Source organism: Lonchura striata, chromosome 1 (genome assembly GCF_046129695.1).
Source record: "Lonchura striata isolate bLonStr1 chromosome 1, bLonStr1.mat, whole genome shotgun sequence".
Taxonomy (NCBI): domain Eukaryota; kingdom Metazoa; phylum Chordata; class Aves; order Passeriformes; family Estrildidae; genus Lonchura; species Lonchura striata.
Genome location: NC_134603.1, coordinates 38292983 through 38437161, shown reverse-complemented (window position 1 = coordinate 38437161; position 144179 = coordinate 38292983). Strand labels below are relative to the sequence as shown.

The following is a 144179-nucleotide window of genomic DNA, read 5'->3' as shown; positions in this document are numbered from 1 at the left end:
AAGGATATTTTCTAGCCATCAGAAAGGAAGGTACACTGTAAGTTCTACTTTCTGACATCACAGAGCTCAAAATAGCATAACCAGTTCTAGCTGGCACCCAAGGCAGTGACATGGATCACTTGACAGACAAGGGTTGAGTGTCAGCTGAGAAAATGTGATTGTCTGCCCACATTGGTACCTTCTCCAAGAGACCATGCCAGTAAGGAAGATAAGAACTCATTGCCCTGGCATTCTTTCTGTAGGCACACATGGGGTTCCCAAAGAAGTGCCCATTTCATGGTGCTGGGGAAAGTTTCCACTCCATCTCCTTTAGGAACTTCCAATTTCAATAACATGAGACATGAGTCCTCTCCCCCAGGTTCTCATTAAAAGGAGGCAGGGATTGCCAAAGAGCCATCAGAGCATTAGGTTAGAATTCTGCAATGGCCTATAAAAGGTGATGTTGGTCCCTCCACCATGTATACATATTTCCCTTAATGGAAATGAACATGGATAAAACACTCGTGAATGGTAAATATGGGAATATTTGGCTATCAACAAGTAAGGAGAGGTCTTTATTCTTTGTTCAGCTATTTGAACTACTTCACCCTATAAAGCATTATAATTAAGTCATGAAATGGAAACCAGCAGGCTTAGGGACTTCCTCATCCTGATGAAACTGCTAGACTTTCGTAGCCTGTTTAGCAGGGCATGTTTAGCAGTCTGCGTGAGCAGGCTGATTTTGTAAAAGCAGCCTTCATTTTTACTGATAAGCAGAGCTGTCAGAATTCATTTCACAAACAGATAAAATCAAAACGCAGATCTCTGCAGGAATAAATACCTATGCAGAGAAGGTGTTGCTTTGCTGTAAATAGTACTCAAAAATATGCCAGATACAAATATGAGAAAAGATCCCATTAAAAAGCAAATAAAAAATTATGGACATTTGGCACTGGAACCTTTTTAAAAGATTGCATGAAAGACTTTATCATTTCAGAAGTACTGAGTTTTCCCTTGAAGCACAAAGAGAGGTTGCTAGGCTCCTGACAGAATAAATAAAAAGGAGATGTTCATTTTTCATTCTCATTAAAATATTGATGAAGAACCTTTGTCAAAATCTATTTGGCAAACTGTTTGGTGTATCTTGAATTACTGCATTGTATGTTTCTGGACATGAAGACCATAATCTTTCAAGATGCTCCAAAATAATAGTTGTTGTGAAAAAAGGATATTGAATTTTGGTTTATTACAGTCCACTAGGCAATAAAACTTCAGTGTTTCATTTGGACAATTTTACTGAGTGATATAAGCAGTCATAAAGGTCAGTGCTTTTCACAGTGTTTTAAAGGTGCTCACCGATCTTTCTCTGATTTTACCACAGTTTTTGCCTTCATTATGACAAAAATCATTGCCTGGAGAGAAGTCAGACTTATAATTACTAGCATGAATTTCTGTTTGGTTTAATAGACTGACTGGTAGGTTAGTGTTCCAGAAAAAGACTAATTAAACTTTTTAAAAAGAGACTTAGTTGTCCTCAGAATGGTGCAAGTATATTAATGATTGAACTGTATTTGAACTTGATGAACACAAGGTGAGTGAGTAGGACAGAGAGGTGAGTCTCCAGGATGAAGGGGAGAAAGCAGAACCAGAACCAGAAAAAAAAAAATCATTTAAGATTCCTGAGATGTGCGGATACAAGGGAATTCCATCTGTATCCCCACGCAGCACTGCCACAACATATGTTCATATAAGTATGCATATGAGTACGGCCGTTTGAAAGGATTGTTGCCCTCATTGTATCTCACTGTTAAAAAGAAGAAAAAGAGCTTCCTACCTTCAGACCAGCCTTTCCAAGCCCCTGGGGCTGCAGCCCAGCTTAGAGCTTAGGAAAATCTGCAGCTGGCCAAAAGGTTTAGTAAGCCATATTCCTGACAGTCTCGGTCACTTCTGTATTTGTTCTCTTTCACTCAAGGCTTAGAAATGGGGAGTCCTGGGGACTTTGGTACCAAAGCCCTTTGTACAAGACTCACCTCAGAACTGCTCCCAGGTTGTTGTGAGCAGCCAGCTGTCGACCAGCAGAGTCAGACAGTTTGATTTGGGTCTCTGGCTGAGAGGCAAAAGCACTGTGAATAGAAGAATAGCAACGCGCTCCTTCGCAATTAGGTATTTGTGTGAAGGAAAACCTCATTTGTGAGAATGATCATGAATAGGGAATAAAAGGAGGTATGAACATGATCACACTGAACAGCTGCTCAGAGCTGGAACAAATGTTGGTGAATACTCATTTGCAGTATTCTTCTAGATCTGGATTTCCTTTTCTCCCTTCAAATATGGTCTCTGCTTGAGTGGCTTAGCAAAATAAAGACAGATGGTAATGGATTATCTCTAACACTTCATTAATTGCAGTGCAGCCATTACAGTATTTCTAAAGCACTCACCAGAGCTTTGCCTGATGATTTCCTTTAACTGAGTCACATGCCACTTAGTGAGCAGGGACCTAATAAGAAATTGTGATTTATTAATTAAGGATGCCTGTGTTAGTCATAACAGCATATAAATACATTAGCAAATTTCATGGCTGAATATATTGTGTATTTAGGATAACTTTTTTCAGTATAAAATAAGAAACCACAAATTCTTGCAAAGGCACTGCTGCCCTATAGTGCCTTGCAGCCATGGCACAGATAGTGAACAGAATCAAGCCAGATTTTAGAGCCTAATTCACTCTGATGCCATCCAGCTTTCAAAATTAGGAGCCTAATTTCCTTTTTCAAAATTGGCTTAGGAACATACAGCCAAACTGAGAGATGATTCAAAGCCTAAAGATTCAGATAACACACAGTGAAATTACTAATTCTACCAGGTACTTAGATCTAATGACCACAGAGACTATCTGGAAATCTTTTGGTTATGTTTTCTTCTGCTTATAAAAATGTGATTCATTCAGTCCTGGAATAGAAGTAATAGCAGTTTACTTAAGTAACCTGCAGATAAGTGACAGCACATATCTCACTTTTAAAATTCTCTTTTAGATAAGCATTAGCTTGATATATATGTGAAGAAAATGTCTGTTGAACAATTTTGAATACACTTGTTTAAAAATATATCTGGCATAATGCACAGAAAGTGAAAGGACTATAACCATAAAGGATCTCTCAGTTCTGATAGAAAACAGTTTTAGGTGCAAACCTAGAGGCACATACTTAAAACACTTTACATATTTTACAACCCTGATATTCACAATTCAGTAGAATTATCAAAGTTCACAGACATTCATCCAGTGAAATCTGGCTGTCTGCAGCCTCAGTGCTGTCTTGATCTCCTGCCCCAGGTTTCTATAGGTGGCAGATCCTGTGGCACAGTAACAGTAAGTGCCCTGCCACACTGGCAATAAATCATCCTGTCCCATGCATACAGGGCATTACCCCCAATTATTATTCCTTATTCCAGAAAGAGAAGCAGGTCATTTTTCTGTACTGCTTTGAAGAAATTTCCATTGCTTTCTTTCCTTTCTACAATTGCACCGGCCCAACAAACTCAGCATAGGCTAAAGAGAAAAAAATCCATCCTTCCAAGTGGTACCTTTGGTTTGATAGGCAGCTAGAGCAGAGAGAGAGGTATTACCTCTGTGTACAAGACAATAAAGTCTGGCACAGGAACAGTTTAGTCTTGGTGTCAAAGAGAAAAAGGCAAAAAAGGGGGATTGGAAAGAACAACAGAAATAATTTGTGCTATGGAAAGTCTAATGTAGATACTGAAATCTGAGGTGCTCAGCCTGAATTTGGCTAAGCAGTGATTCAGTTACAGTCTAATAGTGCCAACACAAGAAAAAGATTACTGGCTGTGGCTGTCTCTTTAATTTTGCAAAGAAAAAATAAGACCAGAAAGACAAAACAAAACAAAACAAAAAAAAAGTAGCTGAAGTAGGAGCAGGAGCTAAACAAAATCAAACCAGAAATAGCACATTCCCAGCAGCAAAGGTGGATAATTAGCCACTGGAACAGTGTGCCACTGTATGTGGTGAAGACATTAAGTCTTCACAGCAAGGTCGGATCTGTCTCCTCTGTCCAAACACAAGTTTTGATCTCTATGCAGAAATGACTGAGGTTTTTCTGACATGTGTTGTCCTGAACATTGGACCACATGGCTTTTATAATTCCTTCTGTTTTATCACACTATTTATGGATGACATGATCTTTGTATACCAGGTTGGTTAAAGCATGCAAGTGATGCTATGTTGACTCTTTGTTCTACTTTTGTTGCTATTTATTAAAAGTGTTCTCAAAAATCTAAGTGCCAGAATGCCCTCAGGCTCTCCACAGCTGAGTTGGAGGGTGGAATGCAGCTGTGCCTTTCAGGGGGTGTTGCAATGCTCAGTGTCCCCTGCCTCCTCAGGAGGAATCTGCTGCCCTGGTTTGGACACTGCAGATCACCCTGCAGTGCACAAGAAGTGCCAGCTGCCTCAGGTGAGATTCAGAGCAGGCAGCACACCAAGTGGGCAGAGATCTAAACTTGCTCTTAGAAAGCACTGAAAGACATGTTTATTTTTCCCTCTGTTCAGTCTAGTTTTGAGATGCAATGGAGTAAGCAGTGCTACATCTGGACTCACAGAACAACCTGCTCTTAATTTAGAAAGCTAGGGTCACCCTGGCCCTTAAACCCAAAGAAACTGTCAGTTCTGCTTACCTTTAGCAATTCCCTGTCAGAGGACTCTTGGCCAAGCACACGTATCCATACCCTGGAATATGGGTTCAAACCCAGCCTGCTTTAGACAATAGGTAACACTGCAAATGTGAGCACTTTCCAAAACTTGCACTGAATACAAGGTGTGAAAAGTTCAGTGGACCATGAAAAGGGAAATAAATTGGAAATATATGAAGTTTGGATTTGGTTTACAATGGGAGTAGAATTAAAAGATTAATAATTTTTAAAGTATATCTATAGAACAAATGCATCTGTCCTTCCTTTCTAATCATCTATCATTTCATGCCTTTTGTTCAGTCCAGGATTTTCACTCATCAGGTGCTCTCTATCATGGTGTTCAAATCACATCTTTAAAGTCCTGTTTCAAATGGGTCTTTGTGGCTTGTTAACTACAGTTTATTCATATCCCATTAGTTTTAATTGTACATATGCAATTTTTGCAAAATCTTCTCAAGGCAAAGATTTCATAACACATGTGTTTTGAAAACAATGAGTAACAGTGATAAGCACCAATGATTATTTCTGCTAATGCTAGGAAAAGGGTGAAGGTTAACAACTTATTCAGAGCAAAGACACAGAAGTGTGTAATTTTGTAGCAGCACAAGACTACCTTTCTGAGGTCAGCATTCAGGGCTTGCTCTCATGCTGATCTTTTGATGGAAAGATTCCTTTTTTATTTATGTCTGAACAAGCACAAAGGAGTCATGTTAAGATTAACTTTTCATATAAATTCAAGGGAATTCTGAAAAATAAATTTTAGATGTTTTAGGGGTAAAGTTATGAGCAACTATATTAGTGACTCAGTACCATTCTTTCCTCTTTAATGTTCAAGCAATATAGGAGGAATTGTTACACTAAAAATTCCATCTTTAACCTGTACTCTCAACCTGTGCTCAGCAGATGTTTCAATGTAGGATTTAAAAACTTCTTAGTAAGTGCAAGTGGTTAGTTGTCCCTCATCATTGTGTCTCCTCCTGATCCAGTAAAGATTAGCCTATGTATGAGATTTTCTAGCTATTTCCTAAAGTTGTTGTCATTATTTATAATCACATTAAAATTATTTTTAAATTCCTGATCCCATTGACTTTCTGTAGTAGGGAGTTCCGCTTTGCAGGGTGATTTTTCCACCATTCTTTCCTGAACTTGATGTTTTCCTCTCTCCGGTGCTATTTGTATTTTAGATGGGGAGGCACACTTGGTTACAGCAGTATACCTTTTGCAGTTTATCATCCTATTCTTATCTTTGCAGCAAATCCTGTCTTTTATTAACTGCTTTCAGCAGAGCCCTAATGGCGCTGTGGTGAGAGCCTGTACTCTCTGCTGGCCTGATAAGGTTAATTGAGAATTCTCTGATGTTTGGGTAGTTCATACTTTTCTCATCAACAGGCATGAAATTCACATACCATCATTCATCTGGGTAACTGAAGTCTGAATTCATCCTCAGCCCTCTGGTTCTTCTAAGTCACCTTGACTCATCTTTTCCACAGCAATCACCCCTACTTCCAAATCATAAAAGTGCATATAATAAGCACTACATACCTAAACAAACTGATGTATCATATCCTAATCTTAACCATTTTCTTTATCACAGCTTCTCCACCTGCCCTTCTTCTTGAAAACAGGTCACAGGAGGCTACAGAAGACAACAGCCAGCTTTGCTGGAGACCACACCTATTAACCAGCATTTCACAGACACCTCAATACAAGTCAGCCTGAAAGGAGCCAACAATGAGCAACACAGACTAAAAGCAGTGTAAGGGGTTACCTGTTATCAGAATGAGCTACTTTACAGCATCATTATGTCTCCAGTTTACACCATAGGTATTGACAAATAAGCCAAAAAATCCCCAACCACTCCTAAAGATGTCTTCAGACGCTTTGGATAGTATGAATGTCGGATTGATGTTGATAATATTACATGTTGACTGCATCCATCTGATTTGATCAAATGCCAGGAAGGAGTGTAATAGAAACTTTATTTAAATCTCTGCTATGAAAGCTATTTCAACCTTTATCAGGAATTTCATAACAATAAAAAATGCATTACTATTTTTCTCACAGCACTGAAACTTTGCTGGTATTTTGCAAGGCCTGTGGTTGCTGTTCTGTATAAAACAGCTCATATTTTCCTCTTAACTCTGACCTTAAATTGCATCCTGCACTATTGAACAGTAGGGGAGTTTCCTATAAGACTTGGGAAACCTACCTTTAACTTTTCACATGGAATAAAGCTCCTGGGAATCATAGCAGATAGTTTTACATGGAAATTTAATTGACTAAGGAACAGGCCTCATTTTCCAGAATAAACTGCATTCAGAAATATACTAGCTACAAATCTGAATGAGTTTGTCCAAGATGAAGATAAATCTTTATAGAAGAGTCAATAAGAGAGTTATTGCTGTACTACTGTTATGAAGGATGGGAGAAAAAGGTTTAATAAAAAATGTTCTAAGACATCTAAATATTTAAACATTTTCAGTGTACATCAAAGTTCAGTAAATTCCCAGTTACTTTTAAGCTTTTAACATGCAAGATCACTTTCTGCTTTCATCTTATTCTTTTTCCAGATGCATGAATTTTGGAGGATTGCTATGTGCAAGAGCTGCAGATTCACGGGAGAAGGGAAGTTTGTTCTCCCAGGATCCAATTTTTCACATTAAAGTTCTGATAAAGTACAGTTGCACTTAAAAACTACTGGCACTGCATTAATTACAGTGCCTGGGCTGTTGGATTTGTAATGGATGGCCTGTGCTAGAGATGTAGAAGCTGTTCCTAGTCTGGGTGTCGTTTTGTACTGAGCTTTACATCAGAGCAATTGATCCACTCACACTGAGCTTACTCCTGCTTTCCTTGGCAGTGAAGCCCTAATTTTTATCTGAATAACAGCAGCTCAGTTTAGGCACCTTAAGGCAACGAGTTGAGGAGGCTGGAATAGTCCCTGCTGCAAGGAAGTGAATTTGGGGCAGTCAGCATGGATTCTTACTCCTGCCTTCTCCCTCCTTTGCAGCCTGACACTTGGGTCTTTCCAGCCTGCCTGGATAGCTGTGCAGTGTCTGAACTGTGAAATACCCAGCTGGTGTCATACTGCCTACCCACACCAGCAAACAGGGTGAACCTATCAGGGACATTGGAATGCAGAGCATTTTCAAAATACCAAATGACCCATACGAACAGATTGAGTTTATTACAAGATTTTGTTAATACACAAGAATAAAAATGGCCTCTGTGTCCCAAGAAACTGCTGAGGTTTATTTTAAAAGTAATTTTTCTCACCCAAACCAGGTCAAACAGTCAATCAGGAAAATTTTCTCAACTTGTTCACTGTTAATAATAAGAAAAAATGGAAATTATTGAAACCTTTCAGCACAAAAGCTTTTCATTTTTGCTTGAACACTGTAGAATTCTTTTCTATAAGTTAAATCAGTTTGCTGAAAGAACAGCCATCATAGAATGAACAGACTGAAATCCTTGGTTTGGAAATGGAACTAATTTTTTTTGGATTCACAATATTTTTGTGAAACTAAATCCCAAATAAGAAATTCACTAAAATTGTTTTGGTTTTTTTTTCACAAATAACATGAATCTTCAGTGTAAAAGCTTCTGATATAAAATAAATGGAATTCCTCTCTGTGCTTTAAGAAAGAGTGAAATTTACCATTTCTCACATCCTCCTTTTGCAAATATTAGAGAGCCCCAACTTTTATAGCATGTTTAAATCTGTTATTTTTTATCTGCATAAATATTTCATCAACTGCTATAGACTGCAGTGTCAATGTTTTTTTTCTCAGTAGAGGAACAACTTTTCCTTAAGTAGTGGAACGTCTTTTCCTCATTTTTATAAGCTTGTATAGATATGCTTAAACCAGACACATTAGGAAATATGCCATCAGTGCATTTCATGATCATAGCAGTTTTACTACTATTATATTTCATTAGGCTGCTTTATTCATTCCAGTTATCTTCTTCAAGGTCAAAAAAAAAAATCAGTCCAGCAACAGCTGTTTTCAGAGTGCTTTTCCTGTGTACTAACCCATATCCTTCCAATAACATGAGGTTGAATAAAGTGATTAACTATTCATAAACAAAATTGTGATATATTATAACTACAGCATGGAAAAAAAAAAAAGTTGTTACTTCCTGTAAATGTAAAGAGAGGTGAATTTCAATAAATTGAAGGGGAAAATGGCACCATTCCCAGTTTTTCAAGGCTGTACTTATAAGGATCCATTTATCACCTTAGTGACAAGTTCTGGAACTCCTGTCATTAATGCTGAAGCAAAACACATTTGAATGTCATGTCAATAAATCATTTGCCAACTGGAGGGTTGAAGGGTTTTACAGTTGTTAATCTGGCTGGTCTGGGAATAGAATTTGCACACAATTTCCTTTCATTACCAGGAACAAAATAAATCCAGATTATTACAATCATGGAGTAAAAGAGGGAGCCTCAGTTTCAAAGATTATTAAAAATGCAGAACATATGCAAAATAACTTTGTGATGTGTTTGTGTTTCTTATTCTGACACACTATGTTAAAAAGTGTGTAAAATCCCATCATTTCCCAATTACTTAACCAATAACTGATCACATTTTTTGTACTCAGATTGATTGTACTTAATTTTGTCAGGAACAAAGCAAAACAAATGGGCACTGAAGCACAATCTGAAAATGAGCTAATCAAAGCTATTTTGCACAAATGGCAGGGAAGCACTGCAGATGTGCAAGCCTGTAAGGTCAACATCTGTCAGCAGTTCACCCTGTCCTATGAAATGGAGGTCAAACATCAGCATCTTGCCTGACTGGAACCATGTCAGTGACTCAAGAAGGGCAAATGTGATGGGATCTCTCAAACATCCACATTCTGGCTCTTTAGACATTGCTATATTAGTCTTTGCTCCATTCATGTCTTTCAGTGGATATAATGCAACTTTATACAGTGGAAGGTAAGAGCAATGAGGCAGAAGGCAAAATGCTTTTTCAACAAACATTTTTATAACACTTGCATTCCAACAAAAAGTAACAATCACAGAAATCTTTCAACACAAAATATCTTCACAACAATCACAAAATCCTTTCTCACCACTACCTTAAACAAATTAATCTCTTGTATTTTTGGAGTCCGGAAAAGTTTGATCAAAACAAGATTTTTTTTTTTTAAATTAAATGTGTTTTTCATTGGCTAAATAAGCCAATAGGCCAGCACAGAAGCATGGTGAATAAAGAAAGAAAAATGTGTAAATGCCTGTAGAACAATGCTAGAACTGTGTGGTGGTGGTGGTGAATAATGTAAGCTCAATTCTGGAAGTGTTGCTTGTCATTTACAGATCTCGTGAGCAATCCCACTTTTTTTCAACCTACCAAAGCACAAATGGGCACATACTATCCAATGGAGAAAGTGTCAATCTCTGTAGCATTGACACCCCATAAATTCTGGTGTTTACAATCCAGATAGTAGGGTGGTTCAACACTTTTGTGTCAGCCCTGTTCTAAGGCAAAACTTCAACACGGGATGTTGATCTTGAAATAATATGTGATATAGTAAATGTACAACACACCATGGAGCTGTAGGGTAATATAGATGCATGATATATGCCAGCCTTATAAAGAAGAAGGTTTGGGAAAAAAGTGGATTCCCAAAAGTTAGCATACTAAAGTTGATGATACAGCTCACTTAGTTGAAGAAGAAGACTAAAATTTTGAGTGCATAATTGATTTCTGTATATTTATGAGTACCCTCAATGTTGTACAGGGGAATAGATCAGGAACCAGAAAAATATCAGAGTACCAACCAAGATCTTATGAGCCCTTCCACTTTCACCCAAGGCTGTCACAGAAGGAAAGTGTTCACTCCAGCCAAAGTGACATAATGTTCAAGAGCTGAACAGGATTCAAGAATAAGCAAGGATTGCTCATCCCCATGAAAGATAGAGGCAGCCGTAAAACACAAAATATAATGTTTCCTAGAGCATCTGGATCTACTGAAGAGCATGGAGTGTTACCACCCCCCTTGGATTGTTCTCTTGCTCTTTATGGATGTGCATTCAGCTTTGCAGGCTATGGTGGGGAGCAGCCTTGACATCCCATTTGTCAGTGAAAGGAGAGAAATCTCCCCTTGAAGCAGGCAGCTTCCTAGATTTAGTTTCTCAAGTTTGGGAGATGAAGGAAAATTATCAGTACAGAATCATAGAATATACTGAGTTGGAAGGGACCCATCAGCATCATCTAATCCAACTCCTGGCCCTGTGTAAGACACAGCAAGAATCACACTACATGTCTGAAAATGTTGTTTAAATGAAAAACTCTAAAAATAAGTCCTCCTTAATTACTAATTAATGAGACCTTCAGAGAGGGGAGTATGTCAGAATGCCTTACTGTAGAGAGAACATCTTATGAATAAACATGATATTACAAATGTTAATTACTTTATTGGAATATTATTTTTATAAAGAGACCATATGAAAGAACAATGACTCTCCAGGGAGCAATTAAATGGGAAGAAAGTTGTTAACAGATTTAACAGACTATGTTTAACATACCTTTGATAGCAAAAGATTCTTCAGAAATGTAGTGAGTAGTTCTTGCGCTGATTTCTTAGTATTTCTTTTGCCATGGAGATCTTTGAAAAGTTCCTGTTGTGTTGTACAGAGATTAGACCATACATAATAACCCTAATTGAAACTTCAGTTACACAGATATGAGATGAAAGGCTATTGTAGAGTTTCAAAAATATAGCAGGAAACAGGTCTGTTCTTCAGCACTAGACAAAATTAACTTGCAGTACCTGGAAGTATTTAAGAAGCCTAATTCTGGAAAATTAACACTTTTTTTTCCTAAATTGTACTCAATGAGTACATTCTTGAATAGATTGGCATAAGGTAGATTTCATTGATCTGCCTGAAATTACAGACAGTTTCACTTTGAATTGCATCTTATAGTAATGAAAATTCTGAGAAAAGCTGCAATTTTAAATGTTTACTGCAATTGGTATCCAAGGGGATGTTAATGATTTGAAAAGTGTAAATGCTCATTTTGAGAGAGTAGTTAAGTTCTAAGTTGCATATAAATGCAAGCTTGACTTTTGAGAGAAACTTCTACTTCTTCCAGAAGAAAAGATGGTGGAGGAGCCACTGGCACAATTTTTACCTTCAAACCAAAGTCCAGATCTATTAGTTTGACAATAGACAAAATAGTCCTCCCAAGAAAAATTCCTTTTAATTTGGGGAAAAATAACAGCATCACCAGTGGTAGTTTAAAATGAGTGTAGAATGTATTTCATCAGAAATACATTCATCACCTTCATTAGAAGGTACAGTCTTTGGTTTCCCTGTTTCAAGAGCAAGATAAGGTCTCATCACCTCATTTGACTTCTTAGTGCATTCACTCTCCAGTGCCCAAGCAGTCAGTTCAAGATGCTGGTGGTAGCAGGGGTTGGAAGTGAACTGCTAATTAAGCAATTAGATCTAGGGAGGCAAGACTTGATGAGGAGACCTTGCAGAGGTACAAAGGTCTGTGTATATACCCCCAGAAGTCCATGAGCCAGACGGATGTGTAGGAAAACTGTGGAAGTGGAGTTAGCTCCTGCTGTTGGCCTTGGGCTTGCCTGAAGGTGCTCCTGCAAGAGGCAAGCAGACTGAAGGCAGGACAGATGCAATGGCAGGCAGCCCTGGAAAAGCACTGAGCATTTTAAAAGGACCTAGATTTAGCTAAAAGCTTTTTGAAAGACAGCATGATGCCTCTCACCCAGCTGTAATGGCCCTTGGCAGGTGGGTGCTCACTGCTTAGGTTTTCATTTTAGGCTCTCTGTCAAAAAAGAGAGAGAAATAGGCAGTCTTAAGCAGCAGCTCATCTGACCTATTTTAATGTGCTGCTGAGGAGGGATTGAATTGCCCAGAAGTGCATATTTCTGGTCAGATAAATTTGTCAAATGGTCAAATGAAACCTGCTTTTATTCACAGCTTTGGGAAAAAGTGATTTCTGAGGCAGATCCCAGCATGGAAGGAGTGTGGATGGCTGTGAGTTGACTTCATTTTAGTCACTCTGACCATTATTTAAGCCTGTGCTTTGTATTGCATGAATATCATGCTTAATGATGATAGAAAGTGTCAGGTTCCCCATGTGTGGTGCACAGATGGTCCACAGTGACCCCGATTGTGTATTTAATGTGCACAGAGACCACTTGTACCACACATATGCAGGAGATTTGAAAAACATCAGCCTTGTCACACACATGGTGAAAAGTTGATCCTCACATAGCAGGAACCTGTGACAGGGAAACTATTCCAGCTTGGTCCTTTGTTATCCGCAAATCCCAGTCAGATGTATACATTCCTTACGAGCCAAGGGGAGGTATGTGGGGGGACGCAGACACTAGACAGCCTGTCACTAGGAGAACAATCCCTCAGAGGGATCAGTGAGCTAAACCACCATGAGGGCAGACACTTGGTGGAGCAGAGCTGTGTCATTGCAGGAGAAGTATTTTGAGGGACAATTTAATCCAGGCTCCCAACAAAGAACAAACTGAAAATTGTATAGGAATACTACACACTGAAATTTCACCTCATATTTGTCCCAAAAGCAACCATGTCTTTAGAAAGGTCTGCCAGTATAATTGAATTTAAATATAGTTTCTGTTACCTAATCAATTTTTAGTATCTAAAACTGGCTGCTGTTCCTTAGTTCAGCTAATATTTTTCATCAGTTCTGAGAAAAATAAATCAAGTACCACTGTATTTTATATACAGTGCTACTATTTTATTCATAGTTCAGAAGAAGGCCTATATTTTTTCGCAAAATGTTAGCTTCAAGCAATGTTTCAACCAGCTGTCATTGATACTGTGCTACCAGAAGATTTTTCTGTTTTCTAGAGTTTTGTGCAGTCTGGGCAATGTATACAGTGGTAAATCAGTGTGAAACCCGCAGACATTCTACACTTGTTCTTGTTTAAATTATACTCAAATCAAGTATTTTGGGCCCTCAGATGTTGTATGGCATGTTAATGCATGACTGTGAGGTATTAATTGGTTCTCCTCTGAAATTCTATGTGCTGTTTTGGCCAAACTCTAGAAGACGAGAGAGTTTTGAAAACAGTTTATTAAATTATAGTAGTGCACACTTCTTCATCCTGCAGACAGTTATACACTTCATTGAGTTTTGCCCATGCGTATTACTTGACTTAGAAGTAAAGAAATCCTCACTGACCAGCTAATGGTTTGGGATGCTTTCTGGACCTGGAAAGCTTGAATCTGATATTTTCTCCCAGTGTAAGGACACTTCAGGAAGCTGCTTTAACTATTCCACTAGAGAATGTGATATGACGTAGGAAGAAAACTGTTAAAGCTAAGTTAGGTTTTGTGCAAAGTCCTTATAGACTTATTGAAATAAGGCAAAAAGCTCTTGTTCAGTCAGGGAAGTCGACTTTGGCTTGCCTGAAAAAGAGAGAACAGGAATTAAATTTCTTACTTTATTCTGTATATGGTTCTCAGAGCTATATCTATTTTTCTATTTTTGAGAGAGTTGTTAAAATTACTCTAATTGAAAATGAAATGTTTTGATTTGCTTGCCTTGTTCTTCAGTGTGAAAACAGGGAATAAAATGCTCTGATTTTAGTTAAACCAGTTCATTTTACTCATTTGATTTGAGAATGCCAAAAATTTAGCCAAATTTATTTGAGGAAACCAGAAAAATGAGTTATCCACTCAATCCTCTAGCTGGAAAAGATGAGAGAAAAAAACCCTAGGAATTATTTCATTATGGATCCGGGCAGATTTATGTACAGGATTGTATGATGTGTTTGTGACAGCAATAGCCTTGAATGGAATAGTCATGATGAGTCTTTACACTCACATGTTTCTTTTTATCTTTAGGGTTTCTTGCTGCCAGTGTGATAACAAGAGGAAGCTGCAATTCAACTTGCAGTGTCTAGAGATAAGGGAATTATTTTTATTTTACTATTTTTTTTTTGAATGAGAGTGGCTGAAAAGTCTGTATTGGGTAGAGATTGAGGAGCTGTAGCCATGGGAACCAGGCTGATGCTGGTGTCTTTGTCTAAAGGAATCAAACATCTCAAAACTCCCAGAAGCATCTTTATAAGAGAAACAGTAGCAGAACTGACAACAGGAAGAAAAGCTATTGATGCCCTGCCAGTAGAAACTGGGAATGTCAGGGTTAGGGAAGACTGTGACCATGATTTAACAAGAAATATATAGCATATACCCAGGAAAGTTCCACCAAACCCCTCCCAAAACTCGAAAAGCTGCAAAAGACTCAGTGTACCAGCTGTTGGGAGCATGGGTTTGAATGTAGGAGGGAATGACTCAGTCCTCAATTAAGTGAGTTTTGTGGGTATGAGTGTCACTTGCACGTGTATAGATGGAACAGGGGCCCCAGTTCAGAAAACAGAGTCAGCAGCTTTTAACCCCTGCATTGAAAAACTGACTGCACAGTATTTAGTCCCCCTATGTGATGGGAACAGAGAAGAACTTTGGAATCATACACAGCTCTTCTTCAGAAATATGAGCTACCCAAAGCCTGAATACAGTAACATCACAGAAATGTCTGCTTTGACAAGAACGGAGAAATTTGAAGCAGCACATTGTCCACCAGCACAGCAAGAGGGAAAATTATTTCATAACTGTTTTGGAAGAAGAGGATCTCTAGGCAGATGGCATTTGGCCAGGGAGCCTGCTCCCAGAAGTCTGATCTCAAGGCACTGTCCTCACTGCTTTCCCTGCATTGGTGAGAAGACAACACCAGCAACCCTCCCCACATGTCTGAAAAGTCAACACTTTTCCTTAACGCTCATCCTCCCAATGCCCAGAGATGCTCCAGAGTTGGCAGCAAGCACAAACCAAGATATTTAAAAATGAGAACATAAATCCAAAGTTCCCTGCTAAAAGCCACAGTGGTCTGATCAGAACAGAGGCTGAACCTCTGATCTCACAGATGAAAGGGACTGTCTCTGCTGCACAGAGCTGTGCTGACTCCCATCCAGCACACTCAGGGTATGCAGAGCTCAGCTCTTTGTGCTCTTCATCAACAGTGCACCACAAGAGAAAATCCCCTGGTTTGCTCCCAGCCCATACCTTATGTAATATTTAAATGTAGCAATAGGATACCTAGAAGAAAAAGACCCAAACTTATATGTGCTCTTCCATAAAACAGGCTAAAATCTCAGGCTAGCAGTAGCCTAACAGGCACTCACACAGCCAGACATCTCATAGTTTTTAATGCTAATCAATAGAAAAGATTCTGGGAAGTGACCTTGAGATCTATTGTCTCAGTGTGATATATCTTTTGAAGCAGTAGGTGATTCTGATGCTTTAATGCAGTAATTTCTGGAAAAGGATATGTGGAAGGACAGTGCAGATCTGAAAGGGTGGCATTTGTTGGAGGAAGGTATCCAAAAAAGGGTAACTTCTGGGAGGAAAAAAAAATGGTTAAAATCCAGAAGACTGAGCCAAGCCATTTCAGCTGCATTCACAGTTTCTCTGTGAGTTTGTTGAACACTCATTTTATGATCAACTCATGAAACTTCCCTTCCCCAAGGAAGGGATAAGTATTTATCATCACAGCAGAATTTTGAAGGTTTATTCACTATTAGGAGAAATACTGACTTGCAAATGTTTAAAAGAGTAAAAAAGTTGCTTTTAACTCTAAAGAAAAGTTTCTTTCCTTTGTAAGCTTAAAATTTATTATGTGTTATATAAATGCTACTCAGTATTCTAAGTATTCCTCCTATGCTGTCTGGTATTTTAAGGATATCTCAATTTTTTAGTACCAAACATATTATGTCTTATTTTCTCTTCTGCATGCAGTTGGACCTTTTGGGTTGGCACCAGACACAATGCAATTAGACTTTGAAGGGTTTGAACCACTGTTAAAGCTATAACAGTTTGCAGTCGTTTCTGTGAAAGAACACCAAGCATTTTTTAAATCAATAAATGTTCTAGGACATATGCTCCTACATTTCAATATCCATTTATCCATATCCTTATTTCTGAGGAAATCAGTATTCCTTAAAAGGAACACACTGTTAAAATGTATCATTATGGTAAGGCATTTTTCATGTGAGATAGAGAAGAAATTGCAAGAATTTTCATTCCCAGGTGTTAGTATAAGGAGATTTAATTTTTTTTAACATACTCTTTATTTTATCTGTGAACTTCCTTAAAAGTCTGAAGACTAATGTCTCAATCTGTAGAATAAAGTTAATGCGTCAGCTAAAAATATTTTAAAACCTGAAAAATCTGCTTAAATACAGCATCTTGCAAGATACGTTTCTTTAAATGATTTCTTTTGTGTCCTGAAAGCAAAATGAATGTAATTAACCACTAAGCTATCTTAAAGCACAATTTGAGTAGGACAACTGTTTGTCTCCTTAATTGCAATATATGAGGTGTGCAATTCCAGTATCTACAGTGAGGTCACTCACAAGTCTGAACACAAACAAGTGTTTAAGTACTTTGTTGGATCAAGGCTTTGAGAAAATTACTGTTGCAACAGAAAAATTAAAGTCTCACTGTTGGAGTTTGACTGCAGGAAATTTAGCATAGGTAATACCACTTACAGAAACCCTTTGTGGTACCTTACACAACAACAAACAGCAATGTATTTTCTTCTTGCTTTGAAATGCAACAAATATCTTTCTTGCCCTCCTTTTGACTTGTAAATACCAGAAGTCAAAAGCATCCTCTGACCAGTTTTGGGGTTTTTTTTCCTTAATAGTTGATTCTAATATAAAGTATTTTTTATGTCTTTAGAGGATTGAGGTGAAAAAAGGAATACAAGAAAGGAAGGAGCAGTAAACTTACTTGGAGAGGGAAGACTGCCATGGCAAAGAGGGATGAAGGGAAATCTTAAGGATTATCTCGAGAGAGATGAGGATAGAAGAGGGAATGGGGTATTGTCAGATGAGACATTGTCAGATAGAAGCTGCAAGGAATCTTAAAAACGAGGGTGAGATAGTCTCAATTCTGTGAGCAAGATCTGTAGGGGCTGTGGTGTGTGAGCCTTAGGTTGGGTAAAGTTTATTTGAAATGGCATCTATTGTAAAGGTTAAAAAAAGAAGGGTAATATGAAGTGGTTAATGCTAACTATGAGAGAATCAGTGTTAGTTATTTTTTATCACATATCCACTAAAAAAGGGCTGCTGTTATGAATATTCCAAATTAAGAAAAAAGAATCAGTGAAAGTCTTAATGTGAAGAGAACAAAGTGAGAAAGATAAACCTAATACTGGTGATAGAGCAGTGGGAGAGGGAAGGCATTTTAGGAAGAAGTAAGAGGAGTTCCATTTTAGAGCTGCTTGACCTTGAGAAACCATGGGAGATCCAAGAGAGTACTAGAGAAACAGAGACACAGCATGCTCAGAGAGAAAAAAGGTTTTGGATTTGAGGGTCAGAGGTACTGAGGTGAGAAAGAGAATGAGAATAAGCCATGCTACATGGTGAGCAATACAGGGTGGGAATCTGGAGATGCCCAGGGAATCACTGAAGACCCCAGAGAGACATCATCTTGGAAAATGCAGCCATTAAGTGATCACAGCTGAAAGCATAGGAAGTATATTTTTTAATTGAGTGGGGAGGGAGGGGAACACTGTCAAAATCTCAGTCTTTCTCTCCAGAATGAGACATGCATTGAAGAAAAAAATAAAAGAAGCAGGATCTGGGAGAAGGGGGAGACAAGAGAAATAAAGAATGCAAATTATGTCAGGATCAGATGTTAACGAGGAAGAAAATGAGAGAAATGAAAATGAGATAACTGTAATTTGAGGCCACTGCTATAAAATCTGAAAGGACCAGAAACACTTTCTGGGATGGGCTATTTTAAACTTTCCTCCAAATAATTATACCCTTGCAGAGTCATGGTGTGTTCATCTAAAATGATGGCTTTTTGTTCCACGTCCGGCATGGTATTCACGGGTATTAAATGGGATGTGTTGCAGTCCAGCTGCAGGTACAAAGCAAATGATGCATTTCTTTGCTCGAGGCCCTCATTATGCTCTGTAAACAATCAGAATGGAGATTTATTCTCCACTCACTGATTTCCTGCTCTCGGGTAAAAGCACGAGGGGCACGTTAGAAAGAAAGCACTAAGACACTGATTATCTGTTTCTCCAAGCCAAATTGGTTTTGGTTTCTCCAGGCCTCCTAGCAACAGCTTTGTTATTATAGAGTAATTTCCCCCCAAATACTTCTAAAACAAGTATCAGATTAATGTTTCAGATAAGAAGAAAGTATATTCATTAACTCCCAGGGCTTGTCTATTGAAATAAAAGCCTCAAATGAAACATGCAAGTATAGTTTCATTATGATATGTTGACATTTTCTTGGGCTTTTTTGTTTGTTTTGGGTGGTTTTGTTTATGTTTTACATTATTTAACAGTGAATGGTTAATGATGATCAATATACATTTATTCCATAGACAAGAAAAAAAATAACTCCTGTTAGCAAATATTTTCCTGCAGTATTAGCATATTTAATGTTCTTTTAATATAGCTATAGATATGAATCACTGCACACACATGCATTACTTTTGTTTACTTACAAACCAGCTATACTGTATATTATGTTGGAAGTAAACACATATATGAAGAATTTATTAAGTTTTACAGTAATTGAAGTTTCTGTTGTTTACAACCTTATGGCATTCATATTTCTTATGATATTCCAGGACAACTATGGTATGTTAAGAGAACTGAGCTAATCTCATAAATATGTATTTTTCGTTTCATGGTAAATTTTTCAGAAATTTTTATGTTACTCAGATGCATATCTCCGAATAACCATTTTTGAATCCCCAAGTAAAAGATTTATTACGTAGTCTCCTTTTCAAAAGTAGCTTAAGGACCAAGAAGTTGGTGAGACTTGGGTTCACATGGAAGCTTCTAAAAAAAAAATTAAAATTCTTCAAGTTTTGAAAGACAGTAAATTCTAAGAAGAGTTTACAAAGATACAAAATATACAAAATGGAGCACTTCTTTCATTCTCTGATTTTTCTGCCATGGTACAATTGTGATATTTCAGAAGGAAAAATGTATTGTTTTGGTGGTTTCTCTAGCCTTGACCACAAGTGTCACCTTCCCAGTATCTCTGTAGAGGAATGGTGGATGAACATTCTTTTTTTCCCTTTCATTGTTTTTCTTTTTTGTGGGGTGTCACAGCAATAAGGTCTCTGGTGGGGCCAGCAGCTGGTTTTGTAGTGCCACTTTGTTCAACCACACCATGGTTGAAAAGGACTGGTGCAAGCAGATTCTTGAAGACACAGGTTTAGCCAGTGCAGATGTGCTCTGCTTCTGGGGGAATGTGGGAAGCTTCTTGTTGGTTTTCTTAAGGGGGACACTCTTTAGTGAGAGGAAACAAAGATGAGGAAATCAAAGTATCTACAATGTTTCTATGGGACTTGATTAAAGAGGCAGAAACTTACATCTGAATTGCAACACCAGGTGCTTCCTGGGTAAAATGCAAAATGACAACAGTTTCAGCTACAAAAGTCTTTTTAGCATTAGAAATATTGTTGGCAATTACAGAAGGTGACTTCCTTGAGGGCAGAGTCGATTTATATCTGAGTCACTGTATTCCTAGAGATGTTTGTTCTGTTTCTTCCCTCAAGAAAAACTCAGGTGATATGCCAAGGCAGACCTGGACTTGTGCAGGAAAATCACTCTGTAGCCCATTTTAGTCAAATGAGATTTAGTCCCTTATGAGTGCACTTAATTCAGGTGTGGGAAAGAGTTTCCATTACTCCTTCTACTAGTGTCACATGTAATGACAAAGACTTAATATTAGAAATATGGAATATTTAAAGTTAGCAAGCATTCTTATACAGTCAATGGTGCAAAATACTTTAAAGTTTTAAAAAATGAAATCTTTCAAAATGTCACGATTAACACCTGGCAAGAAATTTGAGGGAATACACAAGGGGAATACATGCTTTCATTAAAAGTCACCTCAGGCCTAGGAAGACTGTTGTTTATAATACAAGTTATCTTATTAACAGTAGCAATTTGTAGCATAATGTAAGATGGCAATTCAGACATGGGTGGTTCTAACTCGTGACTGTATTTTGAACATCGGGTATTTTTAGCAAGGGTACACATTGAATTTAATATGCTCTATATGTACAATACAGTAACAAAAAAAAAAGAAAGAAAGAATAAAAAATTTTAAAAGACGAAGTCTTAACTTATTATCCATCTATTAAAATATATTTCATGCTTCTTATGAAGGGGACTAAGCACAATATACTCAACAGTTGTACAATCTTTCCTGCCTGGTATATTTAAATTACTTTCAGCAAAAGGAAGTAGATGTTGCTACAAGTCAAGCTCAAATTTAACAAAAAGGCAAAGGACAGCATGTATTGCTCCCACCATCCTTTATTCTGTGGGTACAAAACCAAGTTGTCCCTGGCTGGTTTAATGTTTAATGACCATGCACAGCAATGCACAAAGTATGAAGGAAAACAGCTTGGCACCTGCAAATTGCACACATGACTTTAGAGACATTAGACTTTTTTTTTTTTTTCTTTTTTTTTTCTTTTTTTTTTTTTTTTTTTTTTGTGAAAGAGCAGTTGCCTTACATGGAGATTTTTGTTACCTAAGGACCTAAGCTTGCTTCTGCATTATTGAAAATACATACTAGAGTACAGCAAACAAGCAATGATTTATTATAGAGTCAAGAGGATTAGCAACATGGCTTTGTCATTTTCTTTTATTAATAAAACACATTAATAGCAGCTTTGTAAAACCAAGTAAGGTAGAGCATAATATACTGAGGCAGACAATAAATAAAAGTTGGAAACTTTAGTAGACAAGAATATTCATATATGTATCTCCTTGAAATCAGCTGTATGCAGCCTTCTTAACTATTTTACATATCTCTGAAGAAACTTTATTCAGTGTAGAACTGAACCTATTTGAAGCTGAATGTACATCTTGAATATATGCTTAAATTTAAATCTGCATCATTAACAAAAAATATTTCTCTAAAGGTTAATAGTGTTCTTTCCATGTTTCTTTAATAGATTATGAATATTAAATACACCTGGTCAAAAATCAGGAGAATGCTTGTGTGGTAGTTGAAGTCTATTACTGAAAATGTGAACTAAGCACAAATTAAGTTGGTGGCATGCCTGAAAAAGGATGGTTTCTGTTTCTGAACTCAGGTTGTGCTTTTTATCTTTATTAAACATTGTAAAATTAGGAATTATGATTTCAAGTAAAATTCCACACATAGTTTGTGGCAATATACCATTAAATATTGCACAGTGGTTTTCCTGCAGCTGTGAATTGTATTAGGCCTCCTTTAATGCGGTATAAAACACAAGAATCCAATCTTTCTTCACATGCACCAATAGTTCCCATCACTTCATTCACATAAAATCTCCTTGTTGCTAGTGGAAAATGGCTGGTGAGTAAAGTAGGATATATCCCAGTATATGATACCTTTAATAAAATACCTGCCATTTGAACAACTGGGAATGACTTCAGGAGTAATTTCTGAAATTCTGTAAAAGAAAGAATAAGTAAAAATTTTTAAAATTAAATACATTTATTTAAAGAATAACAATTTATGGACAAGTTTTTGTTGCAAATTATATTTTCATATTCTGTAACCTAACTATAATGCTACACTATATCTTTACGGAGTGCAGTTTTCCTCATAAAATACCCCAATCTCTTATAGTTATTTTACACATCCTTTTAAAGATAAACTTAGAAGACATTGCCATTTTTACAAACATCTACAACAAATCTGTTTACTGTGAAATAAGTACCTGCATTGCTGCACTCACCCATCAAGTAAGCAATAGATAACTCCATTAGTTAATCTATTAAATAATAAGGTACTACATGCCTAGCTTTGTGTAGTGCCTTCCAGCCAGGATTTCCTGACAATTTACAGACTTTATAATATCATTTTGCAGAGGGCCTGTGAAATGAAGAAATAGCAAATATTCCTTAAGTTCCTGGAACAGAAGCACAGAAAAATTGTCTTCAAAAGTGGCGTCTCTGTTCCCAGCTGTGGAAAGGCAAACATTTGGAGGCTGTTTAGCACAGTGGCTGCTCTGGAAGTGTAGCTGAGTGCAGTCCCTACCCTGCCATACTCAGTCTTGACTCCATCCCTTTTTAAAAGCTTAATGTATGGCTTTTCTGCTGCATCTAAGTCTTATAGACAGCCAAGTACAGAAAAGATGCAGTTGAGACTCCACCTCCTTAATACAATATTAAAATTCTGGTTTTTTTTTTTTACATGGATATACAATGTGTCTCTTCCATGATTTATGCTATTTAAACATGCTGATTTGCATACTTTTCCTGTCATTGTGTTCAATAAATTGAATGTGCTGACTGATGTGAAGTTTTATCTGACAACTCTTCTATGTTAAAATGCTGTTTGGGAGTGATAACGAGACCACCACTGCACGGGACTTGATACTCTGCTTTAGCCATTGACCCATTCTGGAAGTTCTGCATGTCTCTCTCTTCTGTTTTTCTGATGTAAAATATTTCCTTTTGGAAGACATTTCAATGACATCAAAGATTTCTTCCCTGCTAGATTATACCTGCTCCTGCTTTAGAAGAAAATAATTGGCGGTGTTGAATAAAGAATTCAGGAAAAGTACATACCATCTTATAACTTATTGGTCTCATTGCCATTTCCAGTCTACAGATAATTATCAAAGAAAAGCAAAAAGTTGAATGAAAATAGAGTCATGGGCTTCACTGGAGTCTCTGAAAGAGCCCCACAAGTTCATCCAACTGTCTTCCCTGGAATAAGTAATTTCTTGCTGAAAAATTGCATTATTCTTACAGGGGCTAATCATAATATTTGTTTTATGGTGTGACTTCATCACCATCCAAATTGCATGTGCGCTACACATACCCATTATCCCTCCTGATCCTGCGGTACGTTTTAAATACCTTGACAGAATCTTTTTTATTTGCAAACCAGTGTCTCACAATCAATTGGACTTCATTACATATGTGTTTTACAAAAACCACATTTATTTAATGGGGTGCTGAAGTCATTATTGTCTGTGTATAGGAATTCAGATTAGAGTTTATAAAAACTTTCTTCTTTTTTTCTGACCTGTTACACTGTGATACCTTTCATCTTCAATTTTTTATCTTCCTTTTTAGAAATTTTATATTAGTTTTGGTCCATTTGTATGTCTATATTCTCTCTTTTAATAAGTCCACTCCTTTTCATCTTTATCAGCTTATTTCTGCTTGCTTTTTCTCCTTGTCATGGTTATTCATTTATCTCCTCTGTATTTGCACTCATTCCCTTTCCTTCTTTTCAAGCTAACAAATGTAGACTGTATTTACAGACTGGATTTTTTAAAGAATAACATATCAAAGTCAGACTACAAATATTATTTATGCCTGATGTAAGTTATTCACTGCTTGTCACTTCCAATGTACACATCACCAAAGAGCCTCCACTGACACTCTGGCCCAAAGTATAAAACCTCTACCATTTCATTTCAAAAAATAACAAATCATTTCATGCCTGAGCTGTCAAAAGAAGCTCTAGGAATAGCTAGCACAGACACAGTCAGTACCCCCCCACACAATGTAAGTATGATCAAATACCTACTAGCAGCAGGAGGAGATAACTCTGGGGAGTGGCAAGCCCTTTCTGAGCAGCTCCAATGCAGCAACACAGATAGACTTTTTTTCTTTTTTTTTTTTCAAATCTGCCCTTGCTAGGGTGTTTGATGAATTCTTCAAAGCAGGGCCTGGGAGTAGCAGTACCTGGGATGCAGCTGCAGCTCCACTGGAGGAATGCTGTGGGTGAGTGCCAGGGTGGCATTGCACATTTGGGGTTAGTGTATAAGGCCATGTTGAGCTGCCTGTTGAGCTGCCTGTTGTGCTGGCTTGCTGAAGCCATGAGAGAAAGAACAAGCAAGGCTTGCAAAGTGGGGTAGTTTCACATTCTGCAGAATTGCTTTAAATAATCTCTCTGACACCACATCACAGAGGGACATTGATGCAACTCAACCTGTGGCCTGGCAGGACCCTACACCAGCTGAGGTGCAGAGGTAGGGAGAGAACTTTGCTGCCAGCTCTAAGCCAAAGGGGAAGTGAAACCTCTCATGTCTTCTGGACGCCTCTTGATGAAGACTGGGAAAAAAATGGGAAAGAGCTGGTTCAGGGAAGCAATTCTTGCAGCTGAAATTCTTCAGAAAGAGACATCTGTTCCTTCAAGCAGAGAGCCTTACTGAAGAGGAGAAAAAACATGCACATAACAGTAAAGGCATACACAGTAAAGGTTCCATGTGCTAACTTTATATTTCAGACTTTGGCTAAGAATGTTGTTTGTCACATTAGTGACATTAGTGTGACATTTGTCACGTTAGTGTGTTACTGTAATTGCAAAGTTAGGCAAGCAGATTGCCCTCATACTTACATAATTGTACAGATACAATAGATGCCATAAAATAAACACTTTCACTAATTTATCTTTATTTTGATATATCATAGTTGTTTAAAAAAAAGTTATTGATTTCTACATATAACTCAGTTCATGCTCATCTTTTAATATTCCTTCTTTTGTTCCTTAACTGTTCTCAAGATCCTTGAGCTAACTCCCTTTTCTGAGGAAAACAACAAGTAACTACATATTTGAAAAAGGCTAAATCAAAGTTTCTTTCAACCACCACTTTCTGGATTAATGATTTACCAATCCAAACCCTGTTTAGCTCTTCAGAACTTGGTATGTTGTTTTGTCATTTTCCTCCTGCTATTCTGAGCTAGTTCTGTACCTCAGACAACACTTAAATAAAGGAGACGCCCTGAAATCAAATCTCCCTGCTTTTTGGATTTATTCACACTCAAACATCCACACTACAACTCATATGGCTTGGACAATACTCAGTTACGCTTGGCAGTTTTGACCCCTCTCAAATCTTCTAGCTCCTGGGGTTTAAGGGAGAAAGCCAGGCAACAGGCAATGGCTCCTGGAATCCCCCTCTCCTAGTGTTTGCTGTATGCTGTAAGATCTGTTAGATCTTTCTCATCTTCCCTGCTGATCCAGACTTCCCTGATAGCATCACTTGGCTTGATGAGCTGAAGAGAAGAAATGCCTGCCCCAGTGTTTGAGAGCCGTGCAACAGCCAGAGCGCTGCAGGCTGATGTGAGCACAGGGGGAGGGTGGGGGCTTTTTCCATGGATGAATTATGATCTGCAGTTTAGTGTCATCACATTTGCTATCTGGTACTGATTCTCTTGTTAGTGCCATTCCCTAATGTGGTCATGAGTGTGTTCCTACATTCCTCTAGTACAATACTGAGAAATGTGATGCTCTGTGGTTTCAGTTCCCGTAATGAGAACAAGGCAGTTCTCCTCACACACAATATTATACTAGACTATATCGTGTTACTGGCAACTAATTAAAATTCTCTGTTGAAATGACATTATTTTATTACATATCATTTACATAAAATGTCAAAACTAGCATGATAGTTGCTTTCATACAAAGAATAAGCCTACTTCTGTAAGTGAAAGCAACAAAATTACAGCAATTTTAGTATCAGTATATTAATGTATTATATATTATAGTTTATGTGGTGTGGTCAGAATTTTTTGCATATAAAAATCACAAAAATGGAATACTCCCTTTTAAAAATGTGACTATCAATTTTGTCCTCTGCATTAATTATGCAGATTAAATAAAATTAAAAAAACATTAAATGTCAAAGGGTGGGGTGAGGGGTGGGGGGGTGAACTTATAGTATAAGTTCATATTTTGCTTTATATCCTTAGAGCATTGGGTACACATTACATCTAATTTACTCTTTTCCACCACTGAATAAGTGATGTTATTATCATATTGCATACAGTTAAACTGAGAAAAGAAATTGAATTCCTTCTGGCCAGACAGTAAGTAAAAGGCTGGTGCTGGGATGAGGACACAGGGCTCTCTGAAGCAGGCTGAATATCAGGATGTCACATTTATTTCTCATTTACATGCTAGGTTTGAATATTTCTAAACTAGATAACAAGTAGGTTTTTCATCAGGGATCTGTAGAAGACATTGGTGAAATCAAGCCACAGTTGGCAAGGTACTTACCTGTTCCTTGGCAATATTGTGATTTTGGTAACATATAAAACTGATGAGAGGGTAGCATACCCTTGGCAGCACATGAATGTGCCACAAGACATATAACCAATGAGTATAATTTGCAAATGTGTATGGAGAATCAGTCTTGACAGTTTTGTTTACAAAGGCAGACAGCTATTTGCTGATAAGAGATATGACATGCTATTCATCTTGCTGCTACTAAGCCAAAGGGATTGCAACTATGATAACAAACTGTTAGATTTGATTGTTGGAATGCTTATGCAATGTTAGTAATAAAGGGTGTTTAAAAGCATATCTCATTTGTTCTTGGGCAATCATATGGCATTTCTTATAATAATTTTCCTGGGACTCTTAAAAGGACAAGCTAATTAAAGAAAAGATATCTGTCTGGCTCAGCTTTAATGGGTCTGTGTTCTCTAAGTAGGTGTATGTAGAAAACAGGAGCAGACGTGTCTTTATTTCTCTGCTTGCATGGGTTGAGGCAGGATGTCAAGTGACACAGTCATGGCCTCACATCTTTCAGTTCCTTCATTTTTTCTGGCATTACCTCCAAACACCTTCCAAAACTGGAAAATAAACACTCCTAAAGATAGGACAAAGATAATGGCTTTAAACTGAAAGCGGGTAAATTTAGATTAGATAAGGAATAAATTCTTCACTATGAGGGTGATGAAACACTGGAACAGGTTCCTATCCCTGAAAATTTTCAAGGCCAGGTTGGACTGGGCTCTGAGCAACCTTGTCTACTGGAAGGTGTCCCTGCTTAATGCAGCGGGGCTGAAACTGGATGACCTTAAGGGTCTCTTTCAACATAAACCATTATATGATTCCAAATAGTGCTGAGACCTTCGAAAAGCTGAGAAAGAGGTTTCTGGCTTTTTTTCTTTCTCTTACTGAGCACCAGAAGAATGGGTCAGCATGACTAACACCTCTCCTTTGTTCATCAGCCCCCTCCTTCAAACAATACTGAGAAAATGCATTTCCCAGCACTCCTAAATATCTGCACCATTTATAGCCCGAGTAACATGCTGCTCACATGTTTTCTTACAAAGCTTATGATCAAAGTAAAAAAACCCAAAACTTACATAATACTATCCAGAGCAAATACAGGACTATTTCTCATGTTTTTGTGAGATATTGCTCACTGAGCTTTGTTGAATGTGTACATGCAACTCAGTAGTGTGCAGACACAGGCTGATCCAGCTGTGATGGCTAAAGTAGTGTTTTGTCTGGCCATCTCACTCCCACCTCAGCAGACACAGCTGAGGTGATGGCTGGATAGTCTGAGCAGGCAGACCAGGTTGACCATCAGAGATCATGCACATGCTTCACTAATGGATTTAACCAATGTTGAGTACACTAAAATACTTGGTGAGGGGGGTGAGGGAGTAGCTGCTGCAGGTTACAGCTTATAACCTCTTGTTGTAACAAGTGGAACTTGTGGCTGACCCCATCTCACACCTCCTGGTCAGCAGAGTGGAGAGAATATTTACAAGTATAAATATGATACACCCTTACAGGAGTAGGGGCAGCACTCAGTTATTGAGTTGCTGTGGCTTATTCAGCCTGAGTGCTAAAAGTAATTCAGGCAGCAGTCTGCATTTTTTAATGTATTTGAGCATTACACATAAGTCTATGCAAGGAAGACATATCAAACCCCCAAACTTTCCACAGCAGGGATTTTAGAGCTAACAAGTGGAAAATGATTGGCTTTGTTCTCAGTCATTCTTACAGTTACAGGTGACTTTGTGAACAGCATATACTGTGCCAAACCAGAACTGAAATCCTCTTTGAATGCAAGCAGGCCTTAGGTTTAGCAGCAGCTGTGAGATGGAGACTTACTGTTAATGGCAGATTCAAGTAGCGTGAACAATAACGAGGCTTTGTTTAAGGTGGACACAGCGTGTCTGCATTAGAACTGGACCTTGAGAACCTGTGTTAATTAACATGATTTTAAGTGGTGTCAGCTGTTTCTGAGTAAACCAGTTGATTAGAGCAATAAATGCTTTATTCTTAGTCTTACAAGAATATGGATTTAGGAAGAGAGTTATGATCAATAGGCAGGGTTTTAATTTTTTTTATCTCAAAACCTTTTGAAAATTGTAAAATATTTTAATGGACTGAGAGGATTAATGCATTTTTTTAATAATCTGTTATTTGGAAAGAACAAAGAAGAAATCAGTCTGGAATGTGATAATTTCATGTTCATTTCCAGGGGTTCTTGACTTAGTTCCAGACAACACAATTTCTTATGGACAATTTTTACTCTTATTTAGCAGCCTTATTGAACAAATTTAATTGGATATATGCATGTTTATAAAATTAGTTTCTTGTCTTAGATATGATTTATAAATCTGGGGTTATTGTGTTTTTAAATACAAAGGTTTGTGTATGAAGATAATCATTTAATACACCTTTAAATGTCATCTTAGGGCCAGGGTGCTGGTTTCATTAAAGGGATCTGGCACTTTTTGATAAAGTCCATGGATGTTCATGATGAGCTCAAGGCTGCAGCTTGCCTTGCAGTGGGAGGACCTCTCACCACTGCTTCAATGCATTGGTCATCTGTCTGAGGTTTCTGTCACTGGTCTTGACAGTGAGAAAAAAGATAATTTAGCAATATTAAAATGTGAAGCATTAATTGTATGATTCCATACTTCTTCCCAGAAGCAGCAGCTGTACAGTGTAGCATAATTTAAATAAAGCTGTTTATCATCTGATGTCTGGGTGTGAAAAACTTACCAGGTAGTAGTGTAAGAAACAACTCCATAGTTCTTGGTTGTTTTGTCAGAAAGGGCACAACAGAACTGGCATACATGCACCTAGCCTTTAGCAAATGTCTGCATATTCATCTGAAAATAAAATATTGATATACCTCTGTTTTGACTAGGAACTGGGAAATTTTCTGGCCAGAACAGATAGTCTAATTTCACATTACAGTTGCATCCTCCCCTTACTACCTACATCCAGCCTAAAGAGTGAAGGGCACAATGCACATCCTGTAAAAGTTGGCCACAAGAGGTGGATTGGACATGTGACAAATGACTATGCCATTGTGTGGCAGAGGCTCCATCCAGTGTAGGGATGCACGTGCAGGGCTGATGGTTGGCTTCTGGCCCTAGTGCATAATGCAGCAAGCAGATCTCAACAGCACCTAGGATGTATCTTACACCTCTAGCCTGCTGGCTTTATTTTAGGCTGACTGATGTCTTAGGCAGGCTTCTTCATGCTTACTACACTATTTTACATTTTCAGACTTTTTACCCCCAAGCACATAATTTTTAAATTTTAAGATAAAACAAAAAAGTTATTCCCCCTACAACACAGCTACAGGAGTAAAAGTTCAAATTCACATACTTCTCATTCCCTTTTTCTGATTCAGCTATGCTAACACGTGCAGGAAGCAGAAGGTTCGTGTGGGTAATGCGGAAGAGCTCACATACCACAGGTTCCCCTCCTTCCTCACATACCCCATGGACCATGCAGAAAATTTCTAGCTAATTAGCTAGGGGAACTGATAAATCATCTGCTTCTTTGGAGCACAAAAATGCAACATGGTCTAGTACTAAACCTGAGGAGCTGGCTTAACATCTAAAGCCCTGTGCTACTCTGCCCCCTCTCAGTTTGAGAAGCAGAATTCTGCATAGTGAGAGCTCCCAGGTGGGATCTTTTAACTGCTGGGGCTTAATGAACATTATGTGAAAAGACGTTTTAAAAGAGGCTGCTTAGAGTTTATTCCTGCTTATAACAACCCTAGGGTAGTCCATTTTTGTTGCTGCCTTCTTAAGAGTCCACTTGTGGTTATATAGTGACTTCTTATTCCACCTCTATGCAAATGACTAAAGTCTAACCTTCAGAGAAGGCCTCATAGAAGGGTATTTTTGTCAGCTTCTTCTAAGGTAGATGCAAATGAGGGGAAATTCTCCCACTTCCACTCTTTTAACTGGCGTGACAGGACTGCAAGTGTTGACCTCAGATACTTGACCTGAATGACTAAATCGGTAAGCTCGGAGATTTATAGGATGAGCACTAAGATACAGTGGGGAAAAAAAAATTTGAGAAGAGTACCTTAATTGGACATGTAGATCAATATGATTAGCTACGTTTGAAAGATCTGTGACCTACCACAGACAATGGGGCAAAGGTATATCTGAAATTCGTTTTTCAATGCTTCTTGGTTGCTGCCAAACACAGAATACTAAGATACCAATCTTCGCGATGCCATCTACCCTGAGCAATAAAAAAACCCACCCTCAGTTTAACAGGAGTCACCAGTCAGCTCCTGAGGCATAAACAGGCAGCTGTAGCACCGCGCGTAGGCTGACTTTAGTGCTGGATGCCGAGCAGCGTTTGGCACAGGTGGAGGAGTTTTCATCACAGACCCAAATTAACTCCGGTGAAGTTGCTCCGCGTCTGCCAGTGCCGGAGGAACAATCTCCGTGTGGGAGAAGCGCCCAGCCGCCACCCGCCGCTCGCCCCTCCCGGCGCCGCTCAGCCGAACAAAGGCGGCAGCGGCGGGTCCCCTTTGTGGGAGCGGGCCGGGCAAGGGGCGACTCCAGCGCCCGCCCCGGGCTGCCCGCCCCGCCGGCCCGGCCCTGCACGGCTCGGCTCGGCAGCGCACCGGGAGGAAGCGCCGGCTGCGCGGCGGGCGGGCGGCTGCCAGCGGCCCGGGCTCTCCCCGCCCCCGTCTCCTCCCTCCGCCGCCGGTCCTCCGCCCCCTCCGCCTTCTCCTCGCGGCGGCGGCGGCGGCGTTCTCGGCCCCGGCTCCTCGCGCTTCTCCGCGGCTTCGCCCCGCTCCTCCCGGGGCTCCCGCGCCGCGCTGGCCAGGACGGTAAGGGCGAGGCGCGGCGCCGGCTCGGGGCCGAGGGCGGCTCCGTCCCGCGGCTCCCCCGCTGGCTGGGGGCGGCCCCGGGAGCGGGGGCGGGCGGGACCCCGCGCTGCCAGCCCCGGCGGGTGTCCGGCGAAGGGGCTGCAGCGGGGCCGGGGCGCCGCGCTGCCCTGGGGCCGGGCGGGGGCTCGCCGTCGCCGGGGGCTGCAGCAGGAGCCGCCCAGCCCTGCCCTGCCCAGCCCCGGGGGTCGGCGGGCGGGCGGCTCCCGGCGGGGACGGAGCGCAGCCCCGTGGGGTGGGTGCCGCGGCGGTGCCCCGCCGGCCGAGCCGGCTTCGCCCGCTGCCTCCGGGGCGGCGGCTCCGACCCTCAGCCCGCCAGCGGGTTCGCGGCGGAGCGGGTAGGGCGGTTTGGCTCGTCTGAAATGCCTCGCTAAATGGCAGGGGAAAGCATATGGCCCAGGAGAAAGCCGCTGGAAGCGATAGCTGTTGGACTCCTGCGTGTTATTTCCCCGAGTCGGTGTGTAGTGGGAACTTCCTCCCGGGATGCCCTTTCGGGGGGATGCAGGGCTGAGCACATGGCTGCCTCCCCTGGGTCTGCCCCGCGTCTGTCACAGCACCGCCTGCCAAGGGGCCTGCCGGCGCCTGCTCTCCTTTCGCAGCGCTAATCTGACCTCAAGAAAACTTTAGCTGGGCGAGGGAAGAAGGCTGCTCCAAAAGGTAATTTAGTTAAACGTGTTGGGATTTTCCCCTGCACGTCTTCCTTCCCTCGCTCAGGCCAGGCATCTGTGAAAAAGAGGGAACGCAATGGGATTATCTGTGTCTAAGGGTCTAAAACGTATGGCTGCTCATAGTGCAGAGAAAAAGGTTAAAACTTGCAAAGACCTGGCACTGGCAAATTAACATGTCCAGTGAATTGTAGTGTTAACTTTTTAAGCTTGAATTTTACGGTCCTTTGCACATTGGTTGTTCCTCGTGTTTAAAGTCTCTACTCAGATATTTAAGGATGAAACATATTCTTTGTGCATGCAATGACAATGTTCTTGCATTTTGTAAGCATCAGGATAACTTTTATCTTTAATGTAGACCCTTTTATCACTCAGCTGTACTGAGCTGTACTAAATACTTCTACTGTTTGTATATCTGGTCCTGATTTGTTGGGTGGTTTTGCAAAGGTCACTTCAGTTCATCTAATGGAGGCATTTTTGTAAAATGCCTGTATTGATTTAATGTGGTACAGGGTCAGACTTGGCATTTATAAATTATTTCACATTTGCATTTGTGTTCTATAAGAGCCATGCTTTATAAAGCAACTGTTCCTTAGTTGTGTCTTAAAGCCCACTGGCAGATCTTTGTGTGTGATGTGCAGGAGATATGCAGCTTTATGGGCATCTGATGTTAAGTGTCCTACTTATTTAAAAATGTTGAGAGCTCTAAAAGGGTCAGTGTAATCCATACCACACATGTGCTCAACTGACCTAGAATTAACAGGATAAAAACACTTTTAAGCACTTTTGGAGTGAAAAGTAGGATGGTGTTTCCTCGTGCATGGCTAACAATGGCTTGCTTTTTTTAAGGTGTCCAGTGCAATACTCTCCAATTAGGAGGATGGCAGAACATCCACTCTGCTGCTGGAAAGGCTTGGCTTAAACTGGTGATACTGGTCATGAGGGCAGAAGGCCACCATCAGCCTGGAGGTGCTCTATGGGGAGATGAACATTATGGTGTTGGTGGCCAAGGGTGGTGGATGCAGAGGCCACCATCAATCCTTCACGGATGGGGGGCAGCCCTTGCTGTGGGGCTGTTGGAGCTGACAGAGCTGTGTGCCCTCTCAGGGCCCCCATTTCTTGTGGGTTGGTAACTTAGCATGTCAGTTGATATTTCATGCTGCAGTACTGAGTTTCCCCTCTGGCTTTCAGGAGGCAGCAGGCAGGTGCCTGTGTGCTGCCGTGGAGGTGCAGGTATACCAGGAATGTGGTGGTGAGTGTGATTTACTGCCTCTGTGGGACTGATAGCCTGTGCCAGCGAGTTCACTCTGCTGCACAGAAAGCCTAGGCTGCCTTCATGCCAGTGCATCCATGTTAAGCAAATTGTATCACAAGCTAAAGTTAAAAGAGAAACCATGTTTTCCAGGTTCTTGTGGAGATCATTCACTGTCACGTTGCTAGAGAGGCCCTTTCTGTGTTGTGTTGTAGCAGCTGGCCACCTGCATCCTCCTTATCTGCCCCTCTTAGGCTTGTGGTGACCATGCTGAAGATCCAGTTGTTGCTGTGCTTAATGTAGGTACAGTCTTCCACTGGATGTGAGATGGTTTTCTGTTAAAGGTTCATGCTTCTGTTTCAAAATCTGGAGGTCTAAGGTTGATTTACTGAGGCAAAACTGAGTCAAATTGTAGGATGCAATTTTGCAAATATGTTTTGATTGCTCAGAGGTACAGAGCTCATTTTGGGTAGTGTGCTAGTGTGAAAAGGGAAGGTGTTTCTCAAAAAGGCTTTTGTAAGTATGTTCCCCAGTGCTGACTAGTTAAGTTAGAAGTCAGTACACTGAATTATCACAGGGTAGATTTTGGCCATTAATTGTAGTGGAATGCAGAGTAAATGAAGGCTTATGTTTACAGCTTGCCCAGAACTAGAGGGTATATCTTTAAATTCTGGAAAATCTCTGGTCTCTCACTGGCTGACAGTATATCTTGTTTTCTGCTGCTAGATTATGGCTCCCTTCCATAAGGCCCTAAGCACATGTGTTGATCAGCCACAAGTTAATAATTCTGAATCAAAATGAAGGATAAAGTATATGTCAACTACAAAGTGTTTTTCTTTCAAGGAGGCTTTATTTTAGTAGGGCAAGTTCTGAGAAGTTAGTAGAACTAGTTTGTGTTGTCCATGGAGCTAAAGGCCTGTAGGAGTTGGAGGTTTAAATTTAAAAAAGAACAAAAAAAAAAAAAAAATCAAAACAACAACAACTTGGAGTGTCTTAAGTGTAAGGTACAATAGCTGCTTGGAAACTGCATTTTAAGGAGAAGGAAAAGCTTGCCAAATTGGGCTGTGGACCTTGCTGTGAGAATAAGATACTGCAAGCTACCAGAAAACCTAAAAGAATGAAGTAAAGGAGAGGATTGATTGTTTGAGAGCAGAAACTGCAGGGATAGCATATGAAGTGCCAAAAGCTAGAGGATGAAGAAATTTAAGATGAAGAGAGGGGGGAAAAAAATAAAAAGAGAAGAAGAGAAATTTGCTATGATGTTATGAGGACCAGGCTGTGTGAAAAATGCTTGATGCCTCTAAAATTAGCACTTCTTGTTTTAGTAGTTTAGTTTTAGATATGCATGAGGATTTGAATATGGGAGAAAGATAGGGTGCCAAATGGAAATGACTGGAATAAATGTCTTATGTCTGCTCCCAGTTAAACTAAATCTAAGGGTCTCTGCTTTTGGGATCTGAAAGAGCTGATGCAGGGCACTGGAGCCAGGTTAAAAAATAGAATTGGGTGTTATCTGTTAGGCTGAAGGTAGCAGTTGTGATAGCAAGATAGCAAAAGATATATAGTTCCATTTCTTTTAAAAGGAGAAGAGAAGAATATCTTCACACCTTTTACTCTAGTCACAATAGAATTCAAGGATTTAGAATAAATTTGGAATGGAAAAAGTAATTAAGTATACAAAGCTAAGTGGAAAACAGGATAAAGAGTATCATGTATTTGCCACAATTAGGTCATGGGAGACTAAAGTCATATTACTGGTTAAATACTGAATGTCCTAGACAATAGGAGCAGAAGGCTTCAGTTCCAAGTATAGACACCAAAAATAACTAAATTGGAAGTGTAAAGCTTAGCTAAAGGTGTCTCCTGAAGGAGAAATTATGAGTTTGCCTGCCTGAATAAAGGAATTATTTGTGCCCTGCATCAGTATTAGTGGGGAGCAGGTCTCTTTACTTCACCACACTGGCTGAAATAACTATATGAGAAGGACAATTGCTGATGAGGCCAAGTTGGGAAATGTAGTCAGCACCGAGGTGGGTTGGATTATTGGACAGGAAGAATTGAATGTCTGTGATGACTGAAGCAATAGGAATGTCAGGAAGTTGAGTAGCTCTAAAAGCAAAGTTATCTACTGAGTGATTATTAACAGCACATCTGCTATCAGCTGGCAAGTCATCCCTTAAAACAGGTTTGGAGGAAAAGACCTGATCACCATAGACAAACAGGGATGACGCTTATTTGATACTGACTGTGAAATGGGAGCAAATGTGATGCTCAGGAAGAGCTCTTCAGTGAAAGCAGACAAGTTATTAGGCGAGGTATTAGGTTGACTTTGTGTCAAATACTGTACATAGTTCTGGGCACTTATATATAGAAAATATTAAATCCTAGTGGAACATGTAGATGGATGTCCAAGCTACAAAGATCATATAGTTTGAACAGTCTAGAGTTAGATGACAGACCAAAACTTAAAGTATTCTGGCTTTTGTATCTTAGTAATGGCAGAGAAGGGAGATAGCAGCTGCTTAGACATCTCCTGGGGCTAATTCATGGAGGAAAGGAAGGGTCATAAACTGAAGATTTATCTGTGATTTTGGGTTAAAAACTTGGTGTACAGGAGGGTAATTTGATGGATGAGTACAAGAATAATGCACATGGGGAATTTGAAAGGAGTTTCCTTACTGTCAGATTTTGGATGCCTTCCTAGCTGTAAGTATCCTGAGTCCCAGCTAAGTATCGAGGTTTGCATGTGACTGTTGAGGAGTGGAGCAGTACAGGTAACTGGAGCCACTATATTTTAGGCTTTGGTGTTCACAGTTAATCAACAGAAATAGAAGTCACTTCAGTAAAGGAGGTGTGATGAGCAGAAGCACTTATTTTTGTGGAGCATGTGTTGTCGAGTCACATGATGGTGGATGAAATTTATAGCAAGTAAAAACACTTATCTATGACATTAGTAGCTATTCTGTTCTCTTTTTAGTGCATAATGGAGTGGAATGAAGCTTAACTCATAAAATATTTATAATAACTACAAATTAATATGTGTGGGACAGAAAATGCATAGATGGACATGCAGGCTGGAGGTCAGGTTGGCTGCCTTGTACCCATAAATAAATAAAAGGGTTCTCCTGTCAAATGAGTGCCTGTCTTTATCCTCTGCCTGATTTCATAGTCTCTGGTCTTAGGAGTGTTTCATGGCTCTGGCTGCATCCTCTTGTTGGGGACTGTGTTCCTGGGAATAGGAGGCTGCCTGGGGAGAGACTTGGGCAGAGCCTTGTGGGGTAGATGAAGTGCAGAGCTGTTGGAAACCCAAGGCAGGGGCTCCCAGCTGGGGGAATGTGTGCTTGTCTTTGGCTTTGTTTTGTACTACCTGACCCAGGTGTTGGTGCTGAGCTATACAAAGCCCAATGCAACATAATCACTTTTGAGGTGAGAAAACTGAGGTCTGAGGTGTGCCAGTTGAGACACACTTTCTCTGGTGACAGTGTTGAAGACTTGACGGGTACACAGTGAAGAGGCGTGTGCCCCATTGAAAGTGTAAAGGTGGCACGTGTGATTTGAAGGCTATGCCATGTTGACTTTGTTTGATCTTTGCCATAGTGTCAGTCTCTCTTGGTTTAAAAACTGTCCTGCAGCTGGTCTGTGTATGCCCAGTGAAACTTCTGGAAGTTTTGAGATTACTTCAGAAAGAAAAAAGAATATGTCATCTGTGTGAATGTATTCTGAGAAGAACCATTGAAAAAATAAGGTGCTTTGAGTGTGTTTGTACAGGAAAGCAAGATGAATATTTTGATACTGCTTTATGACTATTTGTTTTAAATTTATAAGGCAGGTGTCTTACTTCTTTAGAAATAATTCAGTTGCAAACTCCCTTACAGTGTAGTTTATTAAAATCTGAACTATTGAATTTTAGGGGTTTGCTCAAAATGCCTGTGTATTTTTTGCTTTAATGAGGAGCTATGTAATGAACTCAATGTGTCAGCATGCCCCATAAGAAGTAATTGTGAAAAGATTGTGTTGAGCCATCAGAAGAATAATTAAAGAATCCTAGGGAAATTTGAATATATTGTCCTGGTAGCATTTAGCATGCATCATTAGGCTGTTTACTTACTGTTATTTTTCATTTACTGCTATTGCCCTATTATACAAGTGTTGGGTGTATAGTTAAAAAAGATGAGACTAGAGCTGTGGTGGGCATTATAACATCTTTCACTTGACAGCCTTCAAGCCCCAGATATTAATGGATGTGGTGGAAAAGTTATTTCATGTTTACAAGGGAAAGATTCAACCTAAATTCAAACAGGCTTTAGCAAATCAAAGAGCAGAGCACTTGTCTCTTGATGCTTTTCTGTGTTCTTTTAAAAAAAAAAATCACTCAAATAATTTCCTGTTACAATTTGAGGTCTTGGAAAAGTCTACATTAAGAAATGGGAGGAAATGTTTTAAGACTTTATTGGACAGGGAAGATAATGATAGAGTCGAGTATTGTCTGAGTTGTTTTCTTCATCCAGTGCCTCTCCACAGTACTAGACAAGTCTGTTTTAAGTAACTACCCAAATTCATGAATGGACCCAGACCTTTGGATTTCTAATGACCTTTGTATGTTGTCTCTCTCTATTTGACAAGTTAATCTATGCATGCTATTACTTGGGAGGTCAGGCAACCACAAGAAAACTTTTTCTCATGGATGCATGTGCATATATAGACACATGCAGTTTAAATTAGGATGGAGGAGAATCATTTAAGTAATGCTTGGATAGAACACTTTTGGGATGATGGTGATGATGATAATATGCATTTTATTTGTACTTTATTTCATATATATAAAACTTAATGTTGCTGTGTTTGTCAATCTGCTATTTGTCTTCCTGTCTAACTCCAGTGGGTTTAGACCATTTTGAAAATCTTAAGAACCTTTTGTCACTTCTCATGCAGCCACGTACTTCAAGATTGTATTTTGAAAAATGCATATTTATTACTAACATTTGTAAATTGCTTATGTAAGTACAAGCAAGTAAAGTGATACATTCCATGTGCTTGTTGTATTTAATTGCAAGATTCTTATTATCTCTGTTGTTTTGCCTTTCTGAGCTGCCATATTACTGAATTTTATTACTGTTGGGTTGTCCCAGTGTGTTAGTTTGGGTGTTCAATGATAATTGCAGTGAGTGTCAATCCTAAATGAATTTAAATGGCAGGCAGTGTGAATGGAATTTCATGGTTTGCTTTTACTCTATTTGGATAGGTGTTATTTTGTCACTGAAGATCACTTGTGATTGTCACTCTACATAGTAAAACTTGATACAATATATAGGGCCTTACTGATAATCAGTTAATTTTATTAAATAGTATCTGCTAATCAGAACTAGAATTGCAGTTCCATAATGTGTGATATCTGCAGTGTGTTTGTACAAATGCTTGGGGAGCATTGCAGATGGGGAGGTCTGCTTATTCACATTTCCTGCAAGACCCCCATACATGCTTTACTGAAGGATTTCAGGTGTTCTAGTTAATTTTGTCTTTATTTATTGCTGCTGTCTCCATCTTGCCATGTTTTCTGTACAAGTTTGGGGTTTATTCCTGTTGTAATATTGGGTCCCATTTCCTGCAAGTGAAATTAAGCTTCAGAACCTCTACCTGAAGTGAATCCCCCGAATCTTTGTGAATTTAAAACCTCAGATTTCACGTCTTTCCCCCTCATGCCCCTTTTTTTCTCTTTGATAGACTGTGAGGAAAAAGAGACACTAATTAATGAAACACACCATATAGGAGTGCACAATGTTCTCTTTATTTGAAAAGAAATGTTGTTTTCCTCTGATCTTTGCTGTAGTCATTTAAGGTGTTGACTTGTGACTAAAATAAATTTATTTATTTAAAAATAAATTGATTTTTTTCTTATGGCTTGTTTATTATAGTAAGTTTTTGCTATCACATACATTTCGTTTATGACTGAGAACTCTTTTTTTTCTGTGTTTAATTGAAAGATGATCAGTGTCATTTCTCTCTTCCTTCCCTCTCAATCTCCCTTAAACCTAAACAAACCCTTCAGTCCTTTAACAAAAGTGTCTTTGTTTTTACATTTGTTTTATGAAATTGCTTGAATCCTTTGGGAAAAGCTTTCCTCTCACAGGAAGAGAGGGAAAAAAACCCCCACCCTTCTAAGCCAAAAACAGCAAGCCTGCTACCAGACATGACTTTGTTTTGCTATCTGAATAACAGCAGATTGCATTAAAAAAAGCAATTTCTCATCTAAATGAATGAAAAGTGCAATTGCAGAAATGCACACAAATAGACAAATGGTTTTCACTCTGCAAATGTAAAATTGGTAGTATGCAGGGCAATAATTTGCTGCATGCCCTTCTGGGAGCTTCTTTGCATTGGGAAGTGGAATTTTAAATGGGTATTTTGTATTTCTGAGAGGTGGGACCACCAACTATTCTTTGGCCTTTCTGATTTTGTTTTGGTTTTTGATACTATTTATTCCTAAAAGTCTCTTGGTACACCTTTGTGATGTTCTGATGCTGTGGCCCCAGCTGTGAAGTCATCCATCCTGGCATACTAGGCAGTTGTGTGAAATACCATTTCCTGATCTAGGAACCTGGAAACTGGCAGCAAACATGAGTTAAAGGAAAGATTGGATCAGGAAGACAGAATTATGTGAGCAGGAGTGCTGATGAGCTAGAACAAGATTGTTGCAGCAGACTTTCTCCCAGATGTAATAAAAATGCAAAATTGAGTCAGTGGCCTACTGTTCTTGATCACCTGCATTATTATGCAGGCTGGAGGGATCAAGATGAAGAAAAATTTTCTGAGTAAGTGCTGAATGTGAATGAAAAAAATAAGGAGGCCTCCCTTAACACCAGGTGGTAAGAGCTTATCTGCTGAAGAGTGAGAAATCAGACACTGGGCTAAAAGAATTGTTACAGGATTGTCCTAGAAGACCCTTTTGTAAGCATTATATGGAGAATTAGAAGTATGGTGGCCTCTCTGCGTTCCAATGGCACTTCACATCTTAAGCAGCTCTTGAATTTTGCTTGAAGTTCCCTTTGTTGGTGCCCTGCATTGCTGCTGTTTCGCTTCTGTCCCCAAAGCCCATGCTGTGTCAACTTTATAACTCATGCTGGGCTTCCATGTGTGTGCAGCTGTGAAACAGCTGTGTCCTCATGACTGGCTTATCCGTGGTGTCCTGGTGAAACCTCCATGTAATTTCCTGGGCTTACTTTTTATATCCTAACCTTGCAGGTACACCTGCTTTTGCTTCCAGAGTCTGGGAAGAGAACTGTGTGCTCTGGAGTAGCATCCATACCTCTCATAAACAGGCATGTGCAGAGATTATTATATGGATGTTCGTCTTATATCTGGAACATTTTAAAGTGCTCTTCATGAAGACTAGACCAGAGAATTATAGGCTTTGGAGAGATAGAAACTGAATTAACTTGTGCTTTGCTGGCTAAGCTGCATTAATGTTTTCATTACTTGCCCTAAAATGCAATAGGCAAAAGCTGTAGGGAGAGGCCCTGTCCCTCATCTATGCCGAATTTAATAAAAGATAGGATTTCTCCTTCTAAACTTTCATTATCCAAGAACCTCTATGAACGTATCAAATGATGCTATTAAATTGTTGCAATCAACTAATTTGATTTCCATATTACTTCTGAGTGACTGTTGCTGAAAAGATTTTTTTGTTTACAAGGTACCTTGCCCCAGTATGAAATCAGATCCTCACACTCTACCTCCTACATATATATTACTAAATTGTGTGGGCTGTCTTACTGAGCCAGAGAGCAGAGAGGAATATTTGCTTCCTATGCTGTTGTTGTGGTCGAGGCTAATCAAATGCTACTAATGAAGGCTTGCTTTACTGATGGTATTATATATTTTGCTCAGAGGGGATCATCACAGATGCTGAGTAGAAGAGCTGCCCACCTGACAGATCCGTACTCACTCTCATGGTACCTTTTGTTCCCATTTGCTGTGTGCCCAGAACACTTTCCCTGAAAACACTGTTCCCTGTAGGTGCTGCAGCTGAGCTGGGATAATAAGATGCAGACTGGAAGGACAAAGACTGCTGTCCAAAAAGCCCTTGCAGTGGACATGGTTACTATTGCAGCTCTGCAGGCCAGAGGCTGTCACGTGTTGCTGCAACAAACCTGAAGGAATTGCTGCTTGAGCTGGACATAAAGGCAAGGAGGCAAGCTTGTCTTATGGTAGTTGGGATGCAGACACTGTCTAATGTGAAGCTGCCTGTTGTGAGGTTCTGGTCTTTCTCCTACGTTTTTCCCATGTCTTGAACTTCTGCTAATTTAAAGCTGAACTTCTAATTAGAAGCAAAAAAACCTGTTCCTTAATCAGTGTGATTTGCTTTCATGGAATACTTCATTCAACTTAGTGCAAATTGTGAAAGCCATGTTTTTATATTTGAAAATTGTATCAGCTGCTCTTGACATTGAACCAGGCAGAAGAGTGCTAACCAATCCTCATGAAGTCTGGCTTCAATGAAGTGTAATTTAGTACCATAACATACTGAGCTGAAAGAAGCAATAAAATAGTCCTCCATTTAGTCCTTTCTGCATTACAGCTTTGGCATTGCAACTGTGGATTTCCCATAGTTTCCTTAATACCTTTCTCTTCTTGCTAGGCAATATATAGAATACCAAAGTCCTAAAATTCACTTTAAGTGTTATTAGAATAACTGATATGTTGGAGTGGAGGTAATGGCCTCTTGTTCTTCTGTAGAACAGCCACATGGGCACAAATTCTTTTTTTTCTTTCTGTTTTTGAAGTTGTTTTGCAGAGTTATGCAGAAATGCAGAGATTTTTTTCCTAGGCTGGGATTTTTCTCGTCAGAACTCACTTTTTCGTAATCATGATTGTGGTCTCTGACAACAAGAGAAACAGAACTGAGGTGAAGTATATCTTGTTCACCAAATTGAACAGCTCTTACAATTTTTTCCATGATCAACTTAACTCATTGACATGGCAATTAATAGAAGTGTAAATGAGAATGTCAGAAATTCTGTAGTCACTGTTGTATAAGGTTCACTGGCACCTATAGTGAGTGTTCTCCAAGGGTGAAGAAGAGGCAGAGTTTGGATATGGAGGAGGGGCTTACAGTGCTAGAGTATGGCCAAGTTAATTGTGGCTTCTGTGCTTTGTATCTCTGAAGGCTTCTGAAAGTGAAAGGAGTGGGCCATAGGGTTGTTGCCCAGTTTCACTTTTTTTTAATATTGTGATATTTCTGATCACAAATTCACAGACTTTGGGAGCGTTCCTCAATGGGAAGTTACAGAAATACCTGTTTATGTGTTCTGAATTACATGATGGTTTTTGTTTTAACCAATTCTTTTCTGACTTGGGAAGAAAGGGGATATGTTCTTCATGAAAAGAGATGTATTCTACATGGAAACCATGTACAAAGTTGTCAGATGATTTAAAAGCACATTTCAAGACAGATCAGAGTTATCTTTATTTATATATTTGGTCTTCAGCCTGACTATGCACAAAATGGAAAGTGAAATAAAATTAAGATGTCTGGTTTATTTTGTTGTCTACTCATAAAATACATCTAAGTGCTCACAAGAGAAAATTTTATTGGGAAAAAGATTCAAATGATTCAAAATACCGCCTTGCTGTCTCTGTTACTTTTCTGTTAATTTATTTTTTTCTCTTCTAACAGTGCCTAGGACGTGTATGTGACTTAACCATTGCTTCATTTCTGATGTGTGTACTTTTACCTGTATGCTAATGTATGTAGATGAACAGGCCAGGACTTGACCTATATAATACAAGTGCCTTAATTTACTCCTATGTACATTCCAGGGTGTGGGTATTTAAATAAAAAAGGAAAAGAAAAAACAAGCTGGTGCCTGGTACAGTAATTCTAGCTGGAGACTGATACTTGTGATAGGAGGGCAGTTATCAAAATAGCCACCCTCTGATGCCATTTTTTCCCATTCCTGCTGTAAAGGCAACTCATGGAGACACACCTGCAGCCAGGCAGAGGCCAAGGGCCTGCTTGGGCAGAGTCATTCCTCAATCCTCTGTTCCATCTTGATGGCAAGATGCACATGGTGGGCTTTTCCTGGCAGCAGGTGCACCTTGCAGCTGTGCTTCCCAGTGATCTTGGGAAGAGACAGCCCCTGGAAAGCACCAAGCCTCCCTCCCAAGTTCAGGCTTTCTGCAGGAGCCCACAGGACATGGTCTGGCCTGCCACTCACCTGGATTAGGGCATGCTGGCCTCTGGGTTGGACCATAGGATCTACCTGGCCATCCCTCCTAAATCCTTTGGTGTCTCTAGTTCTGTGACAGGCACTTAAAAGAATGATAGATGATTACTTGGATGCTGTGCCAGGAATTCAGCCGTGCAGAGCGCTCACAGGTCATAGTTGAGATTTTGCAATTTAGAGAGAAATAACAAATCCTTTGCATTAAACAGGATGCGAATACATGAAAGAACATTTCCAGGAAAGCATGCATGCGTGAGATGGGGAAAGGGAGTTGATCTGGTTTCTGATTTGTGCCATTAACTGTGCGTTCTGCAACATTCCTCAGCAGTTGAGAAACATTATGTGGATGTCTGCAGGTAATCTTGAGTCCTCTTGGAGACAGAAGACTGAATCCTCCTCTCAATCCCTTGGTATTCTTTCTGTAACATGATGGTGTCCACATATGTCCACACATAAATAATATTCTTTGTTTAAAAGTCTTAAATGTTTCTGTAGGGACCTGATCTAATTTTCTAGATGGGCTTTCCCTTTCTGCAGCTGGTTTGGACTGAATCTGAGGAAACAGTTCCACTACATGATCTGCATCCAAAGGAGAAGTGTTGCTCCTCTGAGGCCATTAGCTATGGTAGGAACGCCGTCTTTAGCAGGAAGGTTGGGCTCGAACTCTTGCCCTGCCCTTGCTTTGAAAGGTTGTCCATGAATGCTGAACTTCAGCGTTGCACCCCCACATCTTCTGAAGGGTGCTGAACAGACAAGGTGACAAGGCAGACTGAGGTGGGCACCCAGTGAAATGTATTCCCCAGGTTCCTCTCCTAAAATACCTGAAATGCTCTTACTTTTATTTTCCTATCAGTACTCTTAGTTGAATTGTCTGGAAATAGTTACTTTCTTGTAGAAGTTCTTGCTGGTGGTATAAGATAGCTTGGCAGCATCTATGAAAAAACAGTTATATGGGGAAGAGGTTGTTTTGAGATTTTTGTCTTAATTGGAAAAGTACCAAAAGCTGGGAAGTGCAAAATACATGTGTTTTTTTTTCCCTTGAAATTTCACACCACTTTTCAAAATAAATTCTGCCTTTAAGTGGGTGAGTCCTTGCTCAAAAGTAGTGATTCCCAAATGTTCATATTTGAGCCAAGAATAAAATCTCTTTTTATGCAATCTCTTCAGAGCCTGCCTCTGAGAAAGAAAGAATTTAGTCTTCTTTTAGAGACTCTATTCTCTTTATAGAACATAATGAGTTTGCTTTTCAAAGGAAAAACTGAGAATTGCAGTGAAGGGGCTCTGTAGTATCTCGGCTTGATTTTATACAGGATAAAGCTGTTTAGTATTTAATACAGTAAACTGTTTAAGAGGATAAGTTATATAATTACCATGAACTTTTAAATAATGATTAGTATTAGTACTTGATTGTCAGTCAAGGCTGTGGCTTTGTAAGTAGGAAAATGGTTGCAGATATACTCAGAGCTTTTTAAGATTTTTTTCCCTTCCTTTTTGTTTATCCTTATTTGCATATCTTAATTATGTAAACATAACTGTTTACAGTTTTAAGCTGAAATGCTATTTTATTTCTCCACGTATTTGCTTTAGTGTTGGCTCAGTTTCTTCTGGTTTTTAGGAGCTTGTTAACTTGCCTCTGACAGTTTCTTCATAGTCAGATATGGCAGCTGATGTCTGAGAGCTTTAAAATAATAATGAATGCCATAAAATTCTTTGTTTATTTAGTGATGTGATCGTGTAGCTTGATTTCAAATGAGCAAGCATCCATATGGTGTACTAGAATAAGTAAGCTGTCCCTTGCTGTGTGATACCTGTTGCTGGACTGCAGCTGACACTTCAGGCAATAGAAGAACCTAGTGGTAGAGTATGAAGTGGTATGAAACCAATCCTGATAGCAATCAGCTTGTCATGTATGCTTGAGGGAAAGAGTCAGAAAGTGGCCTCCAAGCATTTTCACTTCGCAGTTGAATTGTGGTTTTATTATTGTCAGTATTTGACTAATAATAGGGTAGGAGTTGAACCCAGTTTATGGGTATAGTTCACCAAATTCAGTTCTACTCCAAGAAAAACAGCACCAAATGTAAGCACAAGATCTCTTGTTCTGTCATTTTTTATTATACTCCATGCTGAACTTACAATCACAAGATTTAGAACCCCTCCACACCACGCACTTTTTAGTGGCAACCCAATCTTTTCCATGATACAAAATGGATCTGTGGACTTGAGAATGTTCATTGACCTCCCAGACAGAGACAGCTAGAATTCCTGAGGTTCCAAGCCCAGCCAGAAGTTTCCTCCTGCAGCACCTAATGTAGTAGTACAAAAGTATCAGAAAAAGCTGTGTGAGGAAAAAGGAGATTATATTTAAAGATTAGCCTTGTTCTTTTACTAGTTATTTTGCAGTACCAGATAAATGATAATATTATTTAGTTGTTAAGAGAATTCCATTGTGTTTGAAGGATTTTTCCTCTGCTCCTCAGTTTGTTGAGACTATTACCAAGTTGATAGACTTCATCAGTTAGCAGAGGAATTTACATAAAGGTTCACAGAGTAGTAGTGTGGTATGGCTGTCAATTTGAACCATTTAATATGTTCACAGCAAGGGTTGTTTTGTTTTTTTTTGTTTGTTTGTTTGGTTTTTTTTTTTGCCTTTTCTTGAGCTTTTTCCTACTGTCAGGTCAATCCCCAGGAATAATGGGTTGTGCATGTGTCACATTCTGGCAAAATCACTGACAAGCTGACATGCATGGTTATTGCTTGTTTTTTGGAGAAGGCAGATACTCCACATCCTAAGCCAAAGAGAAACTTTTCTCAGAGAAAACTTGATCTCTTTGTAAGTACTTTTAAATCCTGCCTGTGTATTGCAGGTGCATGCCCAGACCACATACTGCCTGGTGACCGCTGCTTCTGTGAACAGAAGGATTAGAATAAAGTTTCAGCCTTAATCTTAGGTTTCCTGCACTGATTCACTTTACAGTCTTATTCCTATTTGGTTGCCTGTGTGCTAAAATGCATGTATTTATTTATACTTGCTGTCACAAAAAAAAAAAAAGGCTCTGACTGTGGTATTTTGGTTTTTATTGTTGATGAACTGTGTAAAGATTTATGCCTTCCCTCAGACTCTTCACTAGGTAGTAATTAGCCATGTGCTATGCAAATTCATGCAGAAAACAAATTGGTTATGTGTTAATTAAAACTAAATGACAGCAATTTTATATTTAGGTTATTTTAAAGTGCCTAAATTATTTTGGATTTGAAGTCTTAAGTGTTTTTCAATGCATGCCTTAGTCCCCTCTTTGTTACTTTCAAACTCTATAGTAAATATATATGGTTTCTTATGTACAGAATTATATGCTATAATTAAAAAAAAAAAAAAACAAACAAAAAAACCTACAAATCACTATTTGTCTTCTTCAGGGTTTCAATTGACCTGCAGAATTTTGTGAAATGTAAAAAGTAATTGTTCGCTTTTTTAGTGGTGTTGCTTTTTGTACTTATATGATTTTTGCAGTTTTACATGTGATATGCAGAAATTGAACTGCAACTAAGATTTAATATTGGCCAGGACAAGATCTTGCAACTAAATTTATTCAGCAATATGTTTAATTGACAAGAAGTTGGTAAAAGACTGTTTTCTCTTTATGCAGTCTTTTGTTTATCCTTGAAAGTTTTGCATTTAGGGAGCTATTTAAATCCTCTGCCTTTTAAAGTTAAATCAATAGCAAGCATGCAAGATGGTTTAAGCAACAGGAAAATTAGTTTCTTGGTGTTCTAACAGATTTAAAAGAAATATTCTTAATTGTGTAGTAATGGCATAGGATGGGTTTTTGATTAAAAAAACATACTAGAAGCATATGTTTGTGATGGGTTAATTTTTTTCCCCAGGTTTTCATGTCTTAATTTCAGTGTCTTTACCAGTCTATTGCAAAACTGGGCTTTGTGCCTTGGTGAGTCCTCTGAGGTTTGTGTGAAAATTTAAAGTCAAAATTTCAGGGGTTTTAAAAGCACTAAGTCAATAATATGTTTGACATTGAGTTGGACTTAATTTATATTTGGGTGCTACAAAAGTATAAATCTGTGGCTAAGGTGTACAGGAAAATGTATGGAGGTAAATGAAGTTGCAGGGGGCCACTAGGAAAATTTGGATGTTGACAATTTCACTGATGTGTTTCTGTGAAATGATTGCCAGTGTTCCCTCATTCTCACGACTCAAAAAGGTGCTTAAGTGAAAATGAAGCTTATTGGGAGGAAGTGCTGATTAGCTCTTGTGTCCTGTATGACAGTCAGGAGCTTGCCTCCCCTGCATGGGGAGCGAAGGGAGGATAGGGAATTCTTCCATCTCTGATCCATACATTTGTAATCTCCTTCTGTTATTTTTTCAGAGGCCTAAAATTATATTGGATTCTGCTTCAGAAAGAAGATTGAATACATGTTTTTGTAGGAACAGTGTTTTAGGTAGTTTAGGCAAGAAAGCAGCTGTTGTGTAAAAATGTCTATATAAGTGTAGAGTCTTCCTTTGAGACAAATAAATTTGTTTTCTATACAATTGAGTGCTGTTGGTTTGGTTTTTTTTTTCATTATTAATAGAAGCTCAGCAGTAAGCCTTGACCACAAAATAAATTCTTTATCCTGTGTGATTTGTGTGCATTTGTCTTTTAAATCTGTTTAACAAAGTAGTGCAACAAAATTTGGGATTAGCAACATGCTAGTTAGTTTTGCTGGAGGAAGCTGGGACATGAAAAATGGGGAAAATCATGCATTTTGCATTAGGTATGATGAGCTGACACAAAGATTAGCTATGTCATGCATTTCTTTTCAAATGGTTCCTGACCTCATGGGTGCAAGGAAGTTGTGATTCAGCTGTAGCAGGATAAATTTGGCAAAGAAAATAAGCATGGGTTTTGTGCTGATTTGTATATTGGCAGAAAGATATTCTCAGCTTGTAGACTTTCCTTTTACCTCTCACAAATTTAAAAATAAGGTTGATTTAGTGCCAAATGTCTTTTGTAACACATGCTCTTGTATTGTATTTTAGTGCTTTTTACTTTTTGTAGTGCCTTTATTTTTTCTCTAGATCTGCTCTGACACGCGTGATATGGAGGGCTGTAAATGCAAGTAAATCAGGTACTGCTTGCAAAAGTTTCTGATACATTATGAAATACACATTTTAAATTTCAGTAACATGAAATCTGGACTGTAAAATCCTACTTTTAATCTAGGCTTATTTGGTTAGGCTATGTTAAATCCACTCCTAAAAATACTCAAGCTTTTTTATATTATTATTTCATTTGAGATCAAATCTCTTTGAACTATGTAGACACGCACCTGTGCTCATTTTAATCCCTGTGTAGTTTTCATCAATTATCACAGCAGGCAAGAAGAAAATCAAATTGTGAAATGCTTTTGAAAAGTAAATACATGCAACTTGGGGTTCAGGTTCTCTGTTTTAATCAAACATCATCTGTAGTCACCTTCTTAAAACAAAGCTGGGTGAGGGAGGAGTACAAAAAGCCTTTTTTTTGTTTTCACTGTGAAATGTCTGAAGTGCTCTGCTGTATGATGAGTGTAATATGTTTGTGTTTGTAGAGGAAGGCTGTGTTGTGTGTGTGTGTGTGTGTATATGCTTTTTTTTTAAGCTGGAGAAAATCTAGGTCAAGAGATTTCATTCTTATTAATAACTTAAAGCTTTATTCCTCAAAAATTATCCTCCATGGCTTGAAAGCTTCCTCTCTGGGGAAGCACTGTTGCTCTCAAACATGGATAGGAGCATTTTCCTTTCCATCAGGGTGTTAAGGTGTTCACCTGAGAATCATAGAGTCATGTAGTTTTGAAAAGACCTCCGAGGTCATCGAGTCCAACCATTAACCTAACACTGTCAACCGAGTCCATCGCTAAACCATATCTCTGAGCACCACATGTACACAGAGGTATGGTGACTCCATCACTTCCTTAGGTGGACTCTTCCAAGCTTGACAGCTCTTTTGGTGAAGAATTTTCTCTATTATTTAATCTAAATCTTCCTTTACACAGCTTGAGGCTATTTCCTCTGGTGCTGTCACTTGTTACTTGGTAGAAGAGACCGACCCCCACCTGGCTACAGCCTTTTCTCAGTTATTGTAGACAGCACTAAGGTCCCCCGTGAGCATTCTTTTCTCCAGACTAAACACCCCCAGCTCCCTCAGCAGCTCCTCATAAGATTTGTGCTCCAGACCCTTCACCAGCATTGTTGCCCTCCTCTGGATGTGCTCCAGTGCCCCAGTATCATCTTTCCCCTGTGTAATTTTAAACACCATCACAGAACCTCAGAGGAGCCTGTTCTTTGTGGGTTTATCAGTGTGGGCCAAGCTTGGGGCTGGAGATCCTTGGCATTTTTCCTTGCCTGCTGTCCAGCTCCATGCCAGCTCCCCAGCCTACTGACCCATGTGTGGCCACACTCTACCCAAAAGAGGTCTTATGGGTATTGATATAACAAAATTGGCCACAGGACTGATTTTTTTTTTTTTTTTTCCTGAAAACATACATCCCCATCAGCAAAATAAACAAATGAATATGGAAGCTTGCCAATTCTCATTGTATTTCTTTGGGAGATGCTAAAGCATGAAATCTCTCTAGCTTTCCTGTTCTTCTTCTTCAGCAGCTGCTGCCCTGTGTGTGTAGCTGCACATCACCAGTGACTTGTCTTGATGTTACATATCTAAACTGGGAAACACTGGGAAGAGTGCTGTTAAACTGAAAGAATAGAGAAATTCTTGGCACTTACAGATAGAGTAATCTACTGTATTAGAGGTTTAAACAAACTTGGGGGAAAATAGTTCTATGAAGCCTTTAATTTTATCTTAATCTTTTGTGTCACTCTAGACCTGAAATCAAAGGTAATTAAATTAGGATAATTAATCATGGAATAACTTAGAGAGGAATGTAATGAACTTTCCATCAATTTGCAAGTTATGTAAATCAAGATAAGAGTCTTCTCATAAACATTCTGTTTGCAAGCTATGGACAAAAAAAGAGAGGTTAATTTAGATGCCCTTTGTATTGGCATTTTGAAGTTATTTCTGGTTTAAGTCCTTCAAATATTATGATTTAGAACTTTAGTTTGTGTTTTGGTGTTTGTATGAAAGAGGGCAGACTTGAGGGAGAAAAGGTATTTTTCGTTAAAATGTTTGTGTTAAGGATTCTTGTATTGACTTTCCCTCTGTTCCTGCCCAAGATCTTGTGGATATAGGAGAGATTGGGCGGGAAACTGTTCATGTGCTGCTACAGGACCAGCAAAACTAGGTTTGTGCAACAAGTCAAGAAATACATTTACTACTTTCAGGGGAAGTCTTTCAATATGTGGAGTTGCAGATTCTAACTCCCCAAAGGGAGATGTGCTGAAGCTTTAGACATTGTATTCAGCCCATGTGATTAATATAATTGCATCTTCTTTGTGAATAACTTCTGTAGATGTGAAGCAGACTTTGAAGCAAGTCAGTTGACACCCACACAGAACCAAATTATAACATCCTGATTAAATTGCTATGCAGTCTAAATGCTCAAGTATTGTCAATACAAGGAAAGTTTGTTCCCAACAACTCTTAAAGTGTTCAAATTCACTTGAAATTTGCTGGATTAAAAAGTTAACTTGCATATTTAGGTTATTTGCATGTAAAATTAGAAAGATTATCAGGATCATTAAAAACATAAAACACATGAAAGAATAATGTCAAATGTATTTTAGGAATCCCTGTAAAATTCTATTCACATCCCACATATTTTATTTTAACTTTTTTTAGTTAACAATCAGTTAACTTTTTTTATCAATCAGTAAACTTTCTTTTAATTATCAATTTAGTGATCAAATAGTGACTTGGTATACTACCTTTTCTTGAAAGTATTATAAAATAATTCTCTGGTTTGTGTCAAGCAGTTTGAAACATATTCTGTTTGAATTGCATCATATGAAACACTTTCTCAGCAGGGTCTGAGAAAGAGTGCTTCTGAAAATTTATCTCCTTTTTATGATCCTAGAGGAGTGGTAGATGCCACATCTCTGGAAGCATTCAAGGTCAGATTGAATGTCTGAGCAATCTGATCTAGTTGAAAATGTCTTTGCTCATTGCAGAGGAATGGAACTGGATGGTCTTTGAAGGTCTCTTCCAGTGCAAACACTTCTGATTCTCTGGTAATAACTGGTCATTTAAATGCAATGTTTATACATTATGTGAATGTAGGAGTAGAAATTATAGTACTGCAATAAAAACTAAGATAGGTACCTCTTTGGGTGTTGGACTTGTTTTTAAAGTTTGTTTTTTCTGTCTACAATGTTTCTGATAATTTTGATTAATTTTGTGTGTTGCACAAAAATCTCCTTTAGATGCATCATACTGACCTTCAGAATGTTCAAATTGGATGTTTGGGATTTAGTACTTGTTTGAGTGCCTGTCTTCATAAATAACTTGCACAGAATTTTCTGCAGGATCATCATACTGTCAACTTTCACAAGGAAGAATGCCATGATAACACTTTATTAGCCTGTTGGAATCATCAAAATGCACATCTTTAGGGATATGTGGATGCCTCCAGTGCAAAATACCTGTTTTGATGTAGAAAAATGTTGCTTTTTTTTTGTAGATTTTTTTTTTTTGTTACCCTCATGACCAGCATAATTTTCTTAACTATGGGTTCTTTTGAGATTCCAAAGGTTAACCAGTCTAAGTGTTAGGAGTCCATCTCATTTTTTAAAAAGAATTGCAGTGTAGTTTCAGGATGAGAGACAGGATGGGACAATGTCTCAGTTGCCCTTTGACTTCAGGGTAGAACAGCATCCTTGCTTTACGGACTGATGACGTGTGACTCACAAGCTGCAAGCTTCCATGCACCTTTCCTTTTGTGACTGGTGCTTTGAAGTACCTATCTGCTTTGTGAATTCTGTTTCCATTTTGTAAAATTGGGGCTTTTAAAAAAATACTCTCTGCTCTTTCCTTCTTCCTGGACTCAGTGCTGTTAAATGAGGCTGAGAGTCAAAAGAAGACTATGCCTATGGCTGTCTGTGGCTTTTTGTCCTGCATGATGTGACATGATGTGACTGCTTGATATTTTTATTTATAAAGTATAAGAAAAGTGTCAAAGTTCTATGTTATCTTATGCTATGCTGAGTTATGCTTATGTCAGAACACCATGAGATTGTAGTCTCTTAAATTTTAATCCTGTTTTGACATTTGGAAGTCAAGTGTCTCGAATCAAGCTCAAACCCGTGGAGGTACTCTGCAACTGTTGCCTCTTTTGTGCTTTTCCATAGTGACCTGATACAAGGTTGATAAATGTTTCTAAAAGAAGCAATAAGTGGCTGAGTGTTCAGAAAGGAAGCGTAAAGCCTTTCAATTCAAACTGTTGATTTATGCTGCTCTTAGCAGTAGTGGTTAGTTTGGCTGCTTGCCCCTTGCTTGTTTGCCAGCTTCCTGCGATTTGGAGATGAACAGGGTCCTGGATTTGCTTTCTCCAGGGTATGGAAGTGCTCTGCCATTGCACTGAAATTCTGGTTAGTAATAATTTGCATAAACAAGAAACATTTTTTTACATAATTAGCTTTAAACAAAGAAAAGTAATCAATTGTGGCATCTTATGAATTTTTTCCTTCTGTACAGAATTATCTCAAAGGGCATGTCTCTAAGCTGGAGTTGCATCAGTAACTACATTGCTGTTTGCTTCTCTGTTTCTCAAAATAGTGGTGTGCAGCACAAAAATGTTACTAAATACCTCTGATGAAGGTAGGCTTTTGCAGAGTTGGCACATTACGCTTAATTCCTGCTTTCATGACCATCTGCTGAGTAATCCTACACGCTGAGCCCATGGCCTGGATATGGGCTCCACTTCTTGCTGTCCAGGGAGGAAAGCTTTTGGTAAAACGTCCCTTTCCCATGATGCAAGGACTCTTTCCACAACTTTATTAGTTACCTCATCGATATCCTATATTCAGCACTCTTTCCCTGCAAGTGTGATACTGTTTTACTGTTCCTATCAACAATGATAGTGTAGTGTTGGAACAGGTCACAAAGGGAGTCAATAAACTCCTTGTACTTTGTTGTAGTCCAGTATCAGGTATATTTAATAAACAACAGTAATATTTTAATGTAGTTTCTAGGAGAATTTTTAATGTGTGTTCTCTGAGGTGTCTTGACTTGAGCCTTCCTGAATCCCCAGTTTGGCCAGTACTGTGGGTCCTGGGGTACTCCCAGTTATATACTGTCCCAGGGAGCTCTCCTGCTTTAAAACCTGCATGTGACAGCCAAGTCCACCAGCTTGGCTGGGGACAGGGTTTAAATCTGACTGCTAGAGCAGGCAGCACATCTATGACTGGCTGACATCTGCACGCCCTTGTACTTGCCTTTTTCTCAGTGTTGATATGTTTTCATAAATACTTCCGTACTCACTGTCTTGTCCTTTGGCAAGTATGTTTTAGAAATAATGTCTGATTTATATCCTCTTTGTATGTTTGACCCTGTGGCCTGACCCCAAGTCAAAGCTTTGTATATCTTCTTATTCCCAGCAAAGTGGACTGTAGGGCTTTGTTTTGAAGCCCAGCTGTAGATTTAGTATTTCCTATCATGGGTAATGTGTCTGTTTCATGTCTCTTATTATTAACATTTCATTTGTTGAGTGATTTAAAGTCAAAACTGAGGTCACCTGTTTGTATCTTTTCCTCCTCCAGCTGTAAAACATCCAAAGAGAAACAATTACAGTTGAATAATCAGGAACCAAGTTATTCTTCCTGGTTGTACCATGTTGTGAAGAGAGAACTGACAATCTGAGTATGGAGTAGGGTAAGCAAGTGGATGTCCTCAAGCAGAGATAGAATAGAGATTAAAGTGAATTCTTGCTGCTTTGGGGTTTTAATAACTTGCTGATGAAAAGTCTTTACTTGGAAACTTGGATGTAGAATTGTGGGCTGGAGAGTCTTTCATGCCAGAGGAGGATTCATCTTTACAAGCTGTAGTATCCGTCTGTGTTTCAGTCATGTGTAATGAATTGATAAATCAATGACTGTTTACATCAGCTGATTCCTCCTGCTAGTTGTCTCTTACTTCTTATGAAGTACCTAACCTTTCTGGGCCTAACACTTCTGAAGTGTTTTGTTTGGGGATTTTTTTGGGGGAGGCTAAGGGGTGGGCTAGTAGGGTTTCCTCTGCATTTGGAGCTATCTCATTATTAATAATTGTGCTTGTTCTAGTTCTGAAGCTTATATTATAAATTCAACTCTTATTGCATTGACTAGTGAGTGAACAAAGGTGACCTTAAACTCTTCCAAAATATGTGCATGGCATGGTGTTCTGTTGCCATGCGGTGCTTTCTTACTTCCTGATTTCCCGTAGGTCTGATGAAGTGTTGTACTGCCTCTAGTCATTCAGGTACTTTGGAGAACCACTCTTGCAATTCCCTGGCATTATTCCCTGGCTAAATTGCTTGGGCAGGCTTTGCTTCAGCATCTAACTGTGAGTTGAAAACCTGACAGATGCCTTGATCTGATTATTTAATGGAATTGGGTGCCCCTTTTATTGCTTTGAATGTTGGTCACTGTCCCTTGGTCACACCTAAGAGAGAAGTAACACATCTGATATGGGGGTTCACTACCAGGAAGGTTTAGGATTCTCATGTCTCTTGCACAGCTTATGCAGATCTGCCAAAATGATGGAAAGATTAGAGGATACAGCAAATTTGTTTTATAATTTGTATAAAAATCCTACTTCTCCTACTGTAGCTGGATTTGCAACAAAAACAATCACAAGTCCAAATCTGAAGTCATTAGGGAATATTTGTGTAACTTTGTTGCAGACTTTGGAAAATGTCTGTGTATTCAAGACTATCATTCTTAAGATGATAATAGCATCACTATTAGAAGCTATAGAGACATGTCACCTATGTTAGATCTAAAGTATGTCTCATGCATAGTTTTGCTTATATTTCTATACTTTTCTTATGCTCAGTAGATTTCCAATTCTGCCCATTAAGTGCTGCTGATTTTTAGAAAGTTTGTTGTTAGAATGCAGGCAGGCAGTGTAACATACGTGTTTCCCCTCTGAGCTGCAAATAATTAATTGCTCTCATGTATATTTGCATTAATGTCTTGTCTTCAGATTTTCCCAAATAGCAGGCAAAGATGTTGATAGCATATGGTTGCTTCTAATGTTTGTTCCAAAGTCAAACCAATTACTTAGCATGCATCTTATGAACAACAAAGTGGTTATGCTTTCATGGGGACTATGAAAAATGAATAAAGCTAAATGGCAAACTGAAAAGCAGGACAGTTCAGCATTTGGCTTACTTCTGGGGTTACACCCAGGCTGTCATTCAGAAACCATTATATTTGGGAAATAACTTTGAGACAGAGTATACTGACATCTTCCCTGGATAATCAATAAGTTCTCAGAGAGTACATTATTTTTTGAAAATTACAAAGTTAACTATTTTAATGATATCCTTTTTAGGGGCTTTAGTGACTTTTTTTTTAACTGATAGAGAATTCACCAAAAACTCAAACAAAAGGTCTCTTATTTTAATTTCAGCTTCTATTCCCTATTTTATGATTAATGTTTGCAATAAAAAGGCCCTGTGGCATTTTCCTATTCCCTTTCACAGTGAAAACTTAAGAAACCCAATTGTTCTGAATAAATTTCCTGGTCTTATTTACTTAAAATTAATCATGGTACCAGGCCCCTTCTTAAGCCTATCTTCTGGTGTCACTTTGTGCTGGTTTTGGCTGGGATAGAGTATATTTTCTTCATAGTAGCTGGTCTGGAGACATGTTTTGGATTTGTGCTAAAATCAGTGTTGATAATACAGAGATGTTTTTCTTATTCCTGAGCAGAGCTTGCACAGTGTCAAGGCCTTTTCTGCTTCTCACACCACCCCACTCTTGAATCATTACACTTGCTTTTCATCATGTGCCTCATTTTCCTCATTTTGCAGCCTTTCTTTGAACTCTTAGTTGGCTGTTGTCACCAAACCCAGGAGCAGTCACAAGTTTACAGGCTTTCTTCTTTCAAGTCCCTTGGCAAGAGGTGTATATTCACAAAGACTGAAGAGGGTAGGAAGTAGTACATTAGCATTTAAACACAGCTCATAAATTCCCAGTTGCAGTCTTTAGTTGGTACCCCTTGAAGTGTGCTTTCAGCTGGGGAGTGCTTTCCATTATCTGCTGCTTTTCTGTGGAGTTTCTTGAAGGAATGGTTTCCTAGAAGAATTGTCTTTATCTTGATAGCCACCTGTCTTAGCAGACCTAATTCTGATTGCTTTTTTGTTGTCATTTGTTTGGCATATGACTGTTGTTCCTCAGGTGCACAAAAAAAGTGACAGCATGGAAACCCATCAGGTTCATCGATGCTGCTGCTTTGTTCAAGTACTGTAATTTCCCTGCCCTTCATTCCCCTCTACAACAATCCTTCCTCAAAAAAAACACCATCCCGTTTTGCTCATCTTGGGAGCCTTGTTCTGCTAGGCTGCCCACTGATGCTTAAGCACTCTAATTACTCTGTCATGATATCTATATTTTCACTCTATATTTTAATTTATTTTTTTAACTTTAGACAACCAAATCCTGTCCTGTAGAACCAGGTAATGGGCTGGTCAGAAAACCTGGTTTTCTGTGTTCCTTTTTTTTTTTTTTTTTTTTTTTTTTTTTTTTTTTTTTTGGCTTTGGAGAGTAGAAAAGAGAGTAGCTGAGAATGTGGGCAGAAAACTAATAAAGGTAAAATGAAGATCTGGTTTTTGTCTCTTCTTGTAAATCTGTTTCTCAGACATGCATATGTACATACCAGCAAACAAAAGTATTAGTTTGTTGGACTTGGGGATCTGCTCTAATTGAAGCTTTGTTTCAGTACAATTAATGTTTAGGAGATTAGTGCACTTTTGTACTTCTGCAAATGTACTGTAACTTTCCCTGGCAGTGGCTAGATAGCTGTGCTGAACCAGAGTCTCTTAGTGAGATACTCACAGCTGCAAGAATGGCAGCAGTGAAACCTTGAAACTTTTAAAGTTGTTGTTACCTTCCAGTTGTCCAGTGGATAGATATAACTCTTGCTTGGAGAAATTCGCAGTATTTTCATCAAGCTTTATGGGGATTTAGGCTCCTCTTAGTACCTTATACGTGTCTACTTCGCAGTGAAATTTATTGATCTGAATTGGGATGAATACTTCTAACAACTGGGTATCACGTCAGAAACCATAATATTTTTCTACCTCAGAAGTAAAACCTTCAGTGCTGAAGAGTCTTTTTACTAGCCAACAAAAGAGTAATATAGAGTAATAATTAAAGTAGTGGTGTGTGAAGTATGAATGTATTAGTATTAATTATGGAAAATGCCTGACTTGAGATTTTTCTGTATGTCTTTAATTTGATTCCTTCATTTTTTCAGGGCCTTAATGCTAAATATGGGAACAAATTAGAACTTTTGTTGTTGATGTAAATGAAAATAAGTCTGTCCGCAGGAGTAGAAACTGCCAGAGTTAGAGGATATAGACCCCTTCTAATGAAACTCAGCTAATGTTTCTAAAAATTGTGTTATCTAAATTGACTATATCTTTTAATTTATGCATGACATGAGATTTTTACCTGAAAATTATAAATATGTGAGAGTAGTGAGTCTATACCTGCTGCCTGTGAAAATGTAAATGAAAAATGTAGGGTCTGCATTACAAAGGTTGAATAATTTTTCACAATACAGATTGCTAGATATTCCCTTGTTACTAGTTATGTATAAAGCTGAGGTCTTCTCCTCTTCTGCTTTGTTAAATAACTTTATTCTCTCACAGAGGTTTAGCTGCAGGGAGCATTCATATCTTTTTTTCTGACACAGAAAGTATATCTTTCTTATTTGAGTAGCTAGATTCCTCCAGCTGCCTCGTTTCAGTTTCCTGACTTACGCTTCTCCTCTGTGACAGAGGTTAAGGTAATGCCTTATCAAAGCAGCAAGTTATCAAATGCTTAATCATATGCTGCTGAGCTTCCATATCAGCTTATTTCTTTGTAAGGAAATCCTACATTTTAAAAGACTTTAGTTTGGATTATGGAAACCTCATGGTAGACTTGATTCAGGTTTGAAGGTTTAGATTGATGACTTTGGGATTATTAGAATAAGAAGGCCATTCATTCATTCATTCATGAATCCTTCTAAATTACATTTGGTTTCTCTTCCGTGAAATGTGTATTTTTGTAAGTATTAAAACTTTGATTTTATACTTAGCAAGAGAGGAAGAACATAGCAATTGAGGATGAAAAGTCCTTTCAGAAAAAAAAGCCCAAAAACTTGTTGATACTGGACAGCAAAGCAGGAAACTACATGTGTCATAAAAGGCTCTGGCTTTTTGGATAAAGGCTGAAACTCAGGATGTAGTCTATAAATACAAAACAGGTTCATAAAAATATTTATAAAGTGCAGTTCTGAGCACTTTAGGGAAGCCTACTGATAACTGTTCAGCCATTTAATATAAATATGTTTGTACAGATGCATACACACGCACTCAATACCATACTTTCATCTTTAAACATGAATATATTCAACTCAGTAATATTTATTTCCCATATGAGACTGGTAACATTACCAACATCATATTTTTGCAGATTCTTAACCAGCAATTTAGTGGAGAAGCAGAAAGAAAGGGACTCTAATTTCAACAGGCAAAGGGAAGGAATTTGTGAAGCTGAATATTTACCTGCACAAAAAGTCACAACCTTTTTTCCCTATAGTATTTTGTCACAAGTTTTTGATTTTAAGCAATACATCTAGCAGTCTTCTGGGGATTTTGGGGATGTCTTCTATCCTGACCAGTTGATAGCTGTTAAAATTTGTCACTCAACTTGGAAATAAAAGTGTGTGTACTTGAACTTGCTCCGGCTGTTGGCCAAGCAACATGGCTGGAACAGATTTACTAGCTGCAGCTAATGACCATGTTCACTTTTTTCCCCTTGACTTGTCAAATATGAACTTACAGGGATCTTTTAACTTACACAGTTGCTTTGGTTTTTAGACTGAAATGACCATAATTCAGAATTGCTGCTTAAAATACAGTAATTTGGGTATCAGAATAAGTTGTAATAGCACAAGAGTGTGTTTCTGGATGCTTGTCTGTTGCTGCACTTTGTTGTACTAAACAAGGTAAGGTTGAAAAACATCTCTTTTTTTTATTTCCATGTTTTAAATTTTTTTTCTTTTCCCAAATACCAGAATAACACTACTACAGCAGGCTCATAACAGCTGAGTAGCTATAAATCTATGTCACTCTGAATATGCTTATGCCTTCATCTTTCTCTTATTTTTTTCTAATTTTAAGTATTTACATACAGATACCAATCTGTCTGAAATCCCCCCATTGTTATTTGTTTCTGTTGTACAACTGCTTCAAAGGCAGTCTCCCAAGATGAGACTTCACCCACCCACCCAACACAAACAAGCTCTTATCTTCAGTGTTGTTGTCAAGACCCAAACAGTCAGGTTTGATGTCAAGACCCAAAGACAGTGAGTGAAGAAGCCCAAAGTAATTGGTATCTGACTAATTTTGCTGCCTGTTTGGTTTGTTAACAGTATGAGACCAAAAATTGTTTCCTTGAACTTGTGCTTAAGCTGTTTCTGCATGTATTTTTGAGATTTTTGTTAAAGGAGCCCTGTGTTTCATCTCATGATCTGTTACCTGACTGCAGTCCTGTTACTAGAGTGAATAGCTGATTAGAAAAAGAAAGTAATTTGAAGCCACTCAGAATTGTTAGCTTAAAGGAAGCTGCTGTGCCATCTGCTTGTACCAGTAAGGGTGCTGGACCACATACTGTCAAATAAAACCAAACCACAGAAATCTCATGTACCCCCAAGTACTTTTCTGTGTAATTAGAACTGGTCTTACATCAGGTGGCATTTTGAGAAAAAGAATATAAACAGGGATTTAGGTCATAGCTTGTAGACTACCAAATTGTATGTAGTTGTTTTACATGTAAAAAGCAGTGGTGAAATGCATTCATTTCAGGAAGGCAATGTCATTATCCTTCCCTTCTGATGGTGGAATTTAAGGATTTTTATTTTTTCTGAGCATAAGACAGTGTTTTGGAGTGGACTTTTAACAAGGACTGCTTTGTCAGCTGGGTGGAGGTCATCTGCAAGGAGGCTGGGTGGTGTTTCTTTCCTGCAGGGGCTCAGGACTATATGAGTCCCTTAAGGAGATGATGATATGAGTCCCTTAAGATGATTTGTCACACTTGTGCTCTTTGCCCTGAAGCATTTCCAATGCATGTCTCTGAGCAGTTTCAGTGTGGGGAAAATGAGAGAGATTCAGAATTGATACCTGTAGGTCACCTGTTAAATTTCAGAGCTTGGAGATAATGCTGTTGTGACTGGCAATATAAAGGCTAGAGGCCATCTATAACTGACTGCTTGTATGGTATTGTTAAACAGCTCTTTGCAGCCTTTAAGTCTCCAAAAGAAGATGTAGGATTCTAATTTTGGAAATTTATGTTATTTAAACAAAGATGCAGCCTTTAAGGACACTGTTCTCTTATCCATTCTAAAACTGTGGCTTTAATGATGGAGCTAAATGCCTTCCCTGTTGCTGTGTCTCCAGGCATTGCTGCAGGGAGCCTCTGGGAGTTCCAGGGTGAAGAGATCAGCCTTCATCTGGAGACCTCTGCTAAAGGTGAAGACCTCCTAACGGGCCAGACAGCCTTAGCAGGATTTCAGAAGTCTTACCAAGGTAAAGTGATTTATTTTTCAAGCAAATTGAATTGTCTGATACAATTTTCAAAATAAGTATTTTTCTTCCTGTGAAATAAACACTCAAGTGCATCACTCAGCTTTCTCCTTCTTTTCTGTGTATAGCTTCTTGCTACCTGATACAAATGTTGTAATAGCAAATTTTGGGGGAGGGGAGAGGAAAACAACACAAAATGCATTGTAGGTTAGAGCCGGAAATAATTTCTTAGATTATTAGTAGGAAGATACATCTACAGTTCTTTGTTGGCAAGGGAACAGGCTGTTTCTGAGCTCGACAGCATGCTCTGTTTTTAGAAACATATCCCACTTCAAGTTCCACATTCAGAGCTCGCTTTGAGTGGCCACAAAAATACGGAAACACTCTCTGGTATCTTCAGCAATGGGAGAAAAATGAGGTTGGTGTATGATGATTTTCTGTTTATCAGCAGTATGGTAATTTCTTAGCATCCACAACCCATTCTTGCTTGTACAGGATAAATAGTGATGTAAGAAAAGGACATGTGACCCCAAAAACTTTGTTGAACTCATCAATGTTACAGTTGCACACATTTAGGGAGATTTGACTATGCTACGGTTTTGTTTGCCAGTGTTTTGAATGTAGTGATGATATACGGAGGATCTTTCCTTTATACTGACAAGATTAACTGAACTAAGTGTAGAGAGTTGGCTGAAAAAAGTGAGTAGTAGTGGAAGTGTTTCCTACAGATTAATTTAGGATGGAATGTAGGTGCTTCTAAAGTTCTGTCAGCTTCTCCATTTTAAAAAACTACTTGTTGCGAGGTAGTTTCCAACAGCTTTGTTGTTGGAAAGCTCCTTAAATTAATTTCTTGATTCATCTGAAAAGAATTGCAGATTTTTCTAGTTAATCCTTTATTAATTTCAGTTTAGACTGAAATTGGAGCTCTGAACTAGACCTAAATTCATTTTCCTTCCATCCATGGAGTAAAATCAAAATTGGTGTTAATTTCTCCCATTAGCAGAGTCACTGCTTCAGATCATGACCTTCCCTCATGATCTGCTGTACTCATCTGGGGGTGAGTGCAGTAAGCACAGTTAGGCTCCCTCATCCCTTTGCTGCACCATGCCCTCTCTCTTTGCTTCACATTTCTTGGATTTCGGCTGCACCCATGTTTCTCCAGTCCACTAGCAAGGTCATCTTGAACAACTTGAAATCAATCCAGACCCCGACAGAGTAGAAAAGCTGCTGCTGATGATTACAAAGTTATTTCAAACTGAAGGCAAAAATCCCATCCAGAAATACTTATCTCTGTAACATTTCCCTTTGTTACATTTGCCTTAGGAGTACACAAAGCAATACAAGTTGAGATAACCACACGTTACAAAGACACAGCATTTCTTCTGGGAATTACTTAAAAATTTATTTCTTTCTCAAGTGCAGTTTTTTGCATCAAGAGAGTAAAGACTTCACAGAAGGTATCCTCATAATCCCATGGGGTGCATGGATGTATCTAGGTGGGGTGGTGGTTAGGTTTCAAACACAGCAGTGTTAGTGTAGTGGTGGGTTTTGGTGCTGCACAGCATCCATAAGTGAAATGCAGCCTTGAGCACTCTCACTGCTTCCAACAAGGCAGTTTGTTCTGTGCCTCTGTCTCATTTCCCTTTGTTGGAGGGGTTTGTTGCTAACTAGAAACACATGATATGAGACAGCCAAATGTTCTGGTGAAAATCAAGAACACTTCATAGCTGTGAAGATTTTATATTTGCCCTAGATTCTTTTTTTTTTCCTTTTCCTCATTGATGCAGCTGTAAGCATTGTAAATTATATGAATAATTGATCAATGAGTTCTTGTTACCTCAAATCATGTTATGGTTGTTTCTTTTTAGAACTGTACTGCTCTTTGTTGTACTACAGCATCGCTACTATGCTGTTCTGTGTGTGTGGTTTTTTTGTAGCTTTAAAGTTTTCTTCTGCTTCTGACCCTTTGCTCTTCCCAGCTTTCCCCTTCTCTGCAAAATTGTGTTGTTTCTGCTTCAGTATATTCTGTGATCCAAGTGAAAAGTAGAGTCCTTTTTAATTGACTGCAACACATTTTAAAAACGCTTCCCAGCCCTGGGAACTGTGCAGTGCACACATCTGGTTTCACATAAGCATGAATTGCTGGCTTCACAAACATGGAGCATGTAGTCCTTGCCACAGAGTTAGCTAAAGTGTTCTGTAACTTGAGACTCTATTTGAAATAAAAACAAAATTGTATAGCTTCTTTACCATGCTAATGGAAAACATTTAATTTGCTTTTTTCAAGCCAACCAAAAGTATGACGCAATGCTGCTCAGGCAGATTTACAGTGCCTTTTCTTCCCTAGAAATCAATACAGCTTGGAGAGGCTGCTGTGGGAGCTGGCTAACTGACTGCAGTCCAGCTGCATTCAAATGTAAACTTATGTGCCACAAACCAAAACTGGTGATTTTGATTTATTCAGGCATCACTGTATCTCTGAGATTGTGGTGTTGGATTTTATTCTTTGCTTTATTGCTGTTTAAATTAGATTGGATTTCAAAATAGCAGGTTCAGTGGGCTGACAATTTCTTTTCATGAAATCATTCAGTGATTTTCTCCGTTTCCTGAATTACAGTACTTAGGTCTGTGGTAGTGATATCAGCAAAAGCTGATCTACATACATGGCTATGTGTGCCTTTCAGTGGAGTCTTTTTTCCTCCCTTAAAAACAAAGTGCAACATCAAAAAGCAGTCCCTCATTCAGTGTGAGCATTAAGGGCTAGCATAATCATTTTCCACTTTGCACAGAATAAGCCCTGAATATTAAATGTTGTTTGATTTCTCTCTTGCTAGAAAAGGTAGAATGCAAGAGTTCTTTGTGTGAGTCCAAAAAAAGTTTTTAGAGGACAACCATGGGGTTTTTTCATAAGTGAAACCAACAGTGTAGATTTTTATAGTACACCAACTCTTTTGCCTTTGTTTCCTTTCTGATTCCTCACTGTCTCCACTAATAGCTTTGACTTTATTTAAACTCTCCAATATAAGAAGCTGTTGATGTTTCTCTCCTTATTTTTTTTTTCCTTAATGGGATTTCAGTCTTGCTTAAGAGCTTTATTTCTGGCAGAAGGTCTTCTCTAGAACGGCCCTTTGGGATCCTTGGCACTGCTTTTCTCCCTGAATGCTGTATTTCTTTGGGAAGTCTGTCACTGGTGGTATGTGTCTGGGTCATACTTAGTTGTACCAGAAGGAAAATCACAACTTGATTGCTAACTTGCCAGAAGGACATTTCATCTTCTTTTTAAGAAGAAAAGTTCTGCTTCCATTTCTCATGCAACTGTGATCCAGGTTTTTTTACCCTGCAGCCATTTTTCTCTCATATTCTTCATAATCTCATGGTGAATAAACAGCTTGCGAAGACATTGAGGTCCTTTTTGCAGAGATAGCTCGGGATGTCATGGGTTAGCAGAGAGGTGCAGACACATTTGGGAAATATATTTGGCCCATAGGTTTTCTGTTTGACCATTCCAATGTTTTTGTGAGCATGAAACATCTGTCATTATAGTTTTCATTTTGCCATTTTCCCCGCACTAGCACTGGCAGTCCAGGCTGGAGTATGCCATAAAGACTTCTAAAGCTACACTTTGAATAAAGCTTACATTTACTACAGAATATTTGCTTTGCATGGTTACAGTACAAGCACTGTATTCCTGTGTAAACACTGTAATGAAGTTGTTAAGAAGAAAAGAAACGCTTACAGCATTTGCACTAAAGTTCATGGAGCATGAGATAGCTGTGCTTAGGATGCTGGTACTTTGAAGGGATTAAAAAAAGCTTCTCAGAAATAAACACAAATAACACTCTGAGACTAGCAAAACAGTATGCAAGTGATGAGAAGAATGGCACTAATTATTATGTAGAGAATACTCTGATTTGAAATGCCACAGTGAAATCCACTTTATGATCTGACCTTCCTACATATGAATTGAAAAGCAGGAAAAAGTACAGGGCATTACCTAAAAATGGTAGTCTGGAAGCTTCTTTAGGTATGTTGGGTCTTATTTTTGTCTAGCCTGAAATGTAGTTTTTCCTCTTGAGTCAGACCTGAATAAACTGGTTTGAGTGTTCATGTTGTCCTCATGGTTCCAGCTCTGCCAGACATAGCTACTTTATTTTAAGAATTGCTCTTACTTGGAGTTTGAGTCCTGCTGGAAACAGTATTGTCAGGAGGCTGCAGTCTTGCTGTTAAGAAACTTAAATAAGATAAGGCTAATCCTATTGTATGCTTCTACTTTCAGAGGTAGTGTAGAAACTTGCCTTTCCTCGTTAGGGTACCATACCATTCACTACCTGCTTTATGGGATTTCTCTCCCTTTTTTATTCTGAATTGCTGGCTTGGCTAGACATTAATATTCAAAATGTTTCACACAGTTGTAGATGGCATTATACTGTGCCAACTTTCAGACTTACAGAAAAATAAACCAGCTCTTGTTTTCTACAAGTCAAAGAAGGTGAGAGAAAATAAATTTACCTATCATTTCTTTGTGCCAAATTTAGGTTTCTTTTATACAGGATGTTTAAATTGTTTTATCTATGTATCAGTAGAGATGGAGTAAGGATTAGATTACTGAATACCTGTGAGCTTTTGCTGAAATTATTTATAAGTTTCAAAACCAGAAACTCTTTGCACATAGTAAGAATTTTTGTGTTGTAATTTTGGATTGGTGCTGAACCAAACTTTATTATCCTGCTTCAGGGAGAGGTAGTATTGGCTAGTAAAAAAAAAACCCCAACCAACAACAATCAAATTTAAGAATTCTCCTACAGGTGTAGGAGGATAATCTACTTAAAATGTTTGTTCCTATCTTGATCTTTTGTATTTAGAGATTAAACTGCAAAATTACTTCAGAATGAGGTTATCTTTTGAGTTGTCTAAATCAGCCTTAGGTTTTTTAAAACTTGCAGCATAACAGATGATTTGTAGAGAATTAGGCTGTCAGAGTATATGTTCTTGAAGTAGGTTGGTTTAGAAAAGGCACACTTTTCAGGCTCTTCTAAAAGTTAGTTTGTAAATCATTTAATCTTAGGCAGTGGTTAGATGTCTGCGTGTGGGTAATTAGCAGTTGTCTCTTCTCCTTTCTTCTAAAGGACCTGTAACTTTTATAAGACTGAATAGTTATCAGTAGGCTTTGACTCACTGGGAAGATCTAGATTAAGAGCAGAAACTTTTTGTTGTTAAAACAGCAGCTGACTTGCTGTGTGCCCTTGGGCATGTCCTCTTGACTTCCTTGCACCAGTTTACCATTGTATCCACTGCTGTTGCCACCACCATAAAGTTCTTTGTAAGTTTGTAATCAAAATACAGTTGAAACTGTTTGTTATTCTGAGTGTACTCAACTTCATTTGCAATGCAGTTCTGCATATGGCAGTGTAAAGCACAGAGGAATTGTGCAGTTTAGTCTATAAAGAACTTACACAACATAAAAATACCATGTGCAACCTGTATTATAGTAAAGTAGATTTGAAAAAAAAAGCACACACAGAGTTTTATTTTGGATTTACCAGAGTATAGAAATACTGCTAGTGGGGGATAAAGCTGGTTAAAAATGGGAATGGTATGACTATAAAAGTTCAGAGGGGAAAAAAATCTGTCCTAGAAGGGCTACGTGGCAGTCTTAATTTGCCTGAGTCTTTAGCAGGTTTTCCACTTCTGTTTCTGCCAAGTAAATTCAATTTATGAAGAGAAGCTAAACTCCAAGGGTTGGACTGTTAGTATCTTTTGACAAGGTTAATGTGGTGAAGCAGAATATTGGTAATAATGAGCTGACATTTAACAGTGGACCAGCTGAGAGATCCTTGTGTTCCTACGTAACGTGAAGATTGAGTGTCCTGTAAGCTTATTGTTTTATGTTTTGTACTTGCTTTTGCATGCGTGCCAGGGCATGCTCTGGGAAGAGGCATAAACTTTTTTTCTTTTTTCTTTCACAAATACATTTCTTTCCTGTCTAGAGCTGGAAAAGAGGAGCACAAGAGGGGTTTTGTTAAATACAGCAAAATCTAATTACAGCTTGATTTAAAGCCACATTTACACAATGGCTGAGGGGTGAGTTCACTTCCACAAAAACAAACTTGCTGGCTTCCTACTGTGCATTGGGGAATGTGAAGATGCATGTCCTGAAGAGCAACTGCTTCCCTCTGCTGGCACCAGCTTTTCTTACGCTGTGCTACAGCTCTGCTACATTATATAAAAATACAGCTGTACTCCTATGCAAAAGAACAGTGATGCATGAATTCACTGGTGTGTGCTCATCTTTCTGGTTATGCCACAGGTAATATATGGGACAGTGCATGTTCCATGTGATAGGCCTGATGTCTGTTTTCTATCAGCTGTAGAAACCTTGTTCCTCTAAAGGAGGGGTTGTTTCCTTCAATATGTATCTTGAACAGTTATATCCCTGGTGGTTCAAAGGGAAATGTGGGTGAACAAACTACATTTTCTTGCCATTGTGGTTTTCACTCTGTGAGTACCTCTGGAAAATGCAAGATTTCATTTTGACTGCTGAAGTAGCTGAAAAGGTGTTTTTCTTTCTTCAACTGGTTAAAAGTGTTCTGCTGTTCTTTTAACTCGGTTTCTCAGATGACAAGGTTGCACATCTTCAGCTTGCTGAAAGTTCATAATTTGTAATATGTTTTTCACTTCCAGGGGTACTTTTTGCTCAAGAGCCCCATCACAGGTGGTTTCATAACAGCAGCTCATAGTTAAGAATATTGTCTTTTTTCTTCCCTCTTTTCTGGCTGATGATTGCATTTAGCAATTTTTTATTATTGAATTTGCACTTTGTGCTGCTATTACTCCTTCCATTTCTCCTGCTCTAGTTCATAAGAATTAGAATAGCAGAGTTTAGAGATTAAGGATACGCACTGCCATTATCTAGAAAAATCAAGCTCAGTGGAGGTAGAAGGTGGCTGGTGGTGAGACTGAAGTGTGCTCAGCAGCATTGCTCAGCCCCATGCTTGGAAGCTTCTTAGTGAAGGGATCTGTGTTAGTGAGAGGCTGGGGCAAGTGGGTTGGTGTACATGGGAAGTCTTGGGGAAGGAGGAACAGGTATAGGGTAAGTGGGGAGGGAAGGGGTCACTGATAGTCACAGAAATTAAGGAGGGACAACAAAGCTTGCCCAGAAGAAAGCATTGCAGACACACTGGTGGAGAGGCAAAAGTGGAGATGGAGGGCCTGCATGGACAGCATGTGGATGGAAATTAGTGGAGGGAGATATGGCCCTCTGAGCTGTGTCTTTGAAGTAGGGTTAGTGTTGCAAAATCCAGGAAAGAAGTGGGATACAGATCTGGAGAGTGCCTGTGAGAGAAGAAATGAAATGAGAGGGTCTGGCAGGGTATTTCTGGCTGTGAAAGAATCACCCAAAACTGTCTGTCTGCCCAAGAATTGGCATGCCAACATGTGAAGAAGTGTAAAGTCACAAGAGGCAGAGAGAAGAGAGAACAAGATCTTGTAAGATGAATCATTCTTTCACCACTAGAGTGATCTTCTTTCTTTTGTTTGATGTCTCCTTATTTCACACTTCTCAGAGAATTTCAAACCCAGCCATTTTATTGTGATTCTGGTGAACAATATCTGAAGTTGATGAAGGGGAAAAAGAGGACCACAAAGCTTGCTGTGATACTGAGGGAGGTCAGTGAATGAGAATCACATCTCCATGTATAGCTCTATACAGTTGCACTCCAAAGGCTGAAAAAAGTCTCTTTACCATGAAGTCATACCCAGGGAACTCTGTCCTTCTTAAGTCTTAGAATTTTATTCAGTTTACACAAAGTTTTGTAAACAGCAGATCACCATTTGCTCAGATCTTCCACCCTCACCCCCAGCAACTGAACTGGCTACGTGTTCCTGTTGTTTCTTTGGTGGATACATGTTCAGAGATAATGACATTTTCAGCTGTATTAATTACCAGAGGTACACCATCAAAATACAAGGTATGTGATCTTACTACTTCTCTGAAAGAGCCATAAAACCTAAAAACAACCAAATCCTTGCCCTTGTAAAATTTTTATAAGGAAGATTAAACTTAAATTTATGAAGAATGATATTCCAAAAACATGTAGTGTATAAGAGAGGTTGTTTTCTTTGTTCTAATTACATTGGATCTTCTCTCTATTTTAAAGAAATTTAACTCCTGTGGTGAATCTAAGTTTTATTTAACAAAAAAGATTTTGGGGCCCTATCCAAGTGAGAAAGTTTATAGAATTGAGGCATTGGGTGGGATACCTCTCCTATTGCAGCCACTAGGTATGGTTGCATAAGGGACTTAATGTACCAAATGTGGCCAGTAGATCAAATTAATCAATTGACTGCTGATCTCAAGTGTTAAGTGCCCACTGTGGATTATTCACTGAAGCCTGTTTAACACTGAGCAGTAGTGATATGGGGCATTGAACTGTTCAGAAGGCAGTGGCTGCTTGTTTTCTGCACCAAGAACTCCTGCACCTCTTCTTTGTGGAGAAGTAGCTCCCTTTACCTGCGAAGTGGTAAGCCATAAGTGAATTTCCATTGGAGGATCTCAGTCCTGGAATTTTACCGTCATTGTCAGTTCTGGAGTTGTCTGCTAGCTTACCAGAAGTTGCATCATGGCACCAAATGTAGCTTTTAAAGATAGTCTTTATCCTTCCATAAGAGCAGATAATGTCATGGTGGTGATAGTAGATGACCCAGAATTACCTGCTCTGCAATAAAATTAAATGTTTCCACCTAGACCTGTTTCTTAGAAGGTGTGTTGAATGAAAAGAATCCCTATTTATTTTTTTTCCAGAGGAACTGGTACTAGGCTCTGTGATCTCTTGAACTCTGAAGAGTACAAAGAATAGAAAATAAATTCTCTGTCAACTCTTTTGTGGCCTAGTCCATTTTTCCACTGTTGTCTCCGAGTCCTACAATGGCATAGTGTAATAAGAAGAGCTTGTTACTCCAAACAATTAGCAGGTTTCTTATTAACAGGCTTCTTAATAGACTTAAGTATAAATACTTGTGCTAGATAAATACACAATTTGGAAGCTAAGTCAGCCTTCCCTGATTTGTATGTGTTGACATCTTCAAAATAGTTTTCTGATCTGTAAAGTATTTTCCAGAAAGAAACATGCTTTTGCATAGATCTGTTTAATTCTGTTTAACAAAAAAATAAAAAAAAACCAAAAAAAGCATTGTGTCTCTTTTATTGCTGCTGCCTGTTACAGCCACAATTTGTAATTTATACTAGGTTAGGTGCTCTAAGCTTTCAAAGAAGTGAAGTATTCTCTCCTGTGTCATATAAACAGTATTTGATCAGAAGAGTGAGCCACTTAAATAAAGAAAGACCAAAATACATTACCTCAGCAAAAAATCAGTAATTTCAATGTGATTTAAATTGTCTTTATCTGGAACTGTTTGGCATTAAAGTATAATCGGTCTGATTTCCAAGCTTACTATATTCACATCAGTTGTAAAGGAAGTCTTCTGTTGCCTGTAGATTATTCCTGTAGGGTTTTGTCTTCTGTAGAGCTTTCTGTTTGTCATCTCTCTTCTCTCTGTTCTACTAACAAGAAGTTCAAAGAAATTAATAAATCTATATAAAAATGCTTACTTTGTGACTGTTTCAAGTTGCATCTTAATAAGTCATTTCTACAACATCTTTTGCAATGCTCATTCACTTTTTTCAGTGCAATATGTGAAATTAATGTAATGTAATGAAAATGTTGACTCACCTGAATGATGTTTCTGTTTTCTTTATTCTCTAGATCAGACTGCAAGATAATTTTAAATTACAAGTTTTAGATCACATTTCCTCGGACAATTGCTTTTGATTATTCTAAGTTACTGCACTCACCTATTTAAGTCACAGTCAACATTTTAAATAATCAGTGTTAAGGGAAGCAGAAGAAGGTGTCCTAAATTATGTTTGCTCCATATCTTGTTAACTTAATATTTTGAGTCTCTTCAAATTAATGGTACTCCTTGTATTAAAGAACTTTGTATAAAGAAGGAAATTGATTTATCTTATAACAAAAAATACAGGTAATCTTGGCAAGGGGGGTGGGGCAGAAGGATTCTGTGAGATGTAGCCTGGATATGCACATAGTGTAGTCTTTCATTATTTTCTAGATTGCATGACAGCAGCCTTTAATTTTTGAGTGCTTTAATTCTAGTGCAAGTACTCAAATGACTCACCAGTTATCTGAAGCATCAGGTAACTATACCCATCTTTAGCTTTGTTCTATCTTCTTATCCTTGTTTCTATCTTCATTTTCTCACTGGTAGGCTACAGTAAGTTTAATTAATGTTTAGAAATACAAAAACCCAAAACAATGTGGGAAGTGTTCCCAAGTGTTCTTACGAATACAGCCTCTGCAGGCTTTCTCTTGGGATGGTCAAGACATATGGAGGATAAGTTCTCCATCTCTTTTCACAGTAGCTTGACAATAACTTGACCCCAGCCTGTCAACAGACTGCACTTTTCAGCTGGAGGCGATACTATTTTTAAGAAGAGATGTCTTCTCTCTGCTACCTGCAGTGGTGCCTTCATTTTGGTGGTTGGTCTTTGCCAAGGCATGACCCTGGCCTTAGTTGCACTCCTCCTCCACCGAGGGATTGCTGTGTGCCACAGAGTGAGGTATTTAACCACGGTAGGGGGGTCAGCCCTCCTAGCTAATCCTACCAAAGTGCTGAATTCCAGGGGTTCAGACAAGAAATCAATACTCTTTTTCCATCTGATTGCCTCGAAGACTATATAAATTAAATCTATCTGTAAAAATAGTTATGTCTACACTACAAGAAATACAGTTGGCAAGTATGAGCTGCTGCATGTGTTGCTGCTGGGAAGGATCTTGTCTGGATATTTTTGTTTTCAAAGTAGTTATTGGTAAGTTCCCCTGAGCTTTGTAATAGTGAGATGCAAATAGCCTATATAACAATGACAATTCTAGTGTTTTCCTCACAAGTTGTGTAGATCTGCCTGCAGCAGGCTTTGCAAGTTGATGAGGTGAGTGAAGATATATTGCCACCTGGGAGGCATCTTTTGTTTTCTGGAGTTGTCTGCCTATTAATACCTTTTATGTGTATTTGTGTTGCCTTTTTCTTCTTTGACACGTTTTTTTTGTTTCCTTTCGTTTTGTTGTGTTTAGGCTTTTTCTGACATAGTGTACTTCTCAACTGCAGACATGCATCTCCATCACCACCAGCAGCTTCTACAGATTTTAGAGTTTATTTTATAATATCCAGGCTAGATCAGTTATCCCCAGTTAATTAGCTTTGTATTTTTATTACTTGAGGAAGTTACCTGTAAGTTCTGCCAAACATTAACTCAGACTCAGCTGCAGTAAGGCTGGAGGATTGTCATGGGTTGGGAGACATGAGATGTTCTAATATATAATTGGGAAGACTTTAGTGAATCTCTGGTTTTACTCCAATTTTTTTTCTTCCACTAGTTTTGGGAATTGAAATAATCAGTATACAGAGACCCAGAAAAATGAGATGAATACTGCAAAATGTGATAGATAATTTCCAGACTTTTCCTTTATGCACTTTTAGGTCTGTGAAAGTCAATTTAAATCCCAAGTTCTGAATGTATACAGACTTCTGAAATAGTTTTTTTGCTCTAACATACCGTGTAGGATTTTAAAAAAGAAATAGTACATCTAATTTGGTTGGTTTTTAGTCTCATTTTATTGATGTGATGCAAAACAATAGTAGAAGCTACTTTTACCTGATGTACTAATTTACCTGATGTACTAATTAGTGTACTAATTTACCACAATAATTTATTATATCTGGAGAACCCCAAGAGAAAATGAGCCTTCTAAATTCTTCCCAATATCAATATGTCAAAGCTGTTTTAGTTTGTTTTAAATTAAACAGGTATGTAGTTATATCAATGGGGAAGTTATATGTACTCTGAACAACTTGAATACTGTGAGATAAATTATTAGATTTTTGCAAGTTAGCCATGCAGATGCTGCAGCCTATGTGCTGAATGATCAGCATGAGAACTCAGCACGATGTGCGGGGTTATTTGCATTGCTTCCACTCAGTCCTTACAAATAGGAATATTCATGCTAGTGAGTGGGATATGGTGGGATTGCCAGCAGAAGTCCAGCTGAGTATAGAAATGACTACATTTTTCAAGTTCTGCAATTTTTCATACTTACACAGCTTCTGTTGTAGAATACAAATAATGAGTACAGTGAAGTTGGTGTTAAACACTTAGGCAACTCTGAAACTTGCTAATGTTTCATTTTTCTAGCAGCCCTTTTACTGTGGTTATGCTGCTTCTGTTTTGACTCCAGACTACTGGATTTTGCTTTGAAAATGTCAGTGTCTGTTTTATTTGAGGATTACTTTTGGAGCAGCTTCTTCTATAAATCCTCAGTCAGGCAAGAAGAGACTTTCTTGGCTCATGTCAGTAAAGACTGCATTGTTGTAGAACATGCGGGAGATAAATATTTGATACTGACTGAAATGTCCAATTCTGATTTCATGTAGTTTTGAATGGTCACCTTTTGATCTTATCTTCCCCTGTTTGTGCCTACTTTCTGTAGGTACAAAAAGGGTTCCTGTTATGCTGTTAAGGTTATGTTGTATGGGATTACTGATTGCCCTTCCTACTTCTGATATGTTTAGGACTATTAAGACTCACTGCTGAGAGTCATCCACTTGATGTAGTGGGAAATCAATGATCTCAAAAATGCACTGAGCTTCACTGGGTACATTATTAGAAAAGCTGAGTTATACTTGCTGTATGTTGGTGCTCACAAACTGTATGTGAGTTTACAATGAAGACTAGGTTCAGGCCTGGTAAATCATTACCCTGATTTTTCCTAATCTTATGTTGATATAAATTTTTGACAAAACAATAGATGCCCACTATCAGGATGTGTGTGTAAGCAGTGTTAAATTACAGGGCCTGTGAGATGAAGTCTGTTATGTATTTGCAATTTGCTTAATTTAAAGCTGAAAATTCTAATGCTTGTACTTTTGGAAGCTTGTTCTGGAAGTGCAATGGAGTTGCATCTGGGCCAAAGGTCTTAAAGGTTCTATCCGGTTTGAGCACTTCATAAGAATTGCCACCTGAAGAAATTCTGGTAATTGACACCAGTTGTATTACAAGTGGTGACTTAAGTGAGACTACTGTGCCATGCAGATATGTGCTTCTGGGAGATTAGGCACCTTTTTTTTCCTCCCATTAGGAAAGGAAGATGAAGAAAAGGCCTGCTGCTTTGCCCACAAAAATTTTGGGAAGGCAGAACAGTAAGTAATTTGTCCCTGGAATGTGGCAGAATTCCCCTAGTGCACATTTCCTGTCTTCTTTAGAGCACTTCTCAGCACTCATGCTAGTTTTGGTGGGATCATCACTCTGTCTTTCACCTTAGTTGGAGCACTATCCAGGGAGGGAAGTGTCTGTTCAAATGTTCAGAAAAGGATGGAAAGGAGGGGGTGGGAGCCACTCGGCTTGAGGAATGGCCACTCATTTGTCTCCATTTATGCTATGTTTTTATAGCCCTTCTTATGTGACTTGTGTGCTTGTTCTGCATTAGAAGATTGGACAAAAGCATCAAGCAGTTCTTGGAAAAATAGTAAGGGGATCTTATCAGCTCAGCAAAATTTAACTTGCTAGGTGTACCAGCTGCCCAAGATGAAAGTATGCTCTTCTTTAGGAGTATTATATGGAATAAGAGTCCTGATGATTCTTTCATAAAAGAGCTTTTGACTTGCTCTATTAAATAATTAAATATCTCTTCCTGGAGATGCTTTGCATCTGTGCCAGCAAAATGCTTCTGGCTTCTTGTAAGAAGACTGTGAGACTGGGTTCCAGTATGGCAAGGCACGGTTGCTGGTTTTATATGGACAGTTTCTAGAAATTTAATTATAATCTTTCTAAGATTAGGATCTAAATTTATTTTGCTTTTGGCTAAAAGGGCTTGACATTCAATAGGCTGTCTTCAAACTTGTTAGCCTTGATTTCTGAGGTAACCAAAGCCATTGCATATTTCTTCTGGGATTCATTTTGCTAAATATCTTCAATTCTGGTGTAAAGTAATAAGATCTTAGACTTGCTCTGAAACCCTGAATTATGGGTGTGGACTGGAGACTTGAAGTCTCAAAGGTTTGCAATCGCTCAGCTCCCAGAGAGCTGCCTGGCAGGAAGGAGGGTTTTGTGCAAGTGCCTGTATGCATTAGTGTCTGCAAAGAACCATTTCATGTTCCAACATTCGCACCTTGACTTGCTTTCTAGCTACATCTTGCAGCTCAACATAAACACCTTCTCATATAGAGAGATGTAAGAAAGTGCAAAACAGTCTTTGAAGAATAAAAAAACAATGGGGTTTAGAGAGACTGATGGGTCTTCATTGTCATCACAGAAGATCAAAGAAAACCTTGGAGTTGCTCTTTCTACTCAGAATTGGAAATAACATTCTTAATTACAGAAGTCAGCAGGTCTGACAGTTTTTTCTTCAAAGGGAGGAATGCTATACTTCATCCTTCAGCCTTTGCACTCTTTGCAGCATAGCATTTTTGAAAAATTACACCTGTCCTCTAATGGAAGACTTGTGTTTAAAGTTTTCCCAGGCCAGTCTTATCTCAGCTGGATATACTCAGCATCAGGTTGTGTCACCCATTTCAGCAAGGTGATCATAATGAATATGCTACTAAATAGAGAAGAAGAAAATGCCACCAGGGTGATGAAGATTAATCATGTGGAGGTGCTGGAAGTTTACTTACTATATTGCAAGCTCTTTTTTCTGCTTTTCCACTAGGGAAATCAGTATTTGTCTATCAGCTTTCAAGACTAAGTGATGCTCTCAGGGTCCTTGTTTTCCACCAACAACTACAAAAATGTGTCTCCACTTATGAAACTCTTCCAGTGTAGCTTTAACCTCCTGTGTCCTTGTTTTTAAGCAGTTAACTTTTGCTACCATTACACCTTGTGTTAGGACTTCAACATCTTACATCAGTTGTGGGGGATAGCTTTGTTTTGGTTTGGGTTTTTTGTTTATTTTTAATTTTTTAGTTTTTTTTAATTGCGCTTTTTTTTTAAACCTGTTTATTCTGGTCTGCAAATGTGTCTTTCTCATTTAACCATTTAGAAGCAGGGGCTGTTTTTATATTTTTCAATCTTTCACTCACTAGGGTCATGATCATTGGTTCTGTGTGAGTCAGTCATGAATTGTATGAGTTCAGTGTTCTGAGTGCATTGTTGAGGCTATTTCTGTGCTTATTGTAAACAGTGTGGTCCTTTTCTGTGGTTCACCAACTTTTGTGGCCATCTAGCTGGTCAGCCAAAGGCTGTGAAATGGTGGCTATAAGGCACACATATTTTGGTCTTGAGAAGGCCTTGGTTGTGCAGAGAGGTGTTACGCTTTTTGAAATGGACAGTTCATACCACGTCTCTGCTGGTTGCTGTGAGGAAAGGAAGTGGAGGGAAGAGTAAATAAGGTGGAAATACAAGAAGGCACAAAGAGTATTGGTGTAGTTTGAGGTGACTGCTGAAATATTGTATAGATTTGAAGAAAACCTTGCACTGGGGGAAAAATTGATGGAACTTGAGAAGGAATGAAAAGTTGACGTTGGTATGGAGATGTGTTGGGTGGCATGTTTCAGGGTGACGTGAAGTCTTTTACATGACCTTTTGTTTGGGACTCGTGTATTCTTAAGAATAGCATAGTACTGTGTTATTATTCCCCTTTTGGTTTTTTGTCTGAAGTGCAAGTGCTCAGCATAGCAAATGTCTTGCAGTCTTCACTTCATATCCTTTTATGCCACGTGCATCAGCGATAAGATGAAACACATCTCACTGACAGCTGAACTGCTCCTCCCCTGGCTCTCCGAGGTGGCAGTGATGGACTGCTGTCATCATTTCAGTCAGTTAGGGCTGCAGTGAAGATACTGCTAGCGTGTAGGTCTGTGGAGGAGAGGGATGGTACTGTACCTTGGAATGTGGGTGTGGGGGATTGTTTTGTTTGGCTTTACTATGATTCTGAGATAAAAGTGAGTAAGAATACTACAGCAAATAGTTTGTAGGGATCAATCTTTGTGCCATCCTGCAGTGAGTCTCTGGCATTAATATAGACATCTCTGCCTGATATTAAGCTTACAGAGGAGTTATATCTGGGGCATTTATGGATATAATGAGTATATTTGAAAAAAAAAAAAAAAGCTTGAAGTTCCAGGTTATCTGTCCAACTTCAAAACATGATTGAGAGCATTGACAAATGCACATGTGGACAGGTAACTGCTTGCTTACCAATCACAATTGGGGCAATCCAAGAAATGTCCCTATGCTACACAAAATGAAAATAAGTTTGTTCACACTGAGTGCAAACCTCAGGGCATTAGTGACTTCCAGAGCAAACACTAGGACCATGTTTTATTTTCCTCCATAAATGATGAGTTTGCCACCAACTGGCAGACTTCCCATATACTTGCTAGGAAAGGAAAGAGCTCAGCAAATAGCTGTTGTTGTCTTCAAAAGAAAAAGAAAATAATGCTAGATAAATTTCTTTGGGAAGGAAAACTGGAATGTAGAAAGAAGAGTGGGAGAAAAAAATGTCCCCTTATCTTTTAAATTGTGTGAATGTCAGAAGTACCATCCAAAAATCTTAAGATTTTGAAGTTATGTAAATGTAACCATGGGATGGTTTAACTTACTTCTAAAAGTCTAATGAATGCATAAAGCCAAGTAAAATATTCATTAGAGTAATTGGTTCAGTTCAACCTCTCAAGGCTACAGCTTGGAAATATACACACTATTGCCTTTAGAAATGCAGCATGTTGATTCACCAACCATTTTACTCAACTCATTTTCATGCCATATGCTTACTATGCTTTGCAAAATCTAATTAAGTAACTGAGGCAGCAGTTTGCAAGCAATATTTGATACATTTTTAAGCCAAAGTTTAAGTCGTATCCAGAGTAAAACTTGTTCAGTTGCAAGACATCAGAAATTGTAAGATATTCTTGTATTAAAACAATAGGATATGGAAGTACTTACACAAGTGGTAATATAGTAAAAAGTTGTTTCAAAATAGTAATCTGTTTATTAATTCACTTAGATATGACTAAATGAAGTGTAAAATTCATTAATGTGCTATCTAGACAGTTTTCACTGTAGGAAGCTGGTTTTAGTGTCATATGATGAATTCATCATACCCTCATAGGTTTTCCTCTCTCCTCCCCTCTGTGATGGGCATCTGCCTCAGACCATATGGTTTTGGAAAATTTTAATTGAAATTCTTCTGTCAAGGAGCTGAGCTAGAGAAAACCTAACTTGCTTATAATTGCTAAAAATGCTGTAGAGACCTTCTGTTTCCATGCGGAGGAGCAGAAACTTGAAGCTCAGCACAGGCGGGTAACTTGTGCCAGGGACAGGCTTTTGCTTTCGATGAAAGTGCCGAATATTGGCCAACTTGTGTACCTTTCACAATTTCTTCATTTCCAACAGAGACTTGCTGCAGTCTCTTGTGACTGTGTCCTCATGAAACCTGTGTTCTCTGGAATCTGATCATTCTCTTGTGACTGTGTCCTTATGAAACCTCTCTTGGCTTCTCTTGCTGGCGTATCTATAGATGGCTCTATCGTGTCACAGGTCCAGTGCATGGTCCAGGTGCTCGTGTGCCATCACCACAGGTGGCAGGGCAGCCTGGTGGAGCTCTGCATTGTCCCCAGTTGGAGTTTCAGCCATCTGCCATTGCCAAATGTGGGTTCTTGTGAATGACCACTGACCACTGACTCTAAATGTTAGCCCTGCTGTGCAGTTCTCCAAACCTTCCTGACTCAGCACAGCATCACAATGGTTAAAAGTGAGTGTTAAAATTGACATTGGCACGCTTCTAGCTGATCTGCAAACTAAGCACAGAGGTTTAGTGAGTATTGATTCTGTTGCAGAGACAAATAGGTGTTTCTTGAAATGCACCTTTGCAGCTGTTTGTGGGTCCTTCAACTACTGCTGCTATCATGATGTTTTAAAAAAGAAAGCAACTCTTGGAATAAACAGCCTGCTGCAATGGTATGTTGAGTGTGCTGCCAGGGCAGCGCTTGCTGGGGCTGTGGGTGAATGCCCTTGGAGCCAGCAGCTCTCTGGGAGGAGGCAGAGGCTGGCTGCCAGGGAGCCACACTGGAGCTGAACAGGGGGAAGCAGAGATGGCTTGGGGAGCTGCTGGGCAGAGAGGGGACACACATGTAGGGTTAGCAGCTTGCATGGGAGGGAGCCAAAAGTGAGATTCCCGTAGCAGCTGAAGCCTGGTTAATTTCTGTTTCAGTTTTTTGGTCATTTTTTTCAAGTGTCATATGTGCCTTGGTGGTTTGTGAGTGGGGATTATATTAAAAGAATTATTTGAGTCTCTTTGAGTTTATTTTTCGTTTGTGTTTGTGCATCTTTTCTTTAGCTTAGCAAATGTGAGCATTCCCAATAATCAGAGGACTAGGGTAAAGACTTTTATTGGTCTTATTCCCCTGTTGCTACCTTTAGCAAAATGTTGTTAAAAAAACATTTTGGATCTGATCATCAAACCATTGTGCATCTTTTTCACATGCCTCTTGAACTCTTCCAATTAAGTTTTTAACCCCTGTATAACACCTCTCCTGACTTTCTTCATTAAATACATAGTTTCCTGGTTTCAAGAAGTATGACTGAGAAACTTGTAATATTCCACAGTATTTTAAAGAAGCACAGTTTATAAAAATGGATGAGCTTCTTAGGTGATGTAATCTAAAAAGAAACAATAAAACAGTCTTCTTTTATCGAAACACAAAAGTTAATGTTGACTGAACATTGAATCAAAGAGTAAAATGTCATTATTTCTGCACTTCTTTTTTATTCCTAGCCATATATAGCTTTGAGAATATTATTCTGCAGCAATGAAGTTTACTTCTATCACAGAGCAACTCTTTATGAACAATTTTTACTGACAGATTAAGAAGGCTGTGACGTAACTTTACATATTGTCAGTAAATATGGTCTTGCACTGTTGCCACTTGAGATCTTGTTCCATTAGTAAAATTGTATATGGTATCAAATATAATTTTTGTACTGAAGGAAGTACAATAGCTAGAAAGTGTTTATAGACAACCTTTAATATCATGCTCTTGGACTGTGCCTGATACTGTATGGTGCTGGTGATAAGAGTAAAGAATTAGGAAAAATGCCAGTGTGGGCACAGTGGAATTCATTATTGCAGTGGGATTCAGGATCTTGCTAGTGTAATGTTTATGGGTATGGTTTATGTGTAACTTAGTGAAGCATCTTAAAAATGCATTGCAGTTTGTATGTGCAAAATGGTGTAGCATTATGATATTTTTGTAGTACCAGTCATGAAAAATGTACTGTATATCACAAGAGAGAGCTGGCACCACAGCTGTTTTTTCTGATAGTCAGGCTGTGTATTTCCATCTTGTCACTGATGTTTGAAAACCTTTTGGTCAGTGTAGAGCTTAGGTGATTATATGAACCTTGTGGGAACAGGAAACATCTGAAGAGTGTTTTTTTCTGTTTGTGCTAAACAGGGTGAGGATTAATTAAAGTGTACTACCAAGGAAGACTAAACAAGCGTCTGTATCTTTTTTTCATGATTATTTACCTGATGTTGTAAAAGTTCCCAGCATCTTTCAAATACACGATATTCCTTTGGATCATAACAGTCCTTTGTTTTGTGGACTTATTTATAAAATAGTCATAAGTAAGCATGTAGGACTTGGTTGTGTTAGTTCCCCATACATCTAAGTAGTCTTTGCTCATGATAATTATTTTCCAAATGACTTAAGTTGTTTTGCATAATGGCAAAAATTTCCTTGGCATTTGCTCCCTAGCCTTGTGAAAGCTTAGCTAGGACTTTGTGTGCCAATGCACACAGAAGCCCTCTGATCATCTGGGTGTCCGCCCACGGGTAAATGTAAAGGACAGAGGGAGTCCTGTTGATTTCTGTAGGGCTGCTGTGCACTGAAAGCATGCGTGTGCTGCCTCGCTGATCTGAAGTCCACGTTGTAGCCTGTGCTGTAATACACAAAAGCTGAGATCTGCTCTGCGTGGTGCTGGCAATGTGTACATTCAAAACAAGAATTCCTACTGGCAGAACAAACAGCTCCGTTTTATTGTCTCCTTGAAACAGACCTAGCAAACTACAAGTGGTCAGCTTCTCAAAGGGCACACCTAAATAGATCCTGCTTTTCAGAGATGGAGACAAACCCCCTCATAGGTGAATCACTCAGCAAAACAACACCACCACCACAAAAACCCAAGCAGGGGTGTTCCGGTGACGCTCCCAGACAAACAGCTGTCCCAGAGTTGATGCTGCGGGTGCGAGGTGTGATGTGCCGGGCTGTGTGTCCGCGGGTGCTCAGCAGCCCTGTGCTCGGCAAAGGGCTATAATTAGATGAGCAGCCTGCTCAGCAGCGGTGCCAGCCTGCGAGCCTCAGCGAGCATGTGCTGGATTCTGCATGTGCCTCCCGCTTATTGGCGGCCGGGGTTGCTGCCTGCCGGTTTGATAGGTTTCCCCAGTAATCTTTATGCTGCATTACAGACATAGATACAGAGGTACTGCGTGCATACAACGGGAGAGGTGCTCAGCTTGTAGCGTAAAAGAAAGCCCACAGATGAAAGGCACTGGTCTTTGTTGCAAAGCATCAATACTTAAGGACTGCTAGCTGGGAGCAGAGAGGTCAGTGAAGGAGTTTTACTTGGTGGTAATTACTTTCAGGTCTTTATCTCTCCGGTAAAACAGTCATGCATGAAATGAATACTGTTAATCATGTCATCTGTTTAATTTGATCTTGCTTTCGTTAATGTCATGTATACTCGGGTGGGAGAGCCATCAGATTACAAAACATATCATTGGAGTGGGTTCAGTTCAAAAATAGGGTGCATTTATATGAGAATATTGCTTTCATTTGAAATTTTGAGCCTGTGCATAAGAGTGATTTTACTGGTTGCCTTTTGTTATGCTAATAGAAATATTTCTTTTATTGGAATGTTTTCTGCCGAGCAATTGAATTAGAGCATTTATAACTATTAGCATATGAAGATAAATCTGTAAATATTGATCAATTTAAAGAATAATTTTGTGAAATATTCTTTAATATGATCACAGCAATAACTATCTCGATGGTTCTATTGCAACAAGGTAGAGGGATGAGGAGTATTATGCTATTGTTCTTTCAACAAAGATGCTAGAGCCTTCATGTTTGGGTGGATTCTTTGTTTCATCTACTGGCTTTTATTTTAAGTGGCTTTCAAAATGAAACTGAAGCTATTCAGCCTGGTAGATTTCAGTATATCCTTTGCTTGCACATACATGTATTTTGTACATATTTATTGTTCTCAAAGGCTGAATTTTGGCCCAAAGCCTTGTTTATTATGAGAACTGCCTTCAGCAGTAGAAAGAAACAAGATATATATATGCCAATCTTTTAATCTGCAATTCTGAGACTATTACAGTATTTATCATAGCGTCATACTCATTTAAGTTTTTTCATACTTGACCTACGCATCAATTGATCACAACTTTTCCTATAAAAAGCATGCATATTTAATGAAAACATTCTACAGTGAAAGCTGTTCAGAACAAAAGGAAGCAAGCATAAAGTATTTAAAAAAAGTCTCATAATGTAGTCATGACTCATTTGACGAGTTTTGAATATTAAGGCTGACTGGTGAGACTTCAGAGTTAATGCCCTTGTCTCTGTCAGACTCCAGAGCCCACATGAACTTGTATATCAAGTCACCAGTCATCTGGCTGGCTGGCTGCCACCATGCGTCCGAGGTACGAGTAGATTGTCTCAGTCAGATCAGAAAGGTGTTAGGAACAGGAGCTATTTTGGTATTAGTCTTCATTTGGTCCTCTGCACTTATCCTTGAAGAGGTTTCTTCTACTTTATAAACCAAAATATAATTTAGGTTGTTCCCTTTTAAAATATGTGGTGTGCAGCTGTGTTACCTTCTGAGTAGATACCCTCAAATGTGAGCATTTATTTAGTTAACAGCTTTTATGGCAGTGGGTACAGCAAAGACACATTCTTTATTATTTGTGATTGTATATTCAGACAGAAGAGTGTTTGGGAGGTTTAATTACAGCTGGTACATAACAGTTGGTTTGAAGTTTTGCTGTTGACTGAAACAGGTAACTTGGTATCTATTTTAGTCAAGAGCAAGCTGTTTTTTCATATTTCAGGGGCTGGTTTTGAAGTTGTTTTCCTTTAGGCAGACTTGGAAAATGGCAATTTTGCATTGTGATAGTTAAGCCTGGACAGGGAAGACTCAGGATGTCAAGGCATGTTATTCTTGAGCTGTTCCATATTCCCTCATTGCCCCAAGTTACCAACCAAAACTGTTGTAAAGATGCTCTAAGTTGATTTATGGCTTCTGCCTTTTTTTTAACAGAGGATCACATTAAGTAATTCATTTGTGTTTTTATAACCTTTGCAACAGCATCCCATGAAGGAGTAACTGAAATCAATGTTAGTAATAATGAAATGTAGATGGTAAATATCCTCAGCTGAATCACGTTTGCCATATCCAGATGAGTGGATTTCCAAGAGACAAGAGGCTGATGTTTTCTATTCCATGTATTCGGTTATTCTTATTTGTTAGCAACATAAAGTATGTCTGGAAAAATGCTGTAAAAGTTATCATATTTTTGGTGGTGGATACAGGTAATACCACCACCCACTGGAACTGAAATGATGCACACACAGCTATTCAGCTATTCTGCCTCCAGAAAGAGCTGTGTTGATCTATGCAAGCATCACAAGAAAACGTGACAGTAGTGAAACTAGAACTAGTGACTCTGTAATTTAACTTTGCAATAGCTTAGCAGCAAGGAATATGCTACTTTTTTTATTGCTTCATTTTGTTGCAACCTCATTTTTCTTCTCTGTAAAGTAAGAAAAATTGAAGCAACACTTTGTGTGAATTACTCTCTAAAAAGTTGAAATCCTTGTTGCTATAAGTGCATTTTTACTATAACCAGTGTATTGCTCTAGGAAATTTAACACACTTCAGATTATTATCTATGAGATTTTGTATTCAAGCTTTGTCAGTGAGTTTCTTGACCTAAAAGTTCTTAATTACTCTTTTGTTAGGAGATGTATGCATAGCATGTTTGTTATGTGCCCCTGTGAACTGTTCTAATTTCTGATGTGTTGCCCTGTAGTTAAATCTCCATGTCCTTTGTTATATGAAAAGGAAACTTTTCTTTCCCCACAGAAATACAGTATGTATGTGTATTCACAGATGTCTGGTAAAGACACAAAAGTATGTTGTGAAAATCAAGATCTCAAGTGTTTAATTTATGTATGCAGGTAAACGTGTAAAAATACATATATATTTTCTACCAGATAACTCTAGCATATGTTTATGTAGAAAACACTTTCAATGAGAATACCAGTATTCTCATAATAATCCAATAGAAATAATCTTGGAAGAGTAATGTTAGAAATACCAGATTTGGCTGCTGGCTGGAGATGGGATATATTCAGTAAACTGAGTGACTGTAATAAACAGTGCTGCACTAGCTCGTCCCTTTTAAGATATTATGTCCTTTTACTGCTATGCATATAAGTGAATTACTTAAACCCTTACCAAGTCTGAAGGGGAAAGATGATACTTAAGGTTAATGCATTTTTTTTGTAGCCTGTTAGCAATGAAAGAGATACTCCAGAAAAAGTCGTAAGGATTTAAAGCATTACCACAGTGTTTATTTTGCAGGATTTGTACTTACATGCCTTACAGTTTTTTAAGTCAAGTTGCTGCCAGTGATATGTGCATGAAGGTTTATATTAGAATAAGAAAAGTGACATTGTGCCCTAAAGCTCCTTTCTGCTTTTCCTCTGTTTTTGGAGCCAACTCCAGTTATTACTTTGCTGATGAAATGACTGTCTGCTTAAATGGTCAAGACATTCAATAGCCCATCTATAAATGCTTATTATAACACTTCGAGAGTTCACAGGAAATCAATAGCCTGTTTTCTGTATTTTGTTGAGTGAAGATCATTTCATTCTTCAAATCTGAAGACTATTGGGCTCGGTGAAGATGCAGGATGAGTCCTCTCAGTGCATCAGCTTGGAAGGCCTTATTGTTGTGACACTCTTCCTGCACGGATGCAGCAGCACTGTTTAATGGGGTCCAAAATGTTCCTTATAAGCAGGCAGCTGTTGCTCCAGTTCAGGGACATGTATCTTCCCATGCCCTGGGACTGGGCACAGGAGAGCTGGTGGCAGGGAATGTTTGCAATGCCCTACCTTCCCCTCCTGCGGGACTCTTTGCCTAGCACAAGTTACCCTGGGGACCAACCATGTGGATTTAGAAAGTGGATGAATGAAATGTCTAGCTTTGGGCAGCTGTGTGTCAGACATTTGCAATGTTAAGAGTAGAATTATATTTTATAGAGCAGGAAGTGAAAGTGGCTCTTCTTTGCAGTTCTCACAATGGTATGGTGAATTAAAAGCAAAATGGATATTCTTTTTTTTTGCACTTAATCTCCTGTTGTGATTAATTTAAATTGTTCTTAAATATATTACCTGCAGTATTAAGTGTGACTTGATAGATTAAATGCAGAACACAGCCAGCAAATAGTAATCCTGGGTGCTATTGTCTGCATAATCCCGATAATGAGATTCCTGTTTTACTTTCATGTTATTTTTCATGGATGTGCTTTGGCCACCTGTAGACACAAATATTTGCTGCATCTTTCCACGAAGCACCTGGAGTTTCCAACCCCAATCCTCAATTTGTATATATGTAACTTTTAAACTGTAATTGTCCGTTCCATAACAGATGTTATTTGGGTTTGTGTCCCATTGTGTAGCTGTTGCATATTTCTGTAGTATATTGGTTTATTAGTTGAAACAATATTTATACATTGATGATGATCCTATGGCCATCTACTTATTTGGCTGTTGGATATTGTAGAGTAATTTGGATATTGATTATCTGTTGGATATTGTAGAGTAATTTTACTATATTATCCATACTTTCCTGAATGCATTAATAGAAAAACCCCAATGATGGCAAAGAAGGCTATTAAAGTATTTCTTTTTTTTTTTCTTTTGAAGAAAGCTTAAGAAAGTTGGTAGACTAAAGCAAAGGTTATTCTACTTCCTGATTAGAATCTATAAAAACAATGCTGTAAGAAAGTGATGCAATGTGTGAGAAGACTTGTACATGTTATTAGTGCTGTTAAACTGGAGAGAAACGTGAATACCTAGATTTGCAGTGGCATGCACATTTTCACAAATTTGTGAACATTTGGCTCTTTCATCTATTTTGGGTCCTCTTGGAGTCCATGGATATAAGTGGGTTTTTTTAAGGTCTGGTTTTGTATATAATGTTACTGAAGGAGCGATGTTAATACAATGTGGTGTGTTGGCCTATTATACAAAAGCACAATATGATACAGTGTCTATGCCAAAATGTTTCCTGCCTGGATAATCTAGGCAAAAAAAGGCTAGAGAAGGGGGAAACGGAGACAATAAAGATGAATTATCTTTTATGTGACCACAAACTGAGGAGTTGCAAGGTTGACTGAGCAGTCTGTGCTTTAGGATTATAAACCATCACTGCAAATGTCTTTACAAAGAGTGAAAAATATAAGTTCTGTGTAACTATTCCTGTCTATACAGTACAAACTTCCCAGGATAAGGATGTCTCAATGTCATAATTGTCATTGGATATTTTGGGCATTGCAGTCATTGGGGAATGAGTGTGCAGCTTTGTATTTCTACTGTGACATTACAACAGCAGTCTAGTCAGAAGATGCATGAGGGATGTGATAAACTATATCCCTTCCTCTTCCATTACTGTTACATCAGCCCTACTGTAATCCATGGTTCTGTGCCATGTGCTGTCCCCTGTTTTCCTTTACCATATTGTGGAGTGCAGAGGTTGCTATTTTGGCCCCTAGCTCTCCAGGGACTCGATAAAGAATGTCAGGATTTGTGCAATTGCTGTAAATTTTCTGTGAAACACAGGTACCATGGAGGGTGCAGCAGAAGAGGACCTCCGAATATGATGTCAATACCCCCCAGTGTTTTGCTGCTTCTTGTTTCTCTTCACCACAGTTCTCCTCTCCTTGCTGCCACCATCTTTCTGAATTTGTCTGCTCCATTTCCCCATTTAAATCTACTCTTCTTTTTTTCCCACTTTCTCCAATCCCTCTTTCTGCCCTTCAGTTCTGCCCTCTTTCTGTCATTCAGTCTTGGGCTCTTTGACATCTTTGCAGCCACTTCCTCCTTTTTGGGAGGTGAATATCTGTGCTGCTTTCAGCTGTGGTAGTTGAATTTCTTCCCAGTGTCTGCTATGGGGCTGTGTTTTGAATTTATGCTGACCACAGAGTTGATAATACAGAGATGTTTTTGTTATCATTGAGCAGAGCCAAGGCCTTTCCTGCTTTTTGTGCTGCCATGCTGGTGAGGGGCCTGGGGGTACATGGGAGGGTGGGAGGAGACACAGCCAGGACAGGTGACCCAAACTGACCAAAGGGATATTCCAGACCATGTGGCATCATGTTCAGTATAGAAAGTGGGGGAAGAAGGAGGAAGGGTGGATGTTTGGAGTGATGGTGTTTGTCTTCCCAAGTTACTGTTACATGTGATGGGGCTCTGCTCTCCCAGGAGTTGGCTGAACACCTGCCTGGCCATGGGAAGCAGCAAAGTAATTCCTTGGTTTGTTTTCCCTATTTAACTGTCCTTATCTCAACCCATGAGTTTTCTAGCTTTCACCCTTCCTATTCTCTCCCTGATCTTGCTGGTCAGGAGATTGAGCAAGTGGCTGCTGACTGGAGTTAAACCACAACAATATCCAAAAATATCACTTATGCAGAGGTGCTCAAGGACAGCACACAGGTGAAGAATGTAAGTTCTCTTACCAAAGATCCTTGATTTTTTAAAGTTACTATATATTTATTTGTTGGAGCAAGATATCCTTGACTCCTGCTTGGAAAGCTTATTCTGACAAATACAAATTGTGCCCCTGACCTTTTCAAGTCTGACATATCTGCTTTTTTTCTCTCAGGCAGTTACCTCTTTACTGAAAGCAAGCATCTCTGTTCATCTTCCTGTCATCTCTAGATCAGGCCTTTCTCAAGTGATTTATGAGCTTTGCTGACCACTTTCTGCAAACAGGGCTCCTTTCTTGTCATGCCTTCATGCAGGTACCTCACACCAGCTGTGTTTCTGTAAGAGCTTTACCCAAGGAGCTGCTTCTGCTCCTCCTGCTCTTCAAAAGTGTCCCAGACAGTTGTGGCATGTTACTGACCTGAATTTTGACAGCTCCACTGGTGCCTGCAGAGCTCCTAGCTGTGTGGGCACTTAACTGCCTTAAAGTCACATTTATTTTGCTCTTCCTCTTTTGCTGGTACTTGGCACATTTGCCACAATGGGTGCCTAAAGGATCCTGCCACAGGCTGTCCACTGAGAAGAGGTTTTTCAGATTGCCTTCATTATTTCCTCACAGGAAAGCAGCCGAGCAGATTATGCTCCTATCCTGTGCTAAAGGATACAGGATTTGGTTTCTTCATCTGTAGTGTGACTTGATGAGAGCTATGTATGTGTAGAAAAACTGGGATGCTTTTTTAATATCAACTCTGATTTTGAGCTTCCTAAAGAGACAAAGTTTTTACAAGTATTTTCTCTTTTCTTACACTACAAAACAACTTACACTTTCATATTTTATTTCAGCATGAAGTACCAAAGCCTAAATTTGCAACTCTGAAGCCTAAATTTACAACAAAAGCATGTCTATAACTAACTCTTAAAACACATCCATTTTTAGAAAACATTACAGATACTAAATCCATCTGATGTTGAATTACCATTGGTCTTTATAACTACTCTTCTGGCTTTGTGGAAAGTAGTTCTGGAAGCATTAGGATCCTACACAGTGCTTATTTTTTGGCTTTGTGTGCTTTTCACTATAATTAATTATGGAATTTTCAGTGTGTGTCAATACCTGATTGGAGGGAGTAAAGAACATGGAGCCTCCTCAGTGGTTCCCCGTGACAGGAAAGGAAGAAACAGGCACAAACATTTGCCTGAAATACAGGCAATTCCATTTAAATGCAAGCAAATGCTTTTATACGCTTAGGATGGTCAAATGCTGACACAGGTTAGCCAAGAGGTGATGAAGTCTTTACCCTTGGAGATTTTCAGAACCCAACTGAGATATGGTCCTGGAAAATCTGTTCTAGGTGGTCCTATTGTCAACAGGACTTGAACTAAACAAGCTCCAGAGGTGCCTTCCAGCCTCATCTGTTCTGTGATTCTGTTACTAGAAGTCTCCAAACAGCAGACCAAGTAGGCCTTGCAACTCTAGATGAGTTATTTTTTTATATGTTAATTCTGCAATCCAAATACTATAACATGTTATAGCTGGGTATACCCTAGTTATGAGTGTACACATATAGGTATGTATATAGCTACCTATTTCTGTCTCCAGTATAAACATACTTGAAAACTAGGACAAACTGGAGAATATCAAAGATGGAAAAGGGAGGAGTAGAATGTTTATATATGTATGCATTTTAAATAATCTAGTGTCATTTCATACAGGCCACACAGTCACAGTTTTATGCAGTCATTGAGGGTTTTTTTTTTTCCCTTCCCCATATATATGCTACATCTGTATAGAAAAAAAAAAAAAAAAAAGCTGGATAAAATTGCTTTAAATAAAGCTTTATTTTTATTATATCATTTCTCTTGGGGACTACTTATACATAATTGCATCTTTCTTCCAGTGCACATTGAGTGTAAGTGGGCACAAATCATCCAGGAGGAGATCTGGAGGAGAGAAAGCAGAGAGCAAAAGGCTCTGGGTCAGAAGAGGGAGGTTCACCCTCAGCTGGACTCCTCTTTCTCAAAAAAGTAGCTCCAAATTAAGCAGCAAACACATAAAAATTGGCCTGAATTTGTGTCTATATAGAGTACTCAATACTTTGTATTTTTTCAAATACTTTTTGCAGTCCTACGTGTACATAATTATGGCTTTGCTGGTATTCAGACCTATTTCTGCAGCCCACAGCTGTGTCTGGGTGTCTTATGGTGTTCTTGAAAACTAGAAAGCTGGACAAGGCTGCTAAAATTACATGTAGTCTCTTGCCATATAGGTGATTCTGGGGGGTAGTTTTGCGGGAAGCTGTCTATGAGTATCCTTTGTAGCATGAATTGGATACTTTGTGGGGAAAAGGAGACACTTGCACAGTTCTTCATCACGTCCTTTCAAAGCCGTGAATCTTGCCTTATAGTATTAACACATTTTCTTTCTCCTTTTCAACCCACATTAAAGTCAATCTTCCCCTTCTTTAAATTATGACCATTATGTTGTTTGGGATTGAAGAGATTTTCTTGGTTATATCTTGGCCAAGATAAGTGAGATAAGTGACAAAGCATTCAGACTTGAGGTTATATATATATAAAGTTGAAAAAAACATTATCTTTCTTCCCATAAGCATTTGGATTTTTGTTTAAGTAAATGGTAATGCCAGGTTCTCTCTTCTGACTCTCTGTGGTCAAATATGATGAGGAGTTTGCTTTTTCCTGCTTCTTCATAGTCTTGAAATAACTTCTTAGAAATGTACTTGCAAAAATAACAACAGTAATAATAAAATCTGTTTTGAAGATAAAAGAAAACCAAACTGTGGTTCTGAGAGCTTGCTTAACTCCCTGGTTAACACACCAGCTTCAATCACAGTTTCTGGAAAGTTTGTAACTCTTTTTTGCTGTTGAATTTTCAAAAATTAATCTGATAAACTCTAATCATTATGAACTGTACCATTCATTTTAGTTTAGCAGTTATGCCTTTTACACTTCAATAGATTACTTTCTTGGGTCAATGCAGTTGTCTTTTGAAAATCATTTAGAAGTATCCACTGGTAGTGAAGTTGTCTTGTATCACAAACATGCAGGAAGAATTAATGGGTTTGCACTGACAGCTCCAGTCTGCCTTCCCTGCTTTTCTGTACCTCCTTGCCTGTGTGTTTTTAATCATCCCTTCCTCTCTCTGTCCCCCAGCCCCTTTTCTTCCCAAATTTGTAATGCTCATATTTGCTGTGATTTTCAGTTTCAAGGACTTTTAGGCCATCTGAATCAAGAAAAAGTCCTGTTCATATTTTAACGTGTGAAACTCGCTTTTCATTTCTTTTCATGATATATCTGGAAATGTTCACATGTATGATGTGTCATTCTTCAGTAGAAGTGGGACCTGTTATTGAGGCAGTCCTGCAAGTCAGAGGTTGGCTCAGTGCTGCCAGCAGTAAGTGGGCACAGGCTGCCAGCAGTGTGACCATTGCCTTCTTGCATGGTTCTGCCCTTCCCGACTCCACAGGGAAGAGATCATGGAATTGTCAGAAGTTTCTGTTCAGCTACTTGGAGCATTTACATGGTGTTCCCTGAGGAAGAGTTTGCTTGGAGTTTACTGTGTTTTCTTTAGGAGCTTGGTATCAGACCTTCAAAATGGGGCCAGCAATAGTGCCTTCAGCATGTACCAGGGTGTGAATTTCTTGCTCTTCCTCACAGCTGGAAAGGAGTTTTTGTTAAGTGTGAAGGTGTTGGATGAGCTCTGTTTTTAGGATGTTTCTTCCCAAAGCCTGCCAGTTTGAGGATTCTGTCACACCAAGCCCAGTGGTAGTGAAACAACAGACTTACAGCAGGGGCTTTTAGTAGCAGAGGTGTGACTTCTTGACATTGTTGCAATGTTTGGTTTCTTTCAGCTGGAGGCATCAATCAAAACATGACTCTGTACCTTGCACTACTGCATCAGTGCCCTTGCTCTGCTATGGAAAAATCTGGAAGCTCTGAGTGTTTTTGTAAGGAGGAGAGAAACCCAGCTATGGTGATGCCTTTGGGGACTCCATTTGAGTTTTGTCTTCAAAATGAAATTGTTAATTGCTTATTATTACTTATTTAGAAAATAAGTAGCTAAGACTAAGAAGCAGGTAGAAGAGGTTAAGTTTTACTAGTTTATTTCAATTTTTACTGGTTTATTTCAAAGTTTTACACTTGTGGGAGAAGTCAGGTGGCCCAGTTACTAATGCAGAACTGATACAACCTCAAAAAAAGTAATTGCATTTTTCCTTCTGAAAGAGAAAACCAAACTAAGTGTAATTTTGTTTCAGTCCCTATTGTATCTACCATGATTTTAGCTTGGTTTTGAATCCAGGGGGATTTCATTATTTCACATAAGCTGTCACCTGAGGTGATTCGTACTTCTTTAAATGTACTCTCCCTTGAAACTGAAGTCCCTAAATAGTCGACCTAAGTTTTGAATGCTTGTATTGCCTTTGATATAGTTAGATTAAAACCTTTATTTCTGTACAGATGTGGGGTTTGTCTGTATAATTTTTAAGTACATGAAAACAGGGTTAGCATTTATCTCCCTTCTAAGTTGTCCTCTGCTCAGCTGGAATCTTTAATTTGCTTTCAGAGCCTTTTAAACCCCTGAAATGTCCCAATATTTCTTGTCAATGAAGGTCACTTACCTTGTGTAGGAAATGCAATTTCTGTCAAGTTAGTCTACTGAGAGCCTTGTGCCTTAAGGAGCCTTTGTGATTATCTTTCCAGACAAAGCAGCACTTAAACCACTTTCGTAATTTCTCCATAAGGTAAAAATCCTGCAATCCTCTTGAATCAGAAATATATTTTTCTTCCTGTCTTAAACACATTAATCAATAATAATAATAATAATAATAATAATAATAATAATAATAAACAATGGAGAGGTAAACAAAAGCAGTCATCACCACATACCATAGCGGTGGAATAAAAACTGACCAGTCCTTCCTACCCCTATTTTATTTCTTCCAAGGCCTTCATGAGCAGGGGAAGCCCATGTCTTGAAGATTTTCCCAGTGTAGCGTGTCTGAGATACAGGCTTCTCTATTTACCCATTCTATGAAGTCTGCCATCCATGTGCCTTATCCTACTACTGAAGTACTCTGTTGTCACTTTCCTAGCCTGAATGAAAACAGCCTTGTCCCACTTACATCAGTTCTGAATATTGCTTGAAAAAGCATTTCCCAGAGCCTGTGGCTTTGATCATATCATCTGACTTTACATCTTTTGTTGGTTCCTTCTTCTTTGTTGTACCCAGTATTGAAACTCTTGGTAAGATATCCTAACATCTGTCATCTTCCATTCATTACCAAAATTTTTGATTTCTTGTCTCTATAATGCCATCCTCAGTCACCTCGTCATTAGTTTCAAACAGTAATCTTTGTGCTTTGTTTTACATCCTTTCCACCTGGGGAGAGCTAATACTGTTTAAATAAATTCAGTGTGTTCCACTGTTCTTTTAATTTACCTAGTATCAACAGGCAATCTTACAAAGTGAGTATTAGTAACACTTCAATTAAGATCCAGAAAAAGATCTTTTCAGAAGGATCTGTGTTTGTGTTTGCATTGCATCTGCAGAATCATATCTGTCAGGAAGAGTTTTCTGTACAGATGATAGGCAAAGGCTTGTAATGCAACAGAAACTTGCTGTGGTGTCACTGATTGCAGAGAACAAATCTAGTCTAGTGGCATTTCTAGGTGAATGGAGTTGTCTTCAATGAGAAATACCATCAGTTACAAAAGCAAATTGTCCTGGGAAGGAAGATAAAGTTAACACAAGATAAAGGAAATCTTAAAGAATAATGAAACAAAATACAATTTGCTATGGAGCTATTTGGTATTGAAGGTATTAAAGAAACTCAGTATGTGTTTTTTGGAGCTTCCCAAAATGATTTGTGCATGTCTGATGGCTGTGGGAGCAAAGGGAGACATGTCATTTTGGAAGACTTGAGGGTTGCATTGTGGCCTGGCAGAGGGGATGCAACCTACCTTCAGGAGCCAGGAATTGCAATAATTATTGCACTTTTCTTCCACTGAGTGCTTTTCTTTATGTATAAAACAGAAGCAACATGGTCAAACCCATGTCATGGTTCCAAGCATTAATTAACTGTCTTTAATACTGTTCTGGAAAACCAGTGGGGGTTTTACTATTGTCCTTTCAGGTTTTGTGGTGGGGTTTTTAAAAAGATGCCTCAAAGTCTTAATGTCAGTTTTATTTACCAGATTATTCAAAACTGTGCTGCATGCAGTGGCTCTCAATGGAAGCAATTGGCAGTGCTACTATGAGGTCACTCTGTTAACAAAAAGAGAACAACCAAAGGGAAAAAGAAAACCACTCACCACCAAAGAACCCACAACCAAACTTATTTATTGAGGCCTTTACCTCTCTTTCCATTGTTCACATAAAAACACCTGGAAGTGCAGAGCTATTAAGGCACTGTTGAAAGAAATCAAAAAAACTTCTGAACATTTACTGCCATTAGATGTTTAGGAGAGATTTGCAAACATTGACTTTCTTACGAATTAATAAAATAATATTTGGTTTTCTTATACTGAGAATTGCAAGCATAAAGAATGTAACAATGTATGAATGTTACCCTTGGAGGTGCCAAGTGAGTTGTTTGTAAAATACCATCACAGAGGTCCACTTGGTAACACCACACTTTCATAAGTGAAAGTCACTGGTGATAAATTAGGGCAGATAAGTTTTCCAAAAGTACTGGGTACTAGTTTAAAGGAGGGAACAAACAGAGTAAAATTAAGGAATTTCCTGGTTTAAGGATTGAAGTAAGTACAGGACACAAGATGCACATTGAAATTCAAATGGACTCTGAGCCTTTCTCTGTCTTAGAAATATGGTGGCCTATTTCTTCTGGGTTTACCAGAGGGGCAACATTTTGTTTTACCTTTACTGTAAAGGTAACATGTGAGAGAAGTTCACAGTTGCCACCAAGGATCACAGAAAATGACCAAAACCACTAGGTCTGGGCAATTCCCAGCTCTGGCCAGGACTGCAGTGGGGGAAGCTGGAACAAGCAGGAGTCCCTGAATGGCCCCTGCAGCCCCTCACCCTGGTACAGCTCACCTCCAGGTGGAATCCCCTTGACTGGGCTAAGCCAATCCTGCTGCCACAGTGCCAGTGCTGTCAGTGACGAGAGATGGGCAGGTGTGGCTATGGCTTCTCCAACTGGCTTGGGTGGTGGTGATCCTTCTCCCTGCCAGCTGTGGAGGGGACAGGATACATGGCTTTTATGTGGCTGCAGTTTGTTGGCTGCATTGCTGTGCTTGGAAAGCTGTTTCTGAAACTAACTCCTGTACTGGTTACAAATGGTTTCATTTCCAGCATAAAATTTTACTTGCAGTTAGCGGCATTTCCTATACGGATAATGTCATACTTGTTGCACTCCAGTGTGATGTGGGGTTTTTTTTTCCTCCATATGTACTCTTCTGTGTAGTGAAGCATTTTTTAAAAATGAAATGGTTTTTCCAGCATCGTTTGTATAGTTTGTGTGCATCTGTATAGGCAGTTTACAGAGGAGTGGAATCTTTGTTCCTCATCAAAATCTGTGTATCCTCACATACATATGTATCTTTATACATATAAAGTTTTTAAATCTGAAAGCATTTGGCATGACAATGGTGTGTGATCACAAAGGCCAAAAGTTTTGTGCAATTTGGCCAGTGCTTCCCACTGAAACTGATAACAGGTGTGGGAATTGCCTGTAATGGTCAATGCCTATACATTTCATGGGTTGGGAAGAAACCTTGTCTCTACCACAGGAGGGCAAGTTCAGGAACAGGTTTACAATCTCAATTGCTTTTTAAGGCAGTCATGGTTTATATGTGTGTGATAATTGAGGAAAGGGTGTAGCTGGCATCTTCACAATTTCAAATCATCCCATAACCAGCACATGGGCATTTTGCTGTGCCTCTCTGTGATTCTGGGGTTTTTGGAATGTGTTAGAAAGTAGCAGCTGGAAGCGGGTTTGAAAGATTAGCAGGGACATGCTGCTGTTGGGGCTGGGGCCATCCTGGGGCTGAGCTGGTGTGTTCCTCATGTACCTGTCTGCATGATGAGAGGTGGGTGTGCCAGTCCATTGACTGAAATCTCATAAGGTTTGGTACTAGTTGCTAAGCAACTGCAAAACACATCAAAATGGGATTTTTTTTCCTTACTGTTTTTGCAGCAGGTAGAGGAGAGGGGGAGTGAGGAGCACTGTGGGGTTGCAGCCCAGAAGCCCCTCTCCTTCTTTCCACATGACAGCCAAGGTGATGGAGAAGGGCCTGGTCTTGTAGTGTATGTACTCCCCTTGCAAATTCACAGCTCTTCCACTCTGTTTCAGCAGTTTTATTTTTTTACCATGTACATAAATACTGCTATCTACAAGAGAAGACAGTCTATTTTAAACATTCCTGTGACAAACAGCAAAATTTTCCAGTAAAACTTTGGTGTTTTAAGGAAGACAGTTGTTCAGTGAAGGGACATAACATGAGAGGTCTGATGATGAAGATCCAGAAGTGCTCTCCACCCTTAAAAGATAGGAATGCTCTCAGCGCAGTGTTCATTGAAAATAACTTTAAGTTTTACACAACCCCATCAGTTCACACACTATAAAAACAACCAGGTGTGTGAATTGTTTTAGCAGTTGGCATCCTGTCTATTAAGTTATAAGTTCTACAGTTGGTGTTTCAAATTATTTCCTATAAATTATGTCTTACGTGTAAGGATTATGTTCAAGTGATTGCAGCTTGAAATTGGCTGGTGTGTCATGCATTTTTATCACCAAAATACAATGTTCTTGTTGGCAGTAGCTTAGTTTTGGTATTTGATTTATTTTCAAGCACCTTACTTTTACAAGTCATGTATTGTTTTTTGGCAGAAAGGCAGCTGCTTGGCATTCAGAACCACTAGTTTGCAGTAACAGTTGTTGGTTCTGGTCCTTATTGGTTTTTCTTTCCAATTAAGATGCAGCTGTTATGACTTCTGGAGTGAGGGAGGATTATTTTATCTAATAATGTAAATGGAAAAATCCTAAATTAAGGATCTGTCCTTCAAAACAGTTGGGAAAAGACCAGGTTTTAAGGCCTCAGTGTTTAGTGAGAAGTACCCTGGGCTGTGATTTTTGTGACAAACTTCGTAAAAGATCTGGTGTTTCTTTTCTCATGTAAATGGAAGGGAATTAATGATTCAGAGAAGATTATCCTAAAGGATTTTTCACACTGCATCTTTTACAAAATAATAGGGGAGTGTACAATTGCTAATGCCTTTGAACTTGGTTTTTTTGTGACATTTGGGGCACTTGCAGATATAGTGCTTTTGTACTTTTTAGGGAATAAGATAAGATTATGGTATTTTTAACTTTTTTCTCAGGTATGTGTTCAGTGCTGCATGTGAAAAATCCCTGAGCCACTTTTTGTTTTAGCTATAGCCTAAAAGCTGTAATCAGCAGAAGAGGAAGCCACACACACAAATCATTGCAGTGTATTGCAGACTGGAGAATTCTGTTAAACAAGCCATTTAAAATTAGGAAGTCAAGCAGACTGAAGATGAACAATGATCTGAGCTTTATGTGTAATTTCACTTTGGTGGCTCATTCATGCATATTTGTTTTTTGGAAAGACTTAAGTGCACCCAAAGCCCACCCATACAGCAGAAAGTCACTCATACCTAAGTGTATCCACACTGGAAATCACATGAGTTAAACTGTTGCACTGTATATACATACAGAGAGAGATTGTGTGTATGTACATGTGTATATATGCCACTACACACATACATATAGTATATTTTGATATAAAGGCTGTTCACCTTTATATCTTCCAGATGTGATTTTTTTGGAAAGCTGGAGGTGGACTGGGGTGGGAATCCCATGGTACTTTCTCCTTGACTGTTGTTTCATGGGGCAAAGGAAGATGAGGTGCAATTGTGGGCTCTTATAAGTCTTGGAAGGATTTGCATAGTGTCTTTCGACACTATTTCTTTGTTTTCCTCCAGCTTTCTGAAAGGAATATAGATTATATCAAGTTGTTTCAGTAGATTAATCAAACATGCTTAGGCATTACCTCTCAACTGTAAATGGCAGTATCATCTAGGAGAATAAAAACTAGTCAGCCAGACCAAAAGTAGGGAAGTTGGATATTTGATATATTCTCACACTAATAAGGGGAATAAACATTCTTACTAATTTTCATAACAAAAGTGTATCTAACTTGATGAGTTATTGAACTGAGAGATCAACTTATAATGTCAGTGCTATTGGCAAGTGATATTATAAACCAATTCATCAAGCTCTTATTGACATAAGCATAAATCAATTACTTTAATTTTCCTCTTTTATTTCAGTATGAGTCAGAAATAAGTTCATATAATCTCAATTTTTTTTAATTTTTCTTTTTATAAACAGCAAGATCCCCAAGGAGGTTGTTACAGTAGTCTTATGATACAAAAAATATACAATTAGATACTGTCTCTTAATAGAAAATATCCAAAAACAAGTCTTCAGGATTTTAATTCAAATACTTGATGCTGTTTGAATAAAGACCATTGCATGAAAACTTGCTGGATGGATGTGGCTCCTTGTCCACATGGGATCCTGTAGTGGTCCTCGTTTCTGAGGGTTGTCTGTACAGAGAGCATTTATGGCGATGGTTTTCTTTTGGAGATACAGAGAAACTCATGTGTTTAACAAATTTGTGTGTATGTAGGACAGATACTTTGGTATGTGTGGATGTGATGACCGTGAAGATGATGTCTTTTGAACACTGAACTTTACATGAGAATGTTTTTAACTTGAGTAGTCTCAGTCTGAAGATTGTCTGATCAAGGATGGCAGGTTGACTTTTAGGGCATCCAGTGCCATTTAACATGCCCCAGGGTATCAGAGAGAGCATGTTGGGCAGTATCCTGGTGTGTAAGAAGCTCTGAGAGTGAGATATTGCTGTGTTTTAAATAATGTTGTGACAAGGAATGAATGTCTTCTGTTTGTGAGCAGTCTGCAAAAGTAAAACCAGAGGTGGGGTGTTAAAACTTTGTATGCCTGGGAACTGAAACTACAACTACTACATGTCCTAAGAGTTTATTGTTTTGCTGCTGGTGGTTATTCTATTTCTGTTATTTATTCCTGCATGATAAACAAAACAAATTCTTAACAGTATTTTTAAAAGGTGTAGGAATAGTAAAAATAAACACAAATAGTTAAAAGAACCAAATACAAAGGTAAAAGCCCAATAAAACATCAACCCCCAAAGAAGCAAGAGTTTTTATAACTTGCTTGGTCACTAACTAGATTATAGTGGCTGTATAAAAAGTGGTCCATTTTAGTACATTATGTTACCATGGTAACATTGACATACTAATTTAGAAACCCTTCAGGCTAGCTCTGAGAGCATGAACATCACACTAGTATACCAAAACATGAAAAGACTTATTGTGAAAGTAACTGCTAAATGTTTAGGATAAGCCCTTTAGATACATGTGGAGTTTTTTTCTCCCCCAAAATTTCTATTAGGATCCACACTTGCTTATACTGTTAAAAATATCTGAACCAGATTAATCTTAATGGTTTTACAGTGTTTCTTATTAAATCCTTTTGTTTTCTTCTTGGAATTGGACCTTGGGGTCCCGTTGTGAAGGCCATGTTAGGTGCAGCTCCTTTGTCCCCCAGCTGCAGGGGGCTGATCTTAGGGTACTTGCTTCATTCTCCTGGCACATGGACTGTAAATTGCACTTTGAGTCCTGGGTGTTAACGGGTCCTGCATCATCTTACTTGTTTGTGGTCACAGATATTTTTCCAGTGGCAGTGAATTGTGTCACCTGGACCAGTGAGTTTACTGCCATTTAACTGCATATTTGAAAAAGAATAGTTATGTTGAAGTGCTGTGTAACTCGTACTATGATACTCAATTTATAAACAACCAAAAAAAAGTTGCCAGAAGTAGGGAGCATGCCTGTTACACTTCCTTTTGTAGGTAACTGCCTATGTGGTAGAGAAATCCGTAGGCTCAGTTCCTTGAACCTGTTCTCATAACACCCTCAAAGGCTGCCATGAGCCCTTGTTTCTGGCTGAGGTTGGCAAAACCTGGAGTTACATGGGATTATCAAGGCCTGAACATGCCTGGGGTGCTGCTAAGCTATGGTCTTTTTCATCACAGGGGATTTTTGGCAACAATTCTTCACTCACAGTAGAAAGTAACATGTTTTTTCTGTTTCATATCAATGCACACAACTGGATTTCTCACTTCTTTACCTAACTCAGTTAAGTTAAGCAAAACGAATTTTAGCATGGCAAATAAGCATTATTTATTAGATCTAATCGAACTGATTCTGCAGGCTAACTAAAGAAGACTTTTGCCTGCAAATAAGTGACAAAAAGATTGAAATATCAAAAAATAGAGTTAAAACAGAATTGGCTAAACAGTAATCTCCTTTACCAAGTCTGCTTTGTGGCAACTTGCTGTACTTCTTGTTTCATGATAATTTCTTGAATCCCTTTTTGGGTGTGGAGGCAGGTTTTAATCTTAAATGATACTAAATTGCCAGATCTGGAAATCAACAGGCCAGATTAGGTTGTAACACCACTTTGGACATAAATCTAGATTCTGAGCTTTTATTAAAAAAAATTAAAAGGCATTTTGAGTTCTTCTGGTCACAAGGATTACTGTTAAATCTGTGAGCAGAATGCAGTTGACAGATTCTCAGGTGTCTCTGTGCTATGGAGATGGTTCATGTGCCACACCAGCACAGGAGGCTGTTGGCTCTGAAGCAGAGCAGCTTCAGCCTGTGTCTGAGGGCTGCTGTATCTTCTCATCTGAGCATGCAGTGAGTGCTCCTGTGCTGCAGGCTCCTCTGCACCTCAAGGAGAGAAACACCCCAAACCAAAACAAGGTGGTGCTGTGTTAGTGCCAGGATTTCAGTCTTTCCCAACATGATTAATGCTGTGTAGGTATGAATTTATAAGGAGTAACCAGTGCTGTGAACAGGGCATGTCATATGTGTTTAACAGAGTAGTTAAGATTTTTAAAGGAAAACTAAGCTAATGGAAATCATGCATGTTTCTCACTGTTACAAATGTACTCACAATTGAGCTTGGCTACAAATTATGCTTTTCCTCCCTGTCTTCCCTACCTCCTTTTGAGGAGATGACATTATTTTTATCCTGGATCACTTTTTTATCTTGATTTTGCTGCCCCTCTACAAGCAGTTGTACCAGTGCAACCCAAGGTTTTTTCAGAGGAGAGAGAAAGGTCTTGCTGTCACACAAGAGGCAGGCAAAGCCATGTTCCCAGTGGAGTGCTGATCCCAGCAGCCTTATTTAATTTCAGAGAGTGCCTGCAGCCATCCTCATCACCGAGCCTCTTCTCTTAGTAGCCTTTTCCTGCCCAGACACAGTCTTCAGCATCCTGGAGATGTACTGCTGGGCCAAAATGGTCTCATTTTAGGTCAGAGAGGTAACTTACCGCTGCTGGAATGGTACCTAAGGACGCTGATCTCAGACTGGGATGGGCTCCTGACCAGATCTCAGGGTGATGTTGGGGCACTCATCCATGGGACCTTTCCAAGGACACTGGTGCTGGATGTAGCACGGAGAGGAGCACTTGTGTGGGGATGGAGTGGGTGGGAACCCAGCCTCTTCTCATCAGTATGGGTGAAAGGTAGGTCATGTCTGAAGACTGAGTTTGCATGCTGGGTGGAGAGTGCAAGCTGGAGCTGCTGAGACCACAGCTGTGTGTTCCAGCCTGGCTCTGCTCCCCCTTCCCCTGCAGGCTCCTGGCCCAGCCCGAGGCCATGGCGTGGGGGAGCGCGTGGCGGCTCGTGCTGCTGAGCTATCCCAGCTGTGCTTCAGCTGCTCCCTTTCCCCCGCAAGAGTAAATAAATATTTAGAGTTTGAATTACATTATCAAGCAAGAACTATTTCCTTTTTTCATGTGTTTTTTTTATGTGCTTTGCTCCTTAGAGCTCACTAGCAGCAGCAATGACATTGAGGATTTATCTAGAGACAAAAAAAATTGTAAGTCTGTCTGGATTTACCTACTAAAAATACATTTTGACAACAGTCATTTAGTTTAAGAATTTGTGTCCTGTCTGAGCACCCTGTTTAGCTTGTCCAGTTCCACATCCCTTTGCTACTAAATGTTTTTTCTGGACATCTGAGAGGCTTTTCTCATCTCCAGTTGCTAGAGAATCAGTATCCTATAGTTTTTCAAGCTTGAAATAGATTAGGGTGATGTTTTAATAACCATAATCTAATTGATTTCAGAAGGCTTTGTGGGGGGTGCAGTGGTGGTTTCCTTCTTTTTTTCTTTTATTATGTTGAGTCATTTGGTTTGGTTTGGGGATTCTTGTTTGGGCTGTGGTTTTGGGTTTTGGAGGGTTAGTTATTTTATTTGTTTGTCATATTTTGTTTTCTCTGAGTGTACTATTTGCCTGCTTGCCAGAGGAGGAAAAAATGCAGGGAGGAAAAACTGAATCCTTCCAACAGCAGCAGCCACCCGCTGCCATGCTGCGGTACAGAATGAGAAAGCAGAGGCTGTTTTGTTTCTTTCAATGCCCCAAATCCAAACACCTACTTCCAGCATCCTGATGCAGGCTGTTTGTGGGCCAGTATGTGGACTGCCAGTATAAGACAGCCTTGTCCTTTCCTCATTCCTTCACCAGGAAGGAAGACATGGGTGCATCACCACCCAGCTCTTAGGGCCGTCCCTTCCCACTAAGGTGGGGTGCTCTTACCCACAGTGCCTGTGCCAGTGTCCTGTTTGACACTTAAGTTTTGTGCTACTGCACTACAGTCTGGTTGGATTTATAGGAGAGTGTTTTAGAATTCCAAGAACATTGTATGGATTTTTATTTTGTTGTATGCTCTTTTTCAAAAGCTGCATGCTTTGTCCTTGTGCCAGGAGTTTGGTTTATCCTACCTTCCCTAACCACCTTGGAAGTTGTTACTTCTTTGTGCACTCAACAATGCTTCCCATCAGGAAAGAGATGGCTTGCAGAGCTGGCCATTCAATTTTTGTTCCTATTTCCAAGCTTTTATTTGCCTATACATTAATATTTGCCACGCCTGATGAGAGTGGGCTTTGCTCCTGGTGTCAGTGACACAAGTTGCACGTTTTCTCACAGTCTAGCAAAGGGATAGACAACAGAGCTGTTGTCACAACTGGAATTAACACACCATATGGTCCCTACATCACCTCTTTTATATATTTGTCTACTGCAGAAAAATTACTGAAAACAGTCATCCATTTCCAAACTCAAGTCTTCAAACTGTTTCTTTTTCTTCCTTAGTTTCCTGCATTTTGTTTGCAGAGGCACCGTTGTTCTTAGACTAGCAAATAAAAAAACTCCTCAGGTGCTAAAAATAACCTAGCTGTGACTCTATAAATAATTATTTTCTGCAATTTCTTATTTTTTAAGCAGCAATGTTTTTTAGTATTCCCAGTAGGTGGGCATTTCTGTCATGTCTGGCTTTGTCTAATACAGCAATATAATCTCTGATCCATGGGTCTGTTACTGATGTCTTCTCCTCAGTTTGCAGCTTCCCATTGCTTTATTAAAGAAGTCAGTCTAAGCTTATATAACTTTAATTCTGGGTAGTCAGGGTTTTTTCCTTCAAAATAGTTTCTGTTTCATTTCTGGCAGTATTTTAGGGCTTCCAGTCAATTTACTTCAGCAAAATAATCTGATGGGGAGTGTGATAAAACAGGATTTATCTGTGCATTTCTTCAGAAACTTTGTCTGCTTTGTCTCTCCAAAAGGCTTCATTTTTGTCCTTTTTAAACTAACCTGATCATATGAAGAGGATTCAGATGCTGTATGAATGACATTCAAATTATGAAGAGCTGAAAATACATGTCTGGACAAATATTTGAATTTCAAAAGAACCTAAAGAGGATAGAAACATAAAACAAAATGCAAATCTGCAATTAACTTTACAGAAGTGTATCCCAAATGAAACTTGCATGTTGTGGAGAGACTTCAAAAAGGGTAATGCCATAAAATACTTGGGAATAATACCAGGAGGGGCCTGAATTACAGTGGGAGGGAGCCTCACAATGGTTGGCCATATAAAGATGCCCAACTGCAGTGGGGAGTAGTGGCTCTGAAGGTTTGATTCTCATCCCACTGAAGTTGGATCCCTGTTGATGTTGGTTGGCATTGCACCGAATTTTGTTTCTCCTGTGTGGACACCTCGTCTAGGCAGTCAGTTGTAGATGCTTTATACCTTGGGAGATGTTGTCAACAATATTTGAAGTATTTTAGGAAAGAAAAGCACAAATATGAGAAATAAAATTGAAGTACAAAAGAAACTTTCAATATAGGTGAGGTAGCAAGAATCAGGAATTAACAGAGAAAAATGTAAAAGTACTAATTTTGTAGATGCATATATCCAGAGAATGGTCTGCTACAGAAACTGGGAAAAGGCTCTAGCAGCTGTGGTTTCTAGTTCTAGATCTTACAAGCCATTAGCTAAGAGATGGTAGAGAATAATCGTCAGTAGGTAGGACTGGAGAAAAAAAACAGTCCCTTTTCCTAAGGTCTATAATTAGTAATTGCTTATTAGTCTTTTAGATGTGTGAAAGTTACAAGAACAATGCCTGTCTCTGATTCTTCTGCAAATCTCCCACCAGTGAAAAAAAAAAAAAAATCGTACCCTGTGAATGAACTTTGCTGTTTCTCTAAAAACCTATTAACTAAATTAGGCAATATGAACTTTACTTATTATGACAGATCTGCTTTCTATTGTCATAATACAAAGATGATACTGACTTTTCTTCCCTTTATGATTTCATTCTCAGCTCTTTCATGTAATGTATCTACATCTACATAAAGTATGGGGGTTTCTTTCCCCCAAGTTGGATCTATTCTGACACATCTTCTTGTTCTGTGCTTTAAAACTGAGAATCAAATAATAGTTTCAGTTGGAAAGGAGATACAGTGTCATCAAGTTCAACCCTTAACCCAATATTGCCAATGCCACCATTAAATCATGTCCCTAAGCACCACATCTCCACATATTTTAAATAACTGTACTCAACCCTTTCCGTGGGCAGCCTGTTCCAGTGTTTTCCATGAAAATTTTTTTCCTAGTGTCCAATCTCAACCTTCTGTGGCACAACTTGAGGCCATTTGCTATTGTCCTATTACTTGTTACCTGGGAGAAAAGACTGACCCCACCTCACTATAAGATCCTTTCAGGTGGTTGTAGAGAGTGATAAGGTCTCCCCTGGGCCTCCTTTTCTCCAGGATGAACAGCCCCAGCTCCCTCATCTGCTCCTCATAATACTTGTGCTCCACACCCTTCACCAGCTCCTTTGCCCTTCTCTGGACACGCTCCAACGTCTCAGTGTCTTTCTTGTAGTGGAGGGCCCCAAACTGGACACAGGATTCAAGATGCAGCCTCACTAGTGCCAAGTACAGGAGGAGATCACTGTTCTAGTCTTGCAGGCCCCACTATTTAATCCTGTGGGTAAAACATCAGTAACCCATGCATTTATCCAAAACTCATTAAAACAATGGTTCTCCTCCTACTAGACTGTCCAGATTGGTTTTCCCCTTTGAGAGTCTTTTGCAGTGCCCAGTGACAAGCTTGGCTGCTTTATTTGCTAGTGAGTGTTCAGTAGGTGTTGCTTCTTTGGTTGTTCTCTCTGCTAATCTTTGTCTAAGCCTATAGCCAGTGGACAAAGCTCCTTCCAGGTTACCTTCCTTTGGACTGCCCATGCTGATTATGCTTGAGGATATCCACAGGGTGGGAGTGTATTGCAGTTTTGAACCAGTAGAATAAGAGTTAGGGGCAAGCTAAAATATCTCATATTGCTGTCCATTAAGCTTTTTCCCTTTGGATTCATGTGTAGTTAAACACCAGAGTTGTTCAGGAACCATTCTTCTGTATAAACAGTTGTTGTGTTTTGCCAAGTGTATAATTTTTTTTTTTTTTTTTTAAGAACTACAGGAGAATAAACACAAACGTTAAGCCCAACAACTAGAAAGCAGTTAGAGTAGGTGCTGGTACAAAGGTGCTGTTGCAACTTGCCCTGCCTCCTGCTCCAACCCTCCAGCAAATAGCAGAGCCCCAAGGGAGGCTTTGGGCTCTCTCCCATTCACCTTCCCTACCACAGGACCTGGCTACATTTCCCACCTTCCTGCAGCAAGCAGCTACTTCCTCAAGGAGTTCTTATTCTTCTCTTGAATGTGGCGGGTTGGCTCATTTGCAGGAAGGTGGGTACTCTGCTGGTTTGGCAGCCTCGGCACCCGAGGCATTTATCATCAGTGGGCTCTGGCCTCGGCACCGGCTCTCCCCCAGCATTTGTCAGCGCTGAGTCGGGGTGCTGGCACGGCAGCCAGCAGCCTCCAGCAGAGATAATTCTTATTGTGTGTGCTGCTGGCTCAGCTGCGCTTTGCCTCACATGCTGACAATTCTGCCTGCCATCAGTCCCCCCTTTGGATCCCAGTCATGCAGGCGGCAAACACAACCAAGGATTTGTGTCCAGGTTTAGCGTTTGTGCCTTCAGTCTCCACCAGCAAACTTTGGGGAAGTGAATTCTTCTTCACAGTCACTTTGCCCCTCTCCTAGCATATTTAGCATTCAATACGTCCTGTGCTGACCTTGTTCTTTAAATTGCATTGGGACTTGTCTTGTTCGAGACACAGGTCAACAGGAGAACAGTCAAGTGTGGAAAAACACGCCGCTGCTGTTCACTGGGGTCAGAGCAGCACAAGTGACCTAAATTTGAAATGCGCCATACTCGGTAGCTGATCCAGCATCCTCAGGCTGCAGCCTGTCTGTCTGGTGAAGTTGCAGACCAAGAAGTGATTATTTTGTTCAGAAGCAAATTTCTACCAATTTACTAAAATTTGGAATTTGGAAATCTGGGGCAAAATGGAAGGGAAAAGAGAAAGAAATGCAGAACAGCACAAGTTGTAATTGAGTGAAACACAACCTTTGGTCATACAGTGGGGTGTGTTTTGGCAGTTCAATTTCTCAATTTTCTAGAACAGGTATGAAATCGCTTTATTTATGTATATAAGGATTAATAATATCTTACAAAAGCAACACATTAGCTTTTTTTGCGTGGGAGGAGAAACCAAGAGCTGCCTGAAGGCGAAGCATTTCTGATTCCCTTTTTTAATTTCTTTTTGGTTTAATTTTTTTGAGAGAGCTCCTTTCTCATTGTGTGCACTGCTGTTGCCCACAGGTGCTGGAGGAGAGCATCTGTGCAGTCTGCATAAATTGATTCGGAGGGTGGCCAGCCGTGCTTGGTGCTTCCATCAGGTCACGGCTGCCACGGTTTGCCCACAGTGTTTCATGCGTGCACGAGCACGGGCAAACACATCCAAGGTGTGGGAGCGCGGGTTTGAGGAGCGCTTGGCATCATCCCCCGCATATGCCGGCTCTGATGCCTGCTCACAAAAACACATGGAACAGAAAAAGCCAGGGAGGTTTTCCTCTGTGAGGTGAAGCTTGTGGGAGCACGCCTTGCGTTGCTTTTGCTGTCAAAAGCAAATACATTTTTGTTGGTTTGCTTTGAGGCCACTAAATGCCCCTGACTTCTTTCCTGACCCCCAGTGATGGCACGAGTATCACAGGAAGGGAATCCTGCCATTCCCTCTTGGACAAGGGACAAACCCTGGGTCAGTGGTGATGACCCAGGAGTACTTTCTGCAACTAATGTGAAAAATATGGGGGTTTTGGTAGGGGTTTGGAAAATAACAGGTGATAGGGTTTTGGGTGGATCCCCTCCCAACCCTTTTTTTCTTTAATCATGAGAAGTTTCTTAGTCATTGTGCGGGTTGAACCATCCAGAGGAAAACAGCAGTGTTCCTGTAGGGGCTTGCATGAATTTATACTGGGGTTTTTGCTGACACCTATTTTTATATCAGAGATGGCAAAAACATACTGACATATCTAGTCTGTTTGTGAATATATTTCATTTCCATATGCATCCAGCCTTGCAGTGTGTTTGATAAGTTGGGTTACTAGTTTTAGCTCATCTGTGCTTGGAGCTAATCCAGAAAATGTCTTGAAAGAGGTTTTGTTGGGGGGAGAAGGAGATTCAATTTGCATTATGAGGAAAATATGAAGAGTTTTCACAAGATGTGATGACTACATTGGATATCCCATAGTTTTTGTTAGTCTAGAAGTGATTTTTTTTTCTCCTCTCTCTGAATCGGAGTGATCTGGGGGGATGGTGATCATCTATTCTTCTTTTTCTTCTTCAGTATTTTAATCTAGGAGCTAAATAACTTCTTTAGTGAATAAGTTCATTCTCTGACAGTATTTCTGACATTTTCCACTTACTCTTATCTCCTCCATCCATGAGGTAGATTCTGGTCGAGGTAGATTTATTCTTCATAAAATATTTTGCTTCATAAAGAATAACATTTTGCTTAAGATTTTCATCCTTCTGTGCAGGAGATGGAGAAATATGCTGGACAGGAAACCAGTGATTTTTCTGGCATTCCAAAGAAAGTATATAAATAAATACTGTAAACACACACCTACATATATATAAGCAATATAAAGAAAGTATGTATTTCCAATTAGTGTGTGCAGAGAAGGGGAATGGAACTGATGAAGGGTCTGGAGCCACAATGTGATGAGGAGTGGCTGAGGGAGCTGGGGTTATTCAGCCTGGAGAAAAGGAGGCTCAGGGGGAGACTTCACTGCTTTCTACAATTAACATGAAATGGAGCTTGTGATGAGCTGTGGGTCAGTCTCTTCTTCCAGGTAACAAGACAAGAAGAAACAGCCCCAAGTTGCGCCCCTGAGGATTTAGATTGGATATTAGGAGAATTTGTTCACTGAAAGGGTGATCAAGCATTGGAACAGGCTGCCCATCCTGATGGTGGAATCACCATTCCTGGTAGTGTGGCATGTGGAGATATGGCTTAGTGATAAACGTGGTGGTGCTGGGTTAAAGGTTGGCTCAATGATCTTAGAGGCCTTTTCTAACCTTAATGATTCTATAATCCTAATTATCTCTTCAGGTTTTAAGCTTTCTCCTGCAACACTGGTATTTATGGTGACAGTTGACATTTCAGTTATTTGTTTTCTACTGCTGATGAATGAAATAACTGAATTCAAGTAGGGGAAAAAAGCAGTTTTATAAGGATTAGTAAGGTAATGTAAAAAAACTAAATCATGATCTTGTATAGAAGTTTTCACTATCAGCATGGTATATATTTATCTTTTCAGTGCATGCATGACATCACATGAAAAAGGTGTAATGTTGATAGAATGTGGTGCTTCACTGTGAAAATGCAGCACTTTCAGATTTATTTAGAATTTTGTGTGGTTTTTACTCCAAGTTATTTTTTTATGTATTTCAAGAGAAATGCATGAATTTATGCATGTAGGTATTATGTATTTACTGACATACATTTCTTCAGAAAGAGCAGTAGTTCACTTTGTGAACTGTGAAAATTAGGTAGATATTCATACTGGTTAAATTTTATGTTCTGCTACTGAGGAGAAAACAAAAAAGATTTACCCAAAGATTATGCTCCAAAATCAGAATACTCTATGTTGGTTCTGAAGTTCTGGAGCAATAACAAGAAACTAAGAGAAACTAAGAAGAACGAATATGCTGTTCTTTATTTTAAATACTGCCCAAAATGGTGGTCTTGTTGACTATTGCCTCCCATACATTTTACAAGAGAAAGCTTAAAAACCTGATTTTTTGATGTACCTACTCCTTCCTGTTTTATTTTATTCTTTTGCTTTTATCCATGTAATTTAATCCAGAACTCATAATGAAATTTAAGCTTTCAAAACAGTTCACAAAATAAGCAATTTAATGCATGGTTTGTCACTTTTGCTTCCATAACAGCTGTAAGATAAATAAAATAATGAGATATTTACAGCACAAGGTCATGCAGTTTTTGTGATAGCAGGTTTTCATATAAGATTACAGCTAAAAAAGGGGAAGTGCTGGGTTACATAACTCGCTAAAGTTTGACACTTAGAATTTGTGTTATAACAGCACTTCATAGGCTATAGATGGGGCTGTTTCAAGTTCTGTTGTAAATCTGACTTTACAAGCCTTTAATGTTCTGTAGGCTAATAAAAATCACTCTAGGATTGAATGTGTGAAATAAAAAAAAAATTGTGCTTTTAATATATTTTAATGCTCAGGGTATTTTGTCATCTTTGTTTTTCGCCAAGATTGCATTGCTCTTGGATTTTTGAATAAATCTTAAAGCTTACCTTCATGTCTGAAAAAGGAGGGGCAAGAAAGAAAAGGAAAAAAATAACAAGGCATCCCAAAAATAGAAGTCTTGCATTTGCAAAGTAAAGTTTAAGGTATCAATGTGAGCTTTTGGCACTGGAGAAAAGGGCATAAATATTGAGCATGAAATATAGTGTAATAATAAGTGATAGCATTTTCACATGGTTGAAGTATAAGCCTTCCAGGAGCTACAGAGGATAAGCTGTAAGTCCCAGAAAGTCAGCTTTTCTGGAATCCTACCCCTGTGCACGGCGCATCTCTCCTTGTTTGAAACATCTGGGGTGCTAAGCAGGAGAGCAAATTGTCTGGCCTGAAATTTTGAGGGTTTGTGTAGCTTTTGCATGGTATTATTTGAAGGATTCACCTGCTTGGCAAATACTCTGAAAATGCCAACAGTTAGGAAGTGTGATTAAGAATATCCATCTCGATTCCACATAAGCAGCAGTGGCTCACAGGAGGAGTTAGCCCTCAGCCAAACGTGCTGCACTTTGCTATTTAGGCAGCCTTTGTGCAAGGCAGCACAGGGCTGCCATAACAACCTGCCCCAGAAACTTCCCTCCCTTCCTTTGGTGGTAGTGATGTGAGAACAGCGAAAACTTTAGGTCAGGAATACTGTACTAGCATTTCCCTCAGTCTCCATGCTACTTTGTCATTTATGCTAGTTGTATTTGGTATTGGAGTGGTTGTTTCTGGCTGCCTTGCCTAATCTGGAAGGAGGGGATTGCCACCAGCCCGACCATGACCTGCAAGGTTTTCAATGGCCTCATCTAAGGGAAAGAAATCCATGCAAGAGCATAAACCTAAGGCCAGGATGGGTCTGGGAGCAAACACCTATAAATTTCTCACATCCTTACTCCTTTTCCTGTGTCCATGGGCTTCAAGTCATTAGTTTCCTCAGTGAGTATGATAAGCTTTCATCAGTGTTTGATGACCGTGGCATGCTACCCTTCTTCACCATGTTGTGGTGTCCCAAGTATCTCTGGCATTGCTGTTCCAGCCTGTTTCCATGCACAGGACGTGCATTTTGTTGCTGTTAGGTGAAGGAGAAAGAACTGGGGAAGCTGTTGAGTCTGCCCACCACATAAAGCACGGGGACCCAAGGGAGCCCCAGCAGTCACAAAACCTGCAGCACACAGTGTATGCTTTGGACACAAGCACACTCTGGTTTTGTCTGTAATTCAGCCACTGGGAGGGATCCCATGGGCTGGGCTGTGCTCTTTTGGGCTGGCAGAGATAACCAGGCTTGCATTGCACAGGTGAACAAGAGACCTGCCAGGGATAAAAGGGGAAATCGGTGTAGGATAAAAGAAGCTCCAAAAGACAGTGTGTCCTGTCACCTTGGTCTCTGGTGAGGCGGCCAGCTGCCAGCTCCTCCCAGACAGCTTCAACATGGGCTTAAATGAAGTTTAAGACTGCTGGCTGTTTATCTAACATTGTTCATTGTTCTGTACAGGCAATTGCATAAATTAAGGATTCATATATGGGGGTAAAAAAAATGTTTTTTCAGATTTTTATGTATTGTCTTCATTCTGCATATGGAGGAAGCTATGGTCCACAGCTTTCCTCACAGGCAAGAAAGTAACTTTTCTTTATGTTAGACACTGTTGCTTCAGGGTCGAGAGGGGGAGATTGAAAATTTAGGGGATTTGTGAAACCCTCAGATATACTCTGTGATAAAAAAAAGGCTTTTTATTAGTATTATTTTTCCTATAGTTAGATGTTCCCTTGAACACTTTTGTATGTTGTATTCTTTATTCATGTTTTCTAACTTGGGCTTAAAACTGCCAGGCAGCTGGGAACTTCCTTTCCCTAGTTCTTGTCCACAAGGAATTACAGGACAGGAAGAGAGAGAAGTTCCTGCAAAAAGTAAGGCAAGGACAGGAGCTTCAGGTGAGCACGTCAGAACTCCTCCTAGAGAAAGAGAATTAAGGTATCTTTGGTGGTATGAATGCTTTATTTACCTCAATTTGCATCCTTTGAATTCATGTAGTACTGATGTCATGCTCTATTATGACAGTTGTTCAAGTGCCCAATATTTAGAGCATGCACAATAGCAAAATCCTTTTAAAATTATAATACCTGGTTGGAGTATATCTGGTTGTGTGTTAGAACTGTTAGACATAGGAGGTTTTGTTTTAGGAAGTGTAAAATAATGTGCCTGCAGGCTGCTGTGCAGTTTTGGTGTGAGGAGGACTGTGCTGCATGGTTTCAGAGGTGTAAAAAAATAAAAAAAGTGTGTTCATTTTAAGCCTCAGTGCCTTCTGTAGTTTCTTTTCAAAGTAGGGAATCTCTTACTTTATGCAGTTTCTATTCCTATGAGGGTTTAGTTTAGGGACAGAAGCACAGACAAGTCTGAGCACAGATCAGTTGTTTGCTTTGCTTTTCTGTGCTTTGGTATCAGCAGTGCATGGTGAATTGGCAGCACAGCAAGTCCTGTGATAAGAGTGAATGTCTGGGCCTTAGACTGTCCCTGTGCTCCACCTTGAAATCTTCTGGGTATCTCCTGCTCCCCTCTGAACATAACATGAGGGCTGTGTTCTTACAGGTAGTGAGAAAGCATCTGAGCAATTATTCTTGAGAGATGCTGATTTGGGAAAGGAGCGGGGCAAACACTGCTCTGTGTTGACAATATGGTGCAAGTGGCTGCTTGTGGGCACCACCTCTGCTTGTGTTGTGGAGGTCCCAGGACAGATAAAACCAGGTTTAGGCATGCACAATTTTAATTACATAACCCTTTCGGGGTGGCTTTTTGTACTCATCTACTACTAGATCAGAAAATAGGAGTAGTCTTACTAAGCCTTTTGCCACATGTTTGTTGAGGCCGTGGAAGCACACAGCAAGGGTTGCATTGTGTAGAAAGTAAGTTCTTCCTTGGATATCTGCTTATTTTTACTTTTGAGTGTGTGTAGATTTAACTGAAGAGCATGTATTCACACAGTTGTTCTATTTAAGTTAATGTGGGGTGACTCAATGTGTATTCACTGCTGTGAGCCCACAGTGACTGCAACAGAACATTTTATTGTCTGAAGACAATGCTAATAATGGTAGCATTAAAACAGCATTGGAATTTTACAAGACAATGTTCTGTTCCCTGAACTGCCAAGGGACAAAGAGATTTGCCATTGTCAGGGGAACAGGAGCTGGCCTGCAGTGCAAACAGTGCCCTCTGCTTCTGATGGGCTGGGCTGGGGTGTCCTGCCCCTCTCTGCTTCTGCTTCCTGGGACCTGCTCCAGAGTTTGTCACAGCAGCGAGCACCCTCTGCAAAGCAAGCACTGAAGCAGCTGGCTCTGCTGAGAGCTGTTGTAACACAGCCCTTCCCAGGGTGATCCTACTCAAAGCTGCTTTCATCCAACAGGTGAGCTATCTTGGCCAGCTGAAAGGGCTGGAAAGAGCAGGCACTTCTTTGGCTGCCCCCCACCTATCACTGCTCTGGTGCTTGGTCCCACCAGGTATGCAGTTTGCTGAAGGAGAATTTGGGATAGGTGTAGTGTTTTGCAGTTAATACATTATGGCTGCTATGGCATTCCCATAACTCACAAAGCAGTAATTCAGAAGTGATGCAGTTTACATTGGTTGTGCATTTCTTTACCATGAACTTTGATGGAGGGATTGTAGGATGAAACCAATGGGACTGTGGTGATAAGTGGAGGGCAGCTGTCTTTGTAGCTGAGGTGTATGTTATAAGTACAAATAAGTTGTTCATTATGAAATTAATAAGTATTGCATATATATTATTAATGCTTAGCACCACCTTTTATTGTGTAAAAACCATAATAGTTTCCTTATCAAAAGAGTTGCTAATAATGCTTGGACCCTGAAAGCAAAGATGCAGAGGTGGGAGCTGTATGTATTTATTCTTTCATAGGAAATAGTTAAAGTAAACATTTCTACCCTCATAAGTACTGCTGTGCAGCAGGTTCCTGGTATGCTGGTGTAATAGATTGGATAATGACAGCGTAGACAATAAGATGTGAAAATGAACTGAAGAAGAGACTGTTGGCAGTGCAGAGACACTGGCTGGAAACCTCACCAACTGCAAACCACATTTGTAGTACCATGGCTTACATCCAGGATGGACAGCATCTGCAGCGCAAAGCCATTTGGAGGCTCACTGGTGGTGAGCACAAAGTTTGCTCTCTGCATTAGTAACTAGCAGATTAGATAGCTGTGAATCCAGGCTCTGTCTTGCACTGAACATCCTTGAGATGAGAATCCACTGAGCTTCTTTAATGACTCCAGCAGCATTTCCCGGGAGCCATGTGACAAAGTACAAGAGGGTTGGGCTTTGATTTCAGCAGCTTCATTATGGAGTTGTGTTTATCTCTTAAAATGGATCCTTTCAAAATTTTTGTTTGGTTTATGTTTGGTGGGGATAGTGAAGAAAAAGAGCTGATTTAAGGAAAATTGAATGGGGGAAGTGTCACAAGTTTTGGAGTGTTGAGATTCCAGGCATCCTTACTGTGAAAAATGGGAGTTTAATTACCCAGATTTTGTGTGGGTTTGCTGAGTTGTTTTGGTTTGTTTGTCCTCTGTAAGTCTCTACTAATGCTATTATTTACTTTCACTAAACAGAAAAAATTAATTCAGTGATCTCTGTTGCTCAGTGTCTGCTTTGAATACTGGTACTGAGTTGTATCACTGAAAATATTGGTGTGTTCTTGCTTGTACTGTTGGCAGAAACACTGGGAAGAGTCAAACAGACTAACTCAATATTGCTTATATCTTCTATTTTCTTTTGACAAAATCATTGCATGGTTCTGCCTCAACATGGTCTTCTGTGAGCTGCAAGGAGCAGCAGTTATTGAACTGGCTAATTCAGTCCATGTAATATGTACCATAGAACTTTATGGAGTACTTTCAGCAATTTCCCTGCCTCATATACATTTTGGGGCATCAGAACATCTCCTTTGATTAGACAGTGTCTAAACAGCAACATTTGTTATACCTGTCACTTGATTTTTGTTCCAGTATATCACATGTGTCCCTGCATATCTGTATCACCAATACGGGGAATTTGGGGCATGTTTTCAGCATGGCATCCAGGCTTGCACAGAATGGCACAGCCCATCAGCCCTCTGTTTAGCCTCTATCCTTCTCACCCCCTTAGTATTAGCGGCTTTTTATCCTTCTCACCCCCTTTCCTGAAATGATTCCTTAATGCTGTACACAAAGAGTCCTGCACAGCACTGCCTGTTAAGTCGATGTCTTGCTGAATAAATTCCAGATGCCTGCTGCTAAAAAGGAAGAGATGATGCTTTTCCTTCTCTACATGGTTCTTGTTCTCTTCCTTATGTTTTCTTGATTTTCTCAAGTCGTCCTGTTTTGTTTGCTGTTGACAAATAAATCACCAAGAGATGCAAAAAGCAAAAGAGCGGAGGAAATGCCCGGTGCATACTGAGAAACAAATATTCCAGTCTTTCAAGCATGGAGAAATGAAAAGAGGTGGATATAGATGGTGATGAATTTAAACATGTACTTATTTATTACTCTGTCTTCCATGTCTGGATCATCTGCTGCTGAGGAGTGGATGAGACAAAGAAACACTTGATTTTTGGCCACCACTGAAATGAGGTGGCAAGATGAGATCAGAGAATCATATAGGTTGGAGGGGATTTGCAGAAATCACTTAGTCCATCCTGCTGGCCAGCCTGAATCCCATCTGATCAGGTTGCTCAGGGCCATGCTCAGGACACTTGAATATCTCCAAGGATGAAAGTACAGCAGACATTGTGGACTTCTGTTTCAGTGTTTCACTTCCCTGAAAATGAAACGTTTTCTCTCCTGTGTAAGGTTGTAATATCCCAAGTTGCAGCTCTGATGCTCCCCTTCCTCCCTGTGTACCTGCGAGGACAGTCTGTGTCCCTTCCCATCAGGCAGTAGCAGGTAGGTCTCCCTGTAGCTCTCTGTTTTCATGATTGAGCAAACAGTACCCTCACCCTCTCTTCCTGTGCTCCAGCTCCTCAACTGGTTCTGGCAGTGGGCAGCCTGTGCTCCTGGCAGCATGTCTACGGGAAAAACTCTTTTCTGTGCTGCATCCCATGAGTACCCTGAGGCTGGCTTCTCTTTTCATGTCAGCTGACCTTAATTTCTTTCCTTTTTCAACCTTTTTGCATGGCATCTCCAAAATAGTAGCATTTTCAAGCTATAGCTTTCACCATAGTATGATGTCACATCAAAATCTGTGTATGATAGTAGAAAAGAAAAAAAGCAACTGTTAATTTTTAGCTCAAATGCTTTTGTCTCTCTCTGTCCATTTTTACAACATTTTACAACCCGTTCAACAAGACTTGATCCTGACTTTTTTTCTTAAAGAACTTAAAATGTGTTGTCCAGTATGAAATTAAATATTCTGCAGTCAAATGCAAACATCCAACCCAAAAAGGCAGATGCTACTCCAGGTCCAGTATCTATGTGCAATCACATTCTGTTAGCAAATTAAGTGGAAAAATGGCTCTTAAACAGTTTCATCTGCTGCTTCCCTATTTTTTTTATATTAGGTTGCCCCTGTTATTTCAAGAGTTTCTGTCCAGGTACTGTATACTCTCACAGCAAACCCAAACACATTTTAGCTGAGTAAAGAACATTTGGAGACTGGCTCAGTGCCCAGAGCCTGCTTTTAACCTCTGCTAAGTCCCTTGTCTTTCTCAGCAGCACTGAGTGTGGTGTTGATATCCAACATTCTAGCTACGGGAGAAAAAAGAAAATTTCAATGCAGAATTTCTGAATCTTAGTGAATTAGGTGTAACAAATACTGGCCTAAAAGAGGACATCAGATTGTAAAGATCCTGAGAAGCAGGATCAGGCATGCTTAAACACCCAGGTTAATGAGCAAAGAGCTATAGCACTTCATGAATTCTCATGTAACTTTTTAAGATATCCACTATCTCAGAGCTGAAAATTCACACATAGTTATTCTGTATATATCTACTAAAAATGTTATGACCATTAAATATTGTCTAATATATTTATAAATTCTGAATGGCTAATTTAGACTTTGGACGATTCATTTTCTTCTTACAAGTATATTTGAGAATTCCTCTAGGGTAATCCACCAACTCATCAAGGATGTATTGAGTATAAGTTAAAGGAAATAGTATGTCAAGAGATTGACAACTTGATTTTATGTTATTTCTCACCGACTGAAGAAATTGGATCTCTCTCTCCATCTCTAAAATAAAGTAATCCAAACACAATATTGAAGTGCTCGTGAAGAGCTGTTGCTTGAAATAATGTGCATCCCTTTACAAGGTGCATGAATAAAATATCAGACAGGTAGAGTTTGTGACCCAGTTAGAAGTTATGTGCATGATCTCTTCTCCTTGGTTGAACTGAGGAAACATCTAGAGTGGGGGATATGTTTACTACAGAAAACCTTATCTGAGTTTTTTGGTTTTGTTTCTTTTAGTGAAAGGGTCATTTATGAATGTGTGCTCTTTTGATTTGGGGCTGAGCTTAAAATAGCTAAACATCTGAAAATTTAATATGCACAGTGAAATTTAATTAGGTAACTGCATGAAAATCAAAGAGATTCTTTTGTAGACAGGATGCAAGAATCCCCTTTTGTACTTTCAGCTAAGTCCTGTTTTCATCTCCTCCTCTTCAGCAAGAAGGGTTAATAATAGATGTATGGTCTGCTGCCTAGGGAGGTAAGCCAGGGATGTGAGGAGGAATGGACTATATTCCTTCCACTTCCATGGTACCTTCTTCATGTAGCCAAAGTGCAAAGTCTAATATTTCAAAAGGCAATCTTCAACTTTGTACATTCCAATTTGATTTGCTAAAGTTGGTCTCCATAGACACCAAGCACCTATTTCATGGTCACAGTTTGACTTTTGGATGCTTAGTACCTCTTGAAAGTATACACAGAATTTCTGAATTTAGGCTTAATTAAGCATTTTCAGAAAAGATACAAGCCTAGCTTTTTCAGTACCTGAATTCATCTTTCTTTTTTTGGTAAAAATTACAAAAAAAGTATATCTGTTTATAAAAACCTTTTTATATCCATAATGTGGACTAACTGTTGGAAAAGATAGTAAGCTTTAAATGTGCTCCAGTTACATCTCTCCAATTTAAGTTATTTATTTCAAAAATTGGTTTTATTTTTTGGTAGATTAGGCAATACTGAATAAAATTATATTTTTTGAAAAATCTGTCCAATGTTAACTCTCAGAATGAGAGACTACCTGCAATATTTGTGAATCATAATTATGTGAGACTCATAAAAATATTCCAACAAAACAAAGAATCGCAGAATTAACAAGGTTGGAAAGGACCTTTGAGATCAACACAAAAAAACACCATGCAAGTGAAGAAATAGAGGATTCCATTAAGGGAAACACCAGATACACTTTCTCAGCAAGATAACTGACACATCCAAATATGAATATTTCATATAAACCATCAGACTTTTTAAATCACTTTTTGCTGACAGTTACCAAAGCCAGCAAAATTTGACAGTGTTTCCTTCAGGCAAAGGTCAGTGATGAACTGAATTTCATTCTCTTAAATGTTTCAATTTCTTTTTTTGTGGCTGTGTCACTGCCTTGATTGTTTGGGGTTTGTTTGGTTGGGTTTTTTTCCTCTATTGCATTTGTGGGTATTGGAGGGGGGGGGAATGGGGGGGAAGGGGATTGGTTTTTCTTGAGAGGTTTTTCTGTTTGTTTGTTTTTCTTCAAAAAAGCAGTGCGATTAATACTTTTGCAAAGAAAGATGTTTAGGAGGTGTTTTAACTTTTTTTTTTTTTTTTTTTAATTCATGGGAAACATATTGGAAGTAAGCTTTCCTGTGTCGTGCAAGTTGTGGTTCCCACCTCCTGGTGTGCTCCTCTGCAGAGCATGGGCAGCAGCTTCAAGCTCCCTCTCCACTCATTTACAGCTTGGCCAGCCTGGGCACAGAGCATTCCTCTCTGTGTGTCTGCACATGTCGGTGTATGGTGTCCTAATTAAGATTTGTTGTCATCCAGGTAGTTCAAATAAAGTCTTGTGTGGTTTTCACTTTTCCTGTTGTGGTATTTCTATGATTTTTGTGTTCAAGGATGAGACTTCTCTGAACTTGTATGAAGGCAAAAGGGAGAGCAGCTATAGAAAGTATATTTAGGTATAAGTTTTTTAGCTTTTCATAAGGTGCATTTAGTTGGCATGATGTTGCCTATTCAAAAATTGTTTTATAATAATTTCATTCAATTTTTCTTTCATGTCAGTTTCCATCAACAAGGCAAAACAGTCTTTGCTTTAATTATTCTTTATTAAGATTCGTATCTCTGAGATTAAACTGAGATAAGTTTTGGCATTCTCAGGTTGTGGTTGTCTAAAGAGGAGCCAGACTGAGGAATAAAATTCCTTATTTTCCAGCAAGTAAAAATGGGAAAAATCAGCTACACTCCCTGAATCCTCGCTGCAGTGCCTGCATGGGGTAACCAGGCACGGGGCACACCATGCTTTTGAGTTAAGAGATGCTGAAGAAGATACATCCTTGCCAATGCCTTTGAGAATTTGTTATGAGATGTGTCCCTCTGCTGATAATATCCAGGGACAGATGTCTCTTCCATTCTTCATATGTATCTCAAATAAGAAATCCAGATGGTAGGCTGGCCTCTTTCTCCATTTTAAAATCCTCACTGGGCTCTTGCTTATGTGGCAAACAATTTGGTCATTCCTTCCTTTGGGTTTTTTAAATTTTGAATATGCAATGCCAGTCACAGGACTCTGAGATTTGTTTTTCTCATATCATGGGTGCTTTTTATTGTAAGAATATTTAACTGACAAGGGAACAGCTAAAGGGATCACTGATGGAGCAAGGTGGAGTTTTCTGTAGTTTTGTATGTTATGTACATGTTTCAATGACTCTTAGTTCTACAGGTCTCAACTTCATTGTGAAGGTATTATGTAATGAGTCTTCTAAATGTGTTGTATTACTGGAGTGGCCTGGTACCACAAATGACAGGAGAGTTTCTGTCTTGCCAGTACCCAGCTGTCCCCAAGTCAGTCAGTCTGTCTTGAAAAGGATCATCACTCCTGCCTGGATGATTTGCATATCCTTTTGCTTACCAAATGGTCAAAATATACATTTCTAAAAAATGGTAAAAATGTTTCGAATTTATCTAGTTACAAACTTAACTTTAGATGCACAGATCTCCTCATACTGGTTGTTAAAATTTTCCACTTGACCTTGATTTCAGCAGCAGATAAGAGATTTCCTGTTGAAATTAGGATAATGAGCCATTGCAGTATGCCAGCTGCCCAGCCATTGTGGACTGTTTTTCTAGGCATTCCAGGAGGATTTGTTTTTGAAAGAAATTTGAATTTGTGAGATTTTATAGAGAAAAAAGCTACAGAGAAATCTCAGTTCAGAGAAGAAAGTGGTAGCTCACAGACATATAATTAAAGAAGTTAATTTTTATTTACAGTCTGAGTATAGTCCAGAGTTTCTTATCTTGGTTTGGGTGCTCCCTGTCTAGGTGAGGCATTTTCTGCCCTTACAGAGGAGATTAAATCTTAGCTGAAATTCAGAAGGAAAACCAGCTTTGTGTACACTACTCAGTGTCATTATTTTTTGTGATTTTGAAAAGTCTGATATTAGCTGTTCTTATGTTGTTTTGGATCTCAAATGGTATTGAATATTTTTTGGTTTTTCTTTCTCTTACTTTTCTCTCTCTCTCTCTCTCTCTCTCTCTCTCTTTTGTGGACAAAACTGTCCACAGAAAAAACTTTTTCAAAGAGAACTGAAAAGATAAGGACAGTTGCTTTAAATATTCATGTTGAGGCCATTTGCACCTGTCTAGTAGGAGCCAGTGACCAATCAGTTCTTTGTACATATCTCCTCTACTGTGTGTTTGGCACTACATCAGCATATCTATTAATGATTTTTAAGATAAGTACTGTGGGGAGCACCTAATGTTCCTAAGAGAAAGTATTGCAGATATCAGTCTTTCCTGTTGGAGTGAACCAGGCTGGATGGGGCTTTGAGACCACTTGGTCTAGTGGAAGGTATCCCTGGCCATGGTGGGAGTGTTGGAACCAAATGATCCTTAAGGCCCCTTCGAACCCAAACCCTTCTCTGATTCCATGATACAAATCGTCTTGCACAGGCCTTGTTAAGTTACTTAAAGGAAAAAAAGAGATCTAAGAAAGAGTGAAGAAGGAATGGAATGGTGACTGCACACCATGGCAGCTGTGCCCCACTGTGCCTGCCTGCAAGAAGTAAGTCTGTCCATCACCAGGAAGAAGCTGAGCTCTCAATGGTAACATTTTCAAACTCTACTGTGCATGCAGTGTAAAGCTATACAGCAACATATACTGCTGTATTTTCATCTGAGTCATACAACTGCAGGAGAAATGAAATCCTGGGTCTCCAGACCCAGGAAGAATGCAAGAAATAATTAAAAAGGACCTAAAAATCAACTATAGAGTTGTCAGACATAAGTTGCCTTCTTGGAGGCCAAGCATTTCGTATTGGTTTATCACAAGTAGGTTGGTTCTTCCAATGCAGGGCTGGCCTGGTATTCTACTGCAAATTCCATGGAAGGAGTGGGACAAGCAGAGTCTGTTTATTTCTTGTCTATTTATCATCTTATTTTCATATTTTCATGGAGAATAACAAGTGCATGTAACTTGTTGGAGGCCTTTCTGGATTCTTCTGCATTGGAACTGGGCTGTACTAGGAGGTAGCTGGAGTAACCAAACTTTGGTGACACGAGTCTGTCATGGTGCTTGCTAAACACATAAGAGTTACACTTGCGTGAGTAATTAGAACTTGAAAAATATTCATGTGACACCTCTTACGCTAAACAGTATATTAAATTGGGAAAGGAGGATCTAGTGCTTTTAGCTATCCTGGTAAGTCCTTGCTCATAAATTCTACTGAAATTTATGCTGTATTCTTCATTTTCTCTACTTTTTCTTGCACTTCTATGTTAATATTTAAAAATACTCACTGTGGTGTATGTGGCCCTTCTCAGCTGTATTAAGGATGTTGTGTTGATTAAGAGATTAATCTGAAATGTGTTGCTGAAGGGCACTATCTTGGAGTGATAAAGTGCTACTGGACATCTATTACCAGAACAGTTAATCTGCTTAAACAGGGCAATTAGTACATGGTTCTGCCTTGAGCTGTTCATCCTGCATCTACCAGTGCTGCCTGTCTGAGGATTTGCTGTCCTGCTGGCAGAGACATGAGTCCTCAGACAGTTGTCCACACTGCCACTTCGTGGTCTCATGCATGAGAATATTGTGTGTTACACTGAGGAATTTATACAGTCTGTAACTTAGTTCAGAACTTGGTCTGCCTTCCCATTACCCTTTAAGCTTTATTCATTGACAGTTTTGTCAGTGCACACTGCTGCTGCGGATGCTAAATAGCATCATTGGGGTCTTGTTCCATGGCATGAATGTTGAAACCAGTCATGCACTGAAAGCTCCACAGAATATTTATCTGTTCGAGTTTTGTATATACATCTTCTTCAGTCATTTCTGTCCTGGGTCCAGAACCACGTTCAGTGAAGCCTGTGTGGTGTGTGCTTTCCTGGTGGTTTCACAATTTAATGGATACCCTCTGGGGAAATCCTTGAGACCTGGAGCAGTATGTTTATTGTGGCACCAGAGGATTCCAGCAACTCACTCTACAGTAACTACTCCAGTATTAATACTTCCACTTTTTATGACTGTGACCTCTTTATAACACTTAGAAGATAAAATAGGCTATACATTCTTAACGTAGTGTACACTGGTGTTCACTAAAGAACATATTTCACTATGTAGCTCACACTGACATTCATATCATAAATGTGTCTGTTTGAATTACTACTATTAGAATAAACCACATGTATGTTAGTCATTATGTCTAAATACTTAGAAACTAAAAGTGTATTCTTGTTGGTACGGGAAGATGAGAACTCTTTTGCACGCACTTATGTGGTGACTGTGTACTGGAGCTCTCTTAAAAGCCATTATGACAGTGGGTCTTCCTTAGCCTGGCATTTCTCCCCTTCTGCTGGTTGTCATCAGCCTCACAGCAGAGAGGAAAACTGCTTCTCCCTTTCCTCCATCACTGCCTTTTTTTCCCACATAAAAATACGTGTAGAAAACTGCATCCCACAGCAGAGGTGTTTTCCTCCCTAAGAAATACACTGACTTATTTTTCCCTTGCCTTTTGCATATGCAAATGCTTAATTACAGGAAAATTATCTCAAAAATTTTAAATTATGTGCTTTTCTATCAGTCAATTTATTGTGAAGATATTTGCAATCATTTTTAGCAGGTTATATTTACACAAAATATAAAGGTTTAAGGTTTTTTCTGCATGGACTTTAATAACTGGCTTAAAATTCCAAAGAGTAGGTAATAATTTTGTGGAGAAAAAGGAGAAGGTGTGATATATGAAATGAAATATGTATTGATTGAGACTAGACATGAGTAGTGTTTTCTAAATACAATACTGCCATGGTTTTAAAAAGCATTGTCTAAAATAAATATTTTAGAAAAGGGAAAGAGACTAAGGGAAAAAAAGCAAAATTTTTACATATAGACATATAAAAATTAAAGAGTAGATTTCTCGTGCTTTTTATTGTTAGCTTGGAACATATCCTGTCATCCCTCCCAGCAAGGGAGGTGTGGTGGGTTTTTGAACACACAAATATTTTGCTCTTTAGCCTTTACTTTGAGTATAGGAAAATACATCATCACTGTAGATTCCATATTTTCATGTCAAAATCAACTAGCAGATGCCCGAAAATAACACTAACATTTACATATTGATATTTTTCCCTCAGCTACTTGTAAAGTAGCTGACATTGATTCCATGCCCTACTAAATTTTTATCATAGAAACAGAGTTGTGAATATTTCTTTGCAGTATTTTCCCTCTTTTTTATTTAGAAATAGCCAAAACCACAACAAAATGGCTTGTTTATCTGTAACAAGACCTTAAAATCACAAATTTTTTTTGTCCTTCATCAGTGAATTAAAAATTGCATTTTTGACATTTGAGTCCTGTTTGCCTTTATTCATTGATCCCCAGCACAAATGCATTGCATCACGCGTGTCAGATACTGTGTCATGTGCAAGCTTGTGTTCTGAGGCTTCCCTAATGACCTTTTAATTAGTTGTTGTTATTATTACACAGCTCACAGGCTTCAGCCACATTGATGTCATCATTTATCTCACCTTTCATGTGAAATAGTCCTGATTGCTGCTGAGGCTGCCTTGCATTTCTTCCCCTCCCTTCTGGCATGGACTGGCCTTGGTGTCCTGCTCCCATGACCTTCAACACTGACATACATGCACCTGCAATGTTACTGCTATGCTGTGTTTTGGGTTTTTTTAATGCCTTTTTAATATATTCTTTTTGTCTTTTTTTTTTTTTTTTTTTTCAGAATCCTGTGGAGCATTACATTCCCCTGTTTGGAGTGTGGACAAGAGTTTGGCATTCTACTTTTACAGGTACCTTTTTGAATTAAAATGCACATTTCTTTCCTAGAGGTTGATAAAAGGAGAGCAATTCCAGAATGATTTTACTATGTCCTCCTCTGCTGTCTTGGGAGGTATGTTGTGATAGTTTCTCTTCCTCCTCTTTACCAGTCCACTGGGTTGGCAGATTCATTAGTTGCAAGTATATAGTTGAATGCCATTTCAGAAAGATTAAGGCTTTCTCTTCTCTTGCTGGACTCAGTCATGCAGCCATGTATGTGTTGCAGAATGTGTTGCAGAAAAAGTACTCCAGTAGTTCCAGGCTTTTTCTCACCCTTTATTCCCAGTCTGTACTTTGGTTATAGTTGCTCCATTCAGTAAAATTGTTTTAGCTTTTTACAATGGAGACCTCCAGTGCAAGTGAACACTTCTTGCCTTAGTCCTCCAGAGCTTTCTCTTTATTTCTGTTACTTACCTAACTCTTTTTTGGAAGTATTCCAGTAGTTCCAGGCTTTTTACCACCCTTTATTCCTGCCTGTACTTTAGTTACCATTTTTCCATTCAGTAGGTTGTGTTAGCTTTTTGTAACAGAGACCTTCACTGCAAACAAGCCCTGGTAGCCTCAATACTTCAGAGTTTTCTGTTACTTATTTGGTTATTACTACTACTTTCCAAATACTGAGTCACACAAAATCAGAGAATGAATGAGGTTGGATGGGACTATAGGGGGTCATCTGGTCCAACCTCCCTGTTTAAGCAGTGTCATCCTAAAGTACATGATAAAGAATTTTGTCCAGACAGTTCTTGAATATCTCCAGTGAGGGAGACTCTACATCCTTTCTGGGCAATCTGTCCTAGTACTCAGTAAAGAAGTTTTGCTGATAAAGTTCTTCCTCATATTCAGGTGGAACTTTCTGTGGCTCAGATTCTGCCTGTTGCCTCTTGTTCCTTTGCTCGGCACCTCTGAGAAGAGCCTGGATCTATCATCTTGGCACCCTCCCTTCAGATACTGATAGACATTGATGAGGTCCCCTCTCAGTCATTTATTCTCATGGCTGAATAGACCCAACTCTCAGCCTTTCCTCATAAGAGAGATGCTCCAGTCCCTTAATCATCTTTATTGCCCTTTGCTGGACCTGTTCCAGGAGCTCCATGTTTCTCTTATGCTGAGGAACCCAGAACTGACACAGCACTCCAGATGTGGCCTCACCAGGGCTGAGGAGAGGGGCAGGATCACCTCCTTCATCCTACTGGCAATGTCCTTCCTAATGCAGCCCAGGACACCTCTGGTCTTCTTGGCCACCAGGGCACTGCTGGCTCATGGACAGATGTTGTCCACCAGGACCCCCAGGTCCCTCTCTGCAGAGCTGCTTTCCAGCAGGTCAGTGCCCAGCCTGTGCTGGTGCATGCAGTTGTTCCCCCCCAGGTGCAGGGCCCTGCATTTGCCCTTGTTAAACTTCAGAAGCTTCTTCTCTGCCCATCTCTCCAGACTGTCAAGGTCCCTCTGAAGGACCACACAGCCCTCTGTGGAATCGACCACTGCTCCCAGCTTGGTGTCACCAGTGAACTTGCTGAGGAGGCATCTGTCCCTTCATCCAGTCACTGATGAACAAGTTAAGCAGTTCTGGGCCCAGTATAGAACTTTGGGGGACACGACTGGTGACAGCACTCTGACTAGACCCTGTGCCACTGATTATGACCCTTGGGATCTGCTGTTTAGCTTCTTTTCAATCCACTTCACTGTCCAGGTATCCAGCCCACAATTCCTGAGTTTGCCTATGAGGATGTTGTGAGAGACAGGATTAAAAGCCTTACTGTAGTCCAAGTAGGCAATATCCACTGCTCTCCCCCATGCATCCAGGTAGTTGTTTCATCACAGAAGGCAATCAAGTTGGTCAAGCATGATTTACTTTTAGTGAGATATTAAACTGATACTAGTGAGGAAATAAATTGGTGCTCCTGAGCACATTGTCATCCATGTGGAGATAGAGATGGCCTCCAGAATGACCCTCCCAGGGAGGAAGGTGAGGCTGTCTGGCTGGTAGTTCCCCATATCCTCTTTCCTGCCCATTTTGAAATCTGGGGTGCTTTTTTCCAGTCCTCAGGCACAAGTCTACCCACAACACTCTGACCTTGATCTCAAGGTCTGAGCAGAAGATGAGCATTAAAGCTTAAAATCTTTATTTTTGTCACTAAAGCTCCAAAACAAAAGGTGTCAGGAATAATGGAAAGAGTAGCTTCATCCTTGGTAAGTACAAGTAGACTGAAATCCATGAAGGCAGGAGGGAACAGGAGCTGAACATGTGGCACTTGGTAACAATAGTTGTAAAATTCTTCTAAGATTAATAAGGCACTTCTGATATTTCATTGTAGCAAAGAAAAAAATCAGTAATCAATGTCAGATGTGTCATGTGTCAAATTAGCAACACACTTCACTATTACTTAGTTTTAATTCTGCTCAGTAAAAGGCATTTAATGTTCATCTGTTTCCAATCAGCATATTTGGCTCCAGAATATAAATTTGCATTGTGTGGGGTCTTAAATTAACAGTTATCGCTGCTGTTTTATTTCAAAGCAAAATGCTAAGTCTGAGAGTACACATAGCTAATTTAAGGGTAAAAATCTGTTCCCTGAATGTGAAAATCATCTCAGAAGCCATTTCTGTCATCTGAGGAATTGGGAATTTGAAATTCCAGATATGTATTTGTCCTGGTTTAGTGCAAATTTGGGAGAGAATCTTTGAAGGGGTTTCATACATAGTATGCAATTAAGGCAGCAAAACCATTTTAGCTGTGACATGGACTGACACCAGGAACATTCAAAGATATTTGTTAATTTTTGTGATCACAAGTTAACCTACACTAATTTTACAGTCACATTTCATATTTTTACTTTCCTCATGTTGTGCTGCATGGGATTTAATTCTGCCATCTTTGAAATGGGATTCAATGTTTTGTGTTCACACAGATGCTCCAGTAGCTCTGTAGTTTTGTTGGAAATATATTGCTCATTTTGTCAACAGCAAAAATTGGATTTGTGATTTATGGTGAAAGCAGCATTTTGTCCTGGCTGGGGTGACACAGGCAGCCCTCCCTTTTCATTAACTTTTACAGAATGCCTTAAAACCAGTCCAGATCAGTGATGGGCTGGAACTGGGACTGAGGGACACCGTCAGTGGAGGGACCCCATTTCCCAGCAGTGATGGGGATGGTGTGCTGCCAGAGCAGCTGGGCAGGAGAAGTTACCTTTATGAAGCAGGCATGAGCAGATGAAAAAACAGACACCATGTGTCCTCATTTGAGGCTTGGCACCTTTGTTTCCATGTCCCATTATTTATCTGCTTTAGGCATCTTAACCCTGCCGTGCAGGGTTAAGTAGTTTCAATCAACTACTTTAAAATTTTGCTGATACGCATCTCTTAATGAAGATAAAGCAGCAGATACAAGTTTGGCATACCTCTATCCACTTGCTGGGTTTGAGATGAATTTCATATGTTACTCTGAGCAGCCAGTATTAATCCTGTATTTAACTTTCAGTTTGGAGATTTACTTTTGTTTACAGAAGAGGGAAGATCTATAAGTGTGGCTGTGTATAACATATCTTAGAGGAGAATGGATATGTAGCAATCTTGGGGTAGTCTGATACTCTCAGGAAGGGCAGGAATGGAGTAGTTTAAGCAGATTTGCTAAGCAATAAGTAATCTATGACACCTGTGGTAGAGAGCATCCCTAGTTCAGGACTCCCCCAGGAACAAGCCTAATGTGTATCTGGTCATGCAGTCAGCATATGAAAGGGGTCTGAAGCATTGCCAAAAAGAAGAACATAATTTACTGAGGAGTCTTCAGCAAACCTCCACACTCATTCAATTGACTGGTCAGTGTTTCTGGTTGCTGGATTTACTCCACTATGCATTTTCATCCTGAAAGTGTGTTGTTCTCTGAGCCTGGTATGCTCTATGATATGCTCCTGCCAACCACCCAGTGCCAGCTCCTTTGCCCCCAGCCTTCCAAGCTCAGCAGACAGTGTGCCCCAGGCACAGAGGCTGCAGGAGAGAGAAGATGTAGCTCTCTCCTACAACGCAAAAATGATCTGGTAAAGCAGGAGCTTTGCTTCACTGAGAGCTTCACCTTTCTCCACAGTGCCCTTATGCCAGCTCTATTCCTTTTGTAGGACATAGGAGCTGCGAGAGAGGTGATAAGGAAGAGAACTTGAGCTGTCTCTTCCTTTTTCTTATAATCTTTCTCTATCCTTGTAATCTACTCCTGCTTCCTAACTCACTCTTCAGAGCCTCTTTCTCTATTCCCAATACCTTGTCCTCTCCTGCCTGGTTAATAGCATTTCTCTTCTTCCTCTCTGTGTCTTATAATTTCTCACTTTTCTTTTGTCTGTCCCCATGCTTACAATTCCAGGTTTTGGGTTTGTTTAGTTAGTTTGTTTTGTTTGTTTTCTTGAAGTCTCTGCACTGCCTTCCTCTCTCCATTTCATTAAATGCAGTGGTTATGACTCAAAACAACTTTTGTTTTCTGTAATATGGTGAGGATTTGATGGTTTCTTAAAATCAATGGTCAGGAAGAATTTCCAGCATTATCATCATAACTTCACCAAAACCTTCAGATAGGGAAAAACTGTTCAAAAGAATCTGGACAGTCTGATTTCTAAAACGAGGCTTTTCAAGAATATTGTTTTAGTGAAGAGTCATTAAATTAAACAGTAATACAAAGCCCCACTTTGAGTGTCAAATTTGCATATTAAACAAAAATTTGGATGCTCATTGACATCTGGATATTCATCTCTAGTTACATAGGTTGTGAACAGTTTGTAAAGATCTATGGCACATAAGTAGCAACCAAGAAGAAAATGTACTCAGTGTATTCTAACAGCAAACACCTCAACATCTGTAGTCAATACTCATATAAGTCTGAGGGGTTAGGCACACAGGCGTGTGACCATGTACAAGTGTAGCACTTGTGTTGAGTTATACAGATATAATCATTAATTGCAACACCATCACAGCAATGCAGACCTAAATTGCATTGTATTCCAGTGCCAAAACTGGTATGTTCAACCATCTTCTTTAAGAACTCTGTAATATACAGATACATCTTCAAGATGTAATGTTATGCATGCCTTCAGTTTTCTTTCTTGACGTCTGACAAGGTGTATCTTTAGACATGAGGTTGGAGAAAAGAGGAATGAACTATACTGTAGTATGGGAAAATGTCTTCTTATCTAGAGAAAAACATAATTTTCCCATTCAAAATGAAAGAAATTATTCATGGAGTTGCTCTGAAGGTTGCAGTGCCCTTGAACACTGCTGTAAATCATGTATGGTTTGTTTTTGTTGGTTTGTTTTTTTTTCCAAATATAATTTTTAAAAGATTTGATTTGTTTTTACATAGTCAAAACTTTTATAGTGTGTTTATTTCAGAAAAAAAAGCAATATTTAATGTTGAGTTGTAATACTTAGAAATTGTTAACTGAGGGCAATTAATTTGTAGACATTATTTTTAAATAGCCATGCTGACCTTACTTCAGTAGTATCTCATGTTACAGAAAAGGCTGTTTAATGCAGAGTTTTGACAAACAAAACCCCACAGCTAATCAGAAGAGCAGCTCAAGTCTGCAGTTGTCAGAATTGGGCCGCTCTATTATCCTGCTGGCTGAACATTACTTTTCTAATGGTACTTGTTTTACCATACTAATTTTCAATTGTGCCTACTGTATTGCCTCTTAAAGGTGGCCTTGTAAGTTTTTTATATCAGTAGCAGACGTTAATTAGCTTTGTTTTAATATTTATTTCTAAAGATTAAATGCTTGTGTTCATTTACAGAATTTCTTAAAAAGAATTTTCCATGTAATGAGCTGTTAAAGTAAGAAAATATTTAAATATAAATAATTAGGTGGCTTTCTGGGTTCTTGCTTTTAAAATCTTGACAAGTATTATAATAAATACTCTGTATGCTTAGGCACTATTTCTTTCAAATATATTTTCACAACATGTAAGAAACTTCAGGAAGGTGCTATTAGGCTTTGTGTTGAAACTTTGAAAATAAGAATTTTCGAAAGATTCTTTTACTATATACATCTCTAAAGGAAAGAAAATTTTAAGTATGATGTCTTTTCCCATTTATAATAGCTCTTTATGGTTTCTGGTTTTTTCACTGCATAAATTGTTTGAATTGTTTTTCTTTTCTGAGCTGTATTTTTTACTTTGTGTCTTCATGTATTTGAACATTTCTGGAGTTTTGCAAGATGAGTAACTGCAGGGAAGCTGTTTCCGTTGTGGGTTTATGGTTATTTCTCACATAAAATCTTTTCATACCTATGTTCCTTTAATGTATTTCTCATTGTAAACAGTTTCAGAGATCTTTCATCAATAACCAAGAGTCTAAACATGGCAACTCAATATTTCAGGGCCTCGAGGCTTTTATGGCAGTCGGGTAAATTTTTGCCATTCCCACATGAACTAGCTGGCATCAGTGCTTATGTACATAAAATCAGAGGTTTCTGAACTCTTTTGAGAAATGAGAGATTGGATTAAATCCCCAGTCCCCAAACTGGGGCAAGTTTCTGACCTCCTGAAGAAGAGCTGAATTGGTCTTCCTATTTCAACTGAAATGTCCTACTTGCTAGAAATTATTTAATTGCACTGAATCAGGCTTAGTAACCCAATTTCCTTGTCAAGTACCCTATGTGATCTTTTTTTGCTCTTTTCTTTATTTAAAGAAAACTTCCAAGTACTTTTTTGTTTGTTTGTTTTAAAGTGGAAGCTTTTGAAAGAAAGTGCTGGAAAAGGATTTGTCTCTATATACTGAATCACAAAATTATTAGGCATAGAACCCCTGGAGATCATCTCATCCAAGCCCCCTGCCAAGTCAGGGTCACCTAGAGCAGGTGACACAGGAAGGTGTCCAGGTGGATTTTGAATGTCTCCAGAGAAGGAGACTTCACAACCTCCCTGGGTAGCCTGTTCCAGTGCTCTGCCACCCTCAATGTAAGGAAGTTCTTCCTCATGTTGAGGTGGAACTTCCTCTGGTTTTGTTTCTGGCCATTGCTCCTTATCCTGTCACTGGCACTACTGGAAATACTCTGGAACCCCTGACACCCACATTTGAGACATTTGTATAATACAAGGTACAGCCTGGTACATCACAAATGGCTCAGAATTGGCATTTTGAAAATACTGCTATCAAGATGTATGTTCTGTAGGTGAGTTAATAACTATAATTTTTTTGGTGATGCAGAAGTTACTGAGCTGTTTCCCAGCTGCCTGATTACTGATGAGACTTGTGCTTCTGAGATTTGGCAGTGTTTTTGGGGGGACCATGTGGGTGATGGAGCCTAAAAGTCCTGCTAGTGAGGTGATGTATTTGTGGTAATACTTAGAAGGAGGGTGTTTTGCAGGTGTATCTCCACATTTCTGCAGATATATTTTTATTTCCTTTTTTGCAAGTGCATGATTTCTATGGAATCTATTGCCATAAAGATTTTGGTGGCCTAAAATATGTCTCACTCTGAAAGTGGGCTTGTTAAGAATTACCATGGAGTTGAGATGGGAACTAAAATGAAAAGTTTTCCATTTAAAACATTTTTTGCTTAGCTTCATAATTAAAATTATCATGTTCATCTGCCTCCGTCTGTTTTCCCCCACTTCGCAGCAGTGAACCCCCAATTAACTTTTCTTTTCCCCACACACTGGAAGCGCTACTATCAGGAAAGAAAGGTGAAAAAGGTTGTTTACCAGGATGCAAAATCCAAGCATGGCTGTGAAGGACCTCTACCAGGAGCTAGAAAATGAGTTGCTAGCTTTTCCTATCAGTAGAAAAGAAAGGAAAAATGTAGATAGCACTGCTACTTCCATCAGAGCAGAGCAGGAGTTACTGCATCTTGCAGAAGTAGGAGAGAAGTAAAAGCATCCCTTTTTCCAGAGAAGAGAAACCAAGGAGGTGGGATTTGGTACAGCAGCCACCTGTATCAGGGTTTGAAGAACCTCTGAAATGTAACTGAACACCAGAGACAAGTATCTTATATTGAAGAAGGGGATTGTGTTGATCTCTAAAAGTGCATAAAAGATCCTAGGAAAACTGCATAGGCTCAGGAGACCACTGGATAAACTGGGAATTTTGGCCTTGTTGTAAGGAGGAAGCTGTAAATTTAAAACATGATAGTTATGGAGAGATAAGAATTAAAAGTATAGAAGCAGTTTAGATTTGAGATTATTGACACTGGCTGATGAACAAGCAGTAAGGGTGTTTCCTAAAACATTGTGAAGTGTTTAGAACATCATTCTCATAAAATGCACACTGAAATAGAAATACTTACATAAGGCTACCAATTTAGTAAAATATTCCTTATAATAATTTTTAGGCCCTTCTCTGTCATTTTGTTTTGTTTTGTTTAAATGAGCAAATGAAATTATTGCAAAGGGCACAATGCTGTCTAAGCAACACAGGAGTCCAAAGAAAACAGAACTGTTTACCACTTTTTCCACTTTTTACAAACACAGCCTGTAGTATTGCTCTAAGTAATAAGACATTTTATTTTGGGTTTTACTGTCTCTATGGAGGAAAGGGGAATTTAATTTCTGGGCTTTCTTGTGCATTTATGCAGCCTATTTAAATAAATCAGAATTTTCATAATTGTGAGGTATCTATAGGGCAGTATTTAACCCAGAAGCATCACTGAGAGTGGATTACTGCTGCTGGATATACAATGTAACAGTGATGGATAAAAATAAGCAAAATTCTTTCTAAAGTTTTTCTTTCAAAGAGGTATCTCTATCCAGCTCCCAGTGAGATCTAGGCATCCATTACAGGGTTACTATATAAGTATAGCTTCTAGGTTGCTTTCCTGCTTTCCAGATGTTCATACCTCCATGTATTTTCCAGCAGTTATTTTAGCTTAAATAGTTTTATTAAACCAGTTTATTTTAACTTAGTGGTAGCATCTATGGTTATGACAACATCCTGCTTTAAGCCTTATCATTTTCACTGCATATTGAAATAGAAAGAGTGCTCAGTGGTGACACTGTTGTATTTATAGAGAGTTTTGTCTTAAAGGCCTCTGATGTAAGAGCAAAGCAGAATTAGCATAAATATATCAGCCCATATTATGCTCAGCTATGCAAGCTATTGCAAACAATGCTAGTTGTAGTTTGGGGTTTTTTGGTTGGAAATAACACATCAGCAGTGAAAAGTGACAGCCTTTGCCAAAGTTACTACCTTCCTACTTGGTGGAAATTTCTCTTGCCTACATAATTCTGCCAGTCTTAGTTTTAGGTCACTGAAGTTCACATTATTCATGACCTTTTGATGGTTTACGTGTACACTTAACAGCTGCCTGTTGCTCTTTCTGTTCACTGTACCACATTTTAGGAAGGAACAGGGTTGAAAACAGGCACTTTCGTTAGTATTTTGAGTCATAGTGGATCTGAAAGACTATTTCATCTCCTCATACAGTTAATATTATATGAGACCAAGACTACACAGCATACACATCTTTATCTAAAATTGTTTTAAAAAATGAAATACTGCTGCCATTCTGGATATGGATGACCTTTTATCAATTTCAGCCAAGTTTGCTTAGGCTTTGCCAGTATTTTTAAACTTAGTAATATATATATTTGAGGTTTACAATGACAATTATTCACAGAATAACTTGTGTCAGTTTTAGGCATACATATTAGTATAACTTAGCACACAGACCTGTAGCCCATCATTCTCAGTGAAGCTCTCATTTTTTAAATAAACAGTATCTACATAATGCGGCCTGCAGCTCTAAATTGCACCCAGGTGTTAGAGGAACCTGACATTTTACATCTGTGTCCTGTGTTCCTATGTAGGTTTTGTTTTGTGATCTCTTTGAGTCCTTGTTGCTGCCATTTCTAGATTACTTATACTGGAATTTATGCCATGTTTATGGTGCATCTTGAAGTAGTAATAGTTATATTTTATCACCTGGAAAATAAAATTGACACAGGCCTTTAAATATCAAGGAAAGCAGACTAAAAGCTGTCAGCCTTCATTATATTTGTGTACTGTGCATCATCCTCCCTTCTGTGCAATCCCTTCATCTGCTGTTCCAGAGGGATGAATAAGGAGAATGAGCATCATTGTAACTTTGCCAGGTGAAGCAATGTCCTCACCAAAGTCAAAGACATAAATTTCACTCATTTCATTTGGACCACATTTTCACATGGCTTTTTGCTGCTTTTTCTGTAACTTGAATACTGCTAAAATATGTAATGCCTTCCTGTGGATACTTTTAGACAAAGACTGGGTGAAACGTGGCCAAATGCGTAGGAGCTCCAGGACACTGCAGAACTGAGGAGGGAAGTGTGTTATTTACTGTCAGTTGACACCATTCAGTCTGTATTTAGAATGCAGTTTTAGGTATGAGAGGAAAAAATGAACTATATTATTGCACAATGCTATTATGTTCATAATAGTGCCAGAAATAAATACTTGCCACAATGGGGTCTGTTCATAAATTTCTCATACATTTCAAGAAACTGCATATTTACAATATATGGACCTGGGATTCCAAAGTTTCTACATAGTTTATCTCTTCTTTGCCTTGGTTTTAAAGTAAGGAAAGAATATTTTATAGGAGATTTATTTGTAGTTATTGTTAGTTGTGTAGCTATTGCTGCTCTAGGCTGTGTTGTGTTCACCTAAATCATGCAGATTGTGCATTTGTTATTTAAATATGAATATCTGACAAACATATTATGGACTCAAGAGTGATTAAATTGTCATGCCTAGAATGAATTAAGCGCTTTGAATCTCTACTTCTGCCACAAAGGAATCCTGAATTGAAGTGTCTGGCTGAAAATGCAGCTTTAAAAACCCAAAACTTTGTGCATATTATATTCTACTCAGCAGGTCTGCAATTGTTGTGGGATATTAGGGGAGCTCAGTAAGACCTTTCAGAAAGGTTTTATTAATGTATGCATGGTATTAAATAGAACTATGTTTGAATGCATGGATAAGTTTTTTGACTTTGTTTTTCTTGAAATACTTTCTTAAGTCTAGTAGTTTTGTAAGGAAGAGCAATAATGGAAATCCACAGTAAATCCTGAAAAATACAGTTCAGTCCATAGAAGGTTTACAGTTATAGAGCAGACCCCTGGATGTAAACAGAGCGAGAAGAACATTTCTTGGGTTCCTAGGTATATTTCACACATTTTCTGGGAGTGGGTGAAGAAAACTTTATTTGCCTTTGAATTTCTGCAGGGTGTTACTGGTACCAGAGATTCCCAACAGGGAATTCAGATGCTTAATCAGTGAGTTTCTTTGGAGTTTAAGTCAGTAAAAAGCCATTTCTATGCCCTGGTTGCTGCAATGATGATTTTCACAACTGTAATCTAAGTCTTCCTGAGACTATAGTGTACTGCTGCTCTCAGCCTCTATCATTATCAATAAAATGAATAAGTAAAAAGGCTCTGTAGTGTCGCTGTGGTGTTTCAGGTGTCCATGGACAGAAGAGAGGCTGGTAGGAATTAAACTCATTTTCCCAGTTAGCAGTAGGATCAGGCTTCAGCAATCACGAGCACAGGCAGAAGTTTCATTAGCTGTTACATTCATCCTCCTCTCTTTCATCACACTTTCTTTTTTAACTGTATCTGGTTAAATCTTTAATTTTTATCTCTCTGAGATGAGAATACTGAATAAGATTTCTGGTGATATTCAAATGCGGCACTTCAGTGAAATGGAGCAATTTAAACAATGCATAAATAGTTGATCCCTTTTCCTATCTGTATGTTCTTTAAACAATGAACAAAAAGTTGATTCCTTTTCATAGCTGTATGTTCCTTAATTTATAGCCGCAGCCCACAGGTACAAAGCCTCCATGGCTGGCCACGTAACCACTTGGCTGTCACCCCCCAGGCTCCCTGTGCTGGTTCAGGTGGACATTTCTGTCCTGGCTCCTCACCAGGTTCTTGCTTTTATTTCTAGACATGCCTGAAGCACATTGCCAGTTGCAGCATATTTCCATTGACTCCAGGGCACTTGGCTCTATACGTGCTTGCAAACAGGCACACTTGTTCTCTCAGATAAACATACATGCATGGTGGGATTTATTTTTCTTCCTTTTTTTTTTTTTTTAAATGTGGTGTTGAAGCCAATGTGGATGCTCAGCCTACAAGGCAATGCTTGCTGACATTGATGAAAACTATCCAAAGTGAGAAAGTTGTTAAATGCTGGGAAAAGTCTTGCAACAGCAGCCTTGGGCTGGAGGCCTCTGATCTATGGTGGTGTATGGAGCCACTCACCAGGAGGAGAATGGAGTTGGCAGCTTGTCCTCAGGGGCAGGACCACGGTCACCTCTAATGACTTTTGTCAAGCAGGAGAGTTGTCTTGCTTACTCAAGTAGTATTAACTTGGTTGGGTAAAGTGTTAAGTGCAAAGAGCTCGGTTGTTTGTGGGATTTTCTTCCTCTTGAGAAAGCCCCTGCTCTCACACAGATTTGATTTCTGCACAGAAGTATTAAATACACACATCAGTGGGGTATTTATACAGGCACTTAGCCATCCAGCTCTGAGCTGGCAATGTGGAAAGATTTGCTTTGTGTGTAGGCAAGAGAAACGTGTGTGCAGATGCAAGTTGGAATTGCCTTCTGCGCATTTGGAAGTTTCATACTTAATTTAAAAACAGTACCAGTAAATATGTTGATTCAAATGAGGAAAGCTTTTTCTCTTTCAGTGAGGCTTAGTTTAAATTCAGGAAGTCAAGCTGCTGAAGAGTTAGCACTAGGATTTATAAAACAACATTAAAAGAGAAGCTTAATTAACTTTTCACTACCCTTTCAATTGCACTGAATCTGTGTCTGGTTTATCACCCACCTAAATATGTTAGTTTGTATTTGAAGAATGCTTGTGACAGTGAGCCTTCAGGAGAAAGCTCAGCTTTTTCCTATAATCTCATTATAGCATTTGTATATTTTATTTGACCTTGGATAATATGCAGAAAGTATTTAATGTATATATATATCACATGTTTCTGGTCATCAGTGATTCTTTTGTTTTTACTGTTAATGTAACTTCAGATGGAATTTCTTTTTGTGTTTTGATTTTGTTTTTTTTGTTTGTTTCTTTGTTTGTTTTGGGTTTTTTTTGACAAAACAATGTAAACCCTGTAATAGTAAGTTGGGTATTAATGGATGAGAACACATAGGATGACAGCAACATGAAAGCAAGTCATCCCAGGGAAGGATGCTGCTCTGTGTTCTTTAGGATTGAGCAAAGAAGTAGCAGCTGCTTTTCTTTCTCTCCCTGAAGATCACAGTGATAATAGAAATGGGATATTAAAGAGGGCAGCATAGATTAATGGAGCAGTAATAAAACAAATGAGACCCATTAGCGAAATCACTACTTGAAAAGTAGATTCCATGGCAAGTGCCCTTCAGTGCCTCGTTTAGGAAAAATTGTTTCAGCACTTGTAGTATCATCCATGGTGTTGGATTTTAGACTGTTGTGACAATCTCAGTGATAAAACCTTAAAATAATTTAGATTAAGATAAATTTCATTTGTACTTACTGCTTCATGGAAAACCTGAGTTTATAATATCTACATGTTGAAGACCAGTTCTTCTTTTTCAAACCCAGTTACATGGTTTTGCATGTTCCTAAAATTTTACATAAAAAACCAAAGCCATTTTTTGTTTTTCTCTTAAGCCTGTAAGGTGATCGTGAGAGCTTGGAGGGCCTTATTTTATTGCTGGAGCACCAGTGCTATGGATCCTAATGTTCAAACAGACTAGGAACTGGAATTGGTGGATTTAGTGACATCTCCTGGTTTTATTTGTTGATTCTATATTAGATTAGCAATGAAAGATGTGCATTGCACTTAAAACTCTTCATGTCTCCATTTGCTCTCTACTTTTTTGACCATTGTTTTCTGGACAATTTAATGAGCAAGGAAAATACACTTGAGTGCTGAGATTTATACAGTATGTTGCCTGTAATGAGAAAAATGTTTGGGCGTTAGAGATAAAACATGTTCACAAATCTACTTAACTAAGCCAAATATGTTAATATGAAGTGCTTTTTTACTGGGAGATGTGTGGCTTCAAGTCTCTGAGTTGTCACATTCTGGTTTCCTTTCTCCCTCTAGAAATGTATGGCTGAATTGTGATGAGGCTTAATCTTTTGGAATGTTTTTTTTTTTCCCAATGTAATTTTGTTATATCCGGGCTCAGAGTATAAATACCAAACAATACATGTCTTGTGAGATGCGGAGGGGTGCTGGGCAGGAGCGGGGCAGGGGCACCGTGAGCGCTGCCTTGCTGTGCCAGCGGCGGTGGCAGAGGAGGCCGGGAGGCGGCTGTTGCTGTCGCTCTGATGTCAGGTGCCACGCTAACGTGTGGTTGGTTATTCTGCCTTTCAGATCGCTGCCGCTCGCTCGTGGAGCGCAGAGGGGACGGCGAGACTCCCACATCTTTCAGCGAGAAGAAAGGAGCCAGCGGAGCAGACTAATAGGGACTTGTGTCAGGTGCCCTCGCCCTACAAAGGCTGCCTTTAAAAGAGAAACGCAGTGCTATTTAATGAGCTGTGAGATGAGGCACTGCTGCTAACGCTCAGATCCCAGGATACATCGGCTATTCATTGTGCTTAATGTACATGTTTCTGCACCGTGCATTTAGGAGATCCCAGAGAAGAATCCAAAACGGCTGCGGGGGAAAGACCACCAAACATGCCTACAGAAACATTACCGACAGGTAGCATGGTGAAGCCGGTCAGCCCTGCCGTGACTTTCACATCTGCCGTTCCTCTCCGCATCCTGAACAAAGGACCTGACTATTTTCGCAGGCAGGCGGAGCCTAATCCAAAAAGACTGAGTGCAGTGGAGAGGCTCGAAGCCGACAAGGCGAAATATGTCAAGAGCCAGGAGGTCATCAATGCCAAGCAGGAGCCTGTGAAGCCGGCGGTGCTGGCGAAGCCGCCGGTCTGTCCTGCAGCCAAGCGAGCGCTGGGGAGCCCCACCTTGAAAGTCTTCAGCAACAATGCAAAAACTGAGAGTGGAGTCCAGAGAGAAAATCTGAAACTTGAGATTTTGAAGAACATCATCAACAGCTCTGAAGGCTCCAGCTCAGGTTCAGGGCATAAGCACGGTCCCCGAAATTGGCCACCCCACAGGGCCGATTCAACAGAGCTGAACCGACACTCGTTCGCTGAATCCCTGAAGGTTTACCCCACACAGGGCCGGAGCAGCCCACAGGAGAGCAGCTCCAATGTCAGCAGAAGGCTCCTAGATCAGTCAGCAGAGACTTTCTTGCATGTCTCTCACAGCTCTTCAGACATTAGGAAAGTAACTAGTACAAAGCCCTTAAAAGCAATACCCTGCAGTAGTTCAGCCCCACCTCTGCCTCCAAAGCCCAAAATCGCAGCCATTGCCACCCTGAAATCCCCAGAGATTGAGGCAGTCGAGTCTGGATGCGGAGTTAGTAGAAGACCCTCCCTACAGCGATCAAAATCAGACTTAAGCGACAGATACTTTCGCGTTGATGCAGATGTTGAACGATTCTTTAACTACTGTGGACTGGATCCTGAAGAGCTTGAAAACCTTGGGATGGAAAACTTTGCAAGGGCTAACTCTGATATTATATCCCTCAACTTTCGCAGTGCAAGTATGATTAGCTCAGACTGTGAACAGTCTCAGGACAGCAACAGTGACCTTAGAAATGATGACAGTGCCAATGACCGTGTGCCATATGGCATTTCTGCCATTGAAAGGAATGCCAGAATCATCAAGTGGTTATATAGCATCAAGCAAGCTAGAGAGTCACAGAAAGTGTCCCATGTGTGAGAAAGAAATCCACCACAGAAAAAAGCAAGGACTGTATTTTTGTCTGTGAATATTCAGTTTGTGAAGGGTTGTGAAGTCTACTTGAAGTCTTGTACCCTTCTCAAATCTCTTTGTGTTGCTTGTTGTGCAATGTTTCCAAGTTGCATGCCTGTCAACATGTGAGCTGACCTGGCTTCCACTTGAACAGTAACTAACTACAAAGCCTGGCTGAGCATACACATTATCTGCCAAAAGTTTAAGACAAGAATCTGATTAGGGCTTCAGTATAATCAAAGTGTTTACATGGAAAGGTTATATGGCTTCTTTGGTATTTATGTGGTTCCTTGTGGATTTTATATATGTCACTTTTTGTCTTAATACAGATATTGTCAACTGATGTTACTTGTTTCTAAGCTGAAACGGAATCCCTTTATTGGGAAGAAAAGTGGAATTGGCCAAAATATGAGGTTTAGGCATACAACAATAGGCAAAGCAGCCTTATCTCTTGTAGAAAGTGCATTATTGGCACACGAAAGTTTTTCTAAAAGGCAAAGAATGCTGCGTTCATAAGTTATGTATCATTGTTAAACTATATATCCCTACTCGTAGTAAGGCACTGTTCAGTAAAAGTTTCTTTTTCCTAGATAAGCTCCCTCTCTTTTACAGCAGAAGTAGTCTAGTGAATCTGCTTGACCTCTCACAAACTAAATGAGTCTTGCATTTGGGTTTGTGTAAGCATTTTAATGATTTTGTATTATACCAGTTGGAAAAGCTTAAAGAATGTTGGAGTCAACAGATTAAAATGGTGCAGGTGCAGGATTTTGTAGGTTTGATTTTTACTCAAAGATTCCTGGTCTTAAACTTTTGACAGGAATAATTAGATCCTATAGCTGATATTGAATGCCTTTATTAGTCAAAACACATCATGACTACAAACTCCATGCTGTCTTAATTTTTTTTGTACACCTATTTGAAAAGTTAATCAAGAAAAATGGAAACACACAGCCATATCAATATAACGCCTCCTATTCAGAAGTAAATACACTCAGTAGCTGAACTATATCTGAAAAAATGTGATTATGTTGTCTTGCATATGTTATATCTAAGGCTGTGAAAGTTTGTTCCAGCTCTAGAAAAGTGTAGAAACATGACAGTATGTAGCTTTTATTTTCTTTTTTTTTCCTCCTTAAGAGATGGTTAGTGCTGCAAATCAACCTGTTACAAATCTTTCAACAATCTGTCTTCCCAGTGGCTTAACTAACTGTCATTTCAACTGACAGTGGTGGTGTGGTAGTGGAGAAGTTGAAAGTACAGTGGTCTGCTTCATTATTATTGTTTTCATGCTTTGAAGTAAATTGCAGCACTACCTTAATACTACATCAGCTAATAGGAAACTTTTTTATTGTGTAAATGCTGTAAGACTTTGTATATACTTCAGTTGTTACAAAATCTTTAAAAGGAAGAGTGTTATGCTAATAAATAGCTCCTGGTGCAGGTATGGTGGGGGTTTTTTTGTTCTTATTTTCACCCCTTCCATTCTTAAAACTGTATCAGGAACTCAATTGCAGTGTGTTTTAGTGCTGTAGAAGGTCTTGGTTAAATAATAGTTCCAGTAAAAGGTTTCTTTTACTAAAGTGCTTTTCAGAATATAATTTTTTATAAAATAACTATAGCAGCATGATCTGTCTGAAGAACTAGAAGAGATTTTCAAGACTCCTAAAATAGCTTGCTTCTTCCTTACCTAGCAATGTTACTGTTCCCATTTATAGCATCTGTTCGTAATGAATCACCGCAGTCTTCTGAATTATTCTTCAGTAGTGCTTATTTATATATTTGAATATTAAAGGTGTTTTACAAAGTCGGGTTCTCTCTTTTCTCTGAGAAGCCTGTAGCCCAACTTAAAACAGATAACTACTGTTAATGCAGGCAAGACTGGAAGTGGAGCCGTGCAGTCATTTGTTTCCTATGGAATTATCCTACATCTAGTTTTATATAATTGTTCTGTAAATGTTTGTTTATGGATGGAGGGAAGCACACATTCAGTTTCAGCACACATTCAGCTTCAGGAGGCTACTCTGTGATTTTTACAGTTGACTTCACAACCCAAGACTTACAACATTCCTAGCTCAGCCAAAAAAAAAAAAAAAAGAGGAGCTCTGTATTTCAGCTACAGGACCATTTGTGACATTTTAAGCTCCATGGGTTTCAGTTGGCATTGACATCACACTGGTTTTTCAAGCATATTTTTCCAATAGTAAGTTCTACTCAGTTCAGTGACTGTTTTGCCAAGGAAAATAATGCTTGAGGGATTAAAGCCAAGTGTAATGCAGCTGTACAGCAATGAAATAAAGAAATTAAAACCAAAATAAAAAATGCACCCACATCGCTCTCTCTCAAGTGTTTTAAGTGTTTAAGAATGATGATAAACATGCTATCTCAAGTGTTGTCAGCCAAAAACAGTAATAAAGAAACCTTTATAACTAGAAAATTGATTAGAGCATATGCTAGTATTCTCAATTTGTTTCCCAAGGTATGTTGAGAAATCAAATTAATTTCTTTTTATTCACAAAACAGGGGTTGTGAGCTATTTGTAAGAGGGGCTTTCCTCACCCAAAATGTTAAGCAGCACCTTTGGAACAGCACAGGTGCTGATCTGCCTTCACTGTCCCTGCTTCCTGCAGTGTGTGCATGAATAAGGTTTTACAGTGCCTAGACCTTCACAGTGAGCTGAACTTGCAGCTCTGGTGAGATTGCAGTAATTATGAGATTGCAGAATGTTCGCGAGGCTTTGAACAAGCAGGTAACAATTGCCTTTATTTGTCACTTTATTGCCATTTATGCAGATATTATTTAATTATTAGTCACCCCAGGACAATGGTCTTATTATTACCTGTATGTTTGCATAAAATCCAAATCATTGGTATCTGATTGTTTTAGTATTCAAATGGGAATAACCATTCTATACAATATAATATTAGATATTATCTGCCTTTGCAGACAGGTCATGCTGTCATGTCAAATGTGCATTACTTGTCTCTGCCTTAGGAGATTCCTGAATGCTGAATTCACAAAGAGTTTTAACCAGCTGAAATGCTTCATCAGGGACCTGTTCTGGTCATGTTCCTGCTGTGTCCAGCAGGCATTTATCCAGGTACAAATTGCACAAGGTGCTCTCAGCTAAACAACAGCTCCTATTGCAGCTCTGGAAGGAAATGCAAGCCTGTCCTGTGAAAGCCTGGACTGACAGTACTGGCCACAGCTGTGAAGAAAAGTGCAGTGTGTCTTCAGTGATTGGTATGAACTCATACACATACACACAGACAGACAAAAGAAACCCACACAGAGGTTTATAGTGGTTCTTTTACTTTGACTTGCCAGAGAGGGAAGGGGGAGGAAAACGGTGTGACAAATTACACTTTGAAAGCTACCTACAGCTTTGCAC

The 144179-nt window shown here is 39.1% G+C and overlaps 1 protein-coding gene across 4 annotated transcripts; it reads left to right on the top strand.

Annotated features, from left to right (window-relative positions):
* The first annotated feature begins 31486 nt into the window (after window positions 1-31486).
* Window positions 31487-143120, top strand: FAM110B (family with sequence similarity 110 member B). 4 transcript variants are annotated; one of them, XM_021555672.3, is made up of 4 exons: window positions 31487-31600; window positions 61375-61503; window positions 124919-124985; window positions 139340-143120. In XM_021555672.3, exon 4 carries the CDS (start codon window positions 139646-139648, stop codon window positions 140756-140758), a length of 1113 nt encoding a protein of 370 aa, XP_021411347.1. In that variant the 5' UTR covers window positions 31487-31600; window positions 61375-61503; window positions 124919-124985; window positions 139340-139645; the 3' UTR covers window positions 140759-143120. The 4 variants fall into 4 exon arrangements, with proteins under 4 accessions (XP_021411347.1, XP_021411348.1, XP_021411346.1 ...); XM_021555673.3 differs by lacking the exon at window positions 31487-31600 and adding an exon at window positions 31972-32314; XM_021555671.3 differs by lacking the exons at window positions 31487-31600; window positions 61375-61503 and adding an exon at window positions 81696-82169.
* Window positions 143121-144179: the final 1059 nt, after the last annotated feature.

Excerpts from the sequence above, each read along its gene's own strand:
- FAM110B (XM_021555672.3), top strand. The coding sequence starts at position 139,646 with ATGCCTACAGAAACATTACCGACAGGTAGCATGGTGAAGCCGGTCAGC.